At 40.0% G+C, this 101,513-nt stretch overlaps 4 protein-coding genes, 1 long non-coding RNA gene and 10 other non-coding genes across 29 annotated transcripts in view; 12 read left to right on the forward strand and 3 right to left on the reverse strand.

Annotated features, from left to right (window-relative positions):
• Window positions 1-8,936: 8,936 nt before the first annotated feature.
• Window positions 8,937-17,947, reverse strand: ZBTB37 (zinc finger and BTB domain containing 37). Of its 3 annotated transcripts, none has more exons than XM_039242347.1 (4): window positions 17,872-17,947; window positions 15,849-16,805; window positions 14,257-14,356; window positions 8,937-9,666 (listed from the first exon to the last, which is right to left on the reverse strand). In XM_039242347.1, the coding sequence occupies exons 2-4, from the start codon at window positions 16,769-16,771 to the stop codon at window positions 9,178-9,180; spliced, it is 1,512 nt and encodes a 503-aa protein (XP_039098278.1). In that variant the 5' UTR covers window positions 16,772-16,805; window positions 17,872-17,947; the 3' UTR covers window positions 8,937-9,177. The 3 variants fall into 3 exon arrangements, with proteins under 3 accessions (XP_039098278.1, XP_039098279.1, XP_039098280.1); XM_039242348.1 differs by having other exon boundaries at window positions 15,849-16,808; XM_039242349.1 differs by lacking the exon at window positions 8,937-9,666 and adding an exon at window positions 13,906-14,106.
• Window positions 17,948-17,977: 30 nt separating this feature from the next.
• Window positions 17,978-23,084, forward strand: LOC120238566. Of its 4 annotated transcripts, none has more exons than XR_005530256.1 (12): window positions 17,978-18,063; window positions 19,836-19,888; window positions 20,082-20,114; window positions 20,319-20,360; window positions 20,603-20,634; window positions 20,961-21,004; window positions 21,278-21,310; window positions 21,455-21,485; window positions 21,672-21,723; window positions 22,564-22,590; window positions 22,781-22,832; window positions 23,011-23,084. It is a non-coding gene; the product is annotated as an uncharacterized LOC120238566 (long non-coding RNA). The 4 variants fall into 4 exon arrangements; XR_005530258.1 differs by lacking the exon at window positions 17,978-18,063 and adding an exon at window positions 18,971-19,040 and having other exon boundaries at window positions 20,305-20,360; XR_005530255.1 differs by lacking the exon at window positions 17,978-18,063 and adding an exon at window positions 18,971-19,040.
• LOC120238601 lies at window positions 19,257-19,336 on the forward strand. The gene has a single exon (XR_005530270.1). It is a non-coding gene; the product is annotated as a small nucleolar RNA SNORD74 (small nucleolar RNA).
• On the forward strand, window positions 19,950-20,011 carry LOC120238597. The gene has a single exon (XR_005530266.1). It is a non-coding gene; the product is annotated as a small nucleolar RNA SNORD75 (small nucleolar RNA).
• On the forward strand, window positions 20,170-20,252 carry LOC120238591. Its single transcript, XR_005530260.1, has one exon. It is a non-coding gene; the product is annotated as a small nucleolar RNA SNORD24 (small nucleolar RNA).
• Window positions 20,460-20,528, forward strand: LOC120238595. Its single transcript, XR_005530264.1, has one exon. It is a non-coding gene; the product is annotated as a small nucleolar RNA SNORD77 (small nucleolar RNA).
• On the forward strand, window positions 20,829-20,889 carry LOC120238592. Its single transcript, XR_005530261.1, has one exon. It is a non-coding gene; the product is annotated as a small nucleolar RNA SNORD44 (small nucleolar RNA).
• Window positions 21,139-21,203, forward strand: LOC120238596. Its single transcript, XR_005530265.1, has one exon. It is a non-coding gene; the product is annotated as a small nucleolar RNA SNORD78 (small nucleolar RNA).
• Window positions 21,525-21,609, forward strand: LOC120238599. Its single transcript, XR_005530268.1, has one exon. It is a non-coding gene; the product is annotated as a small nucleolar RNA SNORD79 (small nucleolar RNA).
• LOC120238593 lies at window positions 21,768-21,847 on the forward strand. Its single transcript, XR_005530262.1, has one exon. It is a non-coding gene; the product is annotated as a small nucleolar RNA snR60/Z15/Z230/Z193/J17 (small nucleolar RNA).
• On the forward strand, window positions 22,629-22,706 carry LOC120238600. The gene has a single exon (XR_005530269.1). It is a non-coding gene; the product is annotated as a small nucleolar RNA SNORD47 (small nucleolar RNA).
• Window positions 22,870-22,942, forward strand: LOC120238598. Its single transcript, XR_005530267.1, has one exon. It is a non-coding gene; the product is annotated as a small nucleolar RNA SNORD81 (small nucleolar RNA).
• Window positions 23,085-27,152: 4,068 nt separating the features above from the next.
• DARS2 (aspartyl-tRNA synthetase 2, mitochondrial) lies at window positions 27,153-58,550 on the reverse strand. 5 transcript variants are annotated; one of them, XM_039242356.1, is made up of 17 exons: window positions 57,814-58,550; window positions 57,053-57,152; window positions 54,914-54,980; window positions 52,599-52,700; window positions 52,145-52,240; window positions 50,202-50,325; window positions 49,499-49,545; window positions 47,475-47,581; window positions 46,588-46,657; window positions 44,541-44,720; window positions 42,990-43,097; window positions 41,170-41,232; window positions 36,379-36,531; window positions 33,331-33,549; window positions 33,023-33,133; window positions 30,685-30,769; window positions 27,153-27,677 (listed from the first exon to the last, which is right to left on the reverse strand). In XM_039242356.1, the coding sequence occupies exons 1-17, from the start codon at window positions 57,935-57,937 to the stop codon at window positions 27,592-27,594; spliced, it is 1,842 nt and encodes a 613-aa protein (XP_039098287.1). In that variant the 5' UTR covers window positions 57,938-58,550; the 3' UTR covers window positions 27,153-27,591. The 5 variants fall into 5 exon arrangements, with proteins under 5 accessions (XP_039098287.1, XP_039098286.1, XP_039098285.1 ...); XM_039242355.1 differs by having other exon boundaries at window positions 27,153-27,680; XM_039242354.1 differs by lacking the exon at window positions 27,153-27,677 and adding an exon at window positions 28,804-29,492 and having other exon boundaries at window positions 30,694-30,769; window positions 57,814-58,544.
• On the forward strand, window positions 58,373-74,314 carry CENPL (centromere protein L). 5 transcript variants are annotated; one of them, XM_039242361.1, is made up of 5 exons: window positions 58,373-58,435; window positions 62,267-62,443; window positions 65,694-65,945; window positions 70,206-70,748; window positions 73,674-74,314. In XM_039242361.1, the coding sequence occupies exons 2-5, from the start codon at window positions 62,270-62,272 to the stop codon at window positions 73,743-73,745; spliced, it is 1,041 nt and encodes a 346-aa protein (XP_039098292.1). In that variant the 5' UTR covers window positions 58,373-58,435; window positions 62,267-62,269; the 3' UTR covers window positions 73,746-74,314. The 5 variants fall into 5 exon arrangements, with proteins under 5 accessions (XP_039098292.1, XP_039098290.1, XP_039098291.1 ...); XM_039242359.1 differs by lacking the exon at window positions 58,373-58,435 and adding an exon at window positions 58,590-58,641; XM_039242360.1 differs by lacking the exon at window positions 58,373-58,435 and adding an exon at window positions 58,768-59,224.
• Window positions 74,315-81,511: 7,197 nt separating this feature from the next.
• Window positions 81,512-101,513, reverse strand: part of KLHL20 (kelch like family member 20) — a 56,683-nt gene continuing 36,681 nt past the window's right edge. For both annotated transcript variants that reach the window (XM_039242367.1, XM_039242366.1), the window contains exons 8-12: window positions 97,420-97,563; window positions 90,306-90,439; window positions 89,072-89,280; window positions 85,822-85,928; window positions 81,512-81,863 (exon numbers count right to left, since the gene is read on the reverse strand). In XM_039242367.1, the coding sequence (XP_039098298.1) occupies window positions 81,779-81,863; window positions 85,822-85,928; window positions 89,072-89,280; window positions 90,306-90,439; window positions 97,420-97,563 (679 nt within the window). In that variant the 3' untranslated portion in view covers window positions 81,512-81,778. The remainder of the gene's footprint in view (window positions 81,864-85,821; window positions 85,929-89,071; window positions 89,281-90,305; window positions 90,440-97,419; window positions 97,564-101,513) is intronic.

Below are 101,513 nucleotides of genomic sequence, written 5' to 3' on the forward strand. Positions count from 1 at the left end.
ACAAAGCAGACTTTGATGTACATCAGAGTGGAAATGTAGATCAAAAAAGAAAACGGTGAAGGCTCATTTATTTTTATTCACAGAAATCTGCCCCAGTCCTTACATGATAAAATCTAATCTTGAAGCCTAAATGCCTCGAATGTTTCGTTCCTGGTTCTCCAACCACAAATGCCAACATTTTTTTTTCTTCCAAGCATTTTGTAGAGCCCTAAATTAGGTCTTCAGCCCTGAGTACCCTTTCCTGTATTTGCAATTCCTGAGGCCGGACCTAGGATCAGAGATGTTATATGAAATTTCCAGATAACCAGCACGAAGCCCTCACAGCTAATTCTCCAGGAGCCCACTGCACATGGAATGGATGGATAATCCCAAATCTTTCTTCTCTTAGAAAGCTTGGTTTGGGGATGATCATTTTGAGAGCAGGATTTATTCTCTGCCCATATTTCTTCTGTCCCAGCAATAGTCTAATGAGTGTAAGCCAGCAAGAGTTTAAAAAAAGCACCCTAAATCTGACAAAAATCCTAACGGTTCAATGACCTGCTATTTTAGGTGCGAGGTTGATGGCAACTGTTAAAGGATCAACAACATATGAAATCAGGCAACGGATTTTCCCATACGAAAGGTAACAAAAATAGAAGAAAACTTATTTATCTTCTAGCACAAAACTGTGCCTGAGGTGGTGTGGTGGCAGCAGAGAGGCCTAGTGCAGGCAGGCAAAACTTCCAACGATCTCAAAGATGTGACCCATGTATCCACTCAATAGAAACTCCCATCGAAAGAGATTTAGTAGCCATATGAATTGTGCATAACAAAGGAGTTTCTGCCTATTTGTAAACGTAAATGCAGTGGACATCTCTAACAAATAAGCTTCTCTAACAGTAAGCTCTTAACTCTCTCTGGGGTCCTTCTGGCTCAGTATGTACAGTTACCGCAGCTTCACAGGAAAAAAAAACAACTGACAAATGCTCACAACTTGGAACCTGGAACAAAGGAAAAACAACGTGGAAATTTTGCTATAAGAGAAATGAAACTCGGTGAGTGGGTAGCTAATGAAACCTGTTATTAGGTCTTTGTCTTATTCTCCCTCTAGCTCCTTCACTGACCCGTGGTAGACTAAGTGGTTTCTACACACAGACAACTAACCCGAATGAATGAACGCAGAAAAGTCCAGACAAATCAAAAACCCAGGGCTACCGATGGCAGAGTAAAGGGGCTCCAAATCCTTGACAGACACACATGCCACATCAGGTGTTAGGTCCTCTTCCCTTGAATCCGGGCTGACCAGTGACTTCACTGACCAACGGTGTACGGTGGTGACCCTGTGGGTAGCTCTGGGCCTGGCCTAGGGAGGAGTGGCACCTTCTGCCCAGTCCCTTAGCGGCCGGAGCTGCCATTTAATAATGTGACGACCCTAATGGAGAGACCACATGGAAAGTTCCTGAGACTCCAGAGATGGAGAGGAGGCCTGTTGAGCCCCATCTTATAGCCCTCTCTGTTGAAGTGTCGGGCATGTGAGTGAGATCATGTGGGAAACTCCACACCAGTCCAACCACCAGGTGACTGGAGTCATCGCCACAGGGAAAAAGAGAATTGCCTAGATGAGCCTTTCCTGAACTTCTGCCTCACAACATCACAAGATCTATAAAATTGTTGTTTTAAGTCACTACAGTTTAGGGTTGTTTGTTACACAAAGCTAGGTAATAGAAATGCTACCTTTCAATTTCTGCCTTGGCAGTAACTTAAACTGATTCACCATCAGACCTATCAAAAGGGCAATCCTTTCAAGTGGGCACTAGCTCCAGAAAATATTCACCATCAGCATCTGTCCAGGGACCAACTGCATTATCTTTTGAAGAAGTCTTCCAATCATGCTTTCTTGAAAATTCACTACAAGTAGTACTGTTACTGGCTATTGTTTATTCCAGTTCACCTCAACTCTTTGTAAGGATTCAGAGTCAATGTGATGTAGTGGAGAGAGTCTGGGCTTTGGAATCAAGACTGGTAAATATGGGTTCGTCAGTTTCTTCATTTAGGAAATGTGGTATAACTACACCTCTTCTTTTAAAAATATTTTTTATTTTATTTCTAGGAGAGACAGAGAGACAGCGTGAGCAGGGGAGGGTCAGAGAGAGAGGGAGATACAGACTCTGAAATTGGCTCCAGGCTCTGAGCTGGCAGTCAGCACAGAGCCCAACATGGGGCTCGAACCCACGAACTGCGAGATCATGACCTAAGCGAAAGTCGGACGCTTAACCGACTAAGCCACCCAGGCACCCCGGTATAACTACGCCTCTTAAAGGCAACACAGTCTATTGGAGTGTTAACTCCAGTGTTAGACTGCCTGGGCCAACCTCTCTGTGCCTCAATTTCTTCCTCTCTCAAGTGAGGATAGTAAGCATCTGCCCTAATGGGACCGCCATAAGGATTAGGGGAGTTAACAATATGAAGGACATGGACCTGTGCCTGGCACATAGTAAACATTCAAAAATCTCAGCTATTTTTAGTTCTGTTACCATCTCAGAGGATTATTCTGGGGACTAACTGCAATTATACCACCAAAGCACTTAGTACAGTTAATTCTGTCCCCTTCTTTTTGATCTCTGTGGTGAAAAGTGCAGGCTTTTAAAAGCATACATCCAGATTCCAACCAAATGGATTTAGGACCCTTAAGTATAGGAAGCCACATCTAAACTGTCTAAAATCAATTTTGTTATATGAATTCCAAGCACACTGGTACCAAAAAATACTGAATTTTTACTTTGTGGAACAGACTGTCCTATATGCTACTTCTCACTTAAGGTACATGATTTCACAGAACAGGAAACATTTTCCCATGAGATACTCTGTTTTTTGGCATTATGGGTTAATTCCGATTCTAAGATTCACAGTATATTAAGTTGTATTGTTGTCCATATAAGATGCTGCACATGTATCTGTCTTAACTGGATGGGGAGTTCTAGCCTCCTCAGGAGGACTTACGGAGTAGACATGAAAGAAGCAAGCATTAGAAAGTTTTATTTTTTATGAACAGAAAAAGAAGCCTTTATAACTTAGCTTTGTTGTTTAAAGCTTCCACAGTTTGAGCTAGCAGGCTCTTCTTAACTGTAAAGATGGGAAGTATTATATAGATAACAGGGAAGATGTGACATAAGAAATTTAGTCATGTATATACTCTCTGTGAAGGTGTTATACGTTTCAAGTGATCACTGCCTTCTAAGTCACTGCTGCCCCTCACAGTTGAGGGAAAAGGTAGGCTGCCTGCCTATACAACAAAACTGGATAGTCCGTACAGATGCTTCCCAGGTTTTGATATCACAGTTGCTATCAATAATTATACCCTTTGGAATGTAACTAAGTCAGGTGTTTTAAAGTACTCATGATATCCAACTTTGGCTTGTTCTGAGCAAGAAAACCTACTTACTGCAAAGTAAAAAGACTGGCCCTGGGAAAAGCCCTACTTAAAAATAAGAAGATTGAAAACAGAGAAACAGACTCTAGAAAGCAAAGGAGGTAAAAAAGAAGACTGATAATTAGCAAAGAAATCGTAATGCTAGGCAAACTCAATGGTTTGGCAACACATTTATACAGAGATGACAGCTACTTGCCTAGGCCTCACGGAGAGCTGCGTGCAAAGGACTCCTTGGGCTGTCTGAGCCAAGGTCTTTCACAAGTTCTGTTATGCCAGGATGATCAGAGTCCCAAGTTATTCAGAAAAGCATCACTCCAAAATCTCTAAGATGAGGGTAGATCTCACCGAAGCAAACATCTTAGACCCTCATAGGTAAGGATTATCTATTATTCATAGGGCATTTCCTATAAAACTTAACGAATATCAAATGTGGAAAAACAACTTTAAGAAGGACTTGGAAAGAGGTGTCCTACAGGAGCTTAGGTCACTCATCTAAACTCTGTCATGTGTGGGTGGGGCTGCCAACACAGTACAAGTCAAACTCACCACATTACAGCAGCCCAGCCTAGAACATTTTGTTCAGATAAATAAATTTAACTCAGAAGTCTATGGATGGTGTCCATATGGGGAACAATTATATTCTCCTCCTGCAAGGAATTGTGTTTATAATCATTCTAACATTTTCCATTTTTGCACATCTGGCATAATTAAGCTTTCTGAACAGTAAGAATGAACATTCAGAAAGCAAATAAATAATGGGCCAATATATACTTAGAAAAATCATAGACAGTAACAGGCATCGAAAGATAGGGCTAAGAGGAATTTGAAATCTTCAGAGATTTCATTGTTTTAAAACATTCACTGGGGGGAAAAAAATGGAAGAACATTGGACTTCTTACTACTCCACGTGGAACAGAGTGAGTTTACTTGAAGAAACCAAAATGAAGATTTGTAGTACAGGGAAAGGGTAGGGGTTTCTAATCTAGAAGGACAGTATTTTGGGTAAGAGTCAAACCACTTATTCATAACAGAAGTTAACTTTTAATATTAGTGGAAATAAATTCATTCTTGTCATCATTATGCAAACCAGTTCAAGTTAATTCAGAGGAATGGCAAAACTTACTTATAAAAACATTAACTTTTTTACAGTATTTTATGTAAACATGGTACTCATTTAACCCTACATTATTATGCATGGGAATTACTCTTTTTAATTACTTTGTTACATCTGTAACTACCATCCTAAACATTGATCTACCTGCACCTTTAAGGCAAGGACAGATCATAAGGCTACTCTAAATGCTTTTAAAGCAACGGGAGTCGGGAGTCGTTAAGAAGGAACAGAAAGAGGGTTATGAGGAAAAGATCGGGAAAAAGATGGTAAGCTCTTTCAAGGAACTGATGCATATATGGCAATAAGAATTTAAAACCTCAACTGAACTATTATAAAGACAAAATGGCAGGAGTGACACATTTGGGAGATTCTTCCAAATCTAATTCTGTAGTTAGCAAACTTTTCTGTCAAGTGACAAGCAGTGAATTTTCAGGCTTTGCTGGCCCAGTAGTCTCTGTCACAAAGCACTCAACTTTGCCATTACAGTAGAAAGTGGCCACAAACAATACCCGAAGAACAGGTATTCCATACCACTGTCTTCATATAAACAGATGGCCTCAGGATTTGGCCCTGGGGACTGCGGTTTGCTCAACTCTGATCTAATTCACAAATTCCCTAGGGATATGCTAAGGGGCATGCTCTTGAACTCAGGGATTTACCTGACTTAATAGCTTGCTTGTCCCTTTTCTAAATCTCAGCAACTACAATATTTTAATATTTTGCACTCTTTCCCAAATGGCATAAGAGCCTCGTTTTCAAAAATGAGTTCAATAAGGACTTCTCTATTATGCCTTAAACCAGTAAGTAGATAAAGAGAAGGGCATTTGAGAAAGAGGGGGATAAAACCCATGTCTGTTGTATCCGAAAAAAGAAAAATTTCCAGGATTCCAACTCCTTTCTGATTAAATGCCTTCCACTATGATTAAGAAGACTGTTGCCTTTGTTCAATTTAATTTCCTTTCCATTAACCATTGTTTTTATTTCTTTAAATTAGATCTTCTAGTCAAACAAAATATAATTTTTATCAGTTAAAAGAAACAAAAGTAGTATCAAGTAACAACTAAAATTTTTTTAAATGTTACTTCTTGACCAAAGACTATTCAGCTATTAAGGATGAGGTTCACTATTTCACTCTTCCACCAGACCACTTCCAACCAAGGCCAGATTTCAAGTACGAAGTTGGGAAGATAACAGTTTACTTCTACTGTCGTAACATCTTTGGAAACCCTGTTTCACTGATGGAGAGGGAACTGGAAACATCTAAAAATACCAAAAAACAAAATAACAAGAAAACTTTCCTTAACTGCTATCTCCCTTCTTTTCCAATCTTCTCATTTAGGAATGATTTTTATTTTTACTTATTCAAAATTCGATTTAACTGTAGTCTGGTACAATGGCGGCTTGGGGGTAGTTGCCAAACTACATAAAATAAAACTCAACTCAGTTCAGAGGTAAATATGGTTCTGAGTAAAGAGAGAACAAGTCATTAGAAAGAGCCTTTCTGCCTAAGTACAGTGTTACTGTTTATGCCAATGCTATACTTATCCTGGTGTCCAAGTTCAGAGAGAATGAAAGGTACCTCTTAGAATGAAGGCAGATTAAGATACTGCTGTCTCTCTTCCTTTGCTGAGAACACTGGGTAGCTCCTTTGCTATTCAGTGCCACTCAATGAATGGAAACATTCCCAGTGTTGGCTATTTCATGGCATTAAAGTACTTACTGATAATTTAGCTCTCATTGCTAACGCAGTTCCCTTCACAAGGTGACATGTGCAAGTTAAGATTTGGTAATGAGTTTTCAGCATTAGCTAAAGTCCGTCTAGTACATCCTTAAGAGGTATCCTCTGTGCACACACCGATACAGCTATTCATTCAGGTAGATAGAACACTAACTACTACTATGACCCTACAGTGATGTTAGCTAAGAACTAGGACAATGTCACAGTGAACCTGGATAAGAATCTTGGATAGTTATTTAGAATAATAATATCTTTTCTAGCTAAAATGGAAATTGCTTTCAGAAACATTACTTTGTTTAAAAGCCAGCCTGGCTTGAATCTTCATGAATTCCATGGCTCTGGGCTAGGCCAATGAAGAGGTGAGAACCAGCCAACACGATTGTGCTGATGTGGTCCTAGAAGACGGGGTAGCAATCTATTCACAGTATCAATACAGGAAAACCTATTACAAGTGGATGAAAATGGAGGGAACCCACCAAACACTCATAGCATTTCCACATCTATTAGATAGTCTCTACTTCGTTTAAAATGCTCCTTGCTAATCCTGGATGGAGTACTGACAAAGTTTTTCTTTACAAAAATTACTGCAGTTCACCTTTACAATTTGGTAATAGTTTAAAAAGCATTTTCTCATGGAAAATCTAGAAACAAAGCATAAAGAACTTTCCAGCACACTACTTCTCAAAAGTTAGGAGAGAATTAACATTTTTTTGGTAGGCTTAAAAGCTCCATCTACAGCAGCATATTCTATACTTCTCACCTTCCTGCCTATTTAGTAATGGCAAACTCTGTCCACGGACAACCTTGATTACCAGCTAAAATGTTTCCCTAGAGATGTCAGTCTCATTTCAAACCCACTTTTATGCCCACAGGGCATAGCTGGTCCCTAAGGTGGCCCTATCATGCTGTTGCCCAACTAAAGAGGAGAATGCTCCAGTCTAAGTCTCCTAAAGACAAAGCTTCAACATATCATTTAAGGGAAGGCTCTCAACAAATGGTAGCATCACTGCATTCCTATTAAAAGACACACTGCTACGTTTTTCCAGAAGAGAAAATAACCAAACTCCAGAGCGATACGGTGCAGCTTTGTGTATGCACAATTCTCAGATTGCTTATGAGTTACTCTTTGCATTCTAACTTCCTATCATCAGAGAAATAAATGCCATTCCTTTCTACCCACCTTTCCACATACCGCAAAGCGTTCTCAGAAAGGGAGCACTCCGCTGCCGTTCTCACGGATGGCTCACCGGTGCAGGCATGACCATCCCCTCCGCAAATCTCTTTTACAATCATTGGTGCCTTGGCACCGGAACAATTTCTTAAACCACTGCATATTTTAATACTCTTAAAAATTTAATGATGAAGAGAAGCTATAGATTTTTCGCTTTCCTATTTGCATCTGCTTGCCTGCATCCCTTAATAATCCTCCTTCATTCTCTGAATGCAAGACAGGGCAACCAAAACTCTACATGTTTGCTAAATTTCTTCTGACTCTCAGTGCTGGATGAAGAATCTTGGAAATCCCCAAATTACCAAAAAGGTCCCTTGAAATTTAAAAAATCTTAGGAATGATTAAGTAACCAAACCTGATCAAAATTGATCCCTTGATCAATTTATTGCAACACGATTGTGCCTGATGTTTTCTGGTAAATGCCCTGTAGTGTATTATTAAAAAGCAAAGCTCTTGGAGTCACCAGCAATTTGCTGATGGTTGGTTTATGAATTCCTAGGTCTGCAGACGCAAGACATGGATTTAGTGAGGTTCTTCTATTGGACTGAAAATATAAACTACTACACATGTAGGAGGAAATGGAACTGTGGTTGCAATACGAACCATAGTGCTGGATTTCTTCCACCACAATACTACGGAGAAAATGTGTTTAAAACTTCATATAAAAGTTATCAAATATGGAGACCTATAGATTTAAAAATACAGTCCAGGCTCATTTCACTAGAAAGTGACATTTTTGATGTAAAATATTGCTGTTATGTGAAAGTAGGAGCCAGAGAGACTGGATGAAACTTTGGTAGTCAGCCTAACACATGAATTCATGTGGACTGGAGCCATTTCCTAACACCCAAAGATATTTAAGCACTATGGTTTACAAACACCAACCCGGAAGTTGCAGTGCTCTGCGCCACTGGACACTTGCACAAAAACATCCCTTCCTTCCCCGCCTCCCCTCGTCCCCAACATGATACCCAAGCCCCCAGATGTAGCAGAACCTACTGCAAACACTTGGTTGCTCATTTCCTTTCCAGTTGCCTAGAGAGCTTCGGGTGGCGCTGCGCACGAGAACACCGCTCCCAGATGTCTGCTCACGGGAAACAATCAGGCAAAGTATCAGATGCCTAATCAGGTCTAACCTTTCAAAACAGTGACAACCACCAGGATTCTTTTTTCTTCTTGAAATGTGAAACTGCGTGTTCCGGCAGGGAAGGGAGAGGAGAAATTCTTCTTCCTTGTCACTGTCGCGGCTACTTCCTTCTCCCTTATGGCTGGCTGGTTCAGATGACGAAGGCTCCTGCTGTGTTTTAGATCTGGGCAATTACAGCCACCAGGATGATATGGACCAAAGTACAGTGTTCAAACATGACTGGTAGATAAATGACCATTTAAATCACCGTTTTGTTAAAAAATTTTTTCTTATAAAGTTAACAAACCAAGGCTGTTGATCCCTGAATTAGAAAGTTGATTTACTTGATTATTTTCCAAAGTATAAGGTGGGAAGGAGGAGGGGAAGAGCCTCTCGTGCTTCTGCGTATGTTGCTGATCTTCTAGTCTGGCAACATCCTGGGAGCATCTTCCGATCTAGTGATGTGGCGTTTTGTGAATCTAAGTACCAGTCCACGGCCCTGATGCTGGCTGCTTACGGCCCAAAGGGGAAGAGGGTCTGCCCCCTCCCCCTCCATGTTTCAATCCGGCCCCGTGGTGGACACAGAGCCCTGGGCAGTTTCCCCAGGAACAACTGTCTCTTCTTGTGAAGGGGACTCTTCCTCAGCTTGTCCTCGGGATGTGACAGTTGTTTCAGGGGAGATGCTGTGAGGCCCCTCTAGGGGAATACAGCCAGGGTGGTTTTTGCGAAAGTGCTGATTCAAGATGGCCTGGAAGGGGAAGCTTTTGCCACAGACGTGACAGTGGAAGGGCTTGTTGCCTGTGTGCTTGCGGATATGGTACTCCAGCTGATCCTTCCGGGTGTACTTCTTGCCACACATGCGGCAGACGAACGGCGTGATCCCCATGTGCAGGCGCATGTGGCGGTCCAGGCTCCCCTTCTGGTTGAAAGATTTGGCGCAGTAGATGCAGGTGAGACGGGGGTTGTACCGGAACCACCGCTCAGATACTTCTTGCTCTCGGAGATACTCCACGTAGCCACTTACTCCCATCATTGCGGACTCTTCTACCTGCGTCCGGTGAGGAAAGCAAGAAAGAACACGTATGTTTAAGTACACCTATTAAAAGAAATCAGATCTATGTTTACCTCTTTTACCAGGCCATGTGTTTATTTTTAGGAGATCCAAACAGGAAATTAATTACTACAAAAAAGTACAAATGTTAATAACTGAAAGAACAATCTGAGGACACTCTATTTCATTACTTTAAAAGAGCAAGACAGGGGATGCCTGGGTACCTCAGTCGGTTAAGGGTCCTACTCTCGATTTCAGCTCAGGTCAGGATCTCACGGTTCATGGGACTGGGGCCCACGTCGGGCTCCCTGCTAATAGCGTAGAGCCTGCTGAGGATTCTCTCCCCTTCTTTCTCTACCCCTCCCCTGCTCTCTCTCAAAAACGAAATAAACAAACATTAAAAAAACACGTAGGAGGCAATTTTAGATGTTTGGCAGAGGCTAAAGAACCAATGCAAAGAGGAGAAAATGCAAAAGTTGACTCTGGATTAACGGGAGAAAGACTCCTCTCACTAGCAATTGATTTTGTGTCCTTTTCTTGAATTCCTCAAAATGTGTTTTGTCTCCTTTCACATATGTAAACTGATAGTGCTTATCAGCATGTCCAACAGAACACAAGCAGCTCTCAGCAGGCTTGGGAAGCAGGATGTGAAGCCAAGCGGTGAAGACTAAGACTGAGGTTTTAGATGATCTCTGATTTGTTTGATATAACGTGTCCTTCTGCTCCATTTCCCTGGATAATGAAAACTGAACTCGCGTAAAGGACTAGGAATTATCCTACCCAAAGTTCCTGGGTGACCACGGACAAAGCACAGAATAACTTCTCTGAGCCTTAGTTTTCTCATCCACAAAATTAAAAGGTTAGCGCATGCCCTGGCAGTTCTACTGAATTCTCATGAAAATCAAACACAATAAAGCTACCTTGAAATATTTTGAATGCATGTTATTATCTCATAGAGTAATTAAGGATATTGAAACGTGGGTTCAAATCTGCAGCCTACTTATTGTGTGACCATGAGCAAGTCATCCACTCTGTGTGTCAGTTTCTTCATCTGTAAAATGAATATAATAACAGCATCTACCTGGTAGGTAGCAATGAGCATGAATGAGTTAATACACTGAAGCACTTACTATAGCCCTATAGCCAAGTAAACATTAACTATTATTAAACATTACAAACTCACAATATTATTTATAATCTTGAAGGAATAGATTCTCTAAAAAAACCCACCTAAGTTTTAAGGAAAGTAATGTCATACCAGTATTGTCCACATGCAGAAAGTCAATGTAGTTTAGTTACCTGTGACACCTTTTTATCTTTTAAAATGCATTTAATTTTTAATCCTTAATGTTATCTTTTTTAGTTTTTCTTCCAGTGTGTGGCTTGAACTCACAACCCTGAGACCAAGACCGGAGCTGAGATCAAGAGTCAGACACTTAACCAACTGAGCCACCCAGGAGCCTCTCCTTAAAGTTCTTTTTAAGTATTCCATATAACAAATACATTTCATATGAATGAACGATTTTCGTATTGTCTAAAATACCGTCTGGATTCTTGACATGGTCTTTAAATACGTTCACCATCTTAATCTTCAATTACTCATCAGACTCAAAAAACTGAAAGGGCTTTAAAGAGTCATCTCATTTGGTTCATTTATTTGAAGACCTCCAAAACTCGAAATTTCACAAGCAACCAAATAATACCCTATTTAGGAGATGCCTCTTCACTGAGCACCTACTAAGAAACCTTAGTAAAACAGCTCCTATCTCCTGGGTACCTAAAAAGGTGGTCAGATGTGAAGAAGATTAGAAAATGAGGACTCTGTCCTCGAGGAAATTTCAAAGAAGGAGACATACAATTCATGCAAATAGGAAAAGAATAATTTATGAGTCAGTACAGAGTTAGGAAAAATTATACTGTACCATCTGTAAATGCTATGGTGGTTTAAGGAGACATCAAAGAGCTAGTTAGTGCACAGGGAACTAGGAGCTGGGTCTTGGGTGAGCCCAGATACCTGGGAAGAACGAGCATCCCAGACGGAAGTACAGAGACAGGAATAAGTTCGATGTGGTTCTGACACACAGAAGAAGTCTGATAAATGCTGATGAGTGGTGGAAAAAGCCAGGTTAGAAAGATTATAATTACTTGGAAAATGAGGCCAAGTGTTTTCACCTTCATGTGGCAGAAAAAGGAAAAAAAACACAAAATGTTTCTGAGTAAAGAAGTAACCATAGCAGTTTAATGATTCCTATCATCTAGAAGTTCTTCAAGTCCGTCGGAATTTGTTCTTACTGTAATGTAAGTCCATGTCTAGTTTTGGTTCTCTGTGGCAGGGAAAAATAACTGTGGTGGAGACTCACCATATGAGCTTACACACATATTAAGACGTATATTAACTCATCTCTTAATATCATCTCCAGACAATATTAATTATCTGCTATTGCTTTAGAGCCTGTACCTTCTGCTTTGGTCAGGCAAAAACCCTTGCACAATTCCCACACTTATCCCTATCTCATCTACATAAGTTATCTCTACTTCATTAAATTTTTTTAAATGTTTATTTATTTAGAGAGAATGTGAGCGGGGGAGGAGTAGAGAGAGAGAGAGAGAGGGAGAGAGAGAATCCCAAGGAGGCTCTGCGCTGTCAGCGAGGTTTGAACCCATGAACCGTGAAGATCATGACTTGAGTGGAAATTTAAAAATCAGATACTTAAGCTCCTGAGCCAGCCAGGCGCTCCTCTAACTACTTTAAGAAGTGCATTTCATCTCCTGAGTAATGCTTTCCTGAGTGGGCACTCACTCTAGCAGCTGCCCGTTAGCACCTCCGTGACCACAGCACCGCTCCAGAAGCCTCTGCAGCATGACTTGTGCATGCTTTGTTCTCATTAGTCTGTCTTACCCACCTGCAAAGTGCATGATCTGTCTCACTGCAGCATGTTTTTGCGTAATAGTGACTGCACCCCATCTGAGAGGTGATAGAAAAAGGGCCCTAATTATATGAGTAAAGTCACTTTTCCTCCAAGTTCCTAACATTTTCTTTAACGTCTTTTTTTTAATTAAAAAAACATTTTTTATTTATTTTTGAGAGACAGAACGAGTGAGAGCAAGTGGGGGAGATGCAGAGAGAGAGGGGGACACAGAACCTGAAGCAGGCTCTAGGTTCTGAGCTGTCAGCACAGAGCCTGACAGGGTGTTCGAACTCACAGGCTGTGAGATCATGGCCTGAGCTGAAGTCGGAAGCTCAACTGACTCAGCCACCCAGCTGCCCCACATTTTCTCTAATATCATACTGAAACTAAAAAATTCTTGGGGCATCTAGGTAGCTCAGTGGGTTGAGCCTCTGACTCTTGATTTCGGCTCAGATCATCATCTCATGGTTTGTGAGACTGAGACTTATTTAGGCTCTGCACTTAAAGATGAGTAGCCTGCAGGGCACATGGTGGCTCAGTCAGTTACGTTTCCGACTTCGGCTCAAGTCATGATCTCACATTTCATGGGTTCGAGCCCCACGCAGGCTCTGTGCTGAACGCTTGCTCAGAGCCTGGAGCCTGCTTCAGATTCTGTGTCTTCTTCTCTCTCTGCTCCTCCCCAGCTCATGCTCTGTCTCACTCTATCAAAAATAAGTAAATATAAAAAAAAAAAAAAGAATGAGTAGTCTGCTTGGGATTCTCTCTCTCCATCCCTCCCCCCTACCTCTCTCTCCAGATGAATGAACATTAAAAAGAAATAAAAAACTAAAAAATTCTCTTCTAAAACTTACCTCCCTTTTCCGGCACCCTCATGTGGTAAATATAGTTTCTAACAATGTCTTACTGCTGTTACTACACTATGTACACAATATACATCCAATGGCTTAAGTAAAAATTAAACAAGACACTGTCATATAATGCAGAAACTAAAAACATTAGCTATCCAATCTTAATCCACCAGTGTTTCTTTTTAAAAGGCAAAGGTATTTACAATTTTCCACTGGGTGAGTTCACAATCTTTAAAAATCAGTCTTCAGTGATAGACACTTGTGAGAATAAACAAACAAAAATATCAACCAACTACATCAACTACTTGCTAAAGAGTTGCAAAGAAGATGGAAAACATTATTCCTCTCCTTTCTAGAAACTTTTAGTCTCCCAGAAGATCTAGGAGGAAAAAAAATGAAACGGCACAAGGATACAAAAAAAGCAATCACACACAAAAGTGCATAAGCAATTTATTTGCAAATATGTAATACTGCATAAATTGGTAATTAGGTATGGTTAAACCCACAAAGTATAAAATCAAACTCTCTCCATCTCAGGTCTTATATTACCTGCATGTAGTTTCCAGGGGTTATTTTATTACTCTCAGGAATATAGACTGGTTCCTGTAATCAGGAAAACAGTTCCACAATCTTATCTTTTTCTACTTCCCAAACTCTGCTGACGCCAAAAGCCTTCTTTCCTGCATGCCCACAAGTAAGAAGAAAGAAAAAAGGAATCCAATACAGTATTTATGTAAGAGGGTCACTGTTACCTTTCCTTTCTTATTCACTGTATAATGTTCACACACAGTGGCAATTTCTTCAACCCCAGAGCAATCCTCGCTACATACCTGGGAGCTGGGCTGCTTAGGCTCATCCATTCTCCCGGGAGACTCACTTCTGGCTCTGTGTCTCTCTGTCAAGGGAACAACACTGCCGGAGGGGCTAAATCTGTTGGAAGAGGAGCAGAAAGGGGACTAATAGAAAAATAGCGTCAAGGAACGTAAAAGATGGTGATGTCTACCCCTTCTTATCCCATGGCTGAGGAAGAGGGAACAAACAGAACAACAGATTTCTCAGAAATACTTTCATGGAGTAAATATCGGATCTGATTTGAAATCAGGTTAAAAGAGGTCTGCCCTAGTAAATTTAAGAAATACAAAATGGCACAGCAGATAGACCATATGGCCTGGTGACGCTAAGGCTAAATATAAGCTTCGGTCCTTAAGGACTGGGAGAGAATAAAAGCATAAATTAAAACTGGGTCGTCTATGATTTTGTTTCTTCTATGTAACTATTAGGTTTTGGGTTGCTCCGTCTCCCACGCCCCATGGTAACTTGTTAAGAGATTTCAGACTGCTGATACAGATGGAAGTTAAAAATCTTTGCATCCAAAGCTATTACTTCTGATACAGATTTTCTAACGCTGGACACCAGTGCTGACACAGGGGAACAGTAAGTACTGTACCCAAGGATGCTTTAACTGGTAAGGACATGGGAAGAAGAGACCACCTCCAGGGGACCGAGGATATACCCTCAAAGTTTCCGTGACACATATGCCTCTTTCAAGACCAGGTGTGAACCAAAGTAATAGCTTCTTATAGTTTTCATTGTTCATGTGGTCAATTTTAATTTATTTTTAAGAGTGAGAAAAAACCCAAGTATTACCAACCAAAATTGGCAGTATTTCTTTCTTTCAACGGAGGCTTTCTTTCCACTTACTTAGATTAAAATTGTTACGTCCACCCCCCAAAAAATGTTCTGACAACTGAAATATATTAGAAAAAGAAAAGTGAGGTATAGGACATAGGAGCACTGGTGAAGAAAAGAGACTCACAGGCTTGTGGTAGCAGCAGTCAGCGATGAAAGAAAACGGAAGGGATTATCGGATGACAAAGGCAAAACAAAACAAAAATAACAAAAAAGAAAAGAAAAGCTATCCAAAAAGCTTTTTTTTTTGGAATTACTTGATTACACTAATTTAAAAAGAACAGTCACTGCTGGTACCCTACTTCCTCTAATTTGGTAGGCGGGGGCAAAGAAAGGTGAACAGCGCTACAAAGGAAAGTCCAAGTCCCCAAGGCCACCTACCTGTGTGCACTGCTGCCAGGCTCCCAGCTGATGGTCAGCTCCCTGCCTGGAAATCCGAGGAGGCCCTGGCAATTACTGATCCTAGTGTGGCTGCAGCCACTATTCTGATTCATGGAAGTGTCTAACTTTACCATAGTGCTCACAACACTGTGAATACGTCAGGACTAGGAGCTTCCTGCTTTAAAAAAATAAGAATGCAAGTCTTTTGGCACACCTCCGGTTTCCCCAGCATCAACTTATTTTGGCCAAGAACGTCAAGTAAGGAAGATGCACACTCTGTGCATCACAGAGGGCCTGCACTGGTGACGGCTGCGTGACAGCCATTGAGACAAACAAAGAAAACAAACCTTACCTGTCAATTTCACTGCTTGTTGGCCGAGCCACCTTGGCTCCTGAAGGTCCCAGAGTGTAATTTTCCTGCCCCACAGAACCATGGCCTGTGGTGTCAATCACCATGGCTGTGACCTCCTCGGCGCTACTCCCGTCTTCTCCGGAAGGCTGATTCTCAGGCCCCAGCCACTCCTCCAGGTTCTCTGTTTTGATGTGTACTGCCCCAAGAACTCTAACTTCATCGTCACTCCGGGCCCCCCGGTCTGCCACCCCTGTCTCCACGTACCACTGTCCTGCTCGGTTGATTCGAAGAATGGGCTCCCGGCTCTCTACATCAGAACTCTGTTCAATGATCTGAGGGCTGGTGGACTCCTCAGGCGGACTGAGCTCCCTGATATCCAACACAGCACTAACCTGACCTCGCCGGTTTCCCTTTGCGGCATTATGTCGTGGGCTGAGGGAACGGTTTAGAGTCGGTGTCACCCGGTGAGACTCTGGAGGTCTTTCTGGATGCTTTGTCCTCGTTTGACTTAATTCTGCTTCAACCTCTGCCACGTTAATTTTGAAGTGGATGCCCTCCAGGATCTGTGTGCATTTGTCTATAATATGCTGCATCTGCAGAAAACTGGCCGCCGTCAGGTAGCTGATGATATCCGCCAGCTGCAGGCATATCCGCCCCGTATAACAGAAAGAAAGGAGCTGCTCAAAAACAGTAGGGTTCTTAATGACTGAAATGGAAACCGTACTCATCTCATTCAAGGACATGTGATCCCGGAAATAGGGTGAGCTGGCGGCCAGTACCACTTTGTGGGCCCGAAAAGCCTGTCCCTGCACGTTGACCACAATATCGCAGAGGCGGCCCTGCATGCGCAGCTGGTTTAGGTGGCTCAGGACAGAGTTGCTGAAGTCAGGGATCTCCAGTTGTATGTTCCCACCTTTCTCCATGGTCGTGCCCGAGGGTGTAGGCAGGCATTCAACCCTGCTGAAAGAGGAAACCGTGATTGTCAATAATTAGAATTTTACTCCTCCCATGTTCTCCAATTCAAAACTACTGCAAAATATCTTATGGTAGGCTTTCAACATCTCCAAGTAAAAAGAGGGAATTTCCCTTATGTTTGGATACGGAAACGAGATACCCTTTACAACCCAAATGTGATTGCTAGACTTCCACAAATTTGACCAAGATCATACTCCCCTTACTAATAAACAGAAGTTTAACAGAACACAAGGGGGAGAACCAGTTCTGACAGTTGTTTTTTTTTTCTTTGATCATAAAGTATTTGCACACTGAATATAAAATCCTGTGATAACTTTTCTTTGGAGGAAGAATGATATAAGTTCTTTGAATAAATTTAATTACACACTAATGGACTGATTAGGTATCCCTCTTGCTAATATTTTACCACATGCTATATGAGTTATGTTTACTATTTAAAAGGTAACTGATACCCCACATGAATGTAAGCCATCATTTCGAAGCTTGAGAGTCAGAGCCCGCACAAAAAAGCTTTGGGTTTAGGACTTTGAAGCAAAGTCTAGGTTAGGAAACATGCCACGGCTGTGTCAGAATTCAGGGAAGATGCAAAGAATCTGAAGATGGGTCACGCTCAGAACTAAGAAAGGGTACATAAACTACTTCTTTCTAAATTCAAAGTTGGGTTTTTCAGGGTGGTGATGATGCTGATTCTGAAACTTAATCCCCAAAGCTGGTAAAAAAAAAAAAAATAAAGCATTTATCAATATGGCCAATATTTTTACATCAAAAGTTTTTCTTTAAACAGCTGAAAACATTACGCCTATAACTGCATCCAATAGTTTTCAATGGTTGAGAGTAGTTTGTATAAATCTCAACAGGAAGACGCTGACTTGAGCCCAACATGTTTTCATTTATCTGTAACTTTTTAAGACATTGTATAATCTAAAATCTAAATTTTCAGGAACTTATCCTGACAAGCTCACAGTATTGCCCCGCACTTACAACACACTTATCAGTAAACAGGGAAGTGTATACACTGCTTTCAAGAAGCAACTTTAGCCAATCTGACCTTTTTCCAAAGCGTTTTTGTTTGTTTTGAAACTTTTAATCCAATAAGAGCCTCTGTCGATGCCATCATGAATTCAGATGTGTTTATTTTGGAGCCTACACCAGCGCCTTTTTTGTTTGCTCTTTCCGGCAATTCCCCAGTGAGGAGGAAGCCCCTGGAGTAAGGTCTTTCTTTACCGTCGGCACTGGAAGGGTGAGAGCTGTAAGAGGGAGAATCGGGAACGCCATGGGGTTGGCCACTCCGGTATTCGAGTGGCTTTAGTCTGCGTTAGGAAGCGTGGGTAGCGGGAAACTGACACAAGGGCGAAATGTCACCGAGGAGCTGGGGAGGAGAGGGGAGCAGGGCTTGGAGCTGGGGAGCGAGCAATCAGGTGAGGGCAGAGCACCGGGAAGGGGGCGGCGCCCCGGGACCCCGTCCAGGCGGGGAGCGTAGGCGGGCGGGGAGCAGCCCAGAGGTGGGTGTGTGTATCTGGGTGTGTCCGGGCTGCGGTGGGGGAGGGGGCCGCCCATCCCGGGGTCCTGAGGGAGGGGCCCGGCGAGGGGGCGGGTCCGGCAGCTCAGCCCGGCCCGGGGCCAAGGGGGTGGAAGGTCTCCGGTGCCTGAGGGTGGGGTGAAGGGGAGTGGCTGAGCGCCCCAGGAGCAGGCTGCGGCGGAGCCCGGACAAGGCAGCCCAGGTGCAGGGCAGCGGGACCGGTGTGCGGGGCCCGAGCCCAGTCAAGGAGCAGCACCTACCTCCGGGGGTGGAAATGGGCCGGAATGGGCCGGAACACCGTCCCGGAAGTGAAACCCCCCACCCCCTCCCCCGGAGCGGGCGACGTGCCGGAAGGAAATCACTCACCCTTACACCGCCCCCCTTCCCCTCCCCCAGCGCTTTCCGTCCCTCGCGCCCCCTCCCCTCTCTTCCTTCTCAGTCGGTCGGAGGGCGGGAGCCCCGAGTCACGTGGTCTTTTGTGTCACCGCCCACAATGGCGAGTGAGGCGGGGCCAAGGGGCGGGCTTAGAGGAAGGGGGTGTGGTTGGGAGGAGGAGGAAGACATGGAAGGAGGAGCTGAAGACAGCTCTGGCCGGGGGGGGGGGGGGAAACGGTGCGTCATGACGTCATGAAAAGGCGTCCTTATATACTAGAGCCTGGCCACCGTCTCGGTCTTTCGAGGCTAGTATTCGGCGTTAGGTATGTATGTTTGTCTTCGTTTTGCGTAATGGCTTGTTGACTCGAGGCTTTCAGCTCTTGGCAGTTAAAGTCACTTAAGCTAATTAGTATTTATAGGCCGGTTGCGGGCCTTTGAAAGGTTCACAAGATGAAGATGGTAGAAGATTACACGTTGGGTGCGGGCGCGGCCTCAGCCCTACCGCTCGGGCGGAACTGCGGAAAAACCCGTGGGTTCGCGTTCCCTGCCTGTGATGAAGCCTGCGTTGGTAGGGACATCTGAGACTCTTGATGAATGCCAACGGCTCTGATGGCGGCGCGTGCCCAATCACCCGAGGGGGCTTTCGTTAATGATTTCGGCCAGGGCCTCCGGCGTTTTGCTCAGGAAACCTGCCAGTTCGTTTAGTCCACGTGGTTCTCTGAATGGCTGCTGCATTCCGCAGTACGCCATTACTTCACAGCGGTTTCCAGCTTTAATGTTTTGCACTGCTCCTTTTATAAGCTATCAAGTGGCACCGCTTGTACTGAGATTATTTATGGGTGGTGTAAACGATCTAATGTAGGTGATAGGAAAACAACATGTTTAGGCTGTAGAACAAGATGATTAATTTTAAAGTTTATTTTGAAAGAGCGAGCAAGTGGAGGAGGGGCATAGAGGGAGAGAAAATCCCAATCAGATTTCGCACTGTCAGCCTAGAGCCCAACGCGGTAAGCATAAACAGTGCGATCATGACCTGAGCAGACGTAAGAGTTGGACGCTCAACGCCTGAGCCGGTGCCACAGAGCAATACGATTTTAAGAATTTTAATTTTTCCCTAGGAATGGTGCTGGGCACGAATGCAAAGTGGCTTTTGATGGCTCCTAATGGGCAGGTAAGAAATCGGTGAATGCAGTGGAAAAGACTCAGATCTGCTTGGAGGTGGTATTTTGTTAAGCCTGTGATGGTTTAAGAGTAGTGGACAGAAGGGATTTCTGAAAAATCCTACACTGAGGCTTACATACTTAAAACCTTGATAGTTAACTTGGCTGCGCAGTATGTTTCATTGGATATTTTTTGTTTTCTAGTTTTGTGCCAAAAGGGTGAAAACGGCTGCCAAGGTAAGTTACTGAAATTCCCTCACCAAGGGATGCTGGGTTGAAAGTCCACTAAATGTGCTATAATGATGACATTTTATTTGCTACTCTTGACTGTGAGAATGACGAGATTTCTTACCACCATTATACTTAACTGAGGCACAGAAAATGGTGATTTAGAGAACTTTGAGATTGCCACTAAATTTACATGAAGGTGTTTCTTCCTAGGTCCTAAAGTTCAAGTTTCACAAGCTCCCCATGGGCAAACAGGTGAGAAACCTTTTATGTAGTCTGTGTTTACCCAGTCTTTTTCAAATGTGGATTTCTGCGCTTTGGTATTTTATATTAAATGCTTAGAACATGGAACAGATACTATGATGGTTGCATAGTTCAGCAGATTGGATCATGAAGAGAGAACGCCATTTGTCTGATGTATCGAAGTGGAAGGGAAAATTGGTTTGATAATGGCATAAGTGAGATGTCCTTAACGTAGTTTCCCTCCTTTTTTGTAGGCACTAAACAGAGTTAGCTGGAATTTGAAGAGGTGAGTAAAATTGTTATGGAATTAAAACGTTGGTAAGAGGGCAAACGTGACATTGCAACTAATGGTGTTTAGAGTTGCCTTATGCACGGAAGCAGTCCTACTACAAAGTGCTTGAATGGGTGGCTGAATGCAGTAAATAAATGCCAGACCCTTGTCCTGTGACCATTAGGACACTGTCATGATTTGTAAAACAGCCTGTGTGATGATAAGCAAATACTGACTGAACATGAAGGTCTTAATTAGCTCTACCTGATTTCAGGCATTTTTGTGTATTGTGGGAAGGAAATTCATCTTTTGCCTCTTGTGAAACTGTCTTTATTTCTTAGGTGGACTTGAGTGTTTGATACCTTTGGAGCGACAATGTTTTTTGGTCAGTATTAAAAACGTTTTAGTAGACTGAAAACTGTTAACTGAGTGCTGATGAAATAGAATGCTTAACTACTGAGTTACTAGTACTACCGGCTGCTTAGTGGGTGCATGCTGAGCATGCTATGAACGGGGTTTTTGAAATGATGTTGATCAAATGTCTGACCTGAAGTAAGCATGTAGACAAATTTAACACTGAAGAACCCTATGACAAATAACTCTGAGATGAATTCAGTGATAGTTAACATTTTAGTGAAGTGTCTTGTTTCCTTTCTAGGTTACTGGCCACTATCCCGGATGGCTTGCTTGGGTAAGACGTAAAACAGTTCTTTGGTTTCTGCACTCAAGTTCAGGTTGTGTCTGAAATGTGCTGTGATGTGTTAAATGTGTTCTGGTGTTGCAAGGAAGATTCAGCTATTCGGAAGTGCATCTAAAAAAATATTTTTTTTGTCAGGTGCTGATTTTGAAGACCTTTTTATATAAAGGTATGTTTTTTATAAACCTCCTTTGGTTAATAAGCAAGATGCTGTTAGTGATGATTTTTGAAATTAAAAACAGATGGGAATCTCTCTGAAAAAGAGTGAAGATTTCTTAAAAACTGAAACAGTATTTGGAAAACTTGAGAAATATGCTTATTATTACCTGTTACTAAATTGACTAAATTTCTGCAGGTATGAAGAGTTGGTGATTCACAAGGCCTGGAATACGGAGTTTTAAGCCAAGGTAGAGTAGTTTCAAGTTTGGTGTCTGTGTGAAGTGGTTTAAAGCCGATACGATGATGAGAACATAGTTCAGCAGACTGACGGTGGTGAGCAACATTGTCTTTCGCTCCTATCTGACGTATCTGGCTCCAGCAATCCTATCCTTAACCTTTGTAAAGGGCTGTTATTCTACCACAGAAAATGTTCAGGGCTTGGGTAACTAATGGCTTATATACAAATGTTCTTTTTTGTTTGTTTATTTTGAGAGGTGGGGAGAGGCAGAGAGGGAGAGAGTATCCCAAGCAGGCCCTGCACTGTCTGCAGAGTCCAATCTGCAGAGCTTTCCCTGAGCTCGTGACCTGAGTAGGACACTTAATTAACTGAGCCAGCCAGGTACTCTGTTGTTTTTCAATTTTAGGATTTCACATTTTAAGAACCAAATATTTGGGTAAATTTTTGCCAAGAAATTTTTATGGACGGTAAATCTGTATAGGTTACGGCAGAGTGAGTTATTGTAATATTTTAAAATGAATCAGCTTCATGTTTTAATGCAGTTTTAATATTGACCACAAAATTGAACATACAATCCCATAAACGTGGTCTTTACACACCTTCCTCAACATTCAGCACTAGAATGAGACTTTTGCTACAATTATAAACATGCAATGAGACATATCACCCAAGAACACAGCTTACATTAAAGTTCACTCGTGTTGTATGGGCTTGGACAATGTGAGACCTCCACCATTGTCCATGTGTGGAATAGGTTTGCTGCCCTAAATGTTACTTCTCAGAAAGTTAAAAGTGGGGAAAGTTAAGTAGTACAAATTTTAAATGGTTTTCTCTCCTCTCATACAAACAGGCAGACTCTCAACCTGAACATTTAGAGGTAAGTTGGTCTGTGGTACATGTGGTAAGTTAGCATGTAACCAGTGATGTAATGATTCTGCCAAATGAAATTGGATGATATCACTCCTAAAACCGTTCCATTTTGATTCTGAGGTTACTAGCAAGCATCATTCATGCAGGGTGGTGGGTTTGTTTTTTAACCATAATTAATCTACAGTCATTGCTCTTAGGTCATCTGTGAGAATAGCAGTCCAGTTAAGAGAGCATCTTGCCAGTTGAAAGGTGAGGCTTTAAAAACCTCAGTAGTGTTGTTTTATTCTAGAATACATGATGATCTCCAACTTGAACTCTCTCACTGATCACTTGATGATTATAAAAGATCTGATATTCTGTATACTCAGAATACAAGTAGAATTAAAACCTAGACATGTATCTAAAAATTGCTTCTTTGTCCTTGCAGCACTGAAATGGATGCTCATGGATGGGATAGAAGAGCAAGGTTTCAGTATCAATAAAGTTTTATAAACCATTTGATCAAGAGTGCTTATTTTGATTTAATGGGATGAAGGAAAATGGTTTTTGTAATTAAGACCCTGTGACATTAGTTTAACAAAACTAAAGTTGGCATTTTGAGATGTATTTTATAGGATATCTTGGGCTTGAAAGTGCAGAAGAAATGAACTACAGCCCTTTTCATGTTTAAAATGCAGGATGGTGGCATGATCTGAAGAATGAACTCCTATTTTGCAGGCATTTTTTGAGGGGCTGAATGATATCCTGTCCCAGAAAAATCTTTGCTAATTAGGCACCATGGTGGTGGGTCTCCACAAGTGTTGGTAGGTGTATAAGGGAAGTAACCTGGTTAGTGCCCTCCTGCCATGTATTAAAAGAAAAAAGCCTAAAAATGGGACAGAAGTGCTGTGGTTAAAGCTATTTTAGTACTTGAAGTGGGTGGGAATATTTATGTTGCAATTTCTCTTAGGACTTAAACAGGATTCAGAATTTTAGTAAGATAATGCCAGGGTGCCTAGTCAGCCCAGCGCCCCATATCTAAGATTATCTCTGCCCCTTTGCCCGGCTTGCACATTCTCTAGAACAGTATTGGAAATCAGTCTGGATAAAATGGTCACTCCAAATGTTGAGGTCTGTTGGAGGTGAATTTTGATGCTTTCAGAGTGAGGAAATTGTTTTGACCTCTCTGTTAATAGTCAAATTGACATCCACACTTCAATCTTTTTTCATGTAGTACTGCTAAACCCATCAGACTTAAAAAAATTTTCTTAATGTTTGTTTTTGGGAGACCGTGTGAGCACAGGAGGGTTAAAGGGCAGACTGAAGCAGGCTCCAGGCTGAGCTGTCAACACAGCCTGGCCCACAAACTGGGAGGTCATGACCTGAGCCATTAGTTGGATACCTAACTGAGCCACCCAGGTGCCCCCACACTTTTTTTTTTTTTAAATATTTTTATTTATTTCTAGGAGAGAGAGAGAGAGACAGCGTGAGCAGGGGAGGGTCAGAGAGAGAGAGGGAGTCACAGACTCTGAAACAGGCTCCAGGCTCTGAGCTGGCAGTCAGCACAGAGCCCGACGCGGGGCTCGAACCCACGAACCGCGAGATCATGACCTAAGCGAAAGTCGGACGCTTAACCGACTAAGCCACCCAGGCGCCCCGCCCCCACACTTTTAAGTTGCTTCTGCAGGGAAGGTCAGGTGATCCATGTTACTTAATTGCTTTCAGTTCCAGTGCCCATGCCAATGTTTTCAACAGGCTGAGGCCCTCTGAAGCAGGAACCGCCACCTGGCTCTAGCGCTCATTTCATAACTACAGTTGTGACTATTCTTGGCATTACGTGCTTTGTTTCCCCTAGGAGAATGTAAACTCCATGAGAGGGTTTAAATCTTGTTGCAGTATTTCCAAGCTTTTCCTTCGGGTAGTATTAGTGATGGAATTAAGTGTCTGAGAAATAGCTAGTGGATGCCAAAAGATCATGACCACGAAACTGGTCTATGGCTTGGATGACTGCAAGTAGATTAATGACTGGTTGAAAATCATTCCAAAATGACTAATGAAATAAATTTAAAAAGGCCTCTCTACGATATTAGAAACCCCAGTCTTGTTTTTAATAAACCTGAGTGAGGGAAGAGAAAAATAGCAAATTTGAGTGTTAATATATGTTTAAACCTTGACTTAATCATAATGACAGCAAGTGAGGAATTTCCTCTATTTTAGATAAATGTCCTCAGGATCAAGTTCCCAGAGGCCGAACAGTAAGTTGCAGTATAAGAACATAGAGAACACCTGTCACAATCTTAACTGACCATTAGTATGCTGACGATAATTATCTTGGAGGACTGAGGGAGGGCCCAAACCACTACAGGCAGGAATGTTAAGTCCTGTTGCCTTCTGGTCTGAAACGTCCCAAGACTTTGTATACTTAGAATCAGGGGAGAGTGGGCTTGACAGAAGATAAGAGTTGGAGGCTAATGGAACACTAACTCCGTGATCTCCAAATGCGGGGCTGGGCTGACAAAATGGGCACCTGGGTGGCTCAGTTGAGTGTCTGGCCCAGGTCTTGATCCCAGCCCCGTGTCTGGCTCTGTGCTGTGTGGATCCTGATTAAGATTCTTCCTCTGCCCCTCTTGTGCAGCTCTCTAAACAAAATTATAACAAAGCAAAAACCCTAGTGTGACCTTAGCCTCTGGCACTGGGTGGGAGGTTGGACTTCCTCAAATTATGAGGTGCTCTCCAATCCTTGGAACCTATAATCCTGAGGAAGGCGTGGGATGGGTGTGTAGGGTACTGTTCTATTACTGGTAATTCTAGTTTGAGAGATACCCACATTTATTTATACTTCCAAGATCATTATTTGATTTGGTTCTCTGAAAGTTACACCCATTACTAAGAGCCCATCTGAGTTATTTTCATTGAACAGAAAGGGCTTTATGTGGCACTTAATGTAGACAGGGACATGCATCAAGGACTCTACTAGGTACCTTCATACATAACCTGAGGAAAGGATCTGTGCCTCCATGTAACTGTGTGAAACAAAATACAAGAGTTTTTAAAAATTCATTTATTTTACTATTTCCAGGCTTGTGTAATTTTCATGGTAACACAAAATGGCCCTATTCATTTTTAGAGTGTAGATATCATTTAGCGTGGTGGAAAAGACAGGCACCTTGTAAACCCAAATGGCAAAAATAATGTTTCTGGTAACAGTGAGAAAAAGATCCCTAAAAAAATGTACTCTAAATGTAATCAAGTTTTTCACGTCTTGCTTTCTTTTGTACTTGGCTGTCTTTCTTCCAGGTATTAAAACCCAAGACTCTGCTATGGTCAAACTGAGCCCTTCTCCATACAAAACAGTTAAGGACAGGTCTTACAATGATGCTTCTGCCCTTTGATTATGGGCAAAAAAAATAAATATTTAATAAATCTTAATTGCTACTATAGTGAAAGAGCTCTATAGAGCATTCTGAGGTCCTTCAGTTTTGAAGAGTGTAAGTGCTCCTGAGACCCAAAGGTTTGAGGACTGTGTTCTAGGTTAAGACACAGGAGCCTTGAGAGCTTAAGTGGCTGGGTAAAGCTGCATAGCTGGAGCATGGGAAAGTGGGAATTAAATTCACGTTTGTCCAGCTCACATGGGCTCTTTCTGAGTTCACTGTCAGATGAGGAGGAGTGACTCAGATGTGCACTATCACATGATTTACATATGCGACTGGTGCACAGCTGTCTCATTGGATATTTTTGCTGGGTACCTGGTTATTTCTCATGTTACTAAGTAACTTGCTTTCCTCAAAATAATGAGGAAATGGGTTATGCTTAAAAAAAAAAACAGTAGCAAGGAACGTAATCTGTGTTACAGCCTTCTGGCTCTTCAGAGAAGGGAATGCTGGAAAAGACAGAGCAGCTGTACAGACACTTTTATTCAACCCAAGCCCGAGAGCATAAGGTAATCCCCTCAGACTCATCTGCCAAACCCCACCCCCACCAGGAGAAACTGTTCATAAGAAAGTTCTCTTGAAGCCAATAATAACTTGATGTTGTGACTGGCACTTGCTTATCTTGTTTTTATTTTTTATTTTATTTTTTTAAATATTTTTATTTTATTTCTAGGGGGGAGAGAGAGACAGCGTAAGCTAGGGAGGGTCAGAGAGAGAGGGAGATACAGACTCCTAAATAGTCTCCAGGCTCTGAGCTGGCAGTCAGCACAGAGCCCGACGCGGGGCTCGAACCCATGAACCGCAAGATCATGACCTAAGCGAAAGTCGGACGCTTAACCGACTAAGCCACCCAGGCGCCCCGCTTATCTTGTTTTTAAAACTGACAACACAGGATAAATCTAAATTCCCGAGGAAAGTGTGGAGATAGGATTTGCAATAAACTCAGCATCCAGTTTATAGTCAGATAGTGCATTTTAAAATGCTAGTCGTGTTGTTTTCAACTTTATAATTAAGTAGTTCCTTAGTTTTTTGAGAAAAGGCTTAATTTAAAATTTTACCCCACCTCAAAGATAAAGATCTAAAAGAGTTTATTAGGGAATCTAAATTTCCCTGGATTTCAGAATAAGCATTATGTTTTTTTCCTGAAAGGCAAGACTGAAGAAAAGCTGATGTCCCAAATGACTAGGTCTCTGAGAGAACAATACAGGATTGTTTGACTTCTAAGGACAAGGGTCCTTTGGTATTTGCAGTCAAGAAAATAATCTCTGGATTTCAGGTGTCCTCTGTAACTCACTTACAGGAAAGAAACAACAATTGTGGTCAAAATTACACAGTCAACAGTGAGTTTATTACATTTATCCCATGGGGGATAAACAGATGTATATTGCATTTACCACCTCTTAAAAGAATTTCTAGAATATCTCTCCACTAAGAAAGGGTAGGCAGACTCGGACACCCTTTCTTGCCATGACAGCCCTGCCAGCAAGAATTTTCTGGCTCCAGAGTACACCCACAGATGGGGAGGTAGGGCTCAAGGACAACCATTAGAGAAAAGCTCCACCTAATGGCGAATCACTTTCTGTCACTGTGAAGAACATTCACTCTTGATCTACTGGGCACGACAGATTAGACCTGGAAGTGAAGATGATTTTATTTTCCAAACAGAAACAACCATCGGATTGCACTGCTTAGAGCATTAAGAAAAACAGGCAGGGATAGAAGACTGATACTTGGTACTTATCTTTTTTTTCCAATGTTTTACTTATTTTTGAGAGAGAGAAAATGCAAGTGGGGGAGGCGCAGAGAGAGAGGGAGACATAGAATCTGACATAGGCTCCAGGCTCTGAGCTGTCAGCACAAAGCCTGAACAGGGCTCGAACTCACAAACTGTGAGATCGTGACATTTAACCACCTGAGCCACCCAGGCACCCCAATAACTTGGTACTTACAAATCAAAATGTCAAGGCAAAAGTGGAGAAAGTAGAAAAGGCAAAAGTAGAAAAGAATACTTTCATTAATCAAGGCCTTGTTCTCATTTCATAATTATAAGCTTTTATTAACGTCACAGAATGTATAAGAAAATTACAATAGCCTCAGTGTTCATTTTTCTATATATTTGAAGGCCTAAGGTCAGTATTTTCTCTCTCTCTTTTTTTTAATTTTTTAAAATGTTTTATTTCTAGGAGAGAGAGAGAGACAGTGTGAGCAGGGGAGGGTCAGAGAGAGAGGGAGTCACAGACCGAAACGGGCTCCAGGCTCTGAGCTGGCAGTCAGCACAGAGCCCAACGCAGGGCTTGAACCCATGAACCGCAAGATCATGACCTAAGCGAAAGTCAGACGCTTAACCGACTAAGCCCCCCCAGGCGCCCCCTAAGCCACCCAGGCGCCCCCTAAGGTCAGTATTTTCAATTGCTTATGATTGAGGAGAAATGTTATTCAGGGATTAATAATAATAACAATATTATTTTTTAAAGATTTTTTAAAAAGTAATTTCTACATCCAATGTGGCGCTCGAAGCTACAGATACCAGTTTTATTTCATCTTAGACTAGAAAATACATAGATGTAGCTGTATCTGTTCACAGATAAATAATCCCATTACCTTACACTGTGTAATGCTCTGTGGTTTTTCAAAGCATTCTCACAATACCTTCGTGTACATCATGTCCTCTGGTTCTGGCAAGAAGAGACTTGTCAGGGGGCTGGGCAAGTAGTGTTTCCATGTCATCCAGGAAGGAAAGGAGACTGAGAGACGTTTCTGTAACTTGCTCAAGGTGAAGCACTAAGATTCTGTGACTTTCACTTTGGTGATTTTTTTTTTTTGGCATTATATCATGTTGCTTCTCACTATATTATGCTGAGAGTGAAAATGTCACTATCCAGCTTAATCAGGATTCTCTTGATAAGGCTGGTTGAACTGACCTCTCCATCAACGGACTAAAGGGGCAAGCATTTCCCCACATTTCACATGGTCTGATGATCTCTGTCTTCAGGGAACAGCCGACTATCCAGGTATGAAAAACATGATTAGGAAACACTAAGCTATTCTATTAACCCAACAAAGGGCCATCTTCACACCTCACCAGGTCAGAAACTACGAAAGAGTCCCAAACAAAAAATCCTAATAATGCATGTTATGAAGTAAAAATTGGATACTTTCTGTTTCTTTATTGTGGTGAAGAATGTCATCTGGGTTCCTTCCACCTAAAGACCCACTTATCAGACCTGCAGCAGAACTCCGTGTCTGATTTCAGCCTTGGGGAAGCAAAGAGGACGAAGCTGAAAAGCTCAGCTTTCTGGATGATATGGCTCATTCAAGAGCTCTTTTCCTTTTGAGTCTGCTGGCCAGGAGACCTGGATATGGTAGGGCTTCAGCTCCTCAGGAGGGAGAGAACCTGGGGCACTGCTCATGAGGTCATGCCCTCGGAAGGATTTGGGGAAGGCTATGACATCTCTGATGCTTGGTGCTCCAGTGACAAGGCACATCAGTCTGTCTAACCCTGGAAGTAAAATACCGAAGTCAACAGATGAGAATGTAGCATAAGGTTGGGAGTGACTAAGTTTTTCTACAAAGGTTGTAGAGAACTTATATAAGAATTTTTAAAAATGTTTAAATGCTTATTTATTTTTGAGAGAGAGACAGCGTGAGTGGGAGAGGGGCAGAGAGAGAGGGAGACACAGAACCCAAAGCAGGCTCCAGGTTCCGAGCTGTCAACACAGAGCCCGATGCGGGGCTCAAACTCACAAACCAAGAGATCATGACCTGAGCCAAAGTCAGACGCTCAACCAACTGAGCCACCCTGGTGCCCCAATTAAATAAGAATTTTTAAAAAATTGTTTATTTTTGGGACAGTGCAAGCAGGGGAGGGGCAGATGGGGGGAGCAGAGGATCTGAAGCGGGCTCTGCACTGACAGGCTGAAAGCACAGAGCCTGATATGGGGCTCGACCTCCGGAACCGTGAGATCATGACCTGAGCCAAAGTTGGACGCTCAACTGACTTGAGCCACCCAAGCACCCCTAAATAAGAATCTTTAACAAGTTGCAGTCAAGCATAATTCCCTGTCTTTTGAGGGAACTTCTGTTTGTTTGAGAAGTTCTCTTCTATCTCATTCTAGAAAAGTATTCAGGATGAATATTCACATGCTCAAATTATGACACGGCAATTAGTGAATTGTCAGCAAGGGTTTTTCAAAGGTTGACGAAAATCAGGTGCTACGCAGGGCAATGCAAGGTCACAGATGGAAGTCCTTGCTGTTGAGGGCCTACAATCTAGGTGAGCTTCCAAGAATTTCTCACGCTCTTGCTTGCTTGATAAAACAAAGCAACCATGGCAGAAGGGCACTGGCACATTTCTACTTGCACATGAGCTAAATACTATGGAGCAGTGCTTTCCAGACTCATGAATGTGTCTGTGAGCCTCCAGGCATTTGAACAATACTGACTTAAGACTGAAGTTTTATTTGATTAAAAAAATCTTCCATACAAATTATCAATCAAGTTTTATCTTTAACTGGTAAAATATACTTTAAACATATCCCAATGAAATGAAAATACAGATTTGAAGTCTTATAATATTCTTGGGCTTGCACCCTATCCTTTTTACCCCCTCTCCTCCTCTACCCCAGCCTGTAAACTGAGCCCAAATTTGAGACATAGGATTATGGAATGAAATTTAGCTTGTAAAAGGATACACTGTTTACCTAAGGCAATTCCTCCATGAGGGGGCGCCCCAAAATCTAAAGCCTGGAGCAGGTGGGAGAGCAATTTCACATCTTCCTGAAATTCAAAACATAATTCAATTTGAATACAAATGCTGCACAGTAAGCTTGGGTGCTAAAGGGAAAATAAAGTTGAGCTAAAAAAAATACCATAAGAGGTTGACAGTTTAGCTAGAGAGTATGACAAGTCACAGATATTAAAACATGCAGAGACACACCTGGCACTCAGCACCAGTCCCAAGTCATGTATTATACTGATAATGTAAACAGAGCAACACCAAGCGAGGACATGGAGATGCCGGCTCAGAAAGGTAGGGTGAGAGCAGGAAACTGTCCTATCACACGGCCAAGTGAGGAGAACATTATTAAGAGGGAAGCGGTGTCAAACACTCCTGGGAGGTAGGACAGCTTGGTGGCCAAGAACAGGCCACTGGGTTTGGTGGCTCTGCAAGTTAACTTAGGTGGGGCGACATTGTGTAGACACGCTGAGTGCATCTGACAATGGTTCTCACCAGGCTGCACATGAGAGACAGGTGGGGACCTTTCAAGGAACAGATGCTGAAGCCTCACATTTGCAGCTTTTTACTTAATTGGTCTGGTGTGGACTAGTGCACTGTGTCTTCTCGTTTTTGTATTTTTAACACTTTGCAATTGATTCTGTTCTCATGTGCAGCAGGGCTGAGAACCACTGATGGGAGAGAAGAAGCAGAAGCAGTGAATTCTCCATGGACTCATTTGAGAAGCTTAACAACAAAAGGAAGGAAGAAAATCAGCTGGCAAGCTGACGGCTGGATGCCTTGAGTTGGGAGGAAAAAACTTAAGGGACGTCACAATGTCCTTAAAGCTTCTGGGGAGTCTGGGGGTTTGAGTTCTCCAATCCTGCTCTCAAAAAATCCATCCTACCCCACGGCTGTTAGTGAACTTGCAGAGCCACCAAACCCCGTTAGTTAACCCCACAAAATCACCTTTCAGGATCAGACTCTCTTGGACACTTTCTATTTTGAAATCTATCCTGGCCTTCTATGGAATCATCAAGAAACTGCAGATTCTTAGGCCTGCATCTTATAGACTCTTTCTTTTTAAAATTACCCCACTATCACTAAAATAACTGTCTCTTTCTCTAGCATTATCAACATTTCCATGCATTTCCAACCACATCATTTTTTGAGCAGTGTGGTGGTGAGGAGGGTAAGAGCTTGGGCTCAAGAGCCATCTGCCTGGATTCAAATTGTGGCTCAGTTTACTTCTGTGCTGTGTGGCCTTCGGCGAATTAATTAATCTGCTTCAATCACTCATTCTCATTTATTTTATTTAAAAACATTAAAAAATTTTTTAATGTTTATTTTTGAGAGAGAGAGACACACGCAGAGGGAGGGACTGAGAGAGGGCAACACAGAATCTGAAGCAGACTCCAGGCTCTGAGCTGTCAGCACAGAGCCCAATGCAGAACTCAAACCCATGAACTGTGAGATCATGACCAGAGCCAAAGTTGGATGCTCAACCTACTGAGTCACCCAGGCACTCCTAAAAACATTTTTTAGGGGCGCCTGGGTGGCTTAGTCGGTTGAGCGTCCGGCTTTCGCTTGGGTCATGATCTCGTGGTTCGTGGGTTCGAGCCCCGCGTCGGGCTCTGTGCTGACTGCCGGCTCAGAGCCTGGAGCCTGTTTCAGTCTGTGACTCCCTCTCTCTCTGACCCTCCCCTGCTCACTCTCTCTCTCTCCTCTCTCTCTCTCTCCTAGAAATAAATAAAACATTAAAAAAAAAATTTAAAAACATTTTTTAAATGTTTATTTTATTTACCTTGAAAGAGAGATAGTGCACGCGCATGTGCATGCATGCGGAGGAGGGGCAGACAGAGGAGGGAGAGAATCCCAGAATCCCAAGCGGGCTCTGCATTGTGAGGCTTGAACTAATGAAACTGGGAAATCATGACCTGAGTTGAGATCGAGTCAGACACTTAACCAACTGAGCCACCCAGTCACTTATCTTTAAAATGGGCAGAATAAGGGTATTTATCTCAGAAAGTAATTGTGAGGATTAAATGTATCAATGCATATAAAGTACTTAGTGCCTGGCACATATAGTAAGCACTAATAAACAGCTTTTATTATCATTTACTTTTCAAAATCTTACACTAAAGGTAGAGAGACAAGCCAACACTATTCTGTATCTAGAGAATCATTCATTCATAACAAATTAAAAAAAAAAGCCCACAAACATTATGGAAGGGATTCATACTGCTATACCACCAACATCAGCTAAAGCAACAAATATTCTGGTTAAAAAAAAAAGGGTTACAAGATAACGTTACCTTTAGCAACGTTGCCAGAATGTAACGTTGGAGCTCTGCGTCATGTATTCGGATAGAACCACCTCCTATCTCACTGCCATTTAAAACCAAGTCATAGTGTTGGCTACGGACCTAGAAGATTCACAGACTTTATGTTAGAGAAAATTTTTATAGTTTTCTGTTCTACAGCAATTTAGAGACAATGTATTAACTACAAGCTCAAATCCGACAATCTTTTCCGAGGCTTCCAGAACTGGGTCAGACTGTGAAATCTGAACTCCTTTGCCTTTGTTTCCACATTTCCTCTTAAATTGGTACAGATATGGTACCTGTTTGGGTTCTGTGTATAAGAGGTGGATGTCACTGGGGTGGGGAGCGGTAAATGGGTGGTGGGCTGACTCCAGCTCTCCGGGATTTTCCTCCTTGGGAAGGAAGAGCGGGAAATCCACAACCCAAAGGAAAGAGAACAGAGCTGGGTCACGGAGCACCAGTCCTCTTGCTTCTAGAAGGTCAGCACATTCCAGTCGTAGTTTTCCCAATACAGAGCACTGGCAACAGAAAATACAACCATGAGTTAATTGCTGTGACAGCAGACAGAAAATGACACAACCTGGACTCTAGAGTCAGGCTATCCTGTAGGGATTAGACAATTAATAGACGAGATGCTCTGGGGTGCCTGGGTGGCTCAGTCGGTTAAGCGTCCAACTTCAGCTCAGGTCATGATCTCGCAGTCCGTGAGTTCGAGCCTCACGTCAGGCTCTGTGCTGACAGCTCAGAGCCTGGACCCTGCTTCAGATTCTGTGTCTCCTTCTCTCTCTGCCCCTCTCTCACTCACAATCTGCCTCTCCCTCTCAAAAATAAACAAACATTAAAAAAAAAGTTTAAAAACTCAATAAGACACTCTAAGCCTCTCAGGAGACAGTGATCTGAGGATGATCTGACTGCAGTGTGGTTGAGAATGATTGTCAGACTCGGCCGACTGAGTAAGGATTTAATAACACAGTGACGGAGAGCACGGGTACCAAAGCTTGACTGACTTGGGTGTGTCTGTTTGCCTCCTGACTTCCCTACACTTTTTTCCATAGTAAAATGGAGCTAAATGTACCTACTCCAAAAGCTGGTGAAGACTGAGACAAGGCATGGAAAGTGCAATTATGACCGGCAGCTATGTGATCTTCCTTACTGCTCCTGAAGGTCGTGGTGAGGCTCTGATGAGTGCCTGACACACAGCTGATGGCCAATACATGCTGGCTATTATTAGAGGTGCAGTAGGGATTAGAGGTTGGTTTAAGAGTGTGACTTTTGGAACCGGACTTTGTAGGTTAGAAATCTGGGCCCTCCACTACCTAGCCATGTGTGAACAGATTTTTAACCTCTGTGCCTCGGGTTTCTGATCTTGGAATGGTAACGGTATCAGTCCTTCTCTCAGTAAGGCTGGCATGAGGATTAAGTGAGTTAATATGCACAAAGTACTGAGAACAGTACTGAGCAAACAGGAAGTGCTCCCTGAGTGCTAACTCTGATAAGCAGAGCTTCCCTGAAAAAGGGCTGTCAGGACAAACCGTGCCTGGAGACAGGCACAGGTGTCCCTTTATGGCCTCTCCTACCTTACATTTAAATATCTACCCAAGGTACGTGCACTGTGACATATTCAGAATGCTAATGCTATTCCACCTAAGTCTGGTTTCTAGTTCTTTCAAGAAGTCCCGGCAGGAATTAGAATGATACCTTCCTGAGAGAAGAATGCCAGTAGTTTCACTCCATACTAGGAAAGAGTGGAATGACCAAATGATTCTGCAGCAGGATTTTTATACAATACAAAATCCCAAAATTTGTAATAAAGTGGTACATTCCCTAGCAAGTTTAACAGTGATGTTTAGGTCTAGTATTCGAAATAATGTTGATGGGGCACCTAGGTGGTTCAGTCAGTCGAGTGTCTGACTCTTGAACTCTTGATTTTGGCTCAGGTCATGCTCCCAGGTTTGTGGGATCAAGCTCTGCATTGGGCTCTGTGCTGAGCGTGGAGCCTGCTTAAGATTGTTTCTCTCTCTCTCTCTCTCTCTCTCTCTCTCTCCCCCCCCTTGCCTCTCTACCATTCACACTTGCTTAAAAAAACCAAAACTCCAAAACGAATATGATGATTAGTTAATCCATTAAAAAATGATGGCAGCATCAAAACAGATTTGTAAGTAAACAGTTTTCTTCACTGTTGCAGGGGAAAGGAAATTGAGTAGGTTATGTTTATTTATTTATTTTAAAAAATTTGGGGGGCACTTGGGTGGCTCAGTTGGTTAAGCATCTGACTTCGCTCAGGTCATGATCTCGCAGTCTGTGAGTTTGAGCCCTGTGCCGGGCTCTGTGTTGACAGCTCAGAGCTTGGAGCCTGCTTCAGATTCTGTGTCTCCCTCTCTCTCTATCCCTCCCCTGCTCATGCTTTGTCTCTCTCTATCTCAAAAATAAATAAACGTTAAAAAAAATTAAAAACATTTTTTAAAGATCTTATTTATTTACTTATTCATTCAGAGTAATTTCTACACTCAACTTGGGGCTCGAACTCATGACCCTGAGACTAAGAGTCACATGTTCTTCAGAGCAGGTGCTCTGACAGTGGGGTACATTTAGCATTGAAACCAAACTCTGAAATTTCTCCTTTGGAAGGAAACAATGATATGTATGGTACAAACACAAATTAGAAGAATGAACTTGATATAGCACTAATCAGAGACCAATGCTATAAAGGGATCATACTTTAGTACAAGAATGAATTTATATTACACTTGACCTTTCCACTATATTTTCAATATTCATGCTTGACTTATATTCCATATTTGTGAGTATCTTACAATGGTCCTATGGCCAAACCCCATCTTCCACAGATCTCCTTAAGCGCAGTGATTTAGCCAGGGCACAGTGGCACTCAATACCCCCAGCTGCTGCTCCTGAGGAAGAAGGGTCCTGTCCTGACCAAAGCAGGGCCAGAGATGTCTGCCAGCCCAGCATCTCATCTGTCTCTCCACATGTTCAGGAATGCATTACCTACAAAAGTTTGGGATTACCAAATTTTCCTAATCTGCAAGACCTCGAAAATGAAAATATTCTCCCCAGTGAAAATCAATAGCCCTTTACCTAAGTGACTTTCCTAATCAGAGAGATCTAATCTGTGTGAACAATGCCAATGGAGGCTGGTAGCTGGTGAAACACACTTTAGTTTTGATACAGTGCGTTATTAAGGCTGAAAACATTTATTAATATAAAAACACATGCTTAGCAGCTCCACTTAATGAAATGAACACCTTTAAATATGTATTATATACATAGGAGAAAAGAGGCATCGTTCAGCATCAACAGCACAGACATTTAGAGGCAGTTTTCCTTACTGCTTTCCTGTGCTCTCCGGCCGTGAGCAGGACCACACAGTCCTCTTGCATGTCCATCAGTCTGATTAGTTCTGATCTCTGCTCCTCCATTATGGACTTAGCAACTGGAGAATTCCAGTTTCTATTGTCTTTCAGGAATACAGGTAAGACTTCCTGTGGCAAAGAAAAAGACTTTCATCTTTTAAAAAGTGGGATTGATTTATTTTTCTTGTAGTATATAAAGATTTCTTGTTCCCAACAAAACTGGAGATGATCTTCATTCCCTCCCTCAACCCCTTCAAAATGATAGTAAAGGAATCACAAAAGGAATCTCACCATAATGAAAAAATAAAAGGAGATGTAAGGGGGGAAATACTGGCAAAGAGATTTCTGCAGATCTGTGGCAGGCTGCAAGGGAATGGAATAGGAAGGATTAAAGCAACAAGACATCGGAGGCTCCAGCCTGGAGAAAAACAGAGCAGCCTCTGCACAAGAAGGAACTGATTTTAGCAGAAACCTAGAGAGGTTCAGGACTCCTAGGAAGCTTTGGTTTCTCAGAGTAATGGGCAACAGTTCTGCTGCTCCCCCTAAACTGATCCTACCCATTCACAAAGCCCTTCCAAGGATCCTGTGCTCCCAAACAGCTTAAATTTTTTTTTTTCTTTAAGTAAGTTCTATACCCAATGTGGGGCTTGAATTCATGATCTCCAAGATCAAGAGTCTCATGCTCTACCAGCCAGGCTCCACTCCCAACCAGCTTTTAAATGCCTCCTTCTGGCATGTGGGTGGGTGGGTGGGTGGGTTAAACAGGCGATGGGTATTAAGGGGGGCACTTGTGATGTATACCAGGTGTTGTATGTAAATGTTGGCTCACTCGACTGTACACCTGAAGCTAATATTACACTGAGTTAATGAACTGGAATCTCATAAATAAATAAATAAATGCTTCATTCTTAAATATATACAATCAGCAGTCACCATATATCAGAGAAATTCTGCAGTATTAAAAAAAGGTGGGGGGAAGGCACCTGGGTGACTCAGTCAGTTAGACATCTGACATTTGATTTCAGCTCAGGTAATGAACTCAGTTTATGAGTTCAAGTCCTGCATCAGGCTCTGTGCTGATGGTGTGAAGTCGGCCTGGGATTCTCTCTCTCTCCGTCTCTCCTGGCCATGCTCACTCTCTTTCTCTCTCTCTCTCAAAATAAATAAACTTAAGGAAAAAAAAAAAAGGACCCGAAAGGAAAGAGATAATTTAGGGACCAAAGGAGGAAGGACTGAATCCTCAAAGGCACTCAAAAATATATTTTATCAATAAAAGCAGAATAAAATATGATGATAAAAAAAAAGAAACAGCTATTGGGACATAAAAATGACTGGTTAAAAAGAATTCAAGAGAAGAGTTGAAGCAATATGTCAGAATGAAAGGGACAAAGAAAATTATGGGAAAGGACACAGGAAAAAAAAAGAGATATACATGTTATAAAACAAGGTCCAAATAGAAATTTTAAAAAATTCCAAAGAGAGACTACAGAAAATGATGAAGTCAAAACAATTAGTACTAGAAGAGTTTTCCACAGATGACAGGCATAAGCCATCATATTGAAAGGGCCCTTCTGGAGTACAACACACTGAATGCAAAATGACCCAAAGGTACACAACTTGAAATTTCAGAACACGAACAATCAGGAGGCTAAATGCTTCCAAAGGAAAGCAATCAGGTTTGCTACAAAGGAATAAATTCATATGAGCATCAGGCTTCTCATCAGGAACAGCAGGTACAAGAGAAAAAAGCAATGCCTTCAACAAGCTAAGGCTGTGCTATGTAATACATATAGCATCACCACTCACACGTACCTATTGAGATTAACTGAAATGAAATGAATTATGAATTCAGCTCCTCAGGTACACCAGCCACATTGTAAGCACTGGATAGCTATGCTGGCCAATGGCTACCATATTGGATGATGCAGATGCAAAACACTTCCACCAACACAGAAAGTTCTGTTGGACTGCATGGCTCTAAAGCAATATGACTGCCAATTCAAGATTTTATACTAAAGCCAAATTAGCAATCAAATGTGAGGTTTTAAACATAAAGGCATTCTTGGACCAGCAAGTTTATCTCTTGACTGCCTTCTTGGAAATACTTGAGGATCTACCTCAGCACAAATAAAAAACAGGAAGATTTGGGATCCAGGGAAAGTGGCTTCAACTCAGAAGCAAGATGAAGAAAGGGTCCAGAAAGACAGCTGTGCAGAAGGTACAGAGTAATTCGGTGTGGTCTGTGTATGGGAGCTGTATCTCTCATGCAGGAAGCTAACAGATAAAGTTCAAAGTGGAGAAGTAACAGAAAAGACGGTATGTAGATATATTTCTAAAAATGGAAGCACTCTGGTTAGAGTGGGACTGGATGTGGCACGAGCTAGAACAAACACTTATTGCATCTTGTTATGCAATAACTTCTTTACCATTTGTGTTTTTACCTATTGCTGATTCATACACCTATTAAAAAATGTAACCCAAGTTAGAATATATTAATAATATGAAAAAACAGGGGTGCCTGGGTGGCTTAGTCAGTTGAGCATCTGATTTCGGCTCAGGTCATGATTTCATGGTTCATGAGTTTGAGCCCTACATCGGGCTCACTGCTGTCATCACGGAGCCTGCTCTGGATTCTCTGTCCCCCATCCTCTCTCTGTCCCTCCCCTGCTCACACATACACACACTCTCTCAAAAATACACAAACATTTCTAAATAAACAAACAAACAAATAAATAAATAGAAAAAAACAGAAGTAGTGCCCATTTCTTCTATAAAAGTCCAGGAAATTAGAAAAGTAAAAAAGAAAAGAGGAAAAGAGAAGAAGAGGAAAAGCAGATAATTTAATAAGAGTTCCATTGACTAAAGGCTAATGAAGTACTGAAGGCTCACTTCCTGGTCCTGTGGCTTCTAGATGCAGATTTCAAACATTGGGAAGATAAAAGTAAAGAAACAAAATTGGGAAATCTAGAATTGCCAATTTTGAATTTTGTCAAGGGCATAAAACTAACCTAAAACATTATCTACTAGTACCATCATTTCATAAAGGAAAAAACACTTCTACATCAAATAAGGAGAAGTAATGGATAATTCTTTAAATTTGTTCAACTTTATGAAAAGCTTTTTATATTACTCTGACTTTTCTCACTTTGCCCTCACCCATTTTGGAAACCATTATCCTAATCTTTTTCTTTCTTACTGAAAAATCGCTTGAAGTCTGAGGTATGATGTGGTGGTGGTAGGGGTGGGTAGTCCATTTTCAGCACTCAAATACTGTGAGTTTTTGTCTTGTTTTGTGTTTTAGGTAGGCTCCATGCACAGTCTGTATATAAATGCGGGGCTTGAACTCATGACCCTGAGATAAGACCTGAGCTGAGATCAAGAGTCAGCCACTCAACTGACTGAGCCACCCAGGTGCCCCACAGATGTTTTTACACGGTTATGAGCAGTGTTTATATAATTCTGTATTTTCCTTTTCTTACAAATCATTACAAGACAGACATTACCTCCATACTACAAACTCTATGGAGAAAAAGTTTTAAAAAGCAACTTTAGGGGCACCTGGGTGGCTCAGTTGGTTAAGCATCCAACTCTTGGTTTTGGCTCAGGTCATGATCTCATGGTTCTTGAGTTTGAACTCCACACTGGGCTCTGTGCTGACAGCTCGGAGCCTGCTTAGGACTCTCTTTCCCCTCTTTCTCTGCCCCTACCTGATTATGCTTTCTCTCTCTCAAAATAAATAAACTTAAAAAAACAAATAAGTAAAAAGCAACTTTAATTCCTTTGAGTATAATTTATTTAATCAATCCCATATAATTTCATTTTATTCCTACTGTAAATGATATTGAGATGAGCATAGTCTCCTCATATTTAAATGTTTCTATAAAGCATATCACAGAAAACTAATGACCCAAAGAGCACGGTTATTTTTTTTTTTTTTTTTGCTTTCAAATTTCTGTTTAATAAGGGAAGCCTTTCTTTAAATGACATTGTATATGGAAGATCAGTATGTAAAAGGAAGGAAGGACAATCTACTCTTCTTGGAGAGCCTGGCATGTGCATTCCCACTTCTCTCCCTCCAGTTGGAGTGTCCCCTTAGAAGTTCCTTAGACTCTGAAATTCCATGAATGAAACAGGCACCCAAGTCCAGAGTGTTTCTTTTGATCATTACTTCACTTTCACAAATATTAGTAACTGGAGTGGAAATTGTACTCTGCCCAGATCCACGCAGGTCCCTTTTACTGTATCTGTGTCTTTCCTTGGCTTTGGTGAATTTTTGCTTACAACAACTATTAACTTCTAGAGCACGGTTATTTTTAAAGTTACTGATTCTGAAAGGGCTGAGGCCATCGACAGGTCCAGTGACAAGGCAAGAAGGCCCATCCCCCACTCCTGCTCCCCAGTAGCTCAGTCCTACCATTCACCAAGCCAAGAACACAACAGGCGTCAGTCAAAGGTGTATTCCAGGTTTTAAAAAGGGTATGTAAAAACAATGAATGCAAGCTTTCTTTCAGACCTTGGGCACATGGGGCTCTAATCTAATCCTAACTGAATTAAAATTCAACATTTATTTTAAAAACTGTGGTTTTTCACATTCTGATTAAATGGCGAATTAGGATTAGAGTAACTTTAATAATAAAAAGAAGAAAAATAGAAGAATGTTCTGAAGTAACGAGACCTCAAATCTAATGACTGTATAAGAGCTCTAACAATTATTAAAAATATTGAATCCCTAAAAGAGAAAAAAAACTGTTGTAATTAAATTCTTACCTGATTAAAATGGTCAGCCGCAAATTTTCTAAGGGACTCAATGTCCTTCCTTTTTAAGTATTTCTGATGAAAGAAAATCAAAGTAAGCTTACAATATGATGGCTTCATAAACATGTCTATGTCTATGATATCAAATGGGATACAAATATATTTTGTGTCCTTCCATCATGATAGTAGGATTCAATAAAAGTTTAGTTTCTGCTTCCAAGGGACACAATTTTCACCTGTAACAGGGCCTATTAATTCCCCAACCCCTTCCCCCCCAGTTATGCAGGCCTCACTGGAAACTGCCATGAATATATTCCACAGAAGATCCTGGATGTGTGATACATAGGGTAACTGTTCAAAAGGAATCTTTACAACTGAATTGTGTAAGAAAAAAGTAACTTTCAGATCAAAAAGAGGACTAGAATTTGCTTATTTCAGGTCTTTTTAAAAAATCATCTCAAAACCTTTAAGTGAGACACTCTATCATCATAACTAATATTCTTGGGGCACTAGACTAGGTATGGGAGATATAAGAAGGTGGAGGCATGGTTCACATCCCCGCACTTCTTATAATACGCATGGGGAAGACTGGGCATACGCAAATTGAGGCAAACAATAACAATACGCAATATACATTATCCCGAGCTTACCTGGACACATTCGTTATGTCTGGTCTAGAGTATAGACACAAATTACTTTCCACTAAACATACGAGGTGACTGATAAAAGTAATGAGACTGAATTCTTATTCCCATTTTGAATATGCTAATATGCTCCAGTATACAAATGAGGAGTCTTTCAAACTAGTAATTTTATTCAAAGGACTTCTGGAACCCCTCTTATTAAATTACATTCAACACAGGTGTGCTAACACCAGAAAACAGACGTGTCTCGTTCATAGCAGCACTCTCCACAATAGCTAAAACATGGAAAGAGCCTAAGTGTCCATCAACGGACGAATGGATCAAGAAGATGTGGTTTATCTATACCATGGAATACTACATGGCAATGAGAAACAATGAAATCTGGCCATGTGTAGCAACATGGATGGACCTTGAGGGTGTTATGCTGAGCGAAATAAGTCAGGCAGAGAAGGACAAATATCATATGTTTGCACGTATAGGAGGATTAGGAGGAACTTGACGGAGGAACAAGGGGGAGAAGAAGGGCGGAAATGGTGGGGGAAAGGGAGAGAGGCAAACCATGAGAGACTCTTGAATGCTGACAAAAACTGAGGACTGATGGATGTGGGGGGGAGGGGGGATGGGCATGGAGGAGGGCACTTTGGGGATGAGCACTGAGTGTTATGTGGAAACTAATTTGACAATAAACTATTTGTAAAAAATAAAAAAATAAAAAAATAAAAAAATAAAAGAAAACAGACGTGTCTCATCACCTCAGGGTCAGTGTTCACCTCGCCCAACCATTCCTTCTCCGGCCCTTGTTTGCCCTCTTTTGCTTTTTGCAGCGCTACCTCTTTTCTCCTCCCTTGTTTGAATGCATCTGAGACCAGAGCCCTGGGAAGACTGAGAACCAACATGCAAGGGCAGTGCTGGAGCTGACAGGGCCTGGAAGACTTTGGATAAATTGAGGCTGAACCCAGGGTCTGAACACGATTTCATGCTCATCACTGGTGGGAATGATCCCAAATGAAATACAAGAGTACTTTACAGCATTTTTTTAAAAGGAAGAAAAAAAACCTCTAGATCTTGGGTGTAAACTCATACTCACAAGGGAAAGTATTAAACTTTATATGAAAATATATATTCTTATAAAAAGAATTGTTCTTCTTGAAGTTTAAATGTGCCAGTATTGAACTGCTCATGACTTACTGTTCCTTCAGAGATACATATGGCCTTGACCGTTCCTTGGGGTTTACTAAGTGCATCTTGAAGAAATCCAACTTCTGTGTTTCTGAACACATCACTAATATCTACAATCTATAAAATGGGTAACAACAAAGGGTAAGCAAAAGTGAAGTACTTTTTATCTCAAAAACTTTTACAAACAAGATTCTAAAGAAGCCAGTAGATCTTTATTAACATTTATAGAGTGCATTCATAATGTTTACTGTGGGCTGGGCACCATGACAAGGGTTAATATTCTAATGTATTATTCACTGTTATTAATTCATTTAATCAGTACAACAGATTATAAGATAAGCACTCTCATTATTCTCATGTAACATATGAGGAAACCAAGGCACAGAGAGGAAAACTAAATCAGCCTAGAAGACATAGCTGGTAAGGGGCAGATCCAGAATTTAACCTAAGGAGTCTGACTTAAGAAAGGAGCCTGGGTGTCTCAGTTGATTAAGCATCTAGCTCTTAATCTTGTCTCAAGATCATGGCTGATCAAGTTCATGTGATCGCATCCTGAGCCGGGCTCTGCACTGACAGCAAGGAGCCTGCTTGGGATTCTCTCTCTTCCTCTTTCCCCTCTGCCCTTCTCCCCCTTGTGTGTGCACAGATTCTCTCTCTCTCAAAATAAAGAAATGAAACATGAAAAAAAAAAAAAAAAAGAGCTACTATTCCATACTACAAAAGAAGAAATAAGGAATGGTTAGGTTGACAGCTGTAAGCAGGCAGTTAGGACTTTTTGTATATATTTTTTCATCCTAAGACATCCTAACACTGCCTATTTATAGAGGAAGTAGAACTTCAATTTCTAAGGAATGTGCACTGACAAACGGAATACAGAAATGTCACCGGCATGACAGATGTGATGGGCTGTTTCTAAGAGCAAATAATGAGAGGCTTGCTAATGGGAACTGCTCTATATAAACACGACCCTTACTCTTAGTTAAATATGTGTAGAGTTTGATACTTTGAATAAACATTTCGATATGAGCTCTTTATAGGCTAGGGAGACAGAGCACGAGCTGGGGAGGGGTAGAGAGAGAGGGAGACACAGAATCTGAAATAGGCTCCAGGCTCTGAGCTGTCAGCACGGAGCCCAATGCGGGGCTCGAACCCATGGACTGTAAGATTATGACCTGAGCCGAAGTCGGATGCTTAACCGACTGAGCCACCCAGGTGCCCCAAAAAAGAATAACTCTTAATCATTTGTCTTCCAACTGTTATTTTAGCTTAAGAAAAACCGAAGAGGAAAGAATAGGGCTTTTTTTTTTCCTTTCAAGTTACCATTAACGTCCATATAATTAATAAATTCTTAGTAATAAAAACTTTATAACAAGAACCTTGCTCTTGGAATGGGTCTTGGAATACAATACACAGAAAAAAGTACTGCAGTGCTAACGGGCTATTATTCTCTCTTGCTGTAGCTTGGATAACAGTGTGTGTAACTTGTTGTAAATTTCAAAGTGGTTTAAAAGACTGTAGGACTATGTGGGGACAGAGTCTTGGAAAAGTGAAGAGAGGTACCTTCATCCCAAATCGAGTGTCGGGTTTATCAGTTCCATAGCTGGCCATTGCCTCAGCAAAAGTCATAGAAAGAAAAGGAACCACCACAGGATCTTTATCACTGGGCCAGGAATACTGGAGCAAGCCCTCAATTAGACTCCGGATTCCAGTCTGGTCTACAAAAGACATCTCTATGTCAATCTGAAACCAAAATAACATATGAAAACTAACTTGAACAGCCATGATATGAATATGTACATATGTATATATTTCTCTGGTTTCAAGTTGCCACAGGATTCTGCACAAAAATACTTAATGTCTGGATGGGGGTTGTGGGGGACAAATATTACTGTACATCTGTTTTATGTCAGGCACTGTGCAAATACTTTACAAATCTCAGCTTGCTTAATTCCCATCACTAAGTTCCCATTCTCACAGCTGAAGGCTCAGAGGGGCCACATAACTTGCCTGTGTACATGTAGTTAGTAGCAGTGAAGCTGCATTTCATTCTAGGTCTGGCTAACTCCAAAACTTAAGTAAGATTTTTGCACTTCACCACATTGATTAAAACACCACACTGATACCCTATCATACAAAAAACCCAATCACGACAGCTTTGTTGAGTCCAGAGATTAGGTAGATTGAATACCAACATACAGAATTGTTGGTTCTTAATGTACGAGATTTGTTTTCAGAACGTTATCCTACCATGGCCATTAAAACACCGTCAGAGTCTCTGGCATTTCTTAGTTGATGACTGTACTCCTTACAAAACGGACATATGGAATGGATCAAAAATTGAACCATTAGTATCTCAACTGCAGGTTAGTTTAGTTAAATAGCTGATGAAGAAAATGTAATGAGAAGTAAAGCACTGGCATACACTGGTGATTTTGTGGGTTTGGTTCCAGACCACTGCAATAAAGCAAATAACACAATAAAGCAGGTCAAATTAAGTTTTTGGTTCCCAACTGTATATAAAAGTTATGTTTAGGGCACCTGGGTGGCTCAGTCAGTTATGCGTCCAACTCTTGGTTTCAGCTCAGGTCATGATCTCACGGTTAGTGGGTTTAAGCCCCATGCCGGGCTCTGTGCTAACAGTGCAGAGCCTGCTTGGGAGTCTCTCTCTGTCCCTCTCTCTCTGCCCCTCCACCCTGCATCTCTCTCACTCTCAAAATACATAAATAAAACTTAAAAAAAGTTATGTTTATAGGGGTGCCTGGGTGGCTCAGTTGGTTAAGTGTCTGACTCTTGGTTTTGGCTCAGGTCACGATTTCACAGTTCATGAGATTAAGCCTCTCATCTGTGCTATCATGCAGAGCCTGCTTGGGATTCTCTTTCCTACTCTCTCTCTGACCTTTCCCTACTTGCATGATCTCTCTCTCTCTCTCAAAATAAGTAAACTAACTTAAAAACAAGTTATGTTTACACTGTACTGTAGTCTATTAAGTGTGCAATAGCATTATCTTTAAAAATATATATATACACCTTAATTAAAAATACTTTATTGCTGGGGCACGTGGGTGGTTCCATCAGTTAAGCATCTGACTTCGGCTCAGGTTATGATCCTACGGCTCATGGGTTTGAGCCCTGCATCAGTCTCTGTGCTAACAGCTCACAGCCTGGAGCCTCCTTCAGTTTCTGTGTCTCCCTCTCTCTGCCCCTCACCCACTCACATGTTCTCCTTCAAAAATAAACATTAAAAAAAAATACTTTATTGCTAAAAAAATGCTAAACATCATCTGAGCTTTTAGTGAGTCACACTCATCACAGATCAAGAAAACAAATATAATAATAATTAAAAAGTTTGAAATACTGCAAGAGTGACCAAAACGTGACATAGAGACTCAAACTGAATACATGCTGTTGGAAAAACGGCGCCAATACTTGGACCACACAGGGCTGCCCAAACCCTCAACCTGTAAATAATGTGATGTTTGTGAAGCACGACAGAGCGAAGTGCAATAAAACAAGGTATGCTTGTGTATAAAATTACTGCCTGGTCTTGAAATGCTTGGCCGTAGGAAGGCTGAGTAAGTAAGACACAGAAGTGAACATAACTTAGTACCTGAGTAAACTCGGGCTGTCGGTCTGGTCTTGAACCTTCATCTCGATAACATCGGGCAACCTGAAAATATCTACAATTGAAAAATAGCATGATTTGAGGCATGATTTTAGGAAGATACACATACTTTTCCCCAAAAGTTCATTGCGGTTCACTCTATGAAACAAATTAATAATGGTACCTAGAGGAACATAAGAAATTTAAAAATTCTTTATGATGCTCTAATCTAAGCAGATCAAGAGCAGACCCACGAGAAACTAACTGCTCCATACATTGTCTTAAAAATATACAACTGCACCTTCTGATGTTCATATATTAGACTGGCATGCAAGGCAAGTCTATACTTCTTTACACACACTCTTTTGCTTTGGCCAAAGTGAAATATTTGTTGTTCCATGGGTCCACTTGAGCTTCTTGTGCTATGCTATTCTCATTCTCCCCTTTACCTGCTGAGACCCAGTACTATCCCAGAATGCCTCACCCACAAAGATTTTTTTCCTATCTCCCAAAACAGTATTGTTTCACACCTTTTAATACCAAGTTTGCAACCCTCAACAAACTTATTCTTGGGTTCTATCACAGTTGGTTTTATTTATTACCCTATTCTGTCTTACTACATTCATTAACTCCTGGAGAGCAAACCCTATTCTTTTTTGTTTTTAATTCCCTGCACATACACTAGCACAGAGCTTTGCACACGGTGGCCACCCAAAAATCGTTACTCAATAACGACTATAATGTTTAGAGTATTTTACAAGTATTTTCCAAATGCTCATACATTTCCTAACTTCTTTTAACAGATCAGACAATTTTGTATTTCCTTTTCTCCTCTCCACCTCCCTCCCTTTTCTTTTTCTGACAACTAACTCCCAGCCATAAAGAAAGCTCACCTGTCTAAACCACCAACCATCAGAAGCTGCTTAAACTGTTGAGGACTCTGAGGGAGACAATAAAACTTTCCAGGTTCCCTGGATGGTACTACAAACTCTTTTGCACCCTTTTAATGAGAGAAGGAGAGCAGAAATATTGTTAACAAAATCAAACCTAAGGCCTGGTGTAAGCTAATACTTCAGCTCATCACTGAAGTTAACTAAAGATCAATGACTAATCATTTCTTGCTCATTTTTCAGTCCCCCAAAAGGCTTGCACATAGTAGGCTTTAAACTATGTTTGTACATAGGTAATAAATGTATGCTTGTTGAAATGATTTTCCAATTCTGTTATTAGCTAAAGGAATTTTGCGCAATTCCTATTCAATAATTGCTAATTGCTCTTTAAAAAAAATTATATTGGGGCACTTGGGTGACTCAGTCTGTTGAAGCATCTGACTTCAGCTCAGATCATGATCTTGCAGTTCGTGAGTTTGAGCCCTGCATCAGACTCTGTGCTGAGAGCTCAGAGCCTGGAGCCTGCTTTGGAATCTGTGTCTCCCTCGCTCTCTGCCCCTTCCCTGCTCACACTCTGCCTCTCCCTCTCTCAAAAATAAACATTAAAATTTTTTTAAAAAATATTTTATTAAAAAAATTTTTAAATACAATTTATTGTCAAATTGGTTTCCATACAACATCCAGTGCTCATTCCAACAAGTGCCCTCCTCCATGCCCATCACCCACTTTCCCCTTTCCTCCACCCCCTATCAACCCTCAATTTATTCTCTGTATTTAAGAGTCTCTTGTAGTTTGCTTCCCTCCGTTTGTGAGATTATGCACACTGAACTGACTGAGCTGAAGTCAGACACTTAACCGACTGAGCCACCCAGGTGCCCCTCAAATTTTTTTATTTTAGAGAGAGAGTGAGAGTACAAGCAGGGTAGAAGGAGAGAGAAACAGACAGAGAGAATGTTAAGCAGACTCCTCAGTCAGCATGGAGCCCAACATGGGGCTCAATCTCATGACCCTGGGATAATGACCTGGGCTGAAATCAAGAGTTAGATGCTCAACTGACTGAGTGAGCCACTGAGGTGACACGCTCAGTGCTTTTTAAAATTAAACTATAGTTTTATAAGTCCACAGACCATATAAATAGAGTAAATACTGTATAAATAGAGTAAAATTTAGAAATTTTTATCCTTGAAGCATCTGAGCAGCTCAGTCAAACGTCTGACTTTGGCTCCGGACAGGATCTCAGTTTGTGAGTTCGAGATCTGCACTGGGCTCTGGGCTGACAGTCTGGAGACTGGAGCCTGCTTCAGATTCTGTGACTCTCTCTTTCTCTGCCCCTCCCCCACTCACGCTCTCTCTGTCTCTCAAAAAATAAACGTAAAAAAATTTTTTTTAAATGTCAATTCTTAATGAATAAGGGGTTTATTTCTAAGGAAACAATTCATTATTATTAATTTTTAAGAAATGTTTATTTATTTTTGAGAGAGAGAGGAGGGAGAGGGAGAAAGAGGGAGCACAAGTGGGGGAGGGGCAGAGAGAGGAAATCTCAAGCAGGTTCTGCATTCAGCACAGAGCCAGGGCTCAATCTCACAACCTTGAAATCATGACCTGAGCCCAAATCAAGACTCAAATGCTTAACTGAGCCACCCAGGGGCCTTCAATTTTCTCAATTCTTAACAAAACCTAGGGGTGCCTGGGTGGAAGGCGGTTAAGCATCCAACTTCGGCTCATGTCATAATCTCATGGCTTGTGAGTTCGAGCCCCATGTCAGGCTCTATGCTAACAGCTAGAGCCTGGAGCTTGCTTTGGATTCTGTGTCTCCCTCTCTGCACCTCCCCACTCGTGCTCTGTCTCTCTCTCAAAGATAAACATTTAAAAAATTAAAAAAAAAAACGCACCCAAATCTAGTTAATATGACCATCATGAGGCAGTAAAATATAGGAAAAACCTAGCCAAGTGAATATAAAAACAAAGTAGTTCAATTTCATAACTAGTAGGGCACTGTTGTAGGCTGATTTAAGGAATATACATACCCCCGGAGTTCTCTTAAACAATGTTGGTGTTTCTATATCCACAAACCCTAAAAAGAGAGAAGCATCAGAATTTTAATACATAGGAACCTGTCAAATATGTTGTCTATGGTTCAATTCAACAAATCTGAGGCTACATTTTAATTAGGGATTTTGACTGAAATAAGTTACTGAGCCTGCTGAATACTGATTTCCACACATCCAAGAAGGAAGCTGAAGATTTTCATAAAAACCTATTTGGTTCATAAAATGACACTTTTGTCATGAAATAATTCTAACTCTTTGATGGATTCTTGTCTACTGAACCATTTTGGTTTTCTAAACATTCTGCTAGTGTAGTGAAAATAACATAAACATAGTAGGAAAAAACCTCAGGACTGAATGAAGAGTGTAGTTTAATTCATAGGACATTTCTGAGCTCTTAACAAATTAGTATAAGCATGATAAGGAATTAAGAAAAATGCCCAAGGGCTGTCCCACCTTCAAGGCAACACCTTTCAAAGACTATTTGTGACCTACTAGAGAACTAAATTATGCTCTAAGACAAAACAGCTGGAAATAAACCTTTCTTCAAAAACTGCTTTTCATTGAGTGAATTCCGGACCTCTGGCAACTTGTGACCCAATGATGCTAAAGAGAAGACACAATAAAACTGCTGATGAAAACAGAAGAGATGCTAAGATGCTCATTGAGGCTCGTCCCTTACCATGGAGATTACAGAGGTATTCCCGCATCTTCATGACCATCTGGGACCTCAGTCGCAGGTTATGCTGCATTTGGAAACTACGCAAGTCTAAGTAGCGATACTGCAAACGAAGAGCCTCTGTTTTCTAAATAAATTTAGAGAGTTTTATGTTCAAATATTTCTGAATGCTAAAATGATATTAACTTTAATACAAAGCTTGAATTTTCAAAAACTTCAGTTTTATCTTTAGTTTCCACCATTTGCTAATACACCACCATTCTTTTTTATTTTTTTTTTCCTTTCCTTTATTTTAGAGAGAGTGAGTGAGCAGGGGAGAGGGGCCAACGTGGAGGGGGAGTGGGGGGAGGGGGGAGAGGGGGGGAGACAGAGAGAGAGAGAGAGAGAAAAGGAGAGAGAGAGAATGAATCTTAAGCAGGCTCTGCGCTTAGCGTGAAGCCCAACACGAGACTCAATCCCACAACCCTGGGACCTTGGGGCCCTGGGACTATGACCTGAGCTGAAATCAAGAGTCAGATGCTCAAATGACTGAGCCCACTCAGGTGCCCCTAGATCACCATTCTTAATTCCTACAGCTTCTAAGTTTGTTACTAGCATAGATTTTAGATTATTACTATTTTTTTCACTATTCATTATTATTAACATTACCTTTTATTGATTGAAATTTGCCTACCCTCACTAAACATTTATCCATTCATTTAAGCCCACAGTTGAATCTTGAAAAAAATATTTAAAGACTTCAAAGATCTTTTAAAAATACACAGCAGAGTGCAAACAGCTGTGACATTATCACCTGAGTGGGACTACAAGTGTAACATATGCACGGGAACAGCACAGGCATCTCCATGGCTGAGCGCGTCGGAACCGGTGAGAAGCTTTGCTTATTTTCAAGTCCGTAGATCTCTGCATCTCTCTGTGCTGACAACTTTTTGTTTTTAAAGTCCTTTTTCCTCAAATAGCTTATTTCTTTGATACTAGAAATTGAAGAACTATTGATTCTTTCTGAAAGCTCAGCTGGGGGAAAACTGTAGATTTTCTTTTTTCTCTCCCACAGAAAGGTCAACCCTGTAATTATAATGCTTTTTCTACTTAAAAGATTAAGTTTTGAGATTAAGTTTGGAAAATGTGAATGTAACACTAAGTGGTCATGCAATCAATTTAAAAGCCTTCTTATAGATCAGTTTACAAATTAGATGTCTATACATTTACAAGTGTAGATAATGTGACAAAGTCCAGATTATCTGGGTATACTCCCCAGAGCTAGTTCTCTAATAACCCCTCAAGCTCTGGCAAAGAACATCCTAAATTGCAATAATCAGATTTATATGCTTGGAAAGTCAAGGAAACATTTTATCACTGTTAGAGGCTTAAAGGTAATAGGTGAAGGCCCTCCTATGCCATCTATTTCCAAGGTAGAAATTTCCCTTCAACACGTAAGATAGTAGCAATAAAAACACTTAAAAATAATAGCTCAAGCCTTAAAGGTAGAACCATGTTTCAAGCTGTCTGAAAAAGCAGCCTGGGTGGTTAGGAACTGCAACAGCTTACTGCATTGTTGCTATTTCAGAACAGTTCACAGAGGAATTGTCCAAGAGCATATTTCAGGGGCACCTGGGGTGGCTCAGTGGGTTAAGCCAACATTCTTGATTTTGGCCCAGTTTGTGGGATTAAGCCCAGCATCAGGCTCCACGCTGTTAGCGGAGCTGGGGATACTCTCTCTGTCCCTCCCGTTTGCACTCTCTCTCTCTCAAAATAAATAAACTAAAAAAAAAACAAAAACAAAAAACAAAAAACTATAAAGAAAAAGAACACTTCATAATACGTCTATAATAAAACACTTGATTTTGTAGAAGTTAAACTTTTTCTTTTAAAAACTCTGAAAACACTTTACTGGTTATCAACATTTTCTAAATACCTAATATTTTTTTAATAACAAAGGATGGCACCTTCACGAAGTCCTTAATTTCGAAGGGCAGCTTCTTGCAGGTATTCAGAAGTTCAGCGGATTTAACTTGGATTTCGATCTCACCCGTTGGCATTTTCTTAAAGAGACAGACAGAAGAGACCTATGTTTAAAAAAAATCATTCCTCAGGGAACATTTGTACATAATGTAAAGTGTGTAAGTGCTGAGAGCGCACAGTCTGAAGCATAAATGTCGGTGCCAGATTTTGACATTCTTATGCATATCCGTGGTCAAGGTGCTCATTTTACAAAGGTTTTAATGTGACCCTTTGCACAGGTGTGTATCTGGTGAAGATTCTGGAATCTGTAGGTTCATCTGTAGAACTTGCAGAACCTTTGGTGCCTGACGTCTAGCAGGTGCTCGGTCTCTTGCCTGAATGTGCACACAGTGCAAATATGTATAGGTCAAATTTACACACAGTTTCCAAAAAACTCACCGGATTCTCTTGTCCTGGAGGTCGGGAAATTACTGTCCCAGATACTTGCACCACAGACTCCACTGGGGCTTCACATAAAATCTTTTTCACAGAAGCAGCTGACTATACAACAGGAGAGAAAAACAGTTCTAACAAACAGATGAATTTAAAGGAATATGTAGTAACTACAGTAGTCTATGGTTTAGAAAATACAAACACTCATTTACTGCCCTTAAATACTGCCGTAAATACTAGGGCTGCCCTTAATTACTTTATTAAAGACTCCGGTAAATTGGTTCCCCATTTTGACTCCATAGAATACAGCCAGTAAAACTATAAGGTACGAGTTTTAACATTTTTTCCTTAAAGGAAAATAAGGAGAAGAATGATTGATGCAAACAATTCCTACATACTTTTAAGGAAACTGTCTCCAGAGTTAGTCTCGGGGGCAGTTAAATCCAATAGCAATAATGGGGTCCAAATGAAAGGAATGCTCTGGATTCTCATCCCTGAAAGATAATTCATTGCTCTTTACTTACTTCAAAGACTAATAAGTCTGAATAAATCATGTTCCTCAGATACACAAGCACTTGTGAACATTACCACAAGAGAAACCAGTTCTGCTCAACAAGTATGATGTGAGCTATTTTTTTTTAACGTTTATTTATTTTGAGAATGAGAGAGAGCTAGCAAACAAACGTGAGCAGGGGAGGGGCAGAGAGAGAAGGGGACAGAGAAAAAGAATCCCATACAGGCCCTGTGCTGCCAGCATAGAGCCTGATGTGGGGCTGGAACTTACAAACCATGAGATCATGACCTGAGTCATGCTCAATGAGTCGTGCTCAATGGACTGAGCCACCCAGGAGCCCCCGACATGGGCATTTTTATTTTATCTAATTTTAATGGTAATTATTTTTGTGAGCAGGTAGTACCTTCCCATGGCTCAAAATTCAAAGGGTACAAATAGATATACAGTGGAAAGTCCCACTCTCCAGAGGTACGCAATGTACTAGAAACTTACGTATCGTTCCAGGAACATTTCATAACCAACACACATACATGCCTCCTTTTTATACAGGTAATAGGACTCTACATGCTCTTCTGTATCCTGTTTTTTTCACTTGACAATATATTTTGGATTTCTTTCCAGATCAGTACATAAAGAGTTTCTTTCACTCTTTTTCCTATGGCCACAGGGATGTACATTACTTCTTATAGGAGTTTCTTCTTAGGGGTACATCTTGGTTTTTCCCAATTGTTTTCTATTAAAAATAATCTTGGGGAGCCTGGTTGGCTCAGTCGGCTAAGTGTCTGACTTCCGATTGTGGCTCACGTCTTGATCTCACTGTTTTGTGTTCCAGCCCCGCACTGGGCTCTGCTCTAACAGCTCAGAGTCTGCTTGGGATTTACTCTCTCCCTCTCTCTCTGCCCCTCCCTTGCTCATGTGTGCTCGTTCACTCTCTCTCTCTCAAAAATAAATAAATAAACATTAAAAAAAACTCTTGTAAAGAGGCAGCTGGGTGACTCAAGTCGGTTAAGCATCCAGCTTTGGCTCAGGTAATGATCTCCCAGTTTGTGGGTTCAAGCCCCGCATCAGGCTCTGTGCTGACTGCCCAGAGCCTGAAGCCTGGTTCTGATTTTGTGTCTCCTCTCTGCCCCTCCCCTGCTCATGCTCTGTCTCTCTCTCTCAAAAATAAACATTAAAAAATTTTAATAAAAAATTCTTGTAATGAAGAATCTTGTATTTATGTCATTTGCATTTGTGTAAGTGTAGGTGTAAGATAATTAACTAGAAAAGAAATTAATGTTTCAAAGGATATACACTTATTATTTTGACATTGCCAAATTGCCGTCTGTAGACTTAGTGCCACTTTGTACTTTGTACTCCCCCCAAGAATGTATGGGTACTTGTTTTCCCAAACACAGTGTGCTATCCATACAGTATTTAATGATAATTCTGTGTAGTTTTAATCATATTTCTCTACCTATGAGTGAGGTTGGACATATTTTAATATGTCTATTAAGCCAGTTATGTTTCCTTTTCAGTAAATTTTATTTTCATACCCTGGGTTCATATTTCTACTGGTTCACTGGTCTTTTTGTTTGTTTTGATTTCAAGTAGCCCTTGAGAGAAATTCGCCCTTTATCTGTGATATGAGTTGCACATATTTTTTCCCAGTTGGTCATTTGTCTTAGTGCTGCTTATGGTAGTTTTTAGTTTCAGTAATAATAAACTTCTGAATTTAAAACCTCAAACATACTTATCCAACAAACTCAGCTTATTCTACCACAGTGTCAAAGAGGCTTTCACATAACAGTAGGACACCTTCTATTACCTCATCCTGGGGAATGACAACTTGGACAAGCCCATGGAAGTCTCTTAGGACCAGGAAGATGTTCTGCCTAATCAATGAAGAAAATGAACATGTTAAGATAAAATCTCTGAGGGGCGCCTGGGTGGCTTAGTCGGTTGGGCGGCCGACTTCGGCTTAGGTCATGATCTCACGGTTCATGGGTTCGAGCCCCGCATCAGGCTGGGCTGACAGCCAGCTCAGAGCCTGGAGCCTGTTTCGGATTCTGTATGTCCCTTTCTCTCTGACCCTCCCCTGCTCATGCTGTCTCTCTCTCAAAAATAAATAAAACATAAAAAAAAAAAATTAAAGCAGGCAAAACAAATTAGACAAAAAAAAACCCATGCAATTTCCCATGTTCTTTTTATGATAATTATGTGCTTTCATTAGTTACATTCATGCATCTATGTAGCTGATTAATGAAAGGAAAAAAAATGGACTTTTCATTTTCATGTTCTTTTTTCCCGTTTTTCTTTTAAGTAAATTCCACGGCACATGCAGGGTTCGAACTCACAACCCTGATATCAAACTCTGCCTACTTGAGCTAGCCAGGCACCCCAGAATTTTCATTTTCAATTTCAATTTTTTCCTGCTATATATACAGCTTACTAATGCTACCCAGATGTTATTTATTGAGAGAGAGAGAGAGACAGAGAGACAGAGAGTGAGCAGGGGCAAGAGGGGGAGGGAGAATCTTAAGCAGGCTCCACATCTAGTGTGGAGCCTGATCTTACAACACAACTGTGAGATCATGACCTGAGTCAAAATCAAAAGTCAACGTTTCACTGACTGAGCAACCCAGGCTCCCCTATCCAGATGGCTTATTAATGAAAGGCAATTTTTTATAAGGTTTATTTATTTATTTTGAGAGAGAGAGAGCATGCATGCACAAGCAGGGGAGGGGCAGAGAGAGAATCCCAAGCATGCTCTGCACTATCAGAGCAGAGCCTGACGTGGGGCTCCAATTCACCAACCATGAGATCATAACCTAAGCTGAAATCAAGAGTCAGACACTTAAGCACCCGAGCTACCCGGATGCCCCAAAAGGCAAATTTTAAATTTTCACTGGCTTAAGTCTTTATAAGAAAATTTTATTAAATTTGGAAACTTTCCACATATTAAAATCCAAAGAATATATTTCAGGATATTAGAAATATCTACTTGGTCATTTTTGAAATATAGCAGTATAAGCTCTTCTCTCTCTCTTTTTTAAAGAATTTAATGTCTATTTACTTATTTTGAAAGAGAGAGAGAGGCAGAGGGAGAGAGAATCCCAAGCAGGCTCCATGCTGTCAGCAGAGTCCAACATGGGGCTTGATCCAATGAACTATGAGATCATGACCTGTGCCAATTTTGAGAGTTGGACAGTTAGTCAACTGAGCCACCCAGGTGCTCCTAAATTCTTCTCTTAAAAAAAAAGATACAATGTACAATTTTCTAGAGGAGGTCTAACTACTAATTTAATACTTCTACAAACTATCAAAAGATCCCTCAAATTCCAACATTTTAGGCGTTCAACCTACATTTCTTATACTGTCCTTAGTACCAGAAGGAGGTACAGAAAGCCCCCTCAGATTTTGAGTTCAGTAAAGTCACCAAATGTATGGGTCAAATATCCACCCATTTGGGACATATTCTTTAGGAAGACCACATACTCTATGCATTTTGGAACTCTTTATTGTGAACTGATGTACCTTTCAGGTATGTGCTGGAATACAGAGATGAACAACACAACGGGCTTTAACCTTAAGGAATCACGGTTTATCCTTTTAGGTTTTTCTCTACCTAAATTTAGAATAAATTTAGAATAAAATAAGCTCTTTTCATGGTATTGAAGCTTACCAGCTGGCCCACTGCCAATTACTGGTCCTAGGAACTCTTCAACTTTAGTAAGTCAAGGGACATTCAGTCCACTGGTAGAACACACTTCATTTATTACACCCTTCAACAGACGCCACTCAAGTGACTCTATTCGGGTCTTTCAAAACAACCCTGAAAACTGAATGGATTGTGAAAATCCTGCAGTGGTTGCAAAGCTTGTATTGTTCTGACTGGTTGAAAATTAATAAAAGTTTGGAATTGACTGGGGGAAAACAGCCACCAGGCATTCTTACGCCAGTTTACCTTCGGTACTGAATCCATCCACACAGGGTGACTTCTTGGCCTATGTGAGAAGAACGCAACTCTCCGCAAGTGTTGGTCCGAGCAACAAAGCTACTCAATTCTTTAAAGAAGAAAAGCAAGATTAAAAATAGATCATTTGTGAATTGCTTAACAATAATGGCTCCTAAATTATTTCAATTTAGGCATTTCATGGCAATGAATTAAACTTACAAAGTTGGAAGTCTGTAATTTGAGTCAATCACTATTCAATTTACCTGCAACTGTGTCAAAAGCCAAGTGAAATAATGGTCTTAATGTAAATTGTTGCCCTGTGTTAGGAAATCTAAACTCTGATCAGGTAGTTTTTGCCTTGAGACCTAAAATTACCCTATTCTTAACAGTGCACATTTCCCCCAAATCAGATGTTAGGAATTACAGAAGTTTGATGGTACAGTAAATGGCTTTAGTATGAATCTAGAGTGACACCAGTCACTTGTACGCTAAAAAACACTATTCAAGATATTCTCAAATATTAAAGAATTGTTTAGCCTTCTCATTAGCAGCATCAACTAAAAGCAGAATTCATGTGGTCGTTTTCTTTTGTTTGTTTTGTTTTGAACTCCAGGAGAAAATCTACATTATAAGAAAAGAAGGAGCGAATGATCTGTCTCTACACCTAGGGCTATCCAGTTGGGTCTACAGGAAAATGGAGTTAAGAGCACTCCGGCTGTAGAGAGCAGGAGGAAGTAGTTTAGAGGACAGAGCTCTTCGCTGCTTTCAACCTGGCATTCTCCTCTGTGAACTGAGCACCAGTCTTCTGGAGTGAGAGCCGTGGATCAGGTGGGTGATCCTTCCGGTGGGTGTGGATAAACCCCTGCACAGCCGACCTAACCAACAGGTGAACATGTTGCAACCGCAGCAGGATGGCGAGAGACGCTCACGAATCCCAAGTTGCCGGTGTTGGATGGTGGTCAAAAGTCAGTTTTGGAAATATACACAAATCCCTTAAAATGCTAGAGTTGCCGCCCTCTTCTCCAACATGTAAGCCCTTCTCCGCAGAACATTCCAGCACACGTGTCTAGAAACTAGACAAATCTGCAAGTTCTTTGGAGTCCTTGGAGGGCGGATAGGGGAAAAACCTTTATTCCACCCTCAATGCATCAGTTTCCAATTCTAACAAACCAAACTGCGTCCAGAAGAGCCGAGAACCATTCCACACAGCACGGCAGAGTGAGACTCCGCGCCCATGCAGAGGAAGGGGCCGGTCACCAAGCGCACGCCCTTCTTTTCCCACCACGCTTCCCCGAAGTCCCGCAGGCAGAACGGAAAACAGAAAGAAACTCAGCCTCAGGTTTCAAATCTCCCAGACCTGGTGGCCAGCCTCGGGTCTTCAAAAAAAGGAAGGTGAGCAAACCCCCAAATACAAAACCTCCTCAAGGCCTGAACCCACATCCAGAAATCACTGTTGGGAGCCAGGCACTCCCCAATCGGCTCCGCGAGCGCCTAAGTTCGACCAATCGGAGAAGACTTGCCGCCGCCATGTTTACTATGGGCGGAAATTTGACGGAACGCTTCACGTAGATAGAAAAACGCGGAAGCCAAGTTGACGGGTAAGCGTTAGGTCCCTCGACCTCAGTTAAAATGGCGACCGTAGTTGCTTCACTAACGGGTAAACGGCATAGGGAGACTTCCGGCGTCTGACCGCAGAGCGAGTCGGGAAACGATTTTAAACTGAGGACGCGGCTGAGGGCTCGGTTGCCGCTTCTCAAAGGCGAGGTTTCAGAGCTAGCTGGGCTGCTGAAGGGCTCAGGTGGAGAGGCACGACTTGGGAACCTACTGTCCCTTACCCTCCCACTCCTGAGGCAGAAGCCGACTTCACAGGAGCAAGGGTGGCAGAGTGGGTGGCAGCGGAAATGTCCCTCCCGCGGTGAAGTCGTAGGACGTCTGAGGAAGCGGAGGTCTTCTTAACTGGGCCATTGTGTCCCTTGGAGAATCCACTGGATGTGGAGCGAGAAGGGATTTGGAAGGGCCAGGGGTTCCCCTCGAACTGTCTCTGAGCTGCCATTTTGGCGGCTTTTTTTTTTTTTTTTAAACTTCAAGGAATTTTAGTCTCGATCCAAACTTTTGGAACCATACTTGAAGAATGATTCATGAAGCCGGAATGGGTGACAGCGTCATCACAGCGTTTTGTTGGTAAGACGCTTTGTATTTGTCCAGGCCCGGCAGTAAGCTCTATTTTGGCCTGTCGTGCGCTCGTTATCTTTACAACATTTGTGTGTGCTTGGCATTCGGCCAAGCACTGGCGGTGGGACCTAGGTATCGGTGGCAGTGTAGAAAAGTAGATGATTTACCGTCAAAAAACCCCATGAAGTTGTACCTGTGTGTTGTGAACTGCAAGGGCATGGAGAGTTGGCCGAAGAGCTAGCTCAGTGGACACCTGCCAGCTTCTGAGGACGTGAACCCTCCAGGATGGGTTGCGTTTGGTCAGACACACGGGCGGAGAGAAGCAGTCCTAATTGGCTATAGGCTGAATACAGAAGTTAGGGAGCAGAGGCAAACTTGGCCGGAGTAGTAGGGTGATGATCAGTCTAGAACAGGTGACACATGTTTGGGTGTAGGGCAGTGGTTCTTAACCTTTCTGAAAATTGTCTGGGGGACCTTTCTTCATCCCCCTCCACCCACTAAATACACATGCCTTCAGCATCTTGCATAGAGTCTTAGAGGGTTGTTGGAGTTTGAAAAGTCCGTTTGTCCATACATAGCTCTTGGGGTAAGAACTCTTAAATCAGTAGAAGACGAGCCTGGATAGTATCAAATAATAAGATCAGCTAAGGTTGGACCTTGAGACTCAGTTCTGACTTCATTTAAATGCCAGGTGGGAATTACTGGGATCTCCAGCATCATCAGGCTAGGGTGAAGGGGCGTCTGTGCATCACTAGGTATGGGTTAGGGAACGGGGTTAACATTGGGACACTGAAATAACGAGTTAAGATATATTTTTAACCTCTTAATTATTGGGCAGGGTAAAATTGCACATTATTGAGTGTGGGGTGAGAGAGTAAAATAGATGGAAGTCATTTTCTAATCTTCAATGTGTGGATTGGGCTATTTCACTGTATTATAGTATTAAATACTTAAGGGAAAGGTTTTCTCAAAACCAACCAACCATCTCAGTGCTAATAGCCTTTTTCTCACCTAGATGGAATTTTACTTATTTTTGTTTGGAATTCATAGCATTTCTCTTTTAAGGAGTCAAATTCATCAGGGTGTACTTTGCCTTGAAATTGATCCTTACTGAAATGTGCAAGAAGGAGAGAAGAGCACCACTCTGACTTTTTACTGTCTGGGTTCAAGTCCTAGTTCTTGCACTCTTTAACTGTATGCCTTTGGCAAGTTACTTGACTTTGTCTTCCCATCTATAAGATGGAAATATAATAACTCACCTCGTGGGATTGTTTGAGGATTAAATGAGCATATGTTAGGGGCTTGGACAAGTACCTGGCACCTAATGAATGCTCAGTAAATGTTAGTAATTAATCCAGATCACAAATTTGAAAGAAACGTTCTGTGTAAATGGGACTGATTAAATTTAAAAAGTTTTCAAATGTTTATTTATTTTTGAGAGAGAGACAGAGCACAAGCGGGGAAGGGCAGAAAGAGAGGGGGACACAGAATATGAAGCAGGTTCCAGGCTCCCAGCTGTCATCACAGAGCCCGACACAGGACTTGAACTCATGAACTGTGAGATCATAACCTGAGCTAAAGTCAGTGGCTCAACGGACTGAGCCACCCATGTGCCCCAGATTTTAAAGAGATAATTCAATATGAACTGGAAGCTAGAATGCCTTAAAGTAGTTGCTATTTAAGTTATGTGGTGTATGATGTTGCTTGGCATTATCTGAACATTGATAACTGTATGTTTAATTTATGAAATTTTGTGCAAGACACAGAAGGTGTCCTACTTTGATACACTGAAATTTAAATATAGAAATAAGTATAGCTCTTCATTTGTGAAAAACTTTCTTCAAAGGGTTAACTGTACTAGTACTTGGGGGTAATTATTATAACTTCAAATTATATATAATTCCTTTCAATGAAAGTCATAATTTTAGAGTTCTATGAAATTCTTCTGTTCAATTAAACCAATGCTCGTTAACAATTAAAGAAAACTCAGCATTATATTAGGGTAATTATATAAGTGATATAAAAAGCATTGTTTCAGTCAAGGTATTTTAGTCACATTGGGAAGAGAAAAAGTGTGCGCGCGCGTGCACACACACACACAATACTACAAGGATGTATATGAATATGGGCCAAAGGAATAGTACAGACTAGATGATCAAGGAGAGCTGTGTGAGCTGGTGTATTATTCTCCAAAGATTTTATGAAACATAATTGGGAGATTTTGTTAGACTCATCCAGACGGTTTTTGGGCTTTTAAGCAGTATTGACTCAGATCTTTTATACACACACACCTATACACCAATTCACATTGCTTCCAGGAATGACCTATTGATACAGACGGAAGTGTATGACATAAGTATTTTGGGGAAATTAACAAAATCCTACTACTTGAAAAGAGATCAAATTCGAGCATGATCTTAAAGGAGGTGAAATGGAAAAAGGACACTTCAGATAGAGAATATGGTGGGCAAAAACAAGACAAGAATATATTTATGTCTGGGAGGAGTAGGATAAGGGCAAGCTGGATTATGAAAGATCTTAAATAGTCAGCGGAAGAGTAGAATTTTTCTCATCACTGTAAAGTTTTTGGCACAGGTGACTACAGTGTCATTGCCCATAGATATGGAAAATGCTTAGTTGTGGTAGTAAGAACCTGGAGGTCTCTTTGGGAATGGATGACGGAGAACGTTGAAGGAAAAACTCCAGAGAATGTGCTTAATGACTATCTGTTCAAGAATGAAAGTATCTTAAAAGAATTTAAATTAACATAGACAATTGACAGGAATTTGAATGGACCAGCTGACTTTTGGAGAAGGATAGGAAGGAGTTGAATTTAGTTTTGAACATTCTGTGTTTGAGGTATCTATAAGATATTCATAAAAATAGCCTATAGCCAATGGGAAATGTAGGACTTGGTTAAAAAGTCAAAACTGAGGGCAGAGAGGGGATGGGGAGAGAAAGAATTCATTTATAGTGAGAAGAATCGGCAAAACTGTGAGCATGAATTAACTCATTAGTGTTCAGAATTCTGGTTTTATTTCTTTTATGTAGACCATGGATCCTTATGATACACCAGAGTCAACTCCGAGGCACCATGTATCCTCAAGGCTTAAAGATTATTGTATAGGTGCCACCCCTTTGCAGAAACGATTAGAATCAGTCAGGAAGCAGAGTTCGTTTGTCCCAACTCCACCTCGAAGGAAAATTCCTCAGTGTTCACAATTACAGGTATGCTTTTGTATGTTCCTTCATGTTACTCAATAATTGAGAACATTTATGAACAAGTTTTGCTTTTCATTACTTTTTTACAGTATTTTTAGTATCTTCTTAAATTTCTCAGGTAATAAATGAGAAATAGTGAAAACAGGTAGTTATTCACACCATCAATACCACCTCTGTTATGTCTTTTTTTTTTTTTTTTTTTTCCTGAGAGAGTGTGTGAGCAGGGGAGGGTCAGAGAGAAAGGGAGATACAGAATCTGAAACAGCCTCCAAGCTCTGAGCTAGCTGTCAGCACAGAGCCCGACGCGGGGCTCGAACCCACGAACCATGAGATCATGACCTGAGCTGAAGTCGGACGCTTAACCGACTGAGCCACTGAGGCGCCCCTCTGTTATGTCTTTTTAAAAAAAGTTTATTTTGTGTACACAAGAGCGTATTGTACAAGTGGGACGGTGGTGGGGGGTGGGGAACAGAGAGAAAGGGAGAGAGAATCCCAAGTGGGCTTTGTGCTGCCAGCACAGAGCCTGACATGGGGATTGATCCCACAAACCGTGAGATCGTGACCTGAACCAAAATCTGTAGTTGGATGCTTACCTGACTGACCCACCCAGGCTCCCGTTATGTCTTTTAATCTCTAGCATTTCCACAGTTTTTGTCTTTCATGACATTAATGTTTTGAAGAATGTAGTTTCCTCCCTTTTCCTTTTTAAATAGAATATTCGTTTTGTGTTTGATGTTTCTTCATGGTTAGAGTGAAGTTATGTATTCTTGGCTGGAATACAGCATAGATGCTGTTGTCCTTCTGGGGAATAGGTGATCAGTTTTGATCATCCTGTCAAGGTGTTGCTTGGTAATTACTGTTTATTCCCCTCTGCATCTAAGAAGCAGTCTATGGGGAGGCACCTTAGGACAACGTAAACATTCTGTTCTTTATCAAAATTTCCCTTTACATTTAACATCCATTGATAAGTTTTGCCTGATTCCATCTTTATCGTGGTCACAATATAATGATTTTCTAACTCTGTTCACTCCACATTTACCAAACAGCCTTTGGCATTCTATTGTAAATCCTTCTTGTTTCTTCTCTGTGTATGTATGTGTCTATTTTATTAGACTTACTGAATTTTTGTTTTTCAAAATTTTTTGAATCATTCCTAAATTACTTTGGTGTTTAAATTATCTCAGATTTGTCTGCTGGCAATGCTCTCTTTTGAGAATTCATAAACAACTCTGATCGTTCATAAACAATTCTGAAGGTTTATAATATTAGTAATTCGTGATTTCACTGGAACATGAGATAAAACCCAAGTTAGTGCAGGTTTGATATGTGGTTTGAGAAACTTAGCAAAGAGTCTGGCAGATCAGTCACCCACACCTTCCCTCTAATCTTCTTTTCTTGTCAGTGTGGTATGCCTCATATCTTTTGGGATATGAGAAAATTTTTGCTTCTTAAAAGTTTCATAAATTACTAGTGATGGTGACAAAAGTGATGGATCTTAACCATAAACAGAAATTGTGTATAAATTAAGGATTGGGATGTCCAGAGGTACCTGGGTGGCTCAGTTGGTTAAGTGTCCGACTCTTCATTTTGGCTCAGGTTATGATCTCACAGTTCATGAATTTGAGGCCTGCCTCTGGCTCTACATTTTAGCAGAATCTTGCTTGGGATTCTCTGTCTCCCTCTCGCTCTCTGCTGTTCCCCTGTGCTCTCTCTCTCTCTCGCCCTCAAAAATAAATAAACATTTAAAAAAACAAAAGGATTAGGATGTCCAATTCAGTGCTTCCTTATCTCTATCATACAAATAATTTTGCTGTACCTTTTGACAGTAACAATAAAAAAGTTTATAACTTATGCAAATTTCTGTGAATATTATAGTCAGAACAAATATTTTTGTCAAGTAGACAACTGTAATGAAAATTCCAAAAGATAGTTGGAGCTGTAAGACTATGGCAGGAATTATGAATTCTATAGAAAAATTCAATTCAGGATAAAAGTAAGGACCTGTATGGGGGTATATATGAAGGCCCTCAATAATTCCATAGAGCTGGGGCGCCTGGGTGGCTCAGCCAGTTAAGTGTCTGACTTCAGCTCAGGTCATGATCTCACGGTTTGTGGGTTCAAGCCCCATGTTGGGCTCTGTGCTTACAGCTAGCTCAGAGCCTGGAAACTGTTTCAGATTCTGTATCTCCCTNTCTCCCTCTCTCTGATCCCCCCCCCGCCCCCTGCTCATGCTGTCTCTCTCTCTCTCTCTCTCTCTCAGAAATAAATAAAACATGAAAAAAAAATAATTCCATAGAGCCAATATGAAGGATGTGTTTTGTTTTTATAAGTTTATTTATTTATTTTGAGAGAGAGAGAACACATGAAAGCATGTGCACAGGGAGGGGCAGAGAGAGAGGAAGAGGAAAATCCCAAGCAAGGTCTGCTGCCGGTCCAAACCAGACATGGGAGTTGAACTCACAAACTGCAAGATCATTACCTAAGCCAAAATCAAGAGTTGGCTACTTAATGGAGTGAGCCTCCCAGGTACCCCAGAAGTGTTTTTGTTTTTGATGGTACCTGTGGTTCTAATAGAGCATGACAGAAATACTAAGTATTTTTTTATTTGATCAACTGAATTTGACATTGGGTCATAGAATGGATTTATTGCCAAACATTAAAAAAAAATTACATAATTAAAATGAATCAAATTTAATGCCCCAGGAATAGTTACTATTTTTTAAATCTATAATCTAAGTTTCTAAATGTTCATCCAATAAGTATTTATTGAACAGCTGTTTTAGATGGCAGTGTTCTAGGTGCTAGAGATGGAGCACTGAATAAATCAACAGAATCCCTGTTCTCCTCACACTCATACTCTGGCAGAGAAGACAGTAAAAATCACACAAACATATAATATCAGATAGTAATAAAGCATGTTAAGGAGATGCAGAGTGACAAAACTGGAGTGGGTGCAGGTGCTACTTTACATAGGGTGGCCTCTTGAGTGACATTTGGACAAACCCAAGTAAAGGAAAGGAACGTGCCATGTGAACACATGTATGGAGAGCATTCAGAGGGAAGAAAGGTGCAGTGAGTGAAAAACTCTGTTCAGGGATCCTCAGAGTCCTGTAAACTCCAGTTTGGTTGGAAGGTAGAGATCAGTTATCCAGTAATAGATTTGTAGTAAATACTTAAAATCCTGTGATTAAATTCTTATTTACTAATGTTTCCTAATTCTTAAACTACCGTTGTCTTGATTTTTTTTTCTCTCTAGGAAGATAATGATCCTCAAAAGGTTGCATTCCTTCTCCATAAACAGTGGACTTTATATAGTGTAACTCCCCTATATAAATTCTCCTATACTAATCTCAAAGAGTATTCTAGACTTCTGAGTGCATTTATCGCGGCTGAAAAGCAAAAAGGGCTTGCTATTGAAGTGGGAGAAGACTTCAACATCAAAGTGACTTTCTCCACTCTCCTAGGAATGAAAGGAACACAAAGAGACCCTGAAGCATTTCTCGTCCAGGTGTGTTATATAAGCAGTACTTGGTTCTCAGGGGAAAAGAATCTGCACTGTCTTGGTTTAGAAATTGTGGTATTTTTTTACTGTTTAAAAAAATTTTAAGCCTGTCATTTTATGTCAGGTTTGGCCAATTGAAGTAATTAGATATGATCAACTTAAAAAAAAAAGGTGGGTTTTTTTTGGGGGACGGGGGGGCGCCTGGGTGGCTCAGTTGGTTAACCATCTGACTTCATGAAGCTCAGGTCATGATCTCGCTGTTCGTGAGTTCGAGCCCCTGCATTGGGCTCTTGACAGCTCAGAGCCTGGACCCTGGTTCGGATTCTGTGTCTCCCTCTCTACTCCTTGCCTGCTTATTACTCTGTTTCTCTCTCAAAAATAAACAAACATTAGGGGCACCTGGGTGGCTCAGTCGGTTAAGTGTCCAACTTCGGCTCAGGTCATGGTCTCGCAGTTTGTGGGTTTGAGCCCCGCATCAGACTCTGTGTGGACAGCTCAGAGCCTGGAGCCTGTTCGGATTCTGTATCTCCCTCTCTCTCTGACCCCCCCCCCACTGTCTGTCTGTCTGTCTGTCTCTCTCTCTTTCAGAAATAAATAAAAATTAAAAAAATTTTTTTAAATAAACATTAAAAAAATTTTTTTAAATAATATGATTACATTATAATCATATTTATTTTAGAAAACTTAGAAAATACATAAAAATACAAAGAAAATTAAAAACCACAGTTTAACATTTTGGCATATATTTATTTGCCAATAGACAACCAGAGTAAGCTTCTAATTTGGAAGGTTATTAATTATTGGTTCAATTTATTAATTTATTAATTGAATCAATTAAGTCTCAATTTCTCTTTGAACCAGTAATTAATAACTTTCCAAAATAGAAAGCACCGGGCCCAGATAAGTTCACTGGTGAATTCTGCCAAACATTTAATTAAGGAAGAAATTATTTTAATTCTATACTCTCCTCAGAGTATAGAAGCAGAGGGAATACTTTCTAACTCATTCTGCTAGGCCAGGGGTACCCTAATACCAAACTAGACAAATGATTTAAGAAATGACAGATTGATATCTGTCAAAAACTAGACAAATGATTTAAGAAATGACAGATTGATATCTCTCATGAACATAGATATGTCTGTCCGGTTATCTGGATCTATTAAAATTGGGATCATTTTGGGGTGCCTGGGGGACTCAGTTGATTAAGTGTCTGACTATGGCTCAGGTCATGATCTCGTGGTTCGTGGGTTCGAGCTCCGTGTTGGGCTCTATACTGACTGCCAGCTCAGAGCCTGGAGCCTGTTTCATATTCTGTATCTCCCTCTCTCTCTGACCCTCCCCTGCTCATGCTCTCTGTCTCTCTCTCAGAAATACATAAAAACATTAAAAAAAATAAAAAATAAAATAAAATTGGGATCATATTGCCCATACTTTTGCATTATGGCTTTTCAAAAAAAAAAAAATAGTAATGTTGTAGAAAATTACTGATATCATTAAGAATTCTACCTTTTATAAGTGTATCTGTATAATTCTATGGTTTTTACTAATGAGGACCAAATTCCTAGAAGTCGAATTTTAGCAAAAAAATATGTAACATGGGGTGCCTTGATTTTGGCTCTTGTCATGATCCCAGGGTTGTGGGATTGAGTCCTACATTGGGCTCCACACTGAGCATGGAGCCTGCTTGAAATTCTCCCTCTCCCCACTGCTCCCCGCACTTGCTCATGCATATACACTATCTAAAAAAAAAAGAAAAGTAACATATCATTACACATTGTGGTATATCATGTTACTCTTAGAAATGTAATATTCCTTCCTATGTGTAATACTTAAAAGTAATACGGCTATCTTGATTTATTAAGAAACTGGATTTATTATTCATGCCTGCCACTTCTGTTTATTTTCGGTTAACTCATAGCCATCACAAATTAAATTCTGAAATGGTCAAAAGGCCTAATTTTGTTTATTTGTATAGATGAGGGGTTAGCAAATCTGTGGCCTGCAGGTCAAATCTGAAATGTTTCTTGTTTTTGTTTTTTGTTGTTGATGTTTTTCTAAATAAGGTTTTCTTGGAACAGAGCTCCTTTCATTTGTTTACATTATTGTGTATGGCTGCTTTTGTGCTCCAACAGCACCATTGAGTGGTTGCTTACAAAGCCTAAAATATTTACTATCTGAATTTTACAGAAAAAAAATTGCTGACCCTTGGTATAGATCAGGTATTGGCAAGGATCTTCAAGATTCTTAGGGCTGGTTTTAGCTGCATAAAACAAAAAGCCTAAATAATAGTGAATTAAACGTCTGTCTTGAGGTTTAATTGATAGAGGTTTATTTCTCTTACAAAAGAAGTGGAGTAAGCTGTTCAAGACTGGTATATGCTTCATGTGTTAATAATTTTAATAATCCTTCTATCTTCTCTGTCATCCTTGGTACATGGCTTCCATCCTTAAGGTCACATTGAAGTCTAGCATGGGTCCTGAAGCTCTAAATTATACATGCAAGTTCCAGGGAGGAGAAGTAGGAGGAAGGGCAAATAGAATGCCTGCCTGAGTAAGTTTTTAATGAGACTGCGAAGACCCAACAACTTCTCTTTGCATCCCTGTTAGAAGGCAGACTAGGGAATTTTTCTTTTTTAGTGGGTACTTTGCTACCTCCTTAAAAGCACCTCTTTGAAAGCACAGTTTTATTGTGGAAGGAAAAGTAGGTACTGGGTAGACAGCAGTCTTTGTCAAATGAAGCTGTTGATTTCCCAGAGAAGTGTGATTTGCGTGTCAACAGGTAAGCAAATGTTCTTGTACAGAATAGAAATGACCTCTTGAACTCTTCGTAGAGTGTCCCAATAATTTCCAAATTAAACCTCATTTCTTCACAGAGTTACAGGACTTTTAGGTTATAAAAGTATGATAGACATGTCTGGGCTTTAAGGTTTTCGAGACTCTCTTATAATCTCTTGAACAAGAAGGAAGAATGTGCTAAAAGTAACTTTCTAAATGATTATCTCTAATGGGATCTGATACTGGGCTGTATTTTTCACCTTATCCTGGTCAAACTTTGAAACTTCTATGAATATCTGGAAGGTATGTTTGTCATGTAGTTTATAAATTTGAAGTTGGAGGGTTAGTCAGTCTGCTGGAAAATATAATCAAGATTCTAAAAAATCTGAATGAATTGGCACAATACGTCAAATTGAAAGAGATTAAAATTTTAATAGGAATACATATACTGCCCCTCTATATTAGGGGAGATTTACCTATTAACAGCAAAAATGAATAGGGATCATTTAAAGCTGTCAACTAAAAATTAGAAAACTGCAATCTAAGATTATATTAGTAGTAGTATAATCTAGGTCTTTTTGAAGTAATTATATACACTTATGAATGGCTCTCATTCAGAAGAATTTCAGAATGAGCAGGATAATGTGTGTATCATAGGAGGAGTGGTTGAAGAAACTGGAGATGTTGAACTTGGCATTACACATGATAGGGATTATCAGATATTTGAAGGCTTTTCTGTAGAAGAGAGATTAGATTGATTCACTCTACATGTACATAAAGAAGAAAGCAGGACCTGTGGGTGGATGGGTGGAAACTGTGTGCCTAACATGAAAGAACATTTTTAATTTGATAGAGCTGCCTTAGGAAATCCTGAATTCTTCCTCAATGGAAGAATTCAAACACATTGAATATGGTGACTTTTTACAGTCCCTTCTGAAGTTGAAATTTTGAGGGCTTTTTTTCTCCCCAAGGATAGCATACTTGGTTATACCATATTGGCATTCCTTATTTTGCATTTTGGTTGCACCAAGATCTTGCCATATACCATATCCAATTAAGAATATGAAGAGGAAGGAACGCCTGGGTGGCTCAGTCAGTTGAGCATCTGACTCTTGATTTTGGCTCAGGTCGTGATTCCACACTTGTGGTATTGAGCTCCTTGCTGAGCATGGAGTCTGCTCAAGATTCATCCTCTCTCTTTCTCTCTTCTCGTCTCTCCCCCTCTCTCCCTTTCTCTGCCTGCCCCCCTCACCCCTCTCCCCTGCTTACATGCTCGCTCACTTTCTAAAAAAAAAAAAGAAGAAAAAAGAATATTAGGAGGAAGGTCAGTTAGCTTGATAAACCCTAACAATGATTAGGGAGATTATTCCCATGGTGTTTTTTTGGCAGATAACACATGTATCTTATTTTAAATGTACTAATTTTGAGAATATGTAAGTTAAGAGTAAAGGTACTTTTGAACTTAATGAACTCCCCTTTTTTTTCTTTGTAGATTCTGTCAAAATCTCAGTTGCCATCTGAGAACAGAGAACAAAAAGTGTTGTGGACTGGTTGGTTCTGCTGTGTATTTGGAGACAGTCTTCTGGAGACTCTTCCAGAAGATTTCACCTGTTTACCTTTATTCCTTGCAAATGGAGCAGAAACGAATACAGCCCTAGTTGGAACCTGGTTTCAGGAAACTTTTGATTGTCATTTCAGTCCCTTAGCAATCAATGCATTTAACCTTTCCTGGATGGCTACCATGTGGACTGCGTGCAAAATGGACCAATATATGGCTGCTACCGAATTTCTTTGGTCTGTACCCTGCAGCCCTCAAAGTCTGGACATTTCTTATGCCATACATCCAGAGGATGCAAAAGCTTTGTGGGACAGTGTCCACAAAACACCCGGGGAAGTTACTCAGGAGGAAGTTGACTTATTCATGGACTGCCTTTATTCACACTTCCATAGGCATTTCAAAATTCATTTATCAGCCACAAGATTGGTCCGCATTTCAACATCAGTAGCTTCAGCACATACTGATGGAAAAATAAAGGTTAGTTTGAATAAATCTAGGTAATTTTTTCTTATTGCATGGTTTTCAAAATGTATAGTGATTGTATTTTCCGCATTGAAGAAACACATTTGAATGCTAATTTGAGACAGTAGAGAGATTTTATGCTTTATAAACGATTTACCAGAAAGTCTTCAGCCTTTAGATGCAGCTTTAAAATGGAAGGATACTATATGCTCTATGCTACAGGCTTTGGTAATATTATGAATGTAGTAACTTTGAAACTTTCAAAATTATGTTTCCTCAAATTTTGAAATAATTATCAGAGCAACAGGGGATTTTGTGTGTTAGATGAGAAAAATATAGCCAGAAATATGTAACTAAGATGTCATCTTTATATTTTAGGGTTTTTTCTCTCTAGTGGGAAAGAAATAATTGACATTGTCTTACTCTCTAGGAAGTTTTTTTTTTTTTTTTTTTTAATGTTTTACTTATTTTTGAGAGAGAGTGAGAGCAGGGGAAGGGCAGAGAGAGAGGGAGACACAGAATCTGAAGCAGGCTTCAGGCTTTGAGCTGTCAGCAGAGAGTCTGACACAGGCCTTGAACTGAGATCATGACCTGAGCCAAAGTTGGGCACTTAACTGACTGGGCCATCCAGGCACGCCTACTCTCTGTGAAGTATTTGTTAGAGGAAATATCAGAAATAAACTGAGAGCAGGTACCTAAATATAATAAAATATATTACTGTATTTAAAATGTATTAAAATATGGCCACAATAAACACTCAGTAAATATTGGTCTTGTCACTGAGCTATGATTTTAATAGACCTTAATTTTAAATGTTTTAAAAAAATTTTTTTGTATGTATTTATTTATGAGAGAGAGACCGAGTGTGAGCTGGGGAAGGGCCAGTGAGCAGGGGAGGGCCAGAGAGAAGGAAACAGAATTTGAAGCAGGCTCCAAGCTGTCAGCACAGAGCCCAGTGCGGAGCCCAAACTCATGAACAATGAGATCATGACCGGAGCTAAAGTCGGAAGTTTAACTGACTGAGCCACCCAGGCACCCCAATAGACCTTAATTTTAACCTTCAGAGCAACCCTGTAATAGGTATTTTTATCCACATTTTATTTTTAAAACAAGGAAACAGGCCAAGATAGGTTTTAGTGATACCTGCAAGATAGTTTAGTAAGAGGAGGAGTCAATATTTGAGAGCTTAACTCTTAGGTTCCAGAAAGTTCATACTCTGTAAGCACTATATTAGTGTTTTTCAAACTGAAAGTCATAATGCAGTAGTAGGTTGGAAAATGATGGTTAGAGAACAGCTTTAAAAAATGAAAGAAATCAGGGTGCCCGAGTGGCTTAGTTGGTTAAGTGTCCGACTTTTGCTCAGGTCATGATCTTGCAGTTCATGAGTTCAAGCCCTGCATCAGTCTCTGTGCTGACAGCTCCAAGCCTGGAGCCTGCTTCCGAGTCTGTGTCTCCCTCTCTCTCTGGACCTCCCCCGCTTGTGCTTGCTCTCTCTTTCTCTCTCTCTCAAAAGTAAATAAACATTTTAAAAATGAAAGAAATATAATAGAAATATAAAAATGAGTGTTATCACATTGGTAAGGGTACACATTTGCTTGTACTGGATCATGATGTTAAATTTATTTGGTTTGCAGTAAAACATTTGAAAGGTTATATCATATTATTTTGACGTTATAAAGAGGAAAACTTCCATTTTAACATCTCAGAATTCAGTGTTCATGAAGTCTTAATATATTTTAAAATTTTGTTTTCATATGCCTACACTCCATTAGTAAACTACATTTAAAAACTATTTTGTATAATGTGTTCTTGTGAATATAAAAGTGGTTCTTAAGCACATTTATTTTATCTGGTCTTTTGTTAATCTCAGAGTCCCTCTTAATGATGTAAGACAGTAACTGGCTACTAGCTTCACATAATGCCATGATGATAGCTAACATTTATTAAGCACTAATTGTGCCAGCCATTATTAAGCATTTTATGTGTATTGTCTCACTTAGTTTTTCACAACAACCTATTTACATAGGTTGTAAAGAGAAAACTAACACAGGGGATAAATAGGTTCCCCGATATCACACAACTAATAAGTGGAGTTTGAATTTGAACCCAGTTATCTGACACAAAAGCTTATGCCTTTAAAAAAAAAAAAAAAAAAAAATGTTTGTTTAATTTGAGAAAGAGTGAGCTGAGGGGAGAGAGAGAGAATCCTAAGTAGGCTCCGTGCTATCAGTGCAGAGCCTGACAGGGGGCTCGATCCCAAGACCCTGGGATGGTGACCTGGGCTGAAACCAAGAGTTGGACTCTCAACTCACTGAGCCATGCAGGTGCCCCAAAGCTTTTGCTTTTAACTAAAACAGTGCCCCCCTCTCAAAGATTAATGCATTAGCCAGGTTTCTGTCACCTGCTTAGTTTCTACAAGATACTTTTTTAAAAACACTTATTTTTAAATGTTTATTTATTTTGAGACACAGAGAGAGAATCCCAAGCAAGCTTCTCATTGTCAGCGCGGAGCCCAATGCAGGGCTCAAACCCATGAACCGTGAGGTCATGACCTGATCCAAAATCAAGAGTTGGACAGTTAACTGACTAAGCTATCCAGGTGCCTCTCTGCAAGATACTTCTGGAATCTATATCCCTTTGACAAGAAGGAAGCTCTGGAATCTTTTTCTAGAAAATGTAGATCCAAGCAATTCATAGCCCAACCATGGAAGTCAAGATCAATAAGAACCTTAGTCTAATTATTTCTAAGCACCATTGACTAGTAGTTGTATATTTATTAAAGTTAGTAGTTTTCATTAAATAACATCTATTAGACTTAGAGCCACAATGGTTTGGGTTGATCTTAGCTTGCAGATATGGAATTTAAAATAAGCCTGGAATTTTTATCAAACTGCTTTGTTGTAATAATTAATTCTAACTTTATTTTTATTTTTTTTTCAGATTCTCTGTCATAAATACCTCATTGGAGTCTTGGCATATTTGACAGAACTGGCAATTTTTCAAATTGATTGAGGTCTTGTGGGAACTATAGATTATGGATTATATAACTTTTTCTTACAGATTATTTGCCTAATTCCTATGCTGAGAGGAACTACAGGAGAAATATGCATCTATATCTACATCTGTTTTCTTCTCAGTGCTTTTGGAATTGCCCAGATAGAAGCCAAGAAGGATCTAGAAAAACAAAGAAGGTGGTAGTGAACGAATCAGGTGTTCGTATAATAGTCTTGATGATCTGGGATGCCAGTCTTTAGAAAATGCTGAGTTATATTTTCTTGGGCCATCTTATATCAGATTTTTAGGATTCAAATGAAATATCTCTAATATTGAGTATTTTTGATTTGGGTCTTTAAAAGCCTTTAATCCCTCTTAAGCATCTTAGAGTTGGATTCAGAGAGAATTTCTGTCTTCTAAAGACATTTTCCTAGTGTCATTTCACTGTCAAGAGTTGGCAATCAAAATCCTCTCCAAGGGAAGCTAAAGATTAATTTACATTTTTTAAGGCCACTAATGTGCTTCTGTTTTTAATACTGTTTAATTCTTATTGCAATGTTGAATTAAATATTCACTTTTAAAATGAAGCAGTGTGTTTATCAGTGTCTTAGTGGCACATCTTTAATTAATGTCTCAGGAATGAAAAGTCGTAGGCTTTTTCTGTAGCACAAAGGTTACAAAGCAGCAATTATATAGATACATACTAAATAGTAGAATTGAAAGGGACCTGTGATCCTCTTTTGAGAGCAACAATGATCTTGTTTAACTTTCACGTCCCTAATTTTGTTTTTTCACAGTGCTTGGTAAATGTCTGCAGTTAAGTAAATGCATTTTAACCAACTCTTCCATTTATAGATGAAAACTATGAGATCGAACAACTTAGGAGACTTGCCCAAGATGCTGTATTTAAATCTCTTATTTTAATTTATTGAGCATAGGAAGATTTTGTTTTACTTTAGAAACTTTTTAAAAATTTGTTTGAAAGGAAATTAATAGGCTGTCATTCTAAAAGGTTACCTTTTGGAATGGGATATTATTTCACATATACTAGGAACAGCAGATAGTGGAAAAATCATGGGCTTTGGAGTGAGACAGTCATGCATTTAACTAATATTAAGTTCCTGCTGTGTACTTAGAATTGTATCGGGTAACAGGGATACAGCAGTGAAGACAAAGATCCCTGTCATGTGGAAATTATATTCTAGTGGCAGAAGGCAAAAAATAAACAATTTGAGTGGAGACAAATGCTGTAAAGAAAATAAGGCAGTACGATAGAAAGGGGTCTCTGAGGAAGTGACGTTTGAGGTGGGTCTTGAATGCTGAGGGGACCAGCTATGTGAAGATCTGTGGAAGGGTTTGTTAGGCAGGTGAAATGGTGAGAACAGAGGCCTTGAGGTAGACAAGAGGTTAGCTTATTTGAGGAATAAAGGACGTCTGCGTGGCTGAAGCACAGTAAGGGCAGAGCCGTGTTAGATGGAATTGAGTGCAGCAGAGACTTATTCCATGGGTGATGCCTCCCAGCTTCATACTGGGCATGTGGTTGTCCAGAATAAGGATGACCTTTTCTGGCCTTTCTCATGGGTAGGCACAGTCATATGACTAAGTTTTGACCCACAGCTTATAAATGGAAGGATCGTGTAGATCTTCCAGGAATCTGTGTTAAAAAAGAGCAGACATATACCCCTTGGCTTTTTCTTATTCTTCCATCTTTGCTGCTTGGAACACATAGAATGACTGGAATTCTAGCCACTCTTTTTGGTCATGGGGATGCAGGTCAGGTCATAGGGATGGTGGATCATGGCCTGAAAGGAGTTTGTGTCTTGAGGACTTCTTGAGGCTGAACCCCAGTTCCCCCCTTGGGTGGTCTTCCTGTAGACTTGTGTGTCTGAGAAGTAAACTTTTATCTTGTGTAAGCTGTTGCTTAAAGACATTTTGGGTCTCTGGCTCATAGCCAAACCTAATCCTGATAGGAGGAGGCAGAATCTATATCATCTAAGTTTTTGTAGCTGTTTGTGAAGATTGGATTTTATTCTAAATGCAGTGGGAAGCCATTGATGTTTTAAGCAGGAGAGTGATATTACCTAATCTGTATTTTATAAGATATGAAGAAGAATGAATTATTATAGGTGGACAAGAGTAAAAGGGAGAACAGTTAAAAGATTGTTAGAAATGGTACAAGTTCAGTGCAGAAATTAGCAGTATCTAACAAAATTTTGTAAGATTTACCCTTTGACCAGCAATCCCACTTTAGGATTCTATCCCCAAAACTCCATGGCAAAATATAAATGAAGCCCGTATAAGGCTATTTATTGCAATCGCTTTTGTAGTAGCAAAACTGGAAACAATTCAAGTGCCCATCCCATGGGGATTGTTTGAATAAATTAGGGTATAGCTACACAATGAATTACCACGTTAACTATAATAAGGTTTGTGGAAGATAATCTAATACTGCCATGGAGTGATCTTGATCCCTAGGATATGTGATGTGAAAGAGCAACATGTGGACAGTGTGTTGTCTTTTATGGAAGGAATGGGTGAAATATGAATATGTGTGTGTATTTCCTTATGTTTCCAAAAAACATTGGAAGGATATACCAAAAAATAATAAAAATGGTTACTAATTAGGGGGAAGGAAGGAACTAGGTAAGGGGGATGGAAATTAAAGTTAAAACTTCTCTGTCCTCTTTTATAGTTTGGAACCATTTAAGTGTTTTATATAGTTCTGAAACATAATTAGATCAGAAAGAAAAGGCAATCCTTAAAAATTGAAAACAAATGAACCTAATTATATTAAGTTCTTGCCATAATCACGCAATTATTTTAGCATATTTAAATTCTAGTATTTTGCCTGTACATTGTCAGCTATGTCTTAGGAAAAGAGCAGCAAAGGAATCTAAGTTGTACTCAGCTATCTTGTTATTAAATATATATGTATTGTTGTTTTATCATTTTGTAATAAAATAAAACATGATTTTGAGTGTAAAAGACCTACAATTATAAAGTAAACTAAATAGAAACTCTGTAATGTTAAATTTGAATTGGAAATACCAGAGTGAACTCATTTACTTTCAAAATGCAAAAGTTTTAATTTTGATGAAGTCCAATTTATCAGTTATTTTCTTTTATTTCTTGTGCTTTTGGTGTTGTGTCTAAGCAATTGTTGCTTAATCTAAGATCCCAAAGAGTTATTCCTATGTTTTTTTTCTTTTTAAGGATCTTATAATTTTAGATTTAAATTTAAGTCTGCAATCCATTTTGAAGGTTTTTTTTGTTTTTGTTTTTAAGGTTTATTTATTTGGAGAGAGAGCATGCAAGCGGGGGAGGGTCAGAGAGAGGGAGAATCCCAGGCAGGCTCTGCACTGTAAGCGCAGACCTCGACATGGGACAAGATCTCCAGAATCGAGAGATCATGACCTGAGCTGAAAACCAAGAGTTGGACACTCATCCAGCTAAGCTACCCAGGAGCCCCCCATTTTGAGTATTTTATGTATAGGGTAAAGTAAACATCCAAATTAATCATTTTGCAGATGGATATTCATTTGTTCTAGTACCATTTGTTGAAAAGACTGTTGTTTTCCCATTGAATTTAAAAGTCAGTTGGCAAAAAAAAAAGTCAGTTGGCCATAGATGTGTATTTCTGGACTCTCAGTTTTATTTCATTGATGTCAGTCCTTATGCCAGTACTATACTGTCTTTTTTTTTTTAAGTTTATGTATTTATTTAGAGAGTGAGTGTGAGCAGAGGAGGGGCAGAGAGAGGGAGAGAGAGAATCCCAAGCAGACTCCATGCTCAGGGCAGAGCCTGACATGGGTCTCAATCCCACAGTGGTGAGATCATGACCTGAGCCAAAATCAGGAGTCGGATGCTTAACTGAGCACTGAGACTCCCGTGTACCACACTGTCTTGATTACTATAGGTTTGTAGTGCATTTTTTTAAATTGGGGAGTGGGAGTCCTCCAGCTTTGTCCTATTTTTCAAGATTGTTTTGGTTATTCTGGGTCTTGTGCATTTCCAAAGAATTTTAGGATCAGCTGGTCAATTTCTGTAAAAAAAAAATTAGCTGGGATATTGATAGTGGTTATAAGTGGTTAATTGAATTGTAGATCAGTTTGGGGAGTACTGCCATCGTAATGATATTAAGTCTTCTAATCTATGAACATGGGGTATCTTTCCATTTATTTCAGAATTTCTTTCAACAGTGTTTTGTAGTTTTCAGCATACAAGTATTGCACTTTTTTTGTTAAATTTATTCCTAAGTATTTTTTATGCTATTGAGAATGGGTTGTTTTTTTTTTTAAATAAGTGAAAATTATTTTATTTTGTATAGATTAGTAGCCAGGCAGTTTCAAAGTAGAGTTACATGTACATCCATCCATTCTAGGTAATGACAGTAAAATAACTTTACATGCTTTGTATTTTTAAAGATGCGCCTTTCAAAAATATGCTTGCACTTTTATACATTTGGAATTGCTTTATTAATTTCATTTTTTGATTGTTGTATGTATTGTTCTTGTATCCTATGACCTTGCTGAACTTCTTTATTCGTGTTTTTCAGTGAATTCCTTAGGATTTTCTATATACAAGACTCATGCTGTTTGTGTATAAAAACCGTTATACTTAATTTCAATATGGATGCCTTTTGTTTCTTTTTCTTGTCGAATTGCCTTAGCAAGACTCTCCACCACAATGGCAGATAGAAGTGGTGAAAATGTAGGGGTTTTTTGTTTTGTTTTTTTTTTTACATTTATTTTTGAGAGAGAGAAGATTACAAGTGGGGGAGGGACAGAGAGAGAAGAAGACACAGAATCCGAAGCAGGCTCTAGGGTCTGAGCCATCAGCACAGAACCTGACGTGGGGCTTGAACTCACAAACTGTGAGATCATGACCTGAGTTGAAGTTGGACACCCAACTGACTGAGCCACCCAGTTGCCCCGAGAATGTAGTTTTATCTTGTTCCTGATCTTAGTGGGAAAGCATATTTCACTATTAAATATGTTATCTGTAGGTTTTTCATTCATGCCCTTTGTCAGGTTAAAAAAGTTCTCTTCCTAATTTGCTGAGGGTTTTTATTATGAATGGCTGTTGGATCTTGTCAAATTATTTTTTTGCATCTATTGAGATAATTTATGATTTATATTTCTTTTATTTAAAACTACACATTTCACTTTCAGTTTCCGGTTCCTCATAAGAGGAGCGTAGAAGTAGCCACTGTGTCCCTAACAAGTAAAAAGCTAAAGAGATGGAAAAATCAACAACTCTTCTTGGGTCCATGGAATGGGAAGGATACAGGGTAAACTGCTGCCCCCTAGTTTGGAGACTAGTATAGAGAACAATGGATTTGGAATCGGGATGTGAGGTTCAGCTTCTACCATGTCCTTTTAACTTTCCAAGCCTAAGTTGACTGCCAACCCAACTCCAAACTCAACTTCATAAAGCTGTGGAAATCACTATGCAAATAAGTTAATATTCTTTTATAGCAGTGTCGTTTATCTGATAGGTAAATATTATTCAATAATTTTTTAAATGTTTATTTTTGAGACAGTGCAAGCAGGGGAGGGGCGTGCGCGTGCACACGTACACACACACACACACACACACACACACACACACACTCTCTCTCTCTCTCTCTCTCTCTCTCCCCCCCCCCCCCCCCAAAGAGGCTCCAGGTTCCAAGCTATCAGCACAGAGCCTGACGCAGATCTCAAACTCACCAATGGACCTGACCTGAGCTGAAGTTGGACACTCAACCGACTGAACCACCCAGGCGCCCCAATATTATTCAATAATAAAACTGGACCACTTTCAGTGGAAGGAAAAAACCCTTTAGGCCCCAATGAACACTTTAGCCAGTTCTGTAGTTGCTGGGTCTCTGCTCTTGAATCACTCACTGTCCTATGAATTGTTCCTGCTGGGAACTTTGCTACATCTGGAGAGTCTAATCCCTAGATTTTTGTTCCTGTTCTTATTCCTCTCCTTTTCTTAAGATTTATGCAATAGTAGAGTCTTGGGAAATATGTGATTTTGGTCTTGAAGACTAATTTAATGATACAGTACTGTAAGGATCACATAAAAGTGTTTATACTTTTTTAATGTTACATACCAGGTTTAGTTAAAGTCTGTTAGAATATTTAATTACAAGCCATGTTTCAAGTAGGCTGGGAGTAGCAGTGTGGTGTAGAAAGAGAAATGGAGTGGGAGTTTGGGGAAATGATATTGAATGTTGGTTCTATCACTGAGTGTATTTATTTACTCTTTGGTTTTTGTTCTTAGAGCAGAGAAATAAGTGGGGTTGGCCCACATGACTGTTAAGAGTCCTTCTAGCTCAAAAGCATATGATTCTTGAGTGCTACACCAGAAAATAAGTTTAGAGGTTAGGTGATAAAATACAATTATATAAAATACATAATTAAAAATTCATTGTTCTAGCTGGCAATCCTTTATTCCTTCAGGTTGCAAGAACTTACAGCTTCACATATAGGAAATATAAATGATATAGAAACTAAACAGCAGAGACACAAGCACTAAAAAGCATTAACCAAAAGTTGTTTTATGGTAAATACTACCTTTATTTAAAAAAGTTATACATGCTAGAAAAAAGCATAAATGATACATGTAAACAACTTTACCAAATACTTTATTTATTTTCCTTGTAAAGGTGCATATGATCTTTAAATGTAAACACAAAGTTGCCAAACATTTTTGTAGTTGGGGGGAGAGAGAAGGTTATTCCTTTTGGTTGTGACTTAAGTCTTATTCAAAGATTTTCCTGCAAAATACACTGAAAAGAATTGCTCTATGAACACAATGATAAAACTCTGACCACTGAAATTTGTATCATTTTTTTCCTTAAAAATTTTAACTTTTCACCAGAAAGTACAATTTGAGAGAAGTAGTAACAGAGGCTTTATAGAATGAAGATAATGATATATATATAGTTTGTATAAAAGAACCAAGGTTTTATTAATAAAATGCCTCAATTTTACTCATTAGCATGTACTATTACACGAACTGAAGAATTCATTCCCTTGGAGGCTGTGATTACAGGTCAGCCTCAGCTTCAGCAGGCCTGAGCATCAAGTGTAAGTTGCATAACAGTATTCACTGCTGGGGAGAGGACATTTCTCCCTGCTGGTCCTTAGTAGCAATAAGGAAACAAGGAAAGTTGTTTCAGTCAGTAATATTTTTGAGCAAAAACTCTTGCAGAGTAGCACATGATTCTATTGCAGGATTCTCAAGATAGCATATAAGAACTGTATAGTGTTTTTACAGAGGCACTGAGCAGAGCTCTGGACCTAGCAGAAATTCTATGAAAATATTATTTTGAGAAAAGACTAAATATATTGGAAAACAAGTTCATATGGAAGGAAAAGATGCAAACTTCCACTGATGAAAACTTTAGTGTCGGAGTCCTGGTTATATCTAGTTAGTATTCCTTTTGAGTTGTACTGTTTAAAATGAGTGTTTCCTTTTTCTGTTTTTTTTGGTTTGGTTTTTTTTTTGTTTTTTTTTTTTTTAGATTTTCAAGTCTTCTGGTGCTTAGTGCAAGAATGATGGCTAAATAATACAGTTTGCAGCCCTGTCTTTGTCACTGGTGGTCCTTGTAAGCAGTGGAGCCATGTGGAAGGAGTGCCTAGCAATAACAACTAGATCATGTACAGCCCTTCTCCCCTTATTAGTATTTTCAAATTTAATATCTTAAAAATAAATTTTTACTGCTTGGAGTTTTTTGCCTTTTTTCTTACCCTCTTTTTCCTTTTTTAGTGGGAGGAAGGTTAAATCCGAAGCAAAACAAAATGAAACAACAAAACCCAACAACAATAACAAAAACCATGATAAATTAAAACCAAAAATAAATATTCTGCACAGAATTGAAAATTTTTGTGCAAAGGTGGCATCTTGCAATTGAAGTACTTTCACTGTATTTGTATTTCCAAATGTTGAGGCACCGGCAAAGGATAAAATTTGTTCTAATGTTTTCCAGAGCTGTACAAAGCTCCAAAGTCAAAGCTCTTCAGAATACAGAGGAGCATACACGACTGTCTTCTAGATGTTCACCATATATGAGATTCGCAATGTGTCATTTTAATAACTCCTACACCACCCCCCAGCCGACGGTAATTCATCCCGCCATATAACCTGCAAAGAAAAATAAAATCAGATTTCAAAGTGGAAAAAGCAGCTTTTTTCTATGACTTAGGTGTTAATAAAACACATTTTCTATCACAACTAATATATATATTTTTAAAGTTTATGTATTTGTTTTGAGACGGGAAGAGAGAGCATGAGCAGGGGAGGGGCACAGAGTGAGGGAGAGAGAGATCCCAAGCGGGCTCCACGCACTGCAGGGCTTGGTCTCACGAACTATGATGTCGTGACCTGAGCTGAAATCAAGAATCAGACGCTTAACCAACAGCCAACCAGGCTGCACATCTCTTCCAAAGATTAGGAGCTGGAATTGAGCACTGGCAAGTAGTAGAATTATTTAAGACACTGGCTGAAAAGGTCTCACAGGATACTGTTTTAAGAATAAGAGCATTGTATCCATATTTTGCATCATGACTTTAAAACTTTACACCTACGCTGATTCTTTTTTTAATGTTTACTTATTTGAGAGAGAGAGAAAGACAGCATGAGCAGGGGAGGTCAGGGAGAGGGGGAGACACAGAATCTGAAACAGGCTCCAGGCTCTGAACTGTCAGCACAGAGCCCGACATGGGGCTCGAACCCACGAACCGTGAGATCATGACCAGAGCTGAAGTCGGACGCTTATCTGACTGAGCCACCCAGGCGCCCCATACCTACACCGATTTCAATTACACAGAATCATATATTCTACATTTTTGTGTCTAATTTTCACAATGGCTATACTATTTTCCTACCCGCACTTCCCTCTGCCTAAGCCTCAATTACTTTTATCCTTTTGTCTTCTATGTATTCTGACAAGTCTCCCCCTTTATGGACCGAACCTGGATAGGAGTAAATAAGGTCAGCATCTAGTTTGTGACCTGTGAACAAGACCATCTTCAAAAGTAAAGATTTCCATGGAAAAGAGGATTAGATCCTCTGTCAGCTCTAAGGCAAAACTGGTTTTAAGTTGGGCCAAAATGTAGATCATAATCTCCCAATAGATGGTCCTTAAGAATTTCATAAATATTACTTGGTCACATGTTACTAATTCTGTTTAGTGATAGTTACTGAGAAATAGGTAATTACATAGGATCATAGTGATTAAGTAACAGAAGAAAATTTGGCTGTCTTCCCAAATTTCCACTAAAAATAGAAAGCTGAGTGTGCAAGAAAATATGCCATAAATGTGGGGGAGAGGCAGAGCAGCGGCTCCTATTCATGAAAACCTCCTGCTATCTCTCCTTTAACTCTACTGGGTTTTGCTAAAATGTTCACCTTTGCAGTTGAGGCTTGCCTAGGCTACATTTTAAAATGGAAACTCCTCTTTTGGCACTCCCACCCGCCTTTGCTAGTCACCACAGAGCTTCTACCCCCTGGTATGTTACTGCTAGTCTCCCAGAAGTTTGTTTGGGGTGCCTGGGTGCCTCAGTCTGTTGAGCAATGAACTTTGGCTCAGGTTGTGATCTCATGGTTCGTGAGTTCAAGCCCCACATCAGGCTCTGTGCTGACAGCTCAGAGCCTGGAGCCTGTTTCAGATTCTGTATATCTCTCTCTCTGACCCTCCCCTGCTCATGCTGCTTCTCTCGCAGAAATAAATAAAAACATAAAAAAAAAGAAAAAAGTTTGTTTTGTTCACTGTTGTATCCCAGGGTCTAAAACACTCAGTAAATCTTTACTTAATGAACCAAGGTTGTGAAATGTGATACAGAAGCCAAAAGTGCTACAATACCTGACTTTTAGTCTGACTTCAGTATTATGACCAAGCCTTACAGAGACATGAGAGACCGGTATGGTCCAAAGCATGCCAATTAAATATCTGTAAAAGTAGGGCTTTCCCAGACATGAAGACTGAAAAGATCTCAGTACATTCATTAGCTGAATCTTCCAGAATGATGAAAAGATCTGGGTGGGTAGTTACAGGCTCAAAATGACAAAATGTCTACTTAGAACGCAGCAGGAAGGGACTATGACACAGACCCTTTTGGAATAAGGACTACAAAGGAGATCTCAGCTTATCTTTCATGGTCATAAAAAAGATCTTTCAGAATGTCTGCTGCCTCACATCTTGGGCCAGACTGGTATCTGTGGTTCCCTTAGATATATTTACGCAAATAAGCCAAATTTATTGAGAAGGAAAACCCATGTTGCTTGGAAGGTAAAACTGTTTTCTTAGAAGGCTAATATTTGGAATTAAGTATAAACAGGAGGTACATTTAACTAATTAATTCAATTAATATTTTGTGTTAAGTTTGAGAATTAACTATATATTTGACATTTTAAGTTCTTGTAATATTTAAGCAACTCTGGCATATTAAGGCATCTATCAGACCAGTTTTGTGAATCGAGTATAAAATGTGTGATTGAGTAAAGATTTGGACTTCTGATTTTAAGTTTTAAAGTTTAAGAGAATTTTACTAAATTTGTAAAAGTTTTTGAATAGTTAAAATAAATACATGAGTTATCTGATTTATGTGAATTTATAAGAACTACTTAAGTACTTAGGAAAGATTTGTTAAGATTGTTAACAATTTAAAGTAGAGTAAAATTAATCCTATATAGTTTAACATAATTAAACCTCTTAAATAAAAGGGAGACTCCTCCCTAAATTGACTGTTAAAATTTAATAGACTTTAAAATAGAGGGGCGCCTGGGCTCAGTTGGTTAAGCATCCAACTTTGGCTCAGGTCATGATCTCACAGTTCGTGGCTTTGAGCCCCACATTGGGCTCTGTGCTGACAGCTAGCTCAGAGCCTGGAGCATGCTTCAGATTCTGTATCTCCCTCTCTCTCTGACCCTCCCCTGCTCATGTTGTATCTCTCTCTCTCTCTCTCTCAAGAAATAAATTTAGAGAAACATTAAAAACAAAATAAGATAAATAATATATTTAAATAGGTTTTAATTAACTTATTTTTAAAATCTACTTACTTATTTTGAGAGAGAGGGAGAGAGAGAGAAAGAATCCCAAGCAGGCTCCACGCTGATATGGTCTCAATCCCATGACCGTGAGATCATGACCCAAGCCAAAATCAAGAGTTGGTCGCTTAACTGACTGAGCCACCCAGGCACCCCACCTGCTATCTGTAATAACATGGATGGAACTGGGGGGTATTATGCTGAGTAAAATAAGTCAGAGAAAGACAGATACCATATGTTTTCACTCATCTGTGGAACTTGAGAAACTTAACAGAAGACTATGGGGGAAGGGTAGGGGAAAAAATAGTTTCAAACAGAGAGGGAGGCAAACCATATGACACTTTTAAATTTAGAAAACTGAGGGTTGATGCGGGTGAGTGGGGGAGAGGGGAAAATGGGTGATGGGCATTGAGGAGGGCACTTGTTGGGATGAGCACTAAGTATTCTTTGTAAGCAATGAATCATGAGAAACTGCCCCCAAAACCAAGAGCACACTTGGTTACACTGTAGGTTAGCCAACTTGACAATAAATTAGATTAAAAATAATAAAGAAAGAAAGAAATAGATTTTAAAAGCTTAAAGAAAACAGTCAGCTTTAAAATGAAATAAACTATAATTTTTTAACAGTAACTGCAATTTGTTTTTCTTGGGCATAAAGCTACCAAAAAGAACACCAAAAAATTGTGACAGATTAGGAGCAAAAGACCCAAGTTCTAATTTTAACTCTATTGCTAACTTGTTCATTTTATTTCTCAGTGCCTTACTTTCCCCAGCTGAACATGACGAAGTTAGAGAGGAGATGTTTTTTTTCTGTTTGCCATCTCTCTATTATAAAACTGGACAGTTACCAAAGAGAAGATTTTGTAAGACGTCAGTCACTTTAGAGCAATGAGTCAAAATAAGCCATCAAATATGGGTAACTTGGAGCTCCCTTCCACGTACCGCAAAAGCACTTCTCAGTGTACTGACCATCCTGATTTTGACGGTCACGGGCAACTTTATGCCCACAATCTTCCAGTGAGCAGTGTGATCTGCAATGTAGCTTAAACATTACCTCCATGTATTGGCATCAGGATCAAAAACTTCAATGGTCTTCAAGTATGTCGTGCCATCAAAACCTCCTACGGCCATGAGCTGCCCATTCACCACTGCCAGGCCGACCTGTAGGACCAACACAGCACTGCTCAAGGAGCCAGAGAGTCACCGGGAAAATTTACACTGGTTTCTAGATAAATCTTTAATAATAAAAGATAATTCTTTAAGGCTTTAAATTATGGTTTACTTGAATACGGAGTAAAAAATAATGGCAAAAATCTACATTGTTGGAACAATAAAATTTTGTATTCCTTTTATTCTATATGTAAATTCATATTGTATATGTAAATAGAATATTTACACAGAGTCAAAAACAGAGATTTCTTAAAACTTTGGAAAAGCATCACTGGGAGTAAGAACTTCCAAAGGGCTCTCACTCTTTGGTATCCGACTGTTCTAATCCACTACCTAAATTGCCACTAAAACTCTGTTTAAAATTGTTAAAAATACACATGCTATCACTTTCCTCTAAAAACAAAGCCTCTCTACTGCCTAAGCTTAAAGTCCTTATTATGTTGTTCAGGCCCTCCAGAAACCCATCCAAGCCCAGTTTAGCCTCACTTCCTTATGTGCCCTAGGTTGCAGTAATACTGATTTAACTGCTGGTCCCAGAAAATACCACACGTTTTTCACCCTTCCATACTTTCTTTTTTTAAGACTTTTTTCCTTTTTTTAATTTAAATTTTAGTTAGTTTGCATATTGGTTTCAGAAGTAGAATTCAGTGATTTATCACTTCTATACAACAGTCAGTGCTCATCACAATAAGAGCCCTCCCTAATACACATCACCCATCTAGCCCATTGCTTACCCACCTTCCTCCGTCAACCCTGTTTGTTCTTTTTTAAATTTCATTTTCTTTAAAATACGTATTTTATTTTTTATTTTTTTAAACTTTAAAAAATATATATATTTTTAATGTTTTATTTATTTCTGAGAGAGAGAGAGAGACAGTGTGAGCAGGGAAGGGTCAGAGAGAGAGGGAGATACAGAATCTGAAACAGTCCCCAGGCTCTGAGCTGGCTGTCAGCACAGAGCCCAACATGGGGCTCAAACCCACAAACTGTGAGATCATGACCTGAGTTGAAGTCGGACACTTAACCGACTGAGCCACCCAGGCGCCCCAAGTATTTTTTTTTTAATATAATTTATTGTCAAATTGGCTATCAGTGTGTAAAGTGTGCTCTTGGGTTTTGGGATACATTTCCATGGTTCACTGCTTACATACAACACCCAGTGCTCATCCCAACAAGAGCCATCCTCAATGCCTATCACCCAATTCCCCCTCCTCCCCACCCCCTCATTCACCCTCAGTTTATTCTCTGTATTTAAGAGTCTCTTGTGGTTTGCCTCCTTCCCTCCCTCTCTGTTTGTAACTATTTTTTCCCTCCCCTTCCCCCATGGTCTTCTGTTAAGTTTCTCAAGAGCCACATATGCACGCCTCCATACTTTTGCATGTTGTTCCCTGGTTGGTTTCTTTCCCTCTTCTAGAAAATCTTATTCTTCTTTTATGGCCTAGCTAACATGTGACTTTCTCTGATAAGTCTCTTCACTGTCCCAAACACACTAAGCATATTCTCCCATGTTTTACTATACTGCACATGCCACTACTATAATTTTTTTTATAGTTAGCTGTAAACATTTCATTTTCCTTCACTAAATTGGAAGCTCCTTGATGAGTCATTGCACTCATTTGTGCTTTTCTAGCATACAGTAAGTGCTTAATAAATATTTGCTAAAAACTGGTGGAGCCACTCTGGAAAACAGTATGGCGCTTCCTCAAAAAATTAAAAATAGAACCACTCTACGACCCAGCAATTGCACTACAAGGTATTTACCCAAGGAATACGGTATGCTGTTTTGAAAGGGCACATGCACCCCAATATTTATAGCAGCACTATCAACAATAGCCGAAGTATGGAAAGAACCCAAATGTCCATCAATGAAGAGATAAAGAAGATAAAGAAGACCCACACACAATGGAGTATTACTCGGCAATCAAAAAGAGTGAAATCTTGCCATCTGCAACTGTGTGGGTGGAACTAGAGGATATTATGCTAAGCAAAATTAGTCAGAGAAAGGCAAATATCATATGACTTCACTCATATGAGGACTTTGAGATACAAAACAGAAGAACATAAGGGAAAGGAAGCAAAAATAATATAAAAACAGGGAGGGGGACAAAACATAAGAGACTCTTAAATACAGAGAACAGACGGTTGCTGGAGGGGTTGTGGGAGGGAGGATGGGCTAAATGGGTGAGGGGCATTACAGAATCTACTCCCGAAATCATTGTTGTACTATATGCTAACTAACTTGGATGTAAGTTAAAAAATAAATTACTTGAAAAAAAAGAAAACGGAAATAAATATTTGCTAAATCATCAGAATTTAGCAGTGAAAACAATAGGAGTGTGACCAAGAAGCTGTTAACCACCAGTAATAAAGAGCCACAGGCATGGGAATGCTTTGACCTGCTGAGGCCTACCAGTGGTGTTCCCTGATTTGTGCAAACCAGAATTTACTCCCTTCTGTCCTCAGATCACAGACTCTTTAGCTACTGCTGGCTTCTCCCACTTGTTGTCCCACATCGATGGACTCTTGACACAATCAGTGGCTTATGGATTACAGTTCACTCTGAAGCAATTCATCTAGGATGGGTGAATTCTGTACTCCACCCTGGAAGTCACTTGTAGTCACAAGTCATCCATGGTCTAGAACATGACATAGATCAGCCTGACCAGGTCTAGACTACAGATGGGATAGACTCAACCCTATTTGTGGAGACTGGTGGTGGGGGCAGGTGTGTTTCTGCCTAAACATTTGAACTGGTGTGCCAACTACTTAGAATATTACCTAGAAACTAGTTAGAAATTAGTTAGGAATATTTAGCTCTAACTGAGACAGATGAATATGGGTGAAGTTAGATAAGGTAGTGGATAAGATAGAGCAATGTCTTTTAGGAAAACAACTGATGAAAGATAAATCACAAAAAATAATTCTATCATTAAAGATATAATTGACTATGAGATATTTAACCATCAAAGATAACAGCAATTATATTATTTTTTTTTTCCAGTACAAAAGTAGCAGGGGTTGTTCTGCCTAAACAGTGCACCTCTTTACTGTCCCAGTATTTTACAGATCAGAGCTCTCCCACACAACCCTCTCTTCATGCTTTTTCCCCACATTTTCAGTAGTGAGGCACTTACTCCACTACGGCGGGATGTCATAGCCACCACCGGAGACCATTGGTTAGTTCTGGGGTTGTATCTCTCAGCGCTGCTAAGCTCTGTAGTATCATCTCTACCTCCTACGGCATAGATCATGTCCTGATACACTGCACAGCCTAGGTGTTTCCTCCGGGTCCCCATAGGAGCTATGGTGTGCCATCTGTTTTCCTGAGGATTGTAGCGCTCCACTGTAGGGGGAAAAATAGCAAGTGACAATTCAACCATTTCTTTTCACCTCTAATTTTCCTCATAGCCATTAAAATTTTGTGATAACACATATTTTTGATACACAATCTGATTTTCGCTTCTGAGAAGGGCTTGTATATCTTTGGACAATACCAACATAATCTCATCAGGGATGGGTTTTGTTTGGGTATATGGTAGAAGGTACCTTAGTTCTAGTTCCGACTATATGACTCATGGCCTCATCGTTTCTTTTTTTCAAGTAGTCTTTGCGCCCAGGATAGAGCCCAACTTGGGGCCTGAACTCATGACCTGAGCTGAGATCAAGAGCCAGACACCGAACAGACTGAGCCACCCAGGTGCCCTTTAAATGAGGGGATTAGACTGTAAGACCTGTCAGCACCATTCCATACTACTAATTTATTGTCATGATCAGACAACTTCTGTGCTGTTGTGTCCCTTTGCTTGTATTCCTACTGCACTCTAAGCAGAAGACAAGATAAGTGACAATGGATCTGATACAGGTGCCACACTAACATCCTTGGGCAAAAATATCCATTATCTCTAAATAGAAAGGACTAACATATAAACCAGCTTCTAGTTATAAGTTTTTATTTATTTTTAGATTATAACATAGGTTTGTTTTGGTTTTTATAAGGAGAGATGGTTGGGGGTGGGGCAGGGAAATAAGCATATTAGGAAAACAGTTCTGTTATTCATTATAAATTCCTAGAAGCTTGTAAAGAGGAAAGGACAAAGAAATATTTTGGGAATACAGTAGAAGACTATGCCTGCAGAAGGAGCAGAAGAAAAGCTGAGAACTGTACTCTCTTAGGGGTCAAATAATGTTCAATTAATTAAATTATTATAAGTAATTATATTATTTATATAAATATTATATAAATTTTATAATTTATATCTGTAATTTAAAATTACAGGATAACCTGGATTTTTATACTCTTTTGTAGGGGGATTCTCCTGAGGAATGTGCTGCTTTGGGGGAACCAGGCTGACCTTGGAAGGTACTCACCTGTGTTGAGTGGAGATGTCCCATCAGAGCCACCTACAGCATATAAGAAGCCTCCTAACACAGCCACGGCCACGCCTAGTCTTCTGGTGCTCATAGAAGCCACTCGAGTCCATTTGTTTTCCTTTGGATCATACCTGCAGTGAGGGAGAAACCAAAGCCTGTACTCCTGTTTTGATTAAGTGAGGCCTTTTTCACAAGGTGTGAAATCATGCCGAAGATCTGTTGGATACATGCTATGGTCACATGTGAGAATCTAACATATTTTACTTGGTTATTAGGAAAAGAAGTCTTAGGGTTTGTGCCTGTGTCCGTTATTCAGCTGTTTCCTATATTCAGCCTTGTGATGCTGGTGCTAGAACTCTGAAAAGAGCATTTCCCCTTAGCCATGCTTGGCTGTCTGTTAGATTCTGCCGAGAGGAAGGGCCAGGCACTAGAAGTCCAAGGCAGGAGAAGGGACAGGCTCCTTTCTGTGTGTTTGCCAACCCTGTCAGCCTTGTCTCAGCAAAGGCTCTTTCACTCTGACTGAACCAGTGAATTGCAGCTTCTAGCCTTTTCCTGACACTTCCAAAACCAGCCTTGTTGTGCCTCTTGGAAGTCTTAGTCATGGTTCTGTGAGACACTTCCTCTGAGCTCCTGAGGTAAGAGTATCACAACTGTGTAAGTCACCCCAAAACTCAGGGACTCAAAACTAAATTTATTAACTCCTGTTTCCATGGGTCAGGAATGTGGGAAAAGCCTCACAGGGAAGTTCTGGCTCAGGTGTCTGGCTGCTCTCAGACTGTGGCTGGGGCTGGAAGGGCAGAATGCTAACACAGCCGGGGGCTGGCCAGGCATGTCTCCAAGTAGCCTCAGCATCTCTCCACGCCAGCTCACTTGGGCTTCCTCTCAGCATGGCAACCTCAAGCAGCTCAGGGCTTCAAAGGTGCCCCAAGAGATCCAAGTGAAAGATGTATCACCTTTTATGACCTAGCCCTAGGAGTCACATAGGGCCACTTTTGGTATTCCTGTAAAGCGGCCCAGAATCAAGGGGAGGAAACATAAATCCCATCTCTCAGTAAGAAGAGTGTCAAAGTCAAATTATACAAAGAACATGTGAAATGGCAGGTATTGTAATCATCTTTGGAAAGTACAATCTTCCAAAATTAGCCAGGAAGAGAACCCTTCATGGAGGAGTGTCACATCTGTTCAGAGCACTAGCTGCCAGGTGCTGACAGTTCTAGCTCTGTGGGATCTGTCTTCTAGGCTTCTAGGCTCCCACAGAGCTCATCTTTCTCCTTTGTATTCCCAGATCTGGGTTCCTACAGTTACTCTGGTGTCTTCTTTTCACTTTTTTCAGCCCTTCAATATCTGCTGGTCAATTTTTGAACATTCTCTGTAGTCAAATAACTGATATAGCTTTGGTTTTCCTTAGTGGGTCCTGATTGATAAATTACTGGTGTTCAGAAGTAAATATGATAAAAATTGGAACAGTGCTGCCATTTTATTACATGGGTGGGAAATTTCATTATTATATTAAGTACTGTATAGCAAACTATATCAATATTGCAGGAAATATAAAATAAATGATACTAAAAATAGACCTTGCTCTTAAGAGGCAAGAGAAAAGGAAAAACCTCCAAACAGATTCTGAGAATGTGGTAACTAACACAGATGAAAGAAGCAGAAATATAAATACTGGAGAACGGAGGACCTGGAGAAAGGTTATGGTTAGTTAGTCAGTGAAGGTTTCCTGAAGTTCACGCACTTTGAATAAACTTTATGTTTGTTTCATCACTTTTAGAAAATTCTCAGCCAAAAATTCTGTCTCCAAATATGGCTTCTCCTATTATCTCTCTCTTTCTGGGACTCAAGTTACATGTATGTTAGACTGTGTCCCATGAGTCCCTTAGAGTCTGTTCTTTCCATTCTGTTTTCTCTGTTCTTCCTCTGTTTGGATATTTTCTTTCTTTATTTTTTTATTTTTATTTATTTCTAGGAGAGAGAGAGAGACAGAGTGAGCAGGGGAGGGTCAGAGAGAGAGGGAGACACAGACTCTGAAATAGGCTCCAGGCTCTGAGCTGGCAGTCAGCACAGAGCCCAACGCGGGACTTGAACCCACGAACCGCGAGATCATGACCTAAGCGAAAGTTGGACGCTTAACCGACTAAGCCACCTTTTCTATTAATCTGTCTTTGAGTTCATTATTTGGTCTTCTGTGTCTGTCTACTTCCACGGTGTCTAGTTAATCTCATTTCAAGGAGTTCTTAATTTTAGATATTATGTTTTTCAGTTGTAGAACACATATTATTTTTAGATTCCAATTCCGTATTTAAATTCTTCAACCTTTTACCCAATTTTAATCTTATCCTCTATTTTATTTATTATTTAATGTATTTTTCTGTTAACTCTAAATGCTTCTATTTTTTTTCTCACAGCTATTGGCCATATTTTTCTGTTTCTTCAGATGTTTCATAATTTTTTATTGTATGCTGGGCATTATTATAAGGGAATGGAATCCTAGAAGGTGGAACTGGTATTACCCTCTCATTTTCACTCCACCTGCGGTAGATTCATTCTTTCCTGTATTAGGCAGGTGAGGGTGAAATATTGATCGGCTCCATCCATTCAGGAATTGAGCTTTCGTTAGACTCTGTCCACCTCTATTTTCAAATGTCTCAAGGATAAGACATTCCGATTTTTATCATATTTACTTCTGAACACTAGTAATTTATCAATCAAGACCCACTAAGGAAAACCGAAGTTATATCAGTTATTTGACTACAGAGAATGTTAAAAAATTGACCAGCAGACACCGAAAGGCTGAAAAACGTGAAAAGAAGACACCAAAGTAACTGTAGGAACCCAAATCTGGGAATACATGTATTTGTTTCAGGTCTCTCCCCACAGCAGGGCTTTATTTAAGCTCTGAGGGTTCCATAAGATTTCACTTACTCTGGTTCCCTAGTCTCCTGAGCTACCCCAGCACTCAGAAAACATCTCATGGGGAAAAACAGCAGTATGTTTGGAATTGTCCTAGATTCCAATCTGTCATGTCAACCTGCATGACTGTTAAAAGTTCTACTGATATACCTCTCTTCCAGGAAAATCCTTTTGCCTTTAGACTTGGCAAAAACATCCCCAGGGAAGAAAATAGCTGATGATCTCAGCTCACACAATGGGCTTCCTCTTCAATCGAATTTTAGTTCACCTAGCCCTTGTTACTTTCACATATCTCTGATGTTAAAAAAAAAAATTATATACACACACACACACACACACATTAGTTTATTTATTTATTTTGAGAGAGAGCAACTGAGTGAGAGCGCGTGACCAGGAGAGGGGCAAAGAGAGAGGGAGAGAATACCAAGTAGGCCCTGCACTGACAGGATGGAGACTGATGTGGGGCTTGAACTCACGAACTGTGAGATCACAACCTGAGCTGAAATCAAGAGTTGGACTCCTAACCAACTGAGCCACTCAGGTACCCCTAAAAAAGTATATTTGTGCTCTCATTCTCCCCTAGTTGCTGCAGTGGGAGTGATGGCTGTCACTACTTACTGCATTCTCCTTGGAAGCTGAAGTCTTTGCATAATTCTTAAAACTTTCTATTATAAAATAAAACATTGACTAAGAAAGCCACATGAAACAAATGTATAGTTTAATGAGATCCTATAAGGAAAGCCTACCACCCAGGCAAAGAAAAATAAGTTTGCCTGACACACTGGAAGCCCTTTGGATGTGTCTCTTTCCAAACTCAATGCCTTCCTCCAAACAAGATAACCATTATCCTGACTTTTACAGTAATCACTTCCTTGTGTTTCTTTACAGTTTTTACCACCCAAGTGTGCATCCCTAGATACTTACTCTTGTTTGTTATAATTTTTCAAAGACTCTTTTTATCAACAGGTTCTTCCTCCATGCCCCTTCTGCCCCCACAATTCATCTTTTAGAACTTGGGGTAGTCAACCTAAAATTTTCCCCACACGTGGATTTGACTGACGGGACACTCACAGTGCAATTCAATGCATTGGTCTGTCCTCTGTATGTTCTGCAAATTGGCAGAACTTCTGGATCCAGAAGTTTGATTAGACCACATTTGGTCCCTTTGGCAAAACTACAGAAGGTGGTATGTTAGCAGCTGTTAATTATTAATGCCTAGGTCTACTTATTTACTGAGTGTTGCAAAATTTATGTTCCTTTATTTGGATGTTTTTACAAAGAAACAATCCTCTTATCTACTCTTTTTTACCCAATTCATATGTGATAGGGTTGGATATATGCATGCTTCTTTCACTCTTTTACTAGTCCTAACTAGTTTCAATCTTTTACTTACTTGAAACCTTACTAGTTTCAATCTTTTACTAGTCCTAAAGATGATAGATTAATTCCCTGTTATTTCTAAAGGCAACTAAGTAGAGTTTTAAAAAATGTCAGTAGGAACTCATAGATTTAAATATATTGATTGGATTTTAATCAATCACAATTACTGTCTCTTTTAAAGTTTAAACTGTCCCTTCTTTGGTCAAATGGAAACATCTTCAACTTTGTTCTTGACTCTCTTTGACATCTACTAGTCTTTGATAGATGGCTTGTATTCTGGTATGACAAGCTGGTCAAGGCTTATTTGTACATTTCCTGTCCTAAATGTGGAATCAAACATTTCTCCAAAAAGCCCTGGTTTCTTTTAGGGAAACAGAACTTCAAGACACAAGTCCAGGAATAGAGACATTCACTGACACTAGTTGGTCATTATTCCTAGGCCTCTTCAATTGACAGAGCTAGAATATAATTATTTTTAAATGAGAAATTTAATTCAAACAGACATTCAGGCTACAAGTTCTTTTACTTAACTTCTATTTTACATTCATATCCTTCCAAATCAAGAACCCTGAAGAGGGTAGAATTAGAATAACCCATACCCATTTCCTTTATTCCACATACACACAACAGTCTCAGAATAGCAATACTATCACTTCAATATCCCTGAGAACAATTAAAATAGTTTTTGCTTCACTCTTCCCATTCTCCTTCCAGTTTTGAAAATACTTGTACCACCTTTGCACCAACTGAGCATACAGCTGGTGCATGCTACTCTCTTTTCACCCTTTACTCAGAGTTCTTGAATTCACCATATGTTTCATGCTCACCCTCTATCAAGATCTCTCAAGCAATTCTGTCTGAAGTTCTGTGGTAGATTCCTTAGTAAGGACTCATGGGAACAATTTTCCCTAATTTCTCACATGTTAACAGTTTGTGCCCTTCATACTTCAGTTTCTCCAGGTATAAAATATTTAACTTATATTTTCTTTGAATATCTTAAGTACATTATTCCATTTTCTTCTGGCATAAAATATTGCTTTCAAAAGGTATGATAGTAATCTAAATTCTAGTTTTTTCCTATAGTGTTAAAAAAGTAGAGTGGTTTGCTTCCTGAGATTTATTAGCTTTATTCACTGGTCCTCCTTTTCATCTTGGCCTTCTCTTCTCATTGGATGTTAACTCTGTCCTACTCAATTTTGATCCTGCACCCAGAAATGTGAGCCCTGTTCTGGAAGGTCATCCTGCTGGTTAGTTCTGAGGGTTTCTAAGGGACTAGATGGCTCTAGCCCAGCTGGTTCTCAACTACAGTGGCTTTGCACCACTCCTCTCCCCATCCAGGGACATCTGGCAATATCTAGAGACCTTTGGTTGTCACAACCAGGTGTGCGCTACTGGTATTTAGTGGGAAGAGGCCAAGGATGATGTTAAACATGTGACGATGAACAGCAGAGCCCCCCACAACAAAGAGTTATCTGGTGCAAAATGGCATAAGTGCTGAGGTTGAACAACTCTTTTCTAAGTCATTCAGATCTTATTACAGGTCCCTTGCACTTACTCTATAACAGGAGTAAGCAAAACCCTTCTTAGTCACAGCTGTTGGTCATAAATTTTGCTCTCACACTTCCTAATAAATATGTATTGTCTATTTTGGGGTTCTTCTGTTCTTAATCTGCCATGTTTCTGATTGCTTCTTTGTATTTTCTCCTGCACAAACACTGATACCATGTAGGTCTTGTGTCTTTTGGTACTTTGCTTTTGCCTATTGGTGTTTTGATGTTTATGGGGATACCCTCTCCCCTAGCTCCATTTTAAACTTTGTAAAAGTTGTGGTAAAATACACATTAAATTTACCACTGTAATTATTTTTAAGTGTACAGTTCAGTAGTGTTAAGTACATTCACCCTGTCATCCAAACAAGTTCCATAACCTGTTTGGAAGCTTTGCTATCTATTGCTCTATTCTTATGTGGGAATTTGGAGAGATTACCTGTTGCTGTCTTCCCAGAATCCTCTTGAACAGAGTTTCAAAAGTAGAGAAATAAGTTTCTTAACAGAAAAATAATTTTAAAAAATGGCTTTCAAGAGTTACCTGCAACTCTATCTCTATTTAAGGCAGAGTTAAACTCTTCAACTTAAACATGGTAATCCAACCAATAACTACTATTTGAAATATTCTGAAGAGTCATGAAGCATTTCTTTTTAAGAAGTGAGAACGAAATATGGTATGTTCTTGCCAATAATCATAACACATGAGCCTCCAAAAATCCAATCTCTAAGACAGAATGTCAGAAAACTGATGGAGCAAGAAATTAAGAATAGAATCTATTTCATTCAAATTAAATGATTTGTAAAAGTATAAATTACACTTTGGCAGCCGACCCAGATCTCCCTAAGTATACTTCAAGAATTAATGAGAATCCATATACTTTGGGATATTTGTAAGATATGCTAGACAAAGTATTATTACTTTAGTCATTGTTTTGGAGAAAGTCTGGGCAAAGTCACTAAATACACTCCAAGGATTGGGGAAACAGAACAGATTGCAGAAGTGGTACACTTGGTATCATATACAGAAGGCAATTTAAAATATGGTTCCCACTCTTCAATGTTAGGCTCAATCAGTATAACAAATAGTTTGAAAAATCAGGTTATATCTTTGATCTTCCTAGACTTCAAATCAACTGAAAACTTTTCCCTTAAGGCCCATGGGTATGGTATCCACTGAATGGTGGATTCCTTGGTGTCCTCAACTCTTTCATTTACAGAGCCCTTTATTTTATTCTTTTAAAAAATTGAAAATGACTTAAAGAAATCACCTCTCAACAATGTTGAGGCAGGACACACCATCCTGGCCCCCCACAGCATAGAGAAAGCCTCCGAGCACTGCCACACCAACACTAGTCCTGCACGTGCTTGTAGGAGCCACGTCGCTGCTCCACTGGTTTGTCTTAGGGTCATACCTGCAGAGAACACATTAAGGGCAGAGTTTGTATTACACAAAGAAAGTCAGGCTCAATTTACATATCTTTCCTCTAAATATGGGCTGATTAATAATTAAAGCATATGAAAAGCTATTTCATGTTTTAGTTTTTAATTTTTATTTAAACAAGTACTATCCCTACTGATGTATCCTTACACTGTTTATGACATTTTGCCATTAAAACAGTAATTACTAATATGCCAAAAATAATTTTGGCATACAGGGGTTTAAGACCTTAATGTAGGGATAATCACTTTCCCCTGCCCTCCTTAAGCTCTTCATTGCCTTGTCACTTGAGAAGTGACAATGGTTGAGAAGTCACAGAGCCTGTAGTGAAGATATTTAAAGGTAGGGACACTTCGTATCCTTTTGATTCTGTCCTTTAGTTTTATTCTTGTAGAATCCATGAAACACAGATTCTGTGAAGAGAAACTCTTAATACTAGATGATTTTAATGTCTTCGTTATTAAAGTTGGCAACTTCAATATACTCAAACATACTCAGAGTATATTCTGGATTGATAAATTGTGGAATATGCACTAAAGAGGATTTAGGTTATAGAAACTGGAATTAAGTACTCCTCAGATAAAGGTATCATGGTGGCAGTCTCCCAGCATAATTTCTTCTCTGTTAGTTTACCAATCATGCTAATCCCATTCATCTTGCCCGTGTGTGGTTTAGGAAAGACCATTCTAGCTAATGACTGATGGGGGAAGGTCTGCTAGGAAGAACTGGGGTTTCTGGCAAGGATCCTTATTCCCAAAATTTCAGAAAGAAGACATGGCCCCTTTTCTTCCTCTGGACAGAGTTATGTCTAGATGTGATGCTCAAAACTGCTACAGCCCTCTTGATATCTACCTGAGAAGGAATCCATAGGTAAGCATTGCAGAGTTAAGGGAGATATCAGAGAGGTGGAGTTAAAGCCCTGAGAATCCGTGTTTCTGGAAAATAATAAATTATTTTAACCTGCTTACTAGAGGTTTTCTGTTAACCTGTAGCTGAAAGTATCCTAATTGAAAATTTGAGTGACAGAAACTCTTAATAATTGATAACCCATCCTCACACTCTCATCTCTGTGAAAATGCTTCAAAACCTGTGGTTTTGCTGATATATGGCCCTTCCTTGTAAATTTCTCTGGAAGGAAATGTGGATCTCAGGGTAGAGAAATATAATAATAATTAAAAGGCTTTATTATTTAAAAAACACGTTATTATTCTTGTATAGTTTTCCTTGTGCAAATGGATCATGACAAGTAAAATCATGGGGCATAGAGTACATTTGTTTCTTTTTTCCTTTTTTTAAGAGAGAGAGCATATGAGCAGGAAATAGGTACAGAGTGGGGGTGGTGCTAAAGAGAGAATCTAAAGCAGGCTCCATGCTCAGTGTGGAGCCCTACACAGAGCTCCACCCCATGACTCTGGGATCATAACTTGAGCTGAAATCAAGTCACATGCTCAACTGAGTTGCCTAGGTGCCACTCCCCCCACCTTTTTAAAAATAACATTTTATTCCATCTATTTACTTTTTTTTTTTTTTTTTTTTTTTTTAGAGACTGATGCATGTACAAGTGTGTGAGGGGCAGAGAGAGGACAGAAAGAATCTTAAGCGGCTCCACACTGGGCACATAGCCCAACATGGGGCTTGATGTCATGACCTGAGCTGAAATCAGGAGTCTGCTGCTGAACCAACTGAGCTACTGAGGCATTTTAAATTATACAACACACTATCAAAAAACTATCAATTTGTCTTTTTGTAATTATATCAATTTTATTTGTTTTCAATTTCATTTTTTCTTTTCTTTGTATTTTCTTTGTTTTGTGGCTTTTTAAAATAACTTCTTGATTTAAAAGAATGATTTATTTTCTTATGTTTCTTATTTTCAAATGAATGCATGTTAAGTTATAGTGCATATAAATTTGCCTCTGAATACTACCTTAGTTGCATTCCACACATTTTGATATATTTGGGCTTAATTATTATTAAGTTGTAAATATATAATCATTTCCATTCTTATTTCTTTGATTAAATTTATTTTTATTTTTTAAATGATTTTAATTCTTTTAAGTAATTTCTACACTCAGTGTGGGGCTGTGGGACTTGAACTCACAACTCTCATATCAAGAGTTGCATGTTCTACTTACTGAGCCAGCCAGGCACCTCTAACTCAATTTGTTTTTCAGTGTGTGGTTTTATTTTTTTTTTTTAATGTCTATGGAGCTAATCCCTCTGTTTTGTTTTTCAGCTCTACAATCTATACCTCTAGATCTTTTCTTTTCTTTTTTTTTTTATTTTAGAGAGAGAGCAAACAGGGGAGAGGGGCAGAGGGAGAGAGAGATAATCTTAAGCAGGCTCTATGTTCCATTTGGAGCCTGATGCAGGGCTCAATCCCACGACCCTGGGATCATAACCTAAGTAAAATCAGGAGTCAGACTGCCTGAGCCACCCAGGTGCCCGTATACCTCTAGATCTTTATATGTTGCAGGATTTTTTTTCTAATATAATTTATTGTCAAGTTGGCTAACATACAGTGTATATACTGTGTATACACTTGGTTTTGGGGATAGATTCCCATGATTCATCACGTACATACAACACCCAGTGCTCATCCCAACAAGTGCCCTCCTCAATGCCCATCACCCATTTTCCCCACTCCCCTACCACTCCCCATCAACCCTCAGTTTGTTCTCTGTATTTAAGGGTGTCTTATGGATTGCCAACCTTCCTCTCTGTTTGTAACTATTTTTTCCCCTTCCTTTCCCCCATGATCTTCTGTTAAGTTTCTCCAGTTCTACATATGAGTGAATATATAGGATACCTGTCTTTTTCTGACTAACCTATTTCACTTAGCATTAATACCCTCCAGTTCCATCCATGTTGCTACAAATGGCAGGATTCCATCCTTTTTTCATTGCCAAGTAGTATTCCATTGTATATATAAACCACATCTTCTTTATCCATTCATCAGTTGATGGACATTTAGGCTCTTTCCATAATTTGGCTATTGTTGAAAGCACTGCTATAACATTGGGGTATATGTGCCCATTTGAACCAGCACTCCCATATCCTTTGGATAAAATCCTAGTAGTGCAATTATTGGGTCATAGCGTAGCTCTATTTTTAACTTTTTGAGGAAACTCCACACTGTTTTCCAGAGTGGCTGTACCAGTTTGCATTCCCACCTACAGTGCAAGAGGGTTCCCATTTCTCCACCTCCTCATCAGCTTCTGTAGTTTCCTGAGTTGTTCATTTTAGCCACTCTGACCAGTGTGAAGTGGTATCTCAGTGTGGCTTTGATTTGTATTTCCCTGATGATGAGGGATACTGAACATCGTTTCATGTGTCTATTGGCCATCTGGATGTCTTCTTTGGAAAAGTGTCTATTCATGTCTTCTGCCCATTCCTTCACTCGATTCTTTGTTTTTCAGGGGCTGAGTTTGGTAAGTTCTCTATAGATTTTGGATACTAGCTCTTTATGTGATATGTCATTTGCAAATATCTTCTCCCATTCCGTCAAGTTGCCTTTTAGTTTTGTTGATTGGTTCCTTTGCTGTGCAGAAGATTTTTATCTTGATGAGGTCCCCATAGTTCTTTTTTGTTTTTAATTCCCTTGCTTTGGAGATGTGCCGGGCAAGAAACTGCTCAGGCTGAGGTCAAAGAGGTTTTTGCCTGCTTTCTCCTCTAGAGAACAGTCTATGTGTCTGTTTCTGTGCTGATACCATGCTGTCTTGATGATTACAGCTTTGTAATAATAGAGGCTAAAGTCTGGGATGGGATGCCTCCCGCTTTGGTTTTCTTTTTCAACATTTGGCTATTTGGGAATCTTTTGTGGTTCCATACAAATTTTAGGATTGTTTGTTCTAGCTTTGAGAAGAATGCTGGTGCAATTTTGATTGGGATTGCATTGAAAGCACAGATTGCTTTGGATAGTAT

The sequence above is a fragment of the Hyaena hyaena genome, unplaced genomic scaffold (genome assembly GCF_003009895.1).
Source record: "Hyaena hyaena isolate Hyena2069 unplaced genomic scaffold, ASM300989v1 scaffold_209, whole genome shotgun sequence".
In the NCBI taxonomy this organism is placed as follows: Eukaryota; Metazoa; Chordata; class Mammalia; order Carnivora; family Hyaenidae; genus Hyaena; species Hyaena hyaena.

Bases quoted from the DNA above. Each gene is read 5' to 3' on its own strand.
- CENPL (XM_039242361.1), top strand. From the start codon at position 62,270: ATGGATCCTTATGATACACCAGAGTCAACTCCGAGGCACCATGTATCC. The intron at 62,444-65,693 runs GTATGCTTTTGT...TTTTCTCTCTAG, and splicing joins CTCAGTGTTCACAATTACAG to GAAGATAATGATCCTCAAAA. The intron at 70,749-73,673 runs GTTAGTTTGAAT...TTTTTTTTTCAG, and splicing joins ATACTGATGGAAAAATAAAG to ATTCTCTGTCATAAATACCT.
- DARS2 (XM_039242354.1), bottom strand. From the start codon at position 57,937: ATGTTCACCTGTTGGTTAGGTCGGCTGTGCAGGGGTTTATCCACACCC. The intron at 46,658-47,474 runs GTGAGCTTTCTT...TTTCAATTGTAG, and splicing joins ATGGTTGGTGGTTTAGACAG to ATATTTTCAGGTTGCCCGAT. The intron at 33,134-33,330 runs GTACCATATCTG...TGAATCTTCTAG, and splicing joins TATACACAGAACCCAAACAG to GTCCGTAGCCAACACTATGA.
- ZBTB37 (XM_039242347.1), bottom strand. From the start codon at position 16,771: ATGGAGAAAGGTGGGAACATACAACTGGAGATCCCTGACTTCAGCAAC. The intron at 14,357-15,848 runs GTAAGGTTTGTT...CTCTTCCAACAG, and splicing joins ACAAGCAGTGAAATTGACAG to ATTTAGCCCCTCCGGCAGTG. The intron at 9,667-14,256 runs GTATGTAGCGAG...CACCGGACGCAG, and splicing joins CTAAGCAGCCCAGCTCCCAG to GTAGAAGAGTCCGCAATGAT.